Raw genomic sequence first — 111,556 nt, 5'->3', positions numbered from 1 at the left:
GTACCCTTCCATTCATGGCAACAACCATGGTGACATGTTGATTTACATATGTAAGGCTTTTTGATGTTAATCTCGGCAACATCAACTTCCAGTTCATTATCAACTTTAGCCAAGAACACTTCATAATTAGGGTTTTTGTAGTAAGTACCCTTGGAGGAATTCTTTCTTTCCTTCTCCTCTTTGGGTATCTCCTCCCATATTTGAGCCATTAATGTTTTCATCCTCTGCTTAAATTCTGGCCAACTTTCTTGCTGATTAACCATCGGCTGCCTCCCGAGTACCGAAGATTGTGATATGGGGGTGACATACTGATTTACCACTTACCGATAATCGGTTACTGGCGTCTGCCAATAATCGGCTGCTGAAACTTGCCGATATTCTAATGTTGAAACTTGCCGATAATCAGCGACTGTTGGCTCATCCCGTATTTAAGCCATTAGTGTTTTCATCCTCTACTTAAATTCTGGCCAATTTTCTTGCTGATTGGCCATCGGCTGCCCCCCGAGTACCGAAGATTGTGATACAGGGGTAACATGCAGATTTACCACTTGCCGATAATTGGTTGCTGGCGTCTGCCGATAATCACCTACTGTTGGCTCCTCCCGTATTTGAGCCATTAGTGTTTTCATCCTTTGCTTACATTCTGGCCAACTTTATTGCCGATAATCGGCTGCTGAAACTTGCCGATAATCTGATGCTGAAACTTGCCGATAATCAGTGACTGTTGGCTTTTGCCGATAATCGAATGTTGGCGTATGCCGATAATCGACTATCGATACTTGCCGATAATCGACTGTTGGAATATGCCGATAATCGGTTGCTGAAACTTGCTGATAATCTAATGCTGAAACTTGCTGATAATTAGCGACTATTGGCGTCTGTCGATAATCGATTACTGGAACATATCGATAATCAGCTGTTGGAATATGCTGATAATTAGCGGCTGTTGGCTTCTGTCGATAATCAGCAACTGGAACATGTCGATAATCGGTTGCTGGAACATGCCGATAATCGTCTGGCCAACCATATGGCTGATTAGAATATTGGTACATCGGCTGATTTGACTGATCAGAATATTTGTATGTCGGTTGAGAAACCGACTGCATATTTTTTACTATAAATCACTCACCTAGTGGGGTCCCACCGGGCGTGTAAAAAATGTTGATGCTAAAATCAGTTCCTAAGATCCGATTCGGAATTGATATGATACGGGCGTGCCAGAACCAATTATATGGTTCAAATGTGAGTTGTCAACGTTAGTCTCTTTGGGAAGGTTGACTTTTAGACGATGCGAGAATGAAGAGAACAATAAAACTCCTCTTTGAGTTCAAGAATTGCCTTAATTAAAATGACTTTATCAATGAGTAATTATAGTAACGTTTGAGATAATAGAAAGGGAAGAAAAATAGATATAAAATGAAATTAGATAGAGAGAGATTTAGAGGGAGAGAGCTAGAACGTGAAAAAGAGATAGGGATAGAGAAAAATAGTAAGGATGCTATTTTGGGAAAGAGCTCGAGAAAACAAACAAATAAATTAAAGATTCCGAGAGTGCTGGATCTCTATCTTAGCATGCCTCTTTGATTATTTATAGAATAATTCATAAATTATTAATATGAAATAAAATTTAATTCTATAGATAACCCAACTAATTATAAATTTAAAATAAACTAATCTTAAAGATAAATATAAATATTTAACTTACATCAACTAAAAGATAAATGCTAAAATTATAATCCCTATCCATTAAATAATTCAAAGGATTCAATCTCCTTTGTCTCTTAATGTAGTTTCTGTAACTTTTTTTACGTATCAATTTATACTCAAATTGGTTGCCATGTTATTAATACAAAATTTATCAAAAAGGTGTCAAAACACTTAGTTAGGTTAGACATAAAATGGATGCCACTGAATGGTCTGAATTGTGAGAAAAACTTTATTGCGCTATGCAACGGATACATTTAACATTCATTAGAAGTGTGTGTGTAATACAACGCATGAACATGTATATTAGAATGCACAATGTAACAACTGTTTTCAGTTTTCAAACCCTCAACCCGACCTATGTTTAATTTATGCACAAAAATCACCGTTAACTTTTAATCCATAGGGGTCCATGTTAGTTCAATTGACCAAAACACCCTTGTCTGCATGCACCGGCACGGTTTATTACCGAGTGGTTTCGTTGTAGTCGTTTTTAATGCAAATTTGTTTTCGTCCCTGTGGGAACGGTTTGTTAATTGATTTATGGGTCAATTGACTGGCACGAAGTTTCATCGGCAGTACCTTATTAGTCAAATCCAAGGACTTTGCCCTTCTAGAATATGGTAGAATCTAGGGTTGGTACAACAACTCTGTTTGCTCTCTTTCTAAGACACCTGTCTCAAGGAAAGGGTATTTTGGGAATATGATTTTGACAATGTGAAATGGCAAAAAAATACCCTCAAAATCGGTGTTTAAAAGTATTCGATATCTGTGGGACTTTATTATAATAATAATTCGAGCCCAGCATGTGTGCGTGAATATGAGGAATTTCCAAAAAAAAAAAAAAAAAAAAAAAGAATAATAAAATTAACAAAAATGTAATGTAATTATGTGACTTGCAGACGTAATTTGATTGTGCAAAAAATAATTTTTTTCCTGTGAGAGCATTTGACGGATGATAAGGACTCTTAACTATCACGACCCTTTTTTTATTGATCATGTGCAGTTGTACATTTTTCATCAATCAGTAATCTTCCAAGAATTGATAAAAAGAAAAATGAAGGGGTTTTTTTTTTTTTTTTTTTTTTAACAAAAAAAAAAAAAAAAAACTCTTAATTTTAAGAAATTTTAGCTTCTTGACCGCCCAACTGCTCTTAGCTATGACAAAGAAAAGAATAAATAAAGCTATATTTTAGACGACTATAAATGTTGGTTCAACCAGCCAAGATGGTCATTTTGATTCTTATTATTAATGCTGGTGGTAACAAGAGTGATTATTGGTTGCCACCGAAAACGGAGATGGCAATAAAAGGAATTTTTTTTTTTTTTTTTAAGTTAATAGAAAATAAACTTAAATAAGAAAAATATTACATGAAGTGATCACATAATATGTGTAAGAGATACATATATACACACACATAATGAATACAAAGTAATGAATACAACAACATGAGATTACTTTGAGTTATTTTCACGTAGTGATTATCCTTAAGCTTTGTTTGGTTAGGTGGAAGCAACTAAAAAAAAAAAGGAAAAAGAAAATTTAAAAAAAAAAATTTAAAGTTTGGATGGATAGAAAAAGAAAACTAATGAAAAATTTAGTTTCCCTTATTGAATATTTTCCCTCAAAAATTTTCCTGCAAGCAACACGTGAAATTTTCGTGTTTATTTATTTGCAGTTCCTATTATATAATAAAAATAAATATAAACAATTATATATTTAAATTTAATAATATATCATTTTACTTATGAGTTTTGATATGCATAATGACTTTTTTTTTATTTTTATATTATCCAAATTAATAATTTAATATTTTTTATAATTTTTTTGAATAAATTTTTATACTAACCAAATACATGTCAGAAATTTTTTTTTTTTTTTCTTCATTTTCTATTTCTTTTCTTTTTTAACTTATTTCTATCTAATCAAACAGAATCTTATTTATTTGCCAAAAGTTATTACTAATGGTAGCAAGCCAAAAGTTATTACTAATGGTAGCAAGCCGGAGAACAGTCATATTGGCAGCTTCAATAACGGAGTAGGTAGTGGAAAGGGTTTTGTAAAAAATGAACAAACAAAATAATAATATATATATATGTATTTTAACTATAAAAAAATAATAATAATAATAATAATATACGTATTAGTAATTAATTTTGAAAAAACACGTAGCAAGGGGTAAAAGAGAAAATAATGAACAATATTGCCAGGTGTAATACATGTTCTACTTCTACCAACATGAAGGTCCCAGTCAAACCAATCGTCACCATTCACCACGTCAGCTTGAATTACAGATTTCATCCAGCAGGCAAAAGTATCTTGAGAGACAACTCTGGAGCCAAACACTGAAATCTCTTCCCTCGTTAGTGGCCTAGTCGTGTTAGTAGCAACGGAGCCAACGAAGTTAGGAGGGGCACATGATTTCATCCACCAGACAAAAATATCTTAAGAGACATTTGGAACCAAATACCGAAATATCTTTCCTTGGCAGTGGTCTAACAGCGTTGCCGTGTTAGACTATTATTTTTCAAAGAAAAGTCAAGAATTCAAATTTTTATGAAGATATATGTGTGAGTATTAATTATGAAAAATATATATATATCTTCAAAAACACCCCTCATATCCCAACCAAAATTAAATAAATAAATAAAAATTGGAGAGTCACTTCTTGAACCCAAACCATGACACACATATTCACCAAAACCACGATAAGAAACTCTAAAGTCCAAAACCCTACACTCTCTTAAATCCATCAAAAACGTTGCATGGAATCGAAGTCAAAACCTTGACACGATACTCTCCGAACCATCTACCATGAAAAAGGACAAGACCACCTTTGAAAATGTACGGTGTGCAAGGGCAAAAGGTATAGGCAAAACCAAAACCAACTAAGCCCACAGAGTTGTACCTTGGGATATATTTAGAAGGATGTTGAAATTGAGGATGAGAAGTGAATTTTTGCCAAGACAACTAAAGTTATAAATGCATCAAAATTACTTGTAAAAAGCATGTGTGATGCCATGCACATGAGTTGAACTCTTTGTGTGATCGTAATTTAGAAAATTATGAAGAACCAAAAATTTATATATATATATATATATATATATATATATATATATATATATATATATATATTTTCCTGAGTTCCTTTTATGAATTCAGTTCTCTGCTAAAATATGATTGGACTTGGAGGTTCTTTTGCCAACATTTATTAATATATATACAATATTTATATTATAAATACACACCTAATAAAAATGAATGTGTAATACGTCTCATTGAAGAAAGGTTAAAGAAAAACCTATAGAGAAATTTTCAAATTCTCTAAAGAAGACGTGAATTCAATTTTTATGAGAAAGAGAAGACGTAGAGTTCTTACCAAATAAATATAACATTCATAGATGTGTATATATAAATTTGATTTTTGTTTGAATACAACGGATCGAATAAAAATGACTTACACTTTTAATAGAAGTATAGAAAAGGGTTGAACACAAGTAATCGGAAAATATAATAACTTCTAAGCACATTTACTCTTTTTTATGGTGCTCAAGTACTATTCCGACTTTGACCATCAATTCTCTTTGCTTTGTCTACTTATTTTTGGAGCTCATCATTCTGGATCCCACATATTGCATGCGATATCTCACATTTATTATATTTATTACCCTACTATGAAAGAACCATAGAACAACTATACGAAACGGTTGGTAGTTGTGTTGGCACGCATATATTAACATTGAAAAGCGGTGTTGCTATGTTGATTTTCTATCAACAATTATAACAGATGCCCCTGCGTGCCTAGTTCAGTTATATTGTTGAACGAATCTTCGGTGTCTAGGCGAATCGAATATAGCGTACTGATCGAATATAGCGTACTGAGTGTGAGTTCAAATTCCCTCTGTTGTACAAGTCTGTGGCTTAAATTTAGTTCAGTTATATGATAGGATGAATCTTTGGTACCTAGACGAATCGAATTTAATGTACTGAGTGTGAGTTCGAATCCCTTCCGCTGCACAAGTTTGCGACTTAAATCTCACCCGAGTCATAAGGATGAAGGATCCTAAAATTAGAAAACCTTTAAAAAAATAATTATAGTAGATGGTAAGTGAATAAACAAAATAAAAGGATTGAAAGACCAAAAAAAAGAAAATAGTACTAATCATTTCATTTACAAGTCTTCTTGTTATTAATTAGACCGGTTTATGGATTGAAATTTAATCGGTTAACTCATATATGAATTGCATATTCAATTCAATAATTCATTAATTATTAGAATCTAATAATCCAATCTGAATATAATAATGATATGTTAACATTTATAATTTACCTTTCACCTAGGATACAATAAGTTAATTATTTTAGTTTTTCACTTTTTTTCTTCCTTCCAATCTTTTTTGATTCTTTCACTATTAGAATCAAATATTTTCTTTTCTCTTGTTTTGTTTTTACATTCTCTCTTTCTCTCACTTTTTTCTAATTTATATCTAGACATCTTAACAATTAATTAAACTACAAAACCGGCTAGGGATTGAATAACACACAATCCATCAGATTATATGATCAAATATGATTGCGGATATTTCTTATAGATCCAGTCTCCGTTACTAACGACCAAGGAAAATACTAGTTTAGGTATTTTGCAAGAGTTGATTCAACAAATAATTATGACTTTAGCTAGTAAAAATATATTGTCGATAATGTTAAGGGTTGTCATGTTGTTGATGTTAACAAGGGAGATGGCAGCAAAAGGGTATAAAAATAAATACAAAAAATAAAATAAAAATAAATGTTACATATATTAAGCACGTGATATGCACATGTCATTTTGTTTTATTGTATCAAAAAATATTAATACCACGATACAATTAACTTAATTAAGTATGCTAAAAATTATGATATTTATGAGAGAGATAGTTTTTGATGGTCTAAGGCTAAGCCAAAAGAGTTGAAATGTTGAGAGTAAGGGGGGTGAGTTTGAAGACCCAAAACTTAGTTTATATATGAGATTTTTAGGAGGGAAGAATATAATATTCTTAATTTTTAGAGTTTTTATTTTATTTTATTTTATTATTTTAATTGATTTATTTGACCAGTTGAGTGTACTTAGTTGTTCACTGTGGCTGTTAGCTAATTGTTTGTTAGTTATTTGTATTAAGTTTATTTGTTTGTAATTAGTTTTAATTGTTTATTTACGTGTTTGTGCATTTAATTATGGATTAATTTCACTGACACCCACTTAGGTTTGGTCAAATATCACTCTGAAACAATTTTCGAAAATTATTATTACTCAGGTCTAATTTTACTTTTTCGTCACTAACACCGTTAAAAACGTGTGAAAAGACAAATCTACCTTTATTTTTAAAATTCATTTTAAACTAAAATATCAATAAATTTAAAAAGAAAAAATTACCCCCAACAGTTTCTCTCTCTAAAATATATATGTGTGTGTGTGTATATATATATACACACAAATATATATACAAATAGGCTCGGTGGCCTTGCACCAGCAACAACAACGACGGTGATGGCGACGATGACGGCGATGGTGACGGAACTACTTCAAAGATGATGAAGACCAGCAACGATTCTAACTAGGTTTTATCTGAAACATTCATTCCCACAAACAAAAACCTAAATCGACATCGACACTGTCAAAATCACAGTCGACGGGGCCACTACCACCCCCTATACTGGCTCTGCTACCACTACTGTGATACCCTTCAGATCCGAGACACGGGTTGATCAGGCCCAGGCCCAAACTCGAGGAAATATCAAACAATTAATATTTTAAAAACGAACACCGATGACAAAATGAAATAAGAATAAATATTAAAAGCTGAAAGAAACTAAAATAAAATCCTTTAAAGATAAATACTTAAATCCCAATAATCCAAAACCTCTAATAAATTAAACAACTCGGGAATCTATCTCTAGTGGACTCCTAATAAAAATCCAAACTGAATTAAAACAACTGAAAAAACATCTTGATATAAGCTATGGAGAGAAGTCCTACGTCGTCGGTAGAGTGAGTAGAAACCTCTGCTCAGCACGAACACGTCTAAGTCTGGAACTGTCGTGTACCTGAAAAATAGAAGTGGGTTAGGCCCACGTGCAAGTTCTATATTACTACAATCCAAACAGAGGCCCGATACGCATGTACATCCTAAACAATTCAACAATAGCTAATAGTCCGTAAGTATATATATAATCACACTAAAGGACTCTCACTGAACTACAGGCCGGTCTCAACCTGAATAGAGGTGACATGCTAAAGCACACACGAAGTGGGCATGTGTACCTAAGCCTAAACAGGGTACACCTCCAACCATCGTAACCAGCTATGCATCCCAATGCATATACGCTCCCTAACCGTCGATCCTAAGACTTAAGCTCGTATCGAGGTATCATAACGATATATTTAAAATCCATCCTGTATCCTATTAGTGCTGCTCAACTAGTCGTTGCCATGACACTACAATCAATAGGACTTAACTTTTAGTTAATCCAATTCTTAATCCCGAGTAGGTAGGTTTTGGTATTTTGAAACCAAACCGTCCCTAATATACCACCGTCCCATACCGGTGTATACTATCCAACCATCCAGCAATTGATAACACAGACAATTAAGGTAAATATCAACTAAATCCATACATCCATCACTGATACTAACAGTCATAACGTAAGCATCAATAAGCATAGTCAAACTATATGCATGAACATGCTCAGTTTAAGTTGTTTCACAATATCTGACATAGTGATAAGTTTAATTCAAATTATCATTCAACACCCACCAATTGATATCACAGACATTTAGAGTAAATATCAACAAAGTCCATACCTCCAACAGTTGATACTAACAGTAATATTGTAAGCATAAAAAATAGAATCAAAGTATATACATAAACATGCTTAATTTACAGTGTTTCCTAAATTTTCGGTATAGTGCTAAGGTTGTTAAATCTTACTATCACTCAACACCAACTCATCCAAAACAAATATCATTCAAATACATGATCATGATATATGGTGAACATGTTTCAATTATATTATTCGCCTCAGAAAAATTGCTAACATTACCGATTAAGCAATTTAAATCTTTAAGCTCTAAGCAGTGTATTAATTTGTTTAAAATACCTACTGTCCAAGCTACCCAGGCAATTAGTTTATTAACACACCTCCTGGAACCTTAACAGACATGAGCCTCATTTAACCTTCCACATTCAGTCCTAAACTCATTTGAAAATTCCAGAAATCAATCCACTGCATGAAAAACTTACAGAAAACGAAATAAAAAGATCAATTGGAGCAGGAGCCTGCTCCAACAAGTGTGGAGCCGGCTTCTTTGCCCTTGGAGCCGGCTCCCACACCTTGGGAGCCACCTCCCAACAAAAGGGAGCCTGCTCTCCCCAAGGGAGAGCCGGCTCTCTCCCTCTCTGCCTCGTCTCTACTTCTCTAACGTCTTCTGCATCCTTTAACCCTCCCTGCTATGGATTCCAGACACTGTAACCACACCCCAGTGTGTTCCCAGTCCATGTTTAAGTTCAATTTACATTACATACATAGCTTTAAACAGAGATTCGTGCAAACAAACATCATGTTTTAACAGTTTTACAAAGCATAAAAACATACTGCTATCTTTCAAGTTTAGCACAACAGAAAACGTCTTTTAATTGATTCAATCAATCCTAGAACTGTTTAAGAATGCAAAGAACACGAAGCCTAAGGGAGAGAGTAAGGATATAACTTGCCTTACATTGACGTCCGTCTCAAGTCTCCGGCGAATCCTTTATTTGTTCTCTGTTTTCTTCCCAGCCGTCTCAAAAACTTCTCTCAACCTCATTATGTCGTAATTTTATTCTACAACCCTAAGCAGACAACTTAGGTGAATATATATAAGCCACACTAATCCTAGGCTCTCTTAAACCCTAATTGGATTTACTCGGCCCATAAAGAAATCTAGGTTATTATCAATGTCGGTTGTAAACCTAATGTACAACTATATAACAGTCAGGTTGAAAACATAATTACATTTAATTAAATCAAGTCCATTTAAACAATTCAATTAAACAGTTAAACCATTAAATTTAAGTACATTAATTCAATTAAAACAATCAAATAATTAACTATAATTAAATCAATTAAATTAGAACAATTAAATCAATAAAATTAACACATATGCATATCAACAATTAAAAATGAAATTGAAATAATAAAATAAATATCAGGACTATCCTTTTTAAAATTAGGGATATTACATGCTTCCCCCCTAACAAAAGGAATTCCGTCCTCGGAATTCTTCCAAAATTTCAGGAAATTGCGTCCTCCCGTTCCCAAGTATACTCAGCCTCATTGTGATGACTCCACTAGACACAAACTAAAAGGATAACCTTGCTATGAAGGATTTGATCTCAACGGTCGACAATCCGACACGGCGGCTCCAAATAAGTTGCATCCGGCTGTAACTCAATCTCTCCAACATTGATATGCTGATACCGATCCTCATCTCGCAGAAATTTCTGCAATATGGAAACATGGAATACGTTATGTACGCGATCTAAATTATCCGGAAGTGCCAACCGATAAGCAACAGCTCCAACTCGATCCGTAATCATGAATGGACCGACAAATCGCGGTGACAACTTCCCTTTCTTCCCAAAGCGCATGATTCCTTTCATATGAGACACTTTGAGTAGAACCTGATCCCCAACCTGAAACTCCAAAACACAAGTGCGACGATTAACATAGCTCTTCTGCCTACTCTGAGCAGTACACATGCGATCCCTAATAAGAACTATCTTCTCAGAAGTATCCTTGATGAACTCAGGACCCAAGAATCTACTCTCGCCAACCTCCATTCAACAAACAGGCGATCGACACGGTCGGTCGTATAACGCCTCAAATGGTGCCATCCCAATAGTCTTTTGAAAACTATTGTTATAAGCAAACTCCACAAGCGGTAAGTAATCCTCCCAGTGGCCCTTAAAATCAAGAACACACGACCGAAGCATATCCTCTATGATCTGATTCACCCTCTCCGTCTGTCTATCAGTCTGAGGATGATAACCAGTGCTAAGATGCAACTCGGTACCCAAAGCCTGCTGAAAACTCTTCCAAAATCCTGAAAAAAAGCTCGAATCTCTGTCCAATATAATAGACAATGGAATGCCATGCAACTTCACAATCTCGGTAATGTAAAGTCTCGCCAACTGCACCGAAGTAAAATCAGTGCAAATACGCAAGAAATGAGCTGATTTCGTCAATCTGTCCAAGATAACCCAAATAGAGTTATGATCCTTGAAAGAGTTTGGCAATCCCTTCACAAAATCCATAGAAATGCTCTCCCATTTCCACCCCGGTATCGGCAGTGCTTGTAGAGCTCCTAGCGGTCTCTGATGATCAATCTTGACCATCTGACAAGTACTACACCGAGAAACAAAAAGAGCAATGTCCCTCTTCATACCTGCCCACCAAAACTGGCGCTTCATATCCTGATACATCTTGTCGCCTCCTGGATGAACAGAGAACTCAGAGTGGTGAGTTTCAGTCATCACATCATTCCTCAAATCATCAGCAGAAGGTACCACTAACCGTTGCTTGTACCTCAAACCTCCATCAGCCCCAACGTAGTAGAATGGAACCTCTCCAGAAGCTATCTCTGCAATTTTGTCAATGCACTGCTGATCTGTGAGTTATGCCTTCAAAACCTTGTGAATAATGGAAGGTGTAACTACCATACAAGCTATGAAAGCATCTGACAACTCATCCACCATCTTCAAAGCATTCCACTCAGTAACGAATAGAGCAGAAAGACTACCGACAGGTCTGCGACTGAGTGCATCCGCCACCACATTCGCTTTCCCTGGATGATACTGTATAAAAAAGTGATAGTCTTTTACAAACTCCAACCATCTGCGCTATCTCATATTCAGCTCCCGCTGAGTGAACAAGTACTGCAGACTCTTGTGATCGCTAAACAATCTGAATGACTCACCCAATAGATAATGCCTCCAAATACGTAAAGCAAAGACCACAGTTGCCAACTCCAAATCATGTGTTGGATAATTAAGCTCGTGAGGTTTAAGCTTCCGATATCCATACGAAATCGGTCACTCTTCCTGCATCAGAACACATCCAAGACCCTGCAACTAAGCATCCGTGTAGACTAGATACTTTATCCCGCTCTGTGGGGTAGACAAAACTGGTGCAGAAGTCAACTTAGTCTTCAGCTCATCAAAAGCTCTCTGACAATGTTCATCCCACACGAACTGTACACCCTTCTTAGTCAAATGACTGAGCGGCCCCGCTATCTTGGAGAACCCCTGGATGAGCCTCCTGTAATACCTTGCCAAACCGAGGAAACTCCGAATCTCAGTAGGTGAAGTAAGCTGTCCCCACTCAACCACTGTTGAAACCTTGGCTGGATCCACCGCTATTCCCCTTTCTGACACCACGTGACCTAGAAATTTCACCTCCCGTTGCCAAAATTCACATTTCTCGAACTTAGCATACAACTGGTGCTCACGAAGCGTCTACAAGACTATCTGAAGATGTCTAGCATGATCGTCCTCTGACCTCGAGTAAATTAAAATGTTATCTATGAAGACAATGACAAATTGATCCAAGTAAGCCCTAAAGACTCTGTTCATTAAATCCATAAAAATCGCTGGTGCATTAGTCAACCCGAACGGCATCACCCGAAACTCATAAGATCCATATCTAGTAAGAAACGCTGTCCTCGAAACATCCTGCTCCCGAACCCGAAGTTGATGATATCCAGACCGCAGATCAATCTTAGAGAAGTATGTAGCTCCCTTCAACTGATCAAAAAGATCATCAATCCTAGGTAACATATACTTGTTACGAATAGTAATCTTGTTCAACTCCCTGTAATCTATACAAAGGCGGAGCGAACCATCTTTCTTCTTCATAAACAAAACTGGTGCTCCCTAGGGTAAAGTACTCCTGCGAATAAAACCCTGGCTGAGTAACTGCTGAATCTGATCCCTCAGCTCTCGCATCTCTACTGGTGCCATCCTATACGGTGCCCTAGCAATAGGCGTAGTGCCTGGAGCTAAATCAATCACAAAGTCAATCTCGCGACTAGGCGGCAACCCTGGGATTTCCTGAAATACATCCGGGAAATCCTGTACAATCGGTATGTTATCCAATGATACAGTAGTCCCCTCCTCCATTCCCTCTTCCACATGGAACAAATAGGTGCTAACGACCCCGCTTGAACGTGGCATAGCGACGACATACATGTCCTGACCAGGTATGGTAAACATAATAGACCTATCAAAATAATTAACTTGGGTATAGTAGTGAGATAACCAATCCATCCCAAGTATCACATCATAAGTGTGCATGTCCAGGACCAATAGATTGGCTAGAAATCTGAGTCTGCCAATATCTAGTGTCACAGACCCATCACTCTCATGAAGAATGGTTGTATCGCCTAACGGTGTAGAAATATCATGTGGTCTACTACATACCCGAGTCATCATCTTAGACAAAGCAACAAATGATCTAGCTACAAACGAGTGTGTAGCACTCGTATCAAATAACACACATCCAAGTAGACCATGAATAGGAAACTTACCATCAACAGCCTGAGGTGCCTGCATATCCTGTGGCATGGGATTATACACCCTGCCATAATGTAACTGCTGCGGTGCCTGTCCTTGAGGCTGCGGCGGTGCCGGTAAAGCCGGATATGTCTGTCCTTGAATCCGTGGAACCCGTGGAGCTGGTAAAGGCACTGACGCCCTCTGCCCCTGCTGCACATGTTGTCCCTGTCCCTGTCTTGCTCTAGGACACTGCCTGGAAATATAACCATACTCTCCACAAGTGTAGCAACTACCCTGAAAAGTACCAAATGGCTTCTTCTATCGGTTAGCCTGTGGCTGACCCTGTCCTGCCTGTGGTCCCCCATTCTGCTGTCGCTGAACAGGTGCCACATCCCTGGGAGCATCCGATCCACCCTTGTGCTTCTTCCAAGGCTGCTGTCCCTGGATCTTACCCTTGTCATTCTGTCGGTGACCGTTCCCATTCCCTTTCTCAGCTGACGGATTAGCAAAGTCTCTGTCATTCCGCTTCTCACCCTTGGCCTGTCCGAAATCCACGGCCAACTGCTACTGCTGTAGAGCGGCGTCTACCACCTGAGCATAGGTAGTATAAGCTGGACTACCTGTGATAGCTCTCCTGATAGACCACATTAGTCCCTTAACGAAACTATTGCGCTTCTTCTCCTCTGTATCCACTTCATCTGGTGCAAAAAGAGATAAGCGTGTAAACTGCTGCTCATACTCCGCCACTATCATTTTCCCCTGCTGCAGATTAAGAAACTCAGTCTTCATGGCTGCCCTGACTGCATAACGGAAATACTTCTCATCAAAGCGTGCACTGAACTCATCATAAGTCAATGCCATCCTCTCCTCTATGGTGGTAACTGACTCCCACCACTGTAGGGCATCCTCAACTAGCTTAAAGGTAGCAAGCATCTACTTCTGAACCCCCGTGCACTGAACCAAGCGAAGATGTCGCTCGATGCCCTGTTTCGATTGGTGAGCTGCTTTTGCATCGGTAGAGCCTGTGAACTCAAGTGGGTTCCATTTTGTGAAAGAACTCCTGGCCTTCTCCCAAGTATCAGTCTGAACAACCGGTGCTGGTAACGCTGCCGGTTGTACCTGAGGCTGATTCCGAAGTGCAGTTGTTACCCCAGCTTCTATAATCCGAGCAATAAGATCATTGATGTGAGGAGGATACTCTGGATCTCCTCCATAATCCCGAGTCTGTTGAACTGCCTCCTGAAACTGACCATCATCATCCTGAAACCCAAGCCTTTGTTGTTCTTCTTCCATTTACTGACGCCATAGGAGATATTGTTGCCTACGTGCCGCTCTCCTTTCCTTTCTAGATCCTCGCATGTTCTATCCGTTTCTATCGTTAACCATCTGTTAACACGGAAAGACAGACATCAGTACCATTTCTAAACGAACCGTAATGAGTACAATGAATCCTAGACTTAAGCTCTAATCAAAAGAAAACGCTACGCGAAAGACTTAATACGAAACATCCTAGAGACACTTGAACCTGGAGTGCTCTGATATCAACTGTGATACCCCTCGAATCCGAGACACGGGTTGATCAGGCCCAGGCCTAAACCCGAGGGAATATCAAATAATTAATATTTTAAAAACGAACACAGATGACAAAATGAAATAAGAATAAATATTAAAAGCTGAAAGAAACTAAAATAAAATTCTTTAAAGATAAATACTTAAATCCCAATAATCCAAAACCTCCAATAAATTAAATAACTCGGGAATCCATCTCTAGCGGACCCCTAATAAAAATCCAAACAGAATTAAAACAACTGAAAGAACATCCTGATATAAGCTATGGAGAGAAGTCCTACGTCGTCGGTAGAGTGAGTAGAAACCTCTGCTCAGCACGAACACGTCTAAGTCTGAAACTGTCGTGTACCTGAAAAATAGAAGTGGGTCAGGCCCACGCGCAAGTTCTATACTACTACAATCCAAACAGAGGCCCGATACGCATGTACATCCTAAACAATTCAACAATAACTAATAGTCCGTAAGTATATATATAATCACACTAAAGGACTCTTACTGAACTACAGGCCGGCCTCAACCTGAATAGAGTTAACATGCTAAAGCGCACACGAAGTAAGCATGTGTACCTAAGCCTAAACAGGGTACACCTCAAACCATCGTAGCCAGCTATGCATCCCAATGCATATACGCTCCCTAACCGTCCATCCTAAAACTCAAGCTCATATCGAGGTACCATAACGATATATTAAAAATACATCATGTATCCTAGTAGTGTTGCTCAACTAGTAATTGCCATGAAACTACAATCAATAGGACTTAACTTTTAGTTAATCCAATTCTTAATCCCGAGTAGGTAGGTTTTGGTATTTTGAAACCAAACCGTCCCTAATATACCACCGTCCCATACCGGTGTATATTATCCACCCATCCAGCAATTGATAACACAGACAATTAAGGTAAATATCAACTAAATCCATACATCCGTCACTGATACTAACAGTCATAACGTAAGCATCAATAAGCATAGTCAAACTATATGCATGAACATGCTCAGTTTAGGTTGTTTCACAAGATCTGATATAGTGATAAGTTTAATTCAAATTATCATTCAACACCCAGCAGTTGATATTACAGACATTTAAAGTAAATATCAACAAAGTCCAAACCTCCAACAGTTGATACTAACAGTAATAATGTAAGCATCAAAAACAGAATCACAGTATATACATAAACATGCTTAATTTACAGTGTTTTCCAAAAATCCGGTATAATGCTAAGGTTGTTAAATCTTACTATCACTCAACACCAACTCATCTAAAACAAATATCATTCAAATACATGATCATGATATATGGTGAACACGTTTCAATTATATTATTCGTCTCAGAAAAATTGCTAACATAACCAATTAAGCAATTTAAATCTTCTAGCTCTAAGCAGTGTATTAATTTGTTTAAAATACCTACTGTCCAAGCTACCCAAGTAATTAGTTTATTAACACACCTCCTAGAACCTTAACACAGACATGAGCCTCGTTTAAACTTTCCACATTCAGTCCTAAACTCATTTGAAAATTCCAGAAATCAATCCACTGCATGAAAAACTTACAGAAAACAAAATAAAAAGATCAATTGGAGCAGGAGCCTGCTCCAACAAGTGTGGAGCCGGCTCCTTTGCCCTTGGAGCCGGCTCCCACACCTCGGGAGCCACCTCCCAACAAAAAGGTGCCGGCTCTCTCCAAGGGAGAGCCGGGTCTATCCCTCTCTGCCTCGTCTCTACTTCTCCAACGTCTTCTGCATCCTTTAACCCTCCCTGCTATGGATTCCAGACACTGTAACCACACCCCAGTGTGTTCCCAGTCCATGTTTAAGTTTAGTTTACATTACATACATAGCTTTAAACAGAGATTCATGCAAGCAAATATCATGTTTTAACAGTTTTACAAAGCATAAAAACATACAGCTATCTTTCAAGTTTAGGACAACAGAAAACGTCTTTTAATTGATTCAATCAATCCTAGAACTGTTTAAGAATTTAAAGAACACGAAGCCTAAGGGAGAGGGTAAGGATAGAACTTGTTTTACACCGACGTGCGTCTCAAGTCTCCGGCGAATCCTTTGTTTGTTCTCTGTTTTCTTCCCAGCCGTCTCCAAAACTTCTCTCAACCTTATTATGTCGTAATTTTATTCTACAACCCTAAGCAGACAACTTAGGTAAATATTTATAGGCCACACTAATCCTAGGCTCTCTTAAACCCTAATTGGATTTACTCGGCCCATAGAGAAATCTAGATTAATATCAATGTCGGCTGTAAACCTAATGTACAACTATATAACAGTCACGTTGAAAACATAATTACATTTAATTAAATCAAGTCCATTTAAACAATTCAATTAAACAGTTAAACTATTAAATTTAAGTAAATTAATTCAATTAAAACAACTAAATAATTAACTATAATTAAATCAATTAAATTAGAACAATTAAATCAATAAAATTAACACATATACATGTCAACAATTAAAAATGCAATTGAAACAATAAAATAAATATCAGGACTATCCTTTTTAAAATTAGGGGTATTACAACTACCATCCCAACCCCGACAGGCAGCCAAAATTTCCCTCTCTCAACCACAAACAACCACCGGCCACTACCAAACGTAGGGGTTGTGATCGAACGACATCTCTTCTCCACCACCATAGCCACCTTAGACCTCTGATATAAGATCCCCGACGGTGACGCCTTCACCTTCTTCTCTCTTCGCAACGTCGTTCCTTGCTGTCTGATCTCCGATCCACAACCTCTCATTTATCTATATGTACATACACATAGTCATATATATATATATATATATATATATATATATATGGATTCACACGAAGAAGGAGAGGAGGTCAGGCCCAGATTTGGGACACCGCTGGCCAAACGAATCTCTTGTCACGTTACGCTCGCACACCAAGGCTATGATCGGAGTGGAATTTCAGACGGCCCAGATTTGGGACAACGTCGGCCAAGTGATAGGCTCTGTTTTGCAATGGTTTAAAATTTGTTAATTATTGGTCTCAATTTTTTATGATTGATTAGTTTGTGTACCAGAGATTAATTACTCATTTGGTTTTTTTTTTTTTAATTCACAATTGGGTTTTCTGATCTCCAAAACCTTTATTGCCGCATGGGTGAGAGGGTTTGCAGACAATGTGAAGGGAAAAGAGAAATGTGCATGAGAGATAAGGTGGCAGATTTTAGTGGGGGTAGTTTTGTACAATAGCTTTTCCATATATATATATAATATAATTGTAAATTAAAAAATATTTAGGGATAATTTAGTCTTTTAATCTAGTTTTGTAGGTCAAAGAACCATTCTGACAAAGTCAAAGGGTATTTTAGTTAATTTACATGGTGTCAGAATTCTTCATGTGACGGTTGGAGTGTGAGTGAAAAACGAAACAAACATTTGCAGTATGGGTGATAGTAATTTTCGAAAGTTGTTTTAGAGTAATATTTAGCCAAACTTCAGAGGGTGTCAATGAAATTAATCCTTTAATTATTTATTTGTTTATGTGAGTGTCTAGTTGTTTATTTAATTGTTTGTTTGCGTAATTAGTTATTTATCAATTGCTATAATTAGTTAATTTTAATGTTCTGGGTTAAGAAGTTGGGCTACGGTATGGACTTGGATTGATGGAGGTGAAGGCCTTGATACATTAGACCTAGTTATGATTATTATTTAAGGCTTATTGGATATATGTATGTATGTATATATATGTATATAAGTATATACATATATTACTTGTTTGTTTGTTTATTATTATGTTTATTATTTATATTTATGTCGTCAGACTAGGATTAGGGTAGATTTATTGTATATGGGTGTATATATATATATATATATATATATATATATATATATATGTAGTATTCTTAGAAGGAGGGTTTTAGACGTGTGATACAGAGAGGGGCGGCAGAGAAAGTTCGTGAGAGAAGAGAGGCCATGATAGAGAGATTTTGAGAGAGAATGAGAGGCCGAACCCAAGAAGGAGGAGGCTAACCGAACTAAGTAGAGGGATCACCTGCAACTTGAAGGTTTTCGAAGTTAGAGAAGACGACCGGGGATTAGTTTTTGATCTAAAAACCGTAAGACAAGTTCTTTGTTCTACTTTTCCCTTTAGTACCTATAACCCTTGCACCTTTGCTTGACTTTAAGGACTTTAAATAGAGAATATAAACATGTTTTCATGCTATAATTCAGACCATAATTGATATATAAATGTGTATATAAATATAAGTATATATAATATTTAATCTTGCAAACCTATGTGCTAAATCCTTGTTTTAAATTGCTAAGCTGTGTAAACTTGATGTTGACTTTTCACATCTTTTATGGGCTGTTTGGATTCAATTTCTAACAGGGGTGTCATTGTTAAAAAAATGTCCCAATATATATATAGTTATCAATAGGGCAAACCTCAGATCGATGGTGTGTAATTTACCCTAAATATATTCAGTAATGGATATAAATAACTCATGCTATTGTAAAAGAATAATTATTTGATAACTTCACTCGATCTTTTATAATAAAAAAATGATAAAGTGCAAAAAACCTCTAACTATATACAGAATGTGCAAATACCCAGAAGAGTGAAATAACTAAAATGCCCTTAAAGAAAAATTTAAAAAATTAGTTAATACTTTTTTCTAATTTTAATTTACATTTTTAAAAATAGTATTTTGGGGGTTGTATGAAAAAATGGTCAAAATTAATGATTAGGAGGAAATTTGCTACAATTTTTTAAATGTTAAGGATTTATATGCACATACTAAATAGCAGTGGTGTTTTTTTTTGTATAATAGTGACGTTTTTACACTTTTACCCTAGAAAAAAAATTAGATATTAGTGACCAAGCCTAAACAAAATTATTCTAATGTGATTATAAAGTAAAGATAAATGACCAAATTTAAAGCTTAAATGCGTATAAGTACTCATATGAGTTTTTTTTTCCTGTCGTAAAATTCCCTTATAATGAATTAGGACAAATCTACCTTTTCTCTAAAACAACATTTCCTCTCTCTAATTCATTAATGAAATACTGCAACCTCTCTTTACCGTAGCCTTATACCATATTATGTCTAAAAAATCACATCTTTAAGTTTCTTAATTACACAATATATTTAAAAAAATATATTTAAGCCAAATTACATTTCCCTTGCATCTCAGCACAAAGGTATCTAATCAATTTCACTAGCCATGGAGCTAACCAACAGAACACTATCCACGTGCTTTATTGGTGGTCTCACATCCGTCTTACAAAAATGAACTCGTAACTCCACCTTTGAAAAATCCGCTGTATTTATTTCTATTCTCTTGATCTAAAGTAAAAGGGTAATTTACATAAATCTTTCCTATGATTTGTCATACTTACAGAGACTACTTTTATTATTTTAGAAATTATGTAAACCTCCCTTACTTTTGAAAATATCCTACACAAACCTCCCGTATGTGTGACAGGCCGTTAAATACACTAACAAACTGTCAAAATTACTGAAATACCCTCTTTTGGCATAAAAAATTACTAAACTACCCGGTAAATTATTGAGTAGGCATGACATCATCAGTTATACACAGTGTCAGTTATTGCCTCTCTCTCTCTCTTTATCTTCACTTTCTCTATTTAGGCAGCCATGGACTCAGAATCTAGCAAATTGGAGATGTTCTTCTTCCCATTTGTAAGTGGAGGTCACTTGAAAATGGTATCCAGGAGTACTCCCATCCAAACAAACTGAAACCAGTGGAGAATACATGTAACTATATAATATACACATATATATAAGTGCGTGGTTATGCGTGTATATATGCTTGTATGTGTATTGCATATGATTTCGAAAGAGTGGATTACAGGCGTCTCTGTTCTTGGCATTACGCAACAAGGTTAAGGGGACCCAATCAGAATCAGTGGTGGTTCTTGGCATTATGCAACAAGGTTAAGGGACCCAATCAGAATCAGTGGTGGAGAGATTTTTGGTCCATGAATTGGAGAGGAGGGAGAAAGCCAAGATCAGTGTGGTGGATCCGACGACTGCGATGGTCCACTCTCTTCTGGTCCATTTTTCCCACCAAATCAGACCTAGAAGCCTTTGATTCATCATTCTAAGCTCTGTGTTAGTCAGAGCATCATCACTTCGAATCCAGGAGCATTGCAGAGTATTGTACTCAAACGAAGGAGCAGAGACTCACAACGTCGTTTGACTATCTTTAAGTATCACTCTTTTTTTTCTTAATTCAGGATATTATGCAAGTAAAAGAAATTTTAGAAATCAAGAAAATCACATCAACTGTTTCAGAAATTGTTTCAATCAAGTGTCGATTGAAAACATACCGATGAACGGAATGATGATGGGCACGATGTAGAGAGCCAATTCGGCACTGGTGGAGACGAAGAAAGTGGCGATCAGACGGTAGGTAACGATGATGGATGCGACGGTGATGGTGAGAAGTAACTGAAGGGAAACGATAGAGTAAATCTTGCGAATGAAGGCCCACTGGAGATTCGGTGCCTCCAGCATCATCAGGTAGAGTGGTCGGCTTCCCGATTCCACGTCAGTTTATCGGAAGAGGGCAAAATTCCGCCATTGATGAACTAGTTATATATATTTGTATTATATATATATATATATATATATATATATATATATACACAGAATTATTCTCTTACTCCCTAGTGTGCAAGAAAATGCATGCACACCTAAAGTGGCACACCTAAAGTGGTAACCGTCTGACTCTATTTGGTAGTTAAAAATGTATTTTATATTTTTATATCCAACGGTGATGATTTAATCCGTGTATAAATTTATATATATATATATATATATATATATATAAAATTATATAGACAATGGTATTTTAAGAATTTTGGAAAAAATAGTAGACGACGTCATTAATTTTTGTCGTTGACTGGCGTTGATCGTAACGGGAGGGAGGTCAGTGTAGATTATTTTCATTCTTAGGGGAAGTCCGCGTAATTGCTGAAACAATAGGGGTGGTCCTTGTAATTAAGGCAAACCATAGAGGAGGTTTGTGTAAATTACCCAAAGTAAAATAGATTCTTACCGGTGTTGATCAAGTCTATTCTAACTTTGGATGCATTTAGTAACGTTTTCGTTTTTTGTTTTTGTAGCCTTAATAAATCAGAAACCTAATTTTGCTTTCTTGAGTGAAAATAGAAAGCAGAAATGATATTTATTAACACTTGTTGCCACAAATTTGATAACATAAAACATTAACAGTGTTTAGTAATGCATATTTGTTACAAAATGTACATAATATTCTTTAATTTTTTATTTTTATTTATTTTTGTTTTTTTTTTCATTGTAAGAATTTTTGGAATTAGTGATTAGAGGGGGATGGTAGATGGCTTGAACATGGACTCTCGGACACAGGAAACAAACCCAACCACTCAGGCATGACACTTGTTTCCATTAGTATTAGAGAGGCATAAATCTACAAATTTCAATTTAAAATTACAAATCTTAATAACACCCCATACATCATAAGTACAAAATTAAATATAGTAAGACAAAAATACTTCCACCAATTATGTATATAAATACATGCATATGCATGATGTATACATTTATTATGTGATATATAATATATTTAGCATATGATAATTTATTATGAATGAAAAAATATTAAATAATATATATGTTATAATATTGTAAATTAATTATAATTTAATATTTACATATAATATAATATAGATATGGTATATAATAATATGAAATATCTACTGCATAATAATTTAATAACATTATATTCTATATCAAAAATTATTTTGTCACAAAAAATAATTTACATTATTATTTAATATATTATATATTAAAATATATTTTTATCAAATAAATAATAATGTACAATATTTAATATATTCTATATTAAAAATATATATATTTTATTAATTTTTAATATGTAACTTAGTATATAACACAAATAATATGAATTTTATTTGAAATGAATAGTATCTGTATAGTAACAATAGTGAAAACGTTTCCGCGCTACAGTGTCAAAAATATAAGAAACATCTTTTTTATGTTTTCTCTTTCATTCACAAAAATGAAAAACGTTTTCTGTTATAGAAAAATAAAAACATATTATTGAACCTGATTTTTGTTTTCGTTTTACCTTTTTGGGGGTTGATAACAAAAAATAAGAAACGTTTCTCATTACTGAACGCAGCATTCCTTATCATACCTTCACCCATCTTATACCATCAAAGCCCCTACTGAATTGGGCATTGAGATCAAGCAGCACAACACTGTTAACAAAATCCTATATAAAACTCACTCTCGAAAAGTGCTCTATGCTTCACGGCTTATGAGTTAAAAAAAAAAAAAGTGAAAAAACACTACCATCGCAACACAATTTCTTTGAAGACCAACCTATAAATATACAAATAGACCTTATTGACGTTGACTATACTTACCACCAATATGACACCATCCCACCAATGGACTTATGGTGTACCCCTAACAATCAAGTGCAAACACCGTGCGCAGAGATAGTGGTGAAGGTGCCAGAGGGGCTTGGATTGAACGGAGTGTAAGATGATGGTTGTGGTATTGTTTGCATTGTTAAAACCCTAACCCTAGAATGGTGAGACGGTGGTGGTGGAAAGAGAGGGGTCTATAGAGAACGGACGAAAGGTGAAAAGGGCATTTATAAATATAAAAAAAATACGAAATTGTCACTTATTAACAATTAAGTTTTAAATTTGATAACTAATTCGTATTTTCTTTATTTTATAGTCACTCTAGAATAATTTTATTTAGGCTTGGTCACTTAAATAAACTTTATAAACTTGCTAAGACCAAAATTTACTGTTTTACGTAATTCTAAGGATATTTTGGTCAATGTGAGTAGCTGTTTGAGTAAACTATTAAGAAGGATATTGCAGATAATTTTGAGAATTACAATTAATGCAAGGAAACTCAAAAAGGCAATTTACTAAATTTCAGGACCCTAAAACCCTCTTCCTCTGTCTATAAATATATCCCCTTCGTTACCGTCCTCTCTCCTCCTCCTTTCTCTCCCAACTCTCTCTCTCTCAATATCTTTATCTCACAACTCTTTATCTCTCTCTGTCTCTAAATATATCTCGATCTCTAGCTATCGATCCCAACTCATTTTCTTCACCTCAAACTTCTGTGGCTGCCAATTTCAAGGAGGTTCCGATTCTCAGAGTAGCAGAAGATCAGTAAGTTATTCTCTCATTTTACTCTCTCTACATGCTCCTCTTCTCTTTTCACGCCTTGCATTCAATCCTATCAACCCTCATTTTACTCGCAATTTCACACTTTTGTCAATTAATTAATTTTATAATTTAAGAATCCCCTACTTTATTTGTTTTTTCACATATATGAACACATTTCTTTGATTTTCTGGAGATTTTCATCTCCGACAGCTCGCCTGAAACTGCCTGAGCCGGTAGAATTTTATTGCTCACCGAGTCCTATTCTTTACCCGCAAAACCGATGGCATGGTCTTTCCGTTTAACCGTTACATAGTGTGTTTAATATTTGTTGTGTTTTCGGAGCATTTTATAAAAAACGCGCCGGTTTTCTGTGTGCAGTAGCAAACGAAAAAGCGGTTGGTTGGTGGTGGTCGTTTTTTTCCTCTTCTCCGGTGGAGAATATCAGACCGCAGTCAATCCCACGCGACGTTCACGCGCGTGGGTTGTTTAGGTCTTCCGTACAATCCGGAAATTGTTTACGTTATCACACACGCGCCACTGTATTTATTGTTGTTAATGCCTCCGGTGCTTTTTAGCGGTTACTAATCTTTTCCTGTGGTATTTGGACCGCACGCGTGGTTAGTTATGGGCCCCGATCTGGGACTGGGCCCATGAGGCCCGCGATCGAGTAGGCCCACAAAAGTGGCAGGACTGCTTTATATTTTACCACTATGTTGACGTAGACCAGTGTGTTCGATCTTTTCTAGAAAAAAATTAAAAATTTAAAGAAAAAGAGAAAGGTAAGTTTGATCAGGGGAACGAGTGGACGGTTGTGATTACTGTGACGGTGAGAAGTTTGGATGAGACAGGAGGTAGGGTCCACTTATCGGTGTTTCAATTTGTGTCTTGGCACTGTTAATAGTCGGCGGAAGGTGGGTGGTAGGTGGGTGAATTAGGGCCCTCGGATGTCACTTTTGATGGAACGACCTGAAAATCAGTTACTATATCTGACGGCGGAGAACGTAACCGTCTCATTTTTTTTATGTTGAGAGATAATCTATCACCTTTTTTTATTTTTCTTGATCTTTTATTTCGAAAAGTAAAAAATTATCACTTAACTCGAAAAAGGAGGAATGGTTTTATTTAGTTGTATAAATAGTAGAAATGATAGAGAAAAGTGGGTTTTTATTTAGTAGTTTGGGAAGGTGAGTTTTTATATATTTTTTTTATTAATATACTTAAGTGAATTTTTATTAATATATCCTATATTATATTATAAAACAAACAAGTATTTTTTTGGTAAAGGTTAAAATTGATACGTTATATACTTGGGTATTCGGACAGACAAAAAAAGGCTTAAAGTAAAAACACTTTGCTTTCTCTTCTTCACCTTGTTTTCTCCTTTTATTTTCCTTCGAACCAAATTTAAGAAGACTTGTCAGTTCTTCTCTCCCCTCTTCCATCTTTTCTCAATTCATCCCTCCAATCAAACATAACATTAAAATCTTAATTTTAAAGTCCTCCAAACTATTTTAAAACGAAGTTAAAATTCTTATCTTGTGTCCAGTGTTTTTGTTTTTAATTAATTGGAAGCCTAGAAATCCTAATTTTGCATTTAAGTAACTCCTAACTAGTTTGATGACAAAATCAGTTGCATTATTTCTTATACTCTCTCCGTCTTGAATTAAGTCTCGTCCTGAAAAAGAAAGGGTAGTATTTTTATGTTTTTATCGGAAAACCAAACAAAGGGCTAACTTGTCATATAAGTCACATGTTCGTGGAAGGTGCATGTCACTACATGCATGGCATACACACCAGTGAGTGGTGCCCACGCTCAATGAAAAAGCTTCAACCTTTCTAAAGTAGAAAAGGTAGTGCGACGTTTTGAATATATGGAGTGGTTGAATGGTCAAAAAGAATAAAAAAAAAACAACTACCCAAAAAAAAAAAATTGTGTCAAACTTCAAACAAAATTTCCAACTGCAGTAATTAAAATTTATGAATCCCACTTTAATGCATCGATCAATTACAAAATATTGATCTACAGTAATTGATGGATTTCACTTTAAATGCATTGAATGTTCATTGTATCAAAATTTATGATTTTCACTGTTATAAAATGTTCATATATTACCGTAATTTATAGTTCTCATTTTAATGCATTCAAAGACTGTATATTCATATTCATTGCTTTTCTATTACTTTAAAAAAAAAAAAAATTTGTTTCTAAGTTTTCTCACTTCCAAACCAATTGTGTTCCTCTTGGTCACATTTTCCACATCTTAACTCAACAATGAAGTGCCAAAATTGCCCTTCTAACCTTTCTCCTTCTTTACTAGAGTAATTGCCTCGTTGATGGGGAATCTGGTGTTGAGCTCTACACTATGGTCTTTTCTTCGTCACAAGAGAGATGTGGTTCTATTTTTATGCCATGAAATGAATACACTATATATGCGGAATAGCCATTTTCCTTAATTTGTTCATTTTTGGTCTAGTCATGCATGAATTTTAGTTGGTACTTATTGATTGTAATATTTTTTATAAATTTCTTTCTTTATGCGGAGAGCAATATATATGTATACAAGTCGGGGAAATTGCCCTACTGATTTTTATCCTTATAATTTGTTCATTTTCAATAATATATCCATAAACTATTATTTTTACTTCCTTAAAATTCTTAAAAAATAAATTATTATCTCCCAAAATTTATTTTCACTCTGTTTTACTTTACCTTATATCCTCGCTCCGTTCCTGCGTACATGGCATAAGAATAAGATAGGCAGAGAAAGGGTCTCTCTCGGAAGGAAAAGGAGCCCAAAAGCTCAGACGCGGACAGAAATGAAGTCGGTAAAGGGGCAATTCTGTCAAAGACATTGTTATTTACTTTAATTACTGTAGAAAAAAAAATTGTATATTTTTCAATTCCAAGTAGTTTCTTTGACTAAGACGTGTTGTGTCTATGTGTGTCTATTTGTAGAGACACTTTCTAATAAGTCTCTGTCTGCGTCTAAAGCGCGTGTAGATTTGTCTTTCATCCGAATTTTCAAAGGTCCCCTGCTCCTGACACGTAATCTTTGTCCTCTTGCTCTGTTTTTTGGAAAACAATTGTTTCTCTGACCGACGTCCAATATGTTCACATTTCTGTTTAATTCAATCTCAACAATTTTTTATTATTATAATTTTTTTAACTACAAACAATTTTTTTTTGAAAAGCAGAAAGCTGGATCAATTAAATTCGTTTAGTTGTATATGTTCACATTGTTTAGGGTTTTCGGGTCACGTGAATACAAAAGAAATAACCACTGGCTTTATTTCTGTGGGTGGCAACGACCATTGGCTTCCAAAGCTGATTTATTACAAATAAATATCTTTTGTAAGTTGGATCAATAGTTTTTCTAGTACAAATTAAGCTGTACTACGTTCTAAGAAAACTATACTTCTATTATATATTTATATATTTGAGAGTCTCAACCTGTATATTTTAGTAAACTTTTTGTAAGACAAGTCTCTTTATTACTGCCTCTTTTGACTTGTAAAAATGTCCTAACTTTTACAAAAATTTCTATGATTTATTTTTTTTATTTTTCATCCCTAAACTTCAATATTTATATTTTAATTACTTATTTTTTGTTTTTTAAGAAGACATGTACATTTTTAATTATCTAGTGACCTTTTTAAAAAAGCTGATATTATTTGTAACTGATGGCAGGTATTTGTTTCATAGGAAACATTTTACAATCATGCCATATCCTGCGTTAAACTTGAGGAAATATTTCTTAAACTGGCTGCAAAAGTTGTTTATTTTCATCCATTTCTCTTTGATTTGACAAGAAACAAGTGTACCATTTGTTATTATATGTAGAAAATTCTGTTTTGAAGTTGCTGATGCTAGAAAATTCCCTATATTTTCAGGAAATTTTCTTCTTTTTACCTAAGACCCACAATTAGGTAAGAGCCATGTTCTTATTGTATTTGTTCATTACAGAAACTGATATATATATATATATATATATATTTCATTTTCCTAGAAAAACCCATTTGCATAAATTTTGCTTTTATTAAATTAGCTTGAAAGCTCACTCAGAGATATTTGAACTTAAAAAAAAAAAAAAAAAAATCTCATTTTTTCTTAGTACCCGTCTTGTCTTCCTTCAAACATGTAGTAGTGTCTTCTTTTAAGATTTGCTCCTAGAATGCTTTTCAATTTTTTTTTTTTTACCAACTCATTAAAAATGCTCTTAAATACTAAAAGTATACTCCGTGTATATATATATAAAATTTTATTTTTGTAAATCCCTCCCATCTTGCTATTTTGTTCACGAGAGAGATTGATTTTATTTATTAGGTTCTACATCGGTAGGCATGTTGTTTTATTTATTAGGCTCTACATCAATAGGCATATGTTGTTGGACCGAGGTTAGAGAGTCCTTGAAGTACTATAAAGTTAATTTATTGATCGTTTAGTCCTATCATGTCTGTTTTAGGTGCATTAATTGATTGACCCCTACTGAGAAAACTTTTCAACTTAAGCCAGGTAATGTTGAGTCATCGAATCTGACTAATTTGATATTAATACTGCTCTTCCATTGTTTTCTTTTTGTTTTTTATGTAATCACTTTCAATTTGATAGTGCTCCGAAAGTGACTATCTCTTAAACTTTTTGTGTCCAGCGGCCTATTGAATGATTTACACACACTTGTAAGATGATTGCATGGGAAGATATGCATACTCGATGTTAATCACTATTTTATTGAGTGAGGGAATAAAAAACAAAAAAAAAAAAATTCAATTATTTTTTATTTGTTGAACTAACTCTTATTATTATTATTATTATTATTATTTAAGTAAAATTTGGTTGAAATAAATATTCAAAAGATTGTTACTGAGCTATAAACGATCTTTCGGAATAGGACTTGTTAACTTATTTATTATTTTTATAATTTATGTAGAAATAGATGTGTATCTTCATATATCATAGTAACTACATGTTGGCTTGGGTTATATGATTAGGCGTGAGACAGTCAACTCAATTTGACTTGAGTGGTTCTAATATTCTTGTCTAACGGATTTTGTATGGTCTAAATATATAGTTAGTAGCAAAAATTTGAACTATGTACTATTTTTTTTCTCTATTATTTCATATATATTTATATCAACAATTTTTTTTTTTTTTTTTTTTTTGCTATTCATTCAAAATTTTAAATAAGAAATAAGTACGAAATGTTGTAGAGAGAGATTTTAAAATATTAAAAGTTCATAGAAGTTGATAGATTGAAGAAGATGGTAGAAGAATAGAGAATTTACATATATGTTTAGGTGGAAAGTTCTCAAAACTAAATCTTAACCAAATATTAACCAGGAATTTTAATAATACAATCATAACCTTTGGATCATGAAAGGAGGAGTAGCCTTCTGTATATATACTAGTAATGGTCACAATTATAACTAACTGCTACAAATTTCAAAATACCACTTATTAACTTATTTATTATTGCTAGTTATGAATATATAATTTATGTAAAAGTATGTAATTTGAATTATATATGTTGCATATAGTATTGTGAAGAATGTAATTTGTATTATATATTGTACTGTAAATTGTATGACCGTATTTTGTAGTAAAAAAGATTCGTCGCACAAGCGAGTAAATTACAAATTATTTAACATTAATATTGAATTTAAATATAAAAATATCATCAAGAACCAAATTACAGTAACACATTTGAAATTAAAAGCATTGTTAGTGGATTGCATCACAGGCTTTCTATACAAATTTTGTTTATATTTTAAGGAGAATTGTATTGAATAATAATCTTAAAGTTTTTAATTTTATTTTTAGCACAAACAATAATTTGAAGAGATTATTCCCTTTCAATATAAAGAAAGAATAAATAGGGGAAACTAAACTATGATTTATTCATTTTTAGGAGGTTAAAATGGTATAATAATAGTAGATTAAAATTCACCTTCTAAATATATAATAATGTAATAACACATTTAACTTCACATTCTAGCCACAATTCACCATGGATGGATCATTCCATCACACTTCAGGTGGGTCAAGAAATACTTCCACAGTTGTGATGAGTCCTTATTAGCCCATACAGAAATACAATGACTTACACCCATTATTGCATGCGCTCTGCACTAGTGGGCTTCATAGAATAACTTACACCCATCATTGCATGCGCTGTGCAGTAGTGGGCTTCATAGAATAACTTACACCCATCATTGCATGCGCTGTGCACTAGTGGGCTTCATAATAAATTTTGTATATGCTAGTCATCTTCTTTGTTTTTTCTTTTTGTTTCTTAATTTTCTACCAGTTTAATGATATTGATTATTGATAAAGTGAAAAATATTTCGCTCACTTATTAGGAAAACTTCTATTACTACGGAATAAAAATGTAGTGTGATTTACTATAATCATGGGTTACACATTACATCCTCACATAATTTCACATATCTCATCATCTCTAAATTATCACATATTTATAAGTAACTTATCTATTATCTATAACTTTTCTTACAATTTTACATAACTCTATATTCTTCTAGAATCTGTTATAAACTTTACAAATATCTCTCAGTTCTCCAATATTCTAAAATCTTTCAATTATTTTAGCACACTTTATACTTCTCTACACACTAGGAAGACTACGTGACAATTGACTAGTCACTACATTCATTTTCTCCTGACCAATATAAGGGAAAAAAAAAAAAAACACATATTATCATTATCTAATTAAATTGCATCATTTAAAACGATACTCGACTATTTAAATTATAACATGTAACGATGCACATTTTTACTTATGACATGATGTAATTTATGAGTAACACTACTGACATCCCAATTCTGTTTTATTTTTAACTCCAAATAAAGATTCTGAGCATGCTCTGACTACTTTAAAATCTTGCCATGCCACATTGGCAAAAGCAGAGAATTAAATTAGGAATTCATGACCCAATATCTTCCTCTATTTTCAGCATAAATGTTTGTATAGCTTAGGGCTTATTTAAAGGAAGAAGAAACTTATTTGCTCTCTCTTTTTTTTCTTTTTCTTTTTTTCTTTTTTTCTTTTTGTTTGTTAAGTAGATGGTGAGAGTTTTCACAAAGCTTTACCAGGCATTGGGATTTCAAAGGTTCCTTGCCGAAACCAGTGATTTCGAATCCGAATCCATCTCAAAAGCAAGACATGATTATAACGGTGGTGAACTCACTTTGCCAAACCTTGCTGATCGTAGCATTAATAAAGCACATGTTGCAGACGAAAATTATAGTTCTTGGTTGGTAAGTTTTCTATTTATTTTTAAATACTAAATTAATTTTAGAATGTAATACTTCAATGCATGTTTGGTGAATTATATACATCGCATGCATAAACTTAAAGTCTTGCCTTTATATAAGGACCAAAAACGGTTGTTGAAGATTTCACAAAATGACTCTCCATGACTATTCAAGCTACATAGTATAGTGTGCACTAGTCATTTGTCAATTAAGTAATTAAATTTCATATCACTGGTAAAAATAGTTCACTAGCAATATTTAACCTTCATTTTCATTTTTATTTATAAACAGAATGAACACCCTTCTGCATTGAGCTCGTTTAAAGATATGATGAGTGCCACGAAAGGGAAGAGGATCGCCGTGTTTTTAGATTATGATGGTACCCTCTCACCCATTGTAAATGACCCTGATCGTGCCTTCATGTCTGATCGGGTAAATAATACGAGTTAATAGTTATGTCTCTGCCATATGTTGCAAAACAAAATTTTGCAGACGTCTGCATACACACACTGCCATACACACAGTATCTGTATAATAGTTGAGGTTGAAAATATATAAATTTGATAGAGCTTTGAAATTATATGCAGATGCGTTCTGCACTATGCGAAGTTGCTAGGCACTTTCCAACGGCTATAATTAGCGGGAGGAGCCGAGACAAGGTAAACATATGAGTCCTCGATCTCTTCAGACTCTTCTCTAACTCTTTCTGTAGTCGATGACCACCATTACATTAGACTAAGCAAGCTTGATAATATGTGTTTGTGTAATGTGTATGTATATGTATATGTTTTGAAGGTATATGAATTTGTAAAGTTGGATGAGGTGTACTATGCTGGGAGTCATGGGATGGATATAATGGGACCACCCAGACAATTGAACTCTTATGATGGCAAGTACCAAACTAGAGCCCTTGATAATAAGGTTGGTGCCCGAAATTTGTTCAAAAGCTTGAATTCTTTGTAATTGGGGATTGATGAATCTAACAAATTGGTAATTTTGCTTCATATGCACTAACACAAAAGCTGGAAATTTTCAGCATTCCCCAATATTTTCTACAAGTTCTAAATTGGATTGAAAACATATTCATTAATGTTAATTTTCACAATAGTGACATGAAATTTAAATTTTATAGGGAAACGAATTTCTTATCTTTCAACCAGCACAAGAGTTCTTGCCAGCAATTAAAGAGGTGACTAGTCCTTCTGAGTGACCCTTCTATTTATTTTTTATTCTTTTTCAAATTTTGGAAGAAAAAAATTTTACAGTTGAGGTTGATGATTAATATTTTATCTAGTGGGAAATTATTAGATCCTTGAAGTTGCTTCTGCATTCAAATTTCTCATTTTTTAAGGCATACATAGGCATATTCTTATGGATTAGTTGTCAATTTTTCTTTCTTTTACCATTTTTTTTTTTTTTTTCAATTCTTTTAATTGTTTCATGTATAATTTCATTTGTTGTTGGTAACAGATGTTAATTGAATTGGAGGAGAAAACCAGTAGAATACAAGGTGTCATGATAGAGGATAATAGATTCTGCATCTCTGTACATTACCGACAAGTCCAAGAAGAGGTAACTGCACAGTTCAATATCATCACCGTTGTTTGCAATGTTTTCACTTGAAGAAAGTAGAATATATATATATATATATATATATATATATATATATATATATATATAACGATCTAATAATAATCATCCATTGATTTTTTTGAAATCAAAGTCCATAGAAATCGTTCTTGCATTTACTTTTATATATTGCCTAGCTACAAAAAGAAATGAGAAAAACTAAAAGTATTGCACATGCATTAATATTCAGGATTACAGCATATTAGAAGAAATAGTGCACTCTGTGCTTGTGAAGTATTCATGCTTTCACTTCACAATGGGCAAAAAGGTTATGGAAATCAGGCCCTCAATAAAATGGAACAAGGGTCATGCCCTGGAATATTTACTTGACACCCTAGGGTTTGCCAACTCCGATGACGTCTCTCCGGTGTATATTGGCGATGATCGGACTGATGAGGATGCCTTTAAGGTACTAAACTTGATTTTAGAACTTGATATTCAATGAAAAATCAATCACCAATAATAATAATAATAATAATAATAATAATAATAAACCATAATTGCTAATTGATTGTACTCTTGTAGGTTCTACAAAGTAGAGGACAAGGGTATCCAATTATTGTATCTTCTATCCCAAGGGACACTGTAGCTTCATACTCTCTCTGTGACCCATCCGAAGTGCTCTATTTCTTGATACGTTTAGCAAGATGGAGAGAGAGCTCTTCTGATCAGTAACTCGATTACTCTTCTTTTTTAAAATCTGGGTATTTTTTTACAACCAGATGTATGTTGATCTTGTGTACATAGTTTATATTTACATGAGTATGGACGGAGAGTCTAAATCCAGACTCCCAAACATTTTCTGATTTATATAGGGAAAACGTCAAGATAGTTAAAGGAACCATTAGTTATAAGGATAGCTTGAGTTCTACAAATTATCAATACCTATTTGGTGCCTTTTTGAATCACCATGTACGATGTGATCCTCAAATGTCCAGTTGGGGAAACTATATATGTGTTCAAGTGTTTTAGTTCTTCAATGTAATATTTCTTTCCTCCTTTTGTCAACAGTGCCATTAATTGTATCAACCTTTTAACCTTTTTATTGGTAAATTTAGGCTTTTGCTAATAATACATATATAGGCTTTTGCCAATAATACATATATAGGCTTTTAACTTCTAACGGAGTACTTTTTTTTGGTGATTGTTACAGTATTCTCTTCGTATCTCAAAACAAAATTAAATTCAAGAATTCACATTTTTCAAATCAAGATGAATGGGATAGATAGTCAAATTTAAATAAATAAATAGAAAGAAAATAAATTAATAAATAAACATAGTTACTCAAAGAAGAAGAAATTAGTGGTCCTTTTCTCCAAACAGGGCCTTAGGCCACTCTTGGCTTGCCAAACTCTAAGCATGCTCAAAAATTAAAGGATGGTCATCATGTCATGACTGATGTCATCATCCTACATCCATCCAAGTCACAAATGCAAAGTTTGACTTTGTAACGACTGAATACAACAGGAATTAACGCCACCATTAATTTAGGTAATGACTCAAGCTGTGCTTCTGAAATTGAAGTTTTAAAATTAAAAATTATAAAATTAAAAAATAAATTTAATTTAAATTTATAAATTAAATTTTTTTTTTTAATTTCATTAATTTTAATTTTAATTCTAATTCCAATTTCAATACTGGGGAATATAGTATTTGAAAGAAATTTTAAAATATACTATGAGAAACAATGTTAATCATGAGTTGTAAATAAAAAATAAAATAATAAATAGGTCCATTATTTATATGTATGAACTCTATACTATTTTTAACAAATAATATAGTGAATATATAAAATAATAAATAGGTCCATAATTTATATGCATGAACTTTATACTATTTTTAACAAATAATATATCGTAGTAACATGTCACAAGGAATACAAATTAAGCTTCAAGGAATTTTGAGACTATATATATATATATATATATATATTGTTGTACACTAAGTCACATAATTCGTTGCGCTCCATTGCTCAGTGCGCGAATCGGCGGTTTAAGAGCGAATTCGTAAAAAATTCACGGTCTCATGTTTTTAAATTCGCGGATTTAATTTAAGAATTCCCCGATTTTTAATATTTAATTCGACGAATTGTGTAAGGAAAAATCGCATATTTTGTTCAAGAATTCAACGACTTTGGAAAATAAATTCAAGGATTTAATGTGAATCTTGAGAAGTTTCAGTTTTACCCCCAACTTAAACCAACCAAATAAGGTTAATTATGTCAAAGTAACCAATTTAATTTAATTTAGTAAGCTATGTCCTTTATAGGTCAAATAATACAATAATAGAGTTCATATTTAATAATACTTACCTTCTTTTGTTCAAGAATTCGACTACTCTGGAAAATAAATTCACGGATTTAATGTGAATCTTGAGAAATTTCAATTTTACCTCCAATTTAAACCAACCAATTTAGTTTAATTTAGTAAAGTATGTCATTTATAGGTCAAATAATATAATAATAGAGTTCATATTTAATAATACTTACCTTCTAGGAAGCACGAACACTTCTATAAAGGAGTCGTACCCGTGTCGTGCCCGTGTCGGACACTCCTTGAATACGTGTCCGACACTTCATATACGTGTTCAAAAATAAAAAATTAATTTTATTATTTCGGATACTTCACTGACACTTCTCGGACATTTCACCAACACTTCCTGAACACTTCGTCGACACTTCTCGGACATTTTTAACACAAGTTTACCTAGTAAATTTGAAAATAATATGAATACCAGAATGACAAAGAAGTGAAATAATGATATAAAAATGATTACAATAATGACATAATTTCATTTTCTAATTCACTTCAGAACAACTCTTAGTATAAAAATTATAAATGAATTAAAATTTTATAATACTACTACTGAATAGATGTATAATAATAAAAAATTATATTATTATGTAGCCGTGTTCATGCCGCACCCGTGTCCTACTTTTTTAAAATTTGACGTGTCGACGTATCCGTATTGTATCATATCCGTATCCCGTATCCGTGCTACATAGCTTACCTTCAATATTTATTAGTAAAGAAATAAAGGAAGGAATAACTTTTCATATTCTAAATCTCTGATTTTTTTCTGCTATTGTAAGGTTCTTTGAATGGAAAGAATGAAGTCTTGAGTCTTGATTTCTTGTATCCCTGATTCACTCTTATTCTCATTCCAAAAATTAAAACATTTCATTTTTTCACTGCTATCAAGTTTAGGGCTCTTTAAACTAAAGGAAGGATTCGAACAAAGTCTTTGATTTCTTGTATTACTCTTACAAGAAGAGCAATAACAGGTAAAAGCTTCTCCAATGGCCTCTCAAACTCAAAATATAGCAAGTGGGTGAAAATAAGGTACTCAAATGACCTCTCAAAAGACATCTCATATTTTGAGATTGTCAAAAGTATTGTCAAATATAGCAACTCTCAAATGGTCTCTCAAACTCAAAATATAACAAGTGGATAAAAATAAGGTACTCCAATAGGCTCTAAAAAAATCTCTCATATTTTGAGATTGTCAAAAGTTAGTAAAATGAAAATAAAGTACTCCAATGGGCTCTCAAAATATAGAATGGTTATTATATCAAAAAATAGCATTTTGGATGAAATGTACCATTGGAACAAAATTGTCAAAATATAGCATTTTGACAGCTCCTCTCAAAAGATAGATTTGGTATGAAAATATAGCATTTTGCATTAGAGATGCTCTAAGGAGCAAGGAATAAGGATGGCCGACTAACTCATTATCTTTCCTTCTCTATGTATAATTTTTTTTTTTTTTTTTGTTATTATTTGTATGAAATTTATTTAAAACATATATATACTATTAATATTTTATAAGTTTATAAGGCGGCTCTCTCACGATGCTCCTGCTTAAAATTTTTTTAAAATATGTCTCTCTCCCGCTCCCGCATCCACCATGTATAACTTAAGTTGTACGTGGATGCACGTAACTACATTCAAAGAACCATTCTCTGAAATGCTCATTAATAACAATGCATCAACTCTCAACACGTGGTGCAAGACATTGGCTCTATGGTGGAAGACAATGTACTTCAGTTCACTCGATCACATGCGTCCTATATAGTACAAAAATATTCCCTGCGAAACGTAGACTTTGTGTCCAGATCTAAAAAGTTGACAACATTATCATTCCAATTTGTCTGGTGTAGCGTATAGTTGAAGAAAGCTCAAATTTCCACCATTGTCTCTTTCTGTACGTAAATGCATCACCTAGCTTCTACTTTTCACACCTATTGTGTTCAGCTACATAATGTATAGATATATAGATCATATATACGTACATGTCACTATGTATAATTGTCTTTCAATGGTAGAAGGAGATGCAAAATTGCAAAGAGGCAAAATATATAAATTAAGGACATGCATTACCTAGTGTTAACGTTAAAAATTTCTTCTTTATTTTTTTAAAAAAATTAACTTGGAATGCCTGTTTCTAAATTTATCCATTATAGATGCTTTCTTTATGAACTTTGAAGTATATACTCACTCTAGTAGCAGATATACATTGACTTTAACTGGTCAAAATAGTTGCTAGCTTGCTGGATTCATATTGGTATGATTCTCCAGTGATTCTTCAGTATTTACAAATATATATATAGATATATATGGATAAAGATAAGTGTTGTATGACCTGCAGTTATCCTACGTGGAAACCATAATCTGTTCATTAAGAAGGGCTTATGCCACATCAGAAAATTGCCCATGTGTGATCCAACACTTTTATTACCAAAAGTAAATTTTCAAGTTCCACTTCCAGCCCAATCATATAACCTATATTTTGAAAGAGGATGGATGGTGTTAGAAGGGTTATTTGTTTCGTATTAAAATCGAAAAGTAAAAGGAGTAAATGGGTTGGTACGCAGAATTATTCAATCCGGAAGATTTTTGGGTGAGTCACTCAGACAGACAGAAAATTTGACCGCAATGAGGGTGTTGCGAGTTCGGATGAGAGAAAATGTTATAAGGGAATATTTGTCCCATATCGAATTTAGATGAAAAGTAAAAAATGTATAAATAGGTGGGTATGTAGCAATATCCAACAGTTTAGCCGTTTAGATAATTGGGTAAGCGTCCACCCGTTATACAAGAGAGCTCAATCCTAAATATGAATAAAAAGTATAAGATTTTCGTTGAACAAAAATTAAATAAAAAAATAGCAAGTTCGCTATTTCTTTTTTCTATAAATGAATTGTGGTATACAATTTTAAAAACTTTATCAAAGTAGCTAAGCAGTGGAGTATAAGATAGAGAATTTGATAGGGAATTGGTTGTCACATCCAACTAATTCATTCTTAAACTTGTTAAAAAAATCTATTAATGAATCATTTTCCATCTTTGATTGCTCAAAATTTGCAATATATAGAGTGAGTGTCCTTGATTTAACTATAGTTAAACCTACCTGTGGAGTCCATGTTAAAAAAAGAATGTGAAAAAGCAAATGTAGGTCGACACTGTACCAAAAAGCAATTCATGTTTTCATTAATTCAGCACGAAGTAATAGGTGTGTGAGTCATATGTGCACATACTCCAATACTATTCAAAGAATATAACCCTACACCCAGAATCGATTAACAAGTCATGTCTATTTTTGGTAACAGTCCCGTTCTTAAATACTTCTACTTTAGTCTGGATAAGTTAATTGGTCCAAACGCTTGACAAATTTGATTGTGTTTTATGTTCTCTTGTCCCATATATATATATATATATGTACATATATATATGTATATATGTACATATGTATACATATTTATTCTGGATAAGTTAATTGGTCCAAACGCTTGACAAATTTGATTGTGTTTTATGTTCTCTTGTCCCGTATATATATATATACATATGTACATATATATATATATACATATATATCTACATATATATGTGTCATGATGACATGCAAGATATATACATATGCATCATATATAAGCTTCCAATTAGGCTGTGAAGAATACAATAGAATAAGGCCATATGAGTACAAGCTTCGTTTTGGTGTATTTGATTAAGTTTAAACTCACTTCTGGCCGGTTTGAATGCATGAACATCAACCTATTCTCCAACATTTGCCAACCCTTTGGCCATTAGTGCAATGCATCGATCCACTACAAGAAAAGTTGCTTAGACCAACTTTATCAACTTACTTTTCAAGGGTAGCTCTATAGATTCACGTTTTTATTCAATTAAAGTAAGTAATGGAGATGTCACTTAAAAAATAATAAATAATAAAAAATAGAACTTTTTAAGTGATGGGATATTTATTTTTTATATTTATAATATGATGGTGGCGTAACACTTTTTAAATTACTCCATAACTCATCACCCGATACATGCAATTTTTGCATTCTACCTGCACCAAAAATTTTTTGAGAGGGTGATCCCAAAAGTGATGGAGCGCATCATGTGTAAAATAATATCAAAAAAATCTATTCCATAAATAGCGCTTAAAATTTTCATTACATTTTAATTTTATCAAACAACACCTTTAAATATCCTTAATATTGAATAAGATTAGAATAAAATTATTTTTTCTCTCTTTTTTTTTTTATTATATATATATATATATATATATATATATATATATATCCTGACAAACTAAGAAAAAATGAACTTGAAAGATCAAATGAGAAAGAGTGATTTGTCTTTTAAGTATATTAGAGAGTTAATTATTTAGCATTAAACTATAAGGAATGTGTTGCAAAAGTTTCTTTTTCAACAAGAACTGAGTCTTTCGTACATGAAGAGGCGAAATGTTATCTACTTGAATTGGGGCAACTATTGAAAATGAAACACTGAATTTGTTATCTCATGTAAAGGAACTCTAAATTGAATTCTTACTTAGAATTAAGCAAGTATTAGCCGTCTTTTTTCTCTCCTTTTGGGGAAATTCAAAGAGTTATATCAGCATAACACAATAAGGGATTGATGCTTTATTACACTGCCTTTTACAAGATAAATTCATAGACCTTATATATTGGAATCATAAGCTTTCTAAACATCCTCAGATCATTGTTGATTAAGATTTAAGAATTTATGATTCGCTTACAAGTTATAGATAGTCATGAACACGGATGCACAAAATTTTGGTGAAATCGAAAATTAAAATCGGACGGGATCAAATAGATTGGTTCGATTTACTAACGGTTTGTTTGGTTGCGGTTTTAAATTGGTTTTCTGACTATTAGCTTTATGAAGATTTTCACTAATTCATTTCAGTTTCAAAAAGTGGCAGAGAAGAATTGAATGAATATATTAGCAATTTTGAATGTATTAACTTATAATCTAAAAGTGAATATATTAATAGTTGTGAATGTGTTTGTTAACTTAGTTTATTGTTGTGAATTGAACTTTGAAATATGAATATTTTTGTAACAAAAGGAATCGTGGAACCAAACCGAACTGAATCGGTGTTTCACGATTTGGTTTGGTTCAGTTTATTTAAATACACGTTTTGGTTTGGTTTAATTTATTTAGATAAATAGTTAAGTTTGATCCTAAATTTTTTGATACAATTAGAAATAATTTAATTCTGAAAAATTCTCAACCCGATCAAAACCAAATCGCGTGCACCCTAAGACGAAATAAGTTTGACAAATGGGACATCCTTATGTGGAAGATAATTAAATTACACTGTAATATGTAAATGTGACATCCCTGGAGAGAGACAAAATTAATGATGGCAAACAAAAAAGTGACATACTCGGAGAAAGACAAAAATAATGATGACAAATAAAAACTTACTCCCTAATATACTATTATCATTAAAATTTGAATTGAATCTAATTCGCATTATAAACTAGTTTCATTAGTTTACAACAATTTAATTTCAGCATTGTTACTTAATTTCTTACTTATAAAAGTTGAGTTTATTATCAAGTAATTAAATTAGTTATGAACTTTCATGCATTTGTTGAAGCTTTAATGGTTATTTTTAATAAGATTAAGTCTCTTGAATTCCTCGAGGAAATGTTATAGCTCATGTTTTAAGTAAGAAAATTCTTTTAGCCGAATGTGGCAATTTTGAGTGGAGCATTTGACCCCAGTGACTGTTAGATGCTCTCTTTCTCGAATGTTCTTATTTTTCTTTTAATGGTTAATCTGTTCGTTAGTGTCAAAAATAATAATAATAATAATAATAATAATAATAATAAATTAGCTTTTTACATTAAATAGCGAGTTTCTTATCAAGTAAATTAGCTTTTTATAATAAATTGTCCATACTTTTATTATTATATTATCTTTCCGGATGTATGACCTAAGTACCTAACTGGAAATCATATTTTATAACATAGTGATCTTAACATGGTCCTGATCTTATTCTTATCTCCCTCTAACCTCATAATTTTGGAGTTGTTAATTTTATTATATATCAAAGTGGATAATAAAGTTAAAAGTTATATAATTTGTTAAATTTTTTTATTATGATTATTTTTAACTTCGGTAATTTTTTTTTTTCTTTGTGAGGCAATAAACTCACACACTGAAATTTACTTTTTTGAAAACTCGAAATCAAATCATTCATTTTGAGAGGTAAATGAAATATTTCTAAAGCACAAGATATTTGATAACTTTGATATATATTTCACACACTCATTTATATCAACACATAAACTTGAACCCTCTACTCTAAACTGCAATTTTCTTATTTATTTATTAATTTATTTATTTTAAGGCATATGTTAATTACATGAAGTGCAAAAAAAAAAAAAAAAACTTTGTAAATTATGGCTTGTGTTTATATTAGTACAACGAGTACATTTTATTGTTGGAGAGGAGAAGATGTCAAAATAACTGAAAATGTACAACTAAGATAATTAATGTTAGAAAATACTATCAAATTGGATGTGATAAAGAACGTACATAATATGTGTCCCCATCTAATTAAAGTAAGTAAAAAACTAGCTTATCATTTTCCGGGAAAAAGACAAATTAAATAATGCTTAACCAATGCAACTCAAGGACAATTTCGACATTAAAAAATTTCAGAAACAGAAACGGACAAAATATTGGCAAAACCGTAGTTTCATCACCTTCCCAGGGCATATACAAAACCCGCTCAATGACAATGCGGTGATGCACGACTACATTGGAGTATACAATTATACATATACACATATATAAATATTAGTGTGTGTATATATTCGGCAATATTATATTTCAGGCGATGAGATGATAGGGAGGTGAGGTTGTGTTTTTTTATGAAGCTATTAGTAGCTATGCTGGTGGATTTGGAAGGGTTCTGAGTCAACTCACGAATAGAAGATAGGAAGCTGCGTTGGTGTTGTTGAATCGGTGATCGGAGGGGATTTTCCGGTTAGTTGTTCCGGCGAAGGAATGGTTTTTGTTTGAGATTTAGAGCGAGAAAGTTGTCTTGTTGATGCTGTAGGGAGAGAAAGTAGAAGTTGGAACGAGATTGGTTGGTACAGCCACCATGTATGGTAATGGATTTAGCGGTATGGAGTCGGAGTACATTCGGAGACATCACAGGCACGAGCCGGCAAAGAATCAATGTAGTTCTGCTCTCGTCAAGCACATCAAGGCTCCTGTTCACCTTGTATTACCTCTCTCTCTCTCTCTCTCTCTCTCTCTCAATATGTATATATTTGTATGCCTGTGTGCGAGTATACAGATTTATGTTTCGTTTTATGCACTCTGGATTAATTGAATGAAATGCGGATTTTGTTGAAATTTGATTGTGTTTGGTGATGTTTCTGAAAGGCTTTTGGATAGGTTTGTGGAATTGGTTGGTTTGATTGTGGATTCTAGATGTATGACCTATATTTCTTTGCTTCAATTCGAAGCCTTTTTTTCTTTTTTATGTGATGATTTGTAACTGAACCTGATGCTATTTTTTGACGTATTGTTTCATCATTCAAATTTCATTTCCATTTTCCGAACAATCTTTGTTTGGTTGGCGAGAGAAGGAAAAAGAAAAGAAAAAACATAATCTAATGTTTTATGTTTATGGTTTGCAAGAGATGAAAAAGCCCAAAACTTGTATATTAGACTTAGTTATAGAGGATGTTATTAATGAATTGGGTCTCTAAAGATTCGAAATTTTACTTTATTTTCTTTTCTTACAATCGAAACAATTAAACAGAGCAAATTTTAAAAATGTATTCAGTAGTAATTAGTGTCTCGAATTGCTTACTGCATTTCTAGAGCTGTTTAAGAGGTTTCAGGGATGTTTTCGGAAAGGTACTGTTATGGACTCCAACATCTGATCACAGACGATTGATGACTAACAATTCATTCATGTTATGTCCTTGTCTTTCTTCTGAGATTGTGCATAGATACGCATGGGTTCATATAGAGTAATCTTATTTATGAAAATTATAGAAGTTGTCATGTTGGAATTGTCAAATCTGCTAAGTATTGTGTTATTTCCAATTCCTCAGGTTTGGTCTTTGGTGAGAAGATTTGATCAACCACAAAAGTATAAGCCGTTTATCAGCAGGTGCAATGTCCAGGGAAACTTTGGGATTGGGAGTCTTAGAGAAGTTGATGTTAAGTCAGGGCTTCCTGCAACTACCAGCACTGAGAGATTGGAACATCTTGATGATAATGAGCATATCCTTAGTGTCAAAATTATCGGTGGGGATCACAGACTTAGGGTATGGAAACTATTTATTCTCTCTCTAATTCTGTTTTTTCATCCCTGTTCACAATGTATGTATTTTAGCAATTGTCATTTCTTTTCCCTTTTCCAGGCAAGTCATTTGTCATAGTGTTTCATTTCACATCTGAATTTTTTTTTTTTTTTTTTGGCCAAGTGAAAGCAAAATCACTATATCAAGGAAATATGATGGACATGTTTCTGAAGTTACAATGCACTGATCCTGTTGTAATGGAGTGCAAATTGTGGTTGCCTGGAAAGATGATCTTTGACGTATCTTTTTGTGAATGCAACGACAATATAGTTTGATATCTTATCTCATAAATAAAATCGTCACTGTTAGCAAACCATGATTACCTGAGCTGCTGGATTAATATAAGACATAGGAATGTTGACCACACTACCTATTTCAATCTTAGAAATTTGGGAATTTTCTATGCTAACGCTTTTCCCATTTATTCTTAATTTTAGTATCCTGATTTAGTGGAACTTCTTACGTATAGGTTATTCTACTCCACTGATAATTAAAAGATGGAGAAAGTTTTCTCTATTGGCTTGAGTATCATGCTTATTTATTTCTTCCCACTTTATCAAACATGTAGGTTTAATTAAGTTTCTTGCATCAGTTGATGAGTCCTATATATTCACACACAATGAGTGGTTGCTTCTGCAAAAATTATGTCTGCATCTAGGTTGTCCCTCTCAACACCCTGCATAGCATAGGTGAGATCAATACCGGATAATGGCCTTTTTCATACAATGGGTGGTTGCGTCTCTTGGTGACTTAGGAGAAGGTAAAAGCAAATAAGTGGACAAAAAATCTACAATTGTGGAAGTTAGGGTGATATTATATGTTGATTCTAGTTCCAGGATCACCTTAATAGCCAAAATGTGTAGTAATTCAGACTGGGATTTGAAAGGGAGTGGTGAAGTTAGGGGCTTGGTTCTTACATGGCCAAGAAAAAAGTCCACATTTATAGGGTCCATGTCTTATGGTTCTAACTTTAGAGGGCTGCACATTTGGACAGGGAGTTTCAAATTAGGCTTGAATGTGGATTGTCCATGGCCCTTGGACCCAATGTTCATCCCTGCATGCCATGTGCACTGTGCATACAGGAAAAGCGATTTCCTATGATGACTTTAGTGGTCTTGAACAGTTGAATGATGGTAAACATATGAATATGGTTATTTATTTTTTGATGGATTTGTTGGAACTGAACCCTAACCATCAATTGTTCTCTGATACAATTTAAAGTTATTAATAAGCTTGAAATCTTATATTTTATTATTTCAAAAGTTACGTTGACTGAACTAGGCAAAGTTTGCTTTCTGATTACTTATCTACTTACTAGTACTGCTGCAGACTGCGGCGCAGCTATCATACAGTTGGTCTAAATCAGCTTGACGGTATCTTTTTTGTTTTGTATTTTTGTAAGTTCCTGTATTATTATTATAATTATATATATATATATTTTTTTTCAGAACTACTCTTCGACCATTTCCCTCCACCCAGAGATCATTGAAGGAAGACCAGGGACTTTGGTGATTGAGTCCTTTGTGGTGGATGTGCCTGACGGGAACACCAAGGATGAGACCTGCTACTTTGTTGAAGCCTTGATCAAGTGCAATCTCAAGTCTCTTGCTGAGGTTTCCGAGAGGCTGGCTGTGCAGGGCCGTACAGAGCCCATTGATTTGATCTAAGAGTTGGGCTGGGTGGATGCAAAGATGACCTTGGAAGAATATTCGTCTGAGGCTTTCAAATCTCAGAGGCTTCAGAGATGGACCGGTAGTAGCTCTCTTTCCATCTTGGGCATACATTTCCTCTCATTTTCTTTCAGTTTTCTGTTTGTTTTTAAATTATGCTGACCTTCCTGTCTTGGTAGTTAAAGAACCACAGCTTTTAACTAAGTTCCTAAATCACACGATGAAAAGTAAAAATCAAAGGACTAGGTGTGTCTTTCTATGTGATTTGCAGGGTTTTGGCTGTAATGGTATGTCATGCTCTATAGTTGTAAATATGTGCATGAAAGGTTTGGTGCTTGTAGATCTGTTTCTTATGTTGTAGTTGTAGCTTCATCACAATTTCATTTAGCGTGGAATAGGAAACCTGAAGGCCAGCTGTGTATCATTGTAGAGAGGTTGTAATAACTATTTATCAGTGTCATGACCATATTATTATTACTATTTCGTCATGTACTGAAAAGTAGTATAATTTAAATCTTAAACACCTAAATGGTAAAAAATAATTGGAAAAATACTTGTGGTGTGGAAGAGCTCTCTTGGAATTTGTTTGAAGTCACCTCCTCTAGTAATTCTAGTTGCATTTGCAATTCCTTCACATTTTGTACCGACAACTGGTGTTTTCTTTATGATTTTGCTGTTCAGCAGTAAACATTTGTTCTTGTGTTTTTCGTCTAATTTATGTTCTTTATGTTGGTTTTGGTTAAGCAATCTTTGAACTTAGGGCGTATCTTAATCTATACTAGCAACCCATCCTTTTGCCACTTGAGCCAAGGCACAATGGTTGAATTATATTTTTTTCCTTTTCATGTTGAGATCTGATAAAGCATCATGTGGCGCTTTTTCTTTTTCTTTTTCTTTTGGTTAGGTAAGAACTCACATGTCAAACACCCCACATTAGGGAGGAGAGGGTATGCTTATACCACCTTGGCCAATGGCCTGGTGGATTTTGGCTGTGTCTTTGTTCCCAAACCATAACAATTGAAAATGATTATATTCACTTTTCCTCCTACAATTGTTGCATTTCAGTTTCAGATGTTTTCTTAGTAAGCACTTTTGTGCAAGTTGTCAAAAAGCCCTGGGGACATCATTGAGTTCGATTTGTTTATGGATTGTGGATTATATTATGGTTCCCCATTTCCCACCATCTGCACTATTTTTCCCTCCTCTTCCATATATGCGGGCTGAATTGTCATTGTATCTGAAAACGAAAATGAAAGTAGAAATAAAAGGTTCTGTGGTGGAGCTATAGCGAAAAAGGATGGATTATCTCCAGATTATTTTACTTCAAAAGACTGCCCACATGGATGAATAAACTGATTTTAAAATGTTATCAGAAGCAGAATAGATTCTGTTTCCGGCATAGTGGAATATCCGGTGGAAGGAATGTTCCTATGTTGCTTTAGTGTTTCATGTTTTCCATGTTCATATTCTTTTGAGGTGGTATTTTGTTTACACTGCTAGCCCAATATGGAGTAAGCAGCGCCAGAGAATTCCCTTCTCTTCAGAGATCTCCTTTCTTTTCTTTTTTCCACTTGGCACCTTCAGATCACTAAGGCCGACTTTCGACCCCGCTGGACGGCTGGGTCTTGCAGTCAAGCTCCCTTTTGCCTTTGCACTCGAGGGCCAATCTCCGTCCAACCCGAGGAAACCTTTGCACGCCTCTGTTACCTTTTGGGAGGCCTACTCCCTATAAAAACTGTTACCTGAGATTGTACCTTGCTCCAAACCCCACCCCCAAATCTACAATCAACAATTTTAACCATGTAGTCCATGACTGCCGGTGCCAAGATGAGCTTTCCTCCTATTGGACCATTGGCCAACCATGTAAGCAAGGCAATTGCAGCAACAGATAATACATTGAGGGGACCAAATTGGTAGATTTTGAACATAAATATCACATATTTCATAGATAGAATCCATATATAGCCACCAAGAATAAAATATAAAAAAAAAAAAAAAAAAAAGAAATAACATAAAGGAGTCCAATAATACAAATATCAAAGATTGACATGATATGAATCATAGTACTGAGTATCAAACTCGTTTAAACTAATAGTGGTTTGATGGAAATATCTTGAATTTTGACTAAATATCATAATAACAAAATAAATAAATATATTGGTTTTTGATGCTTTGATATTTGGGAGGTGAGGTTGGAGAACACAGAGAAGGAACTATGAATCTCTGAATAGAAGGAAGGGTATTTAGGAGATTAAAATTAAAGGGTCACTCATTAGTAAATATTTTTCCAAGTTTGATCACTATTTACCTTTTATTGAGTTCAAAGTAACTGTAAAGCACAAAAAAAATAAAATAAAATAAAATAAAATAAAATAAAATTTTGGTCACTAACATCTAAACTACCCTTTTTCTAATCCATAATTAGAGAGGAGAAGTTGGAGTAAAAAAGGGTAGATGTAAATACCCTTTTCTTCAGAGATCTCCTTTCTTTTCTTCTCCTCCAAACCCCACCCCCTTCTTCGCTAGGGACAGACACTTTGATATATATATAATGCAATTGTCATGCATAAATACATGTATAACACCAAATATAACACCAAATAAGACTATTTTTATGTTGAAAGTACAAAATCACAGCAAAAATACTCTAAAGTTAGCATTATTCTTCCGAACAATCAAACGGGCTATCCATCAGACTTGTACTACAAAAAACACCATTGTACTACAAAAAACACCATTATATATATATATATATATATATATATATATATATAGCACCATATATTTAAAAAAGCACCATCTAAGTCAAAATTTTCACCTAATTGAGCATGTCTAAGCATATTTTTTCAGTCGCAGGATCACTATAACCAACTCCATTGAATTCGCCACCCTAAAACTCAACAATTATACCCAACTTATTCGACACTAGACTTTGATTCTCGTAAAAAGAAAGAACAAAGAAAGAAAATGTCATATAGTTCGGAATCTGGGAAACACTATCAGATAATAAAGGAAAAGACACCAACGTTTTAATAATTTACAAATAGAATGGAAGTATGGAACATCATATAGAACTGTTCATTCCCAACAGAGTGAACAATGTATTGCCTTCAAAATTTAATCTACAATCGGGTAAGAGTGCAAGATATTTAAGATTATTGTATTCTCTCAGTTTTATTAGGAGTGAATAAACAAATTGCTAATAGGTACAAGGTACAACAGATTCTATTGTGTCCAAAAATAGAGAATATGCGAGGAGAAAATTATGAATTTTATATTAAATAATTCCGTGGAGCTTCGTATACACTGTACAGAGCTCCACTACAGTTAATAAAGTTACACATCCTAACTGACCTAAGCCAATACAAGCTCCCCTTCCTCTTCTTGTTGTTGCTCGGGCAACCGTCCTTCCTCACGGGGAAGAAGAATACGTTTTATTTCTTCCGCACCAAGCGTTTCATACTCTAGAAGTGCATTGGCCAGCGCATGTAATGCCTTCTCATGCTGAAAAGCAAAAAAATACCAAATGTTGTCAGTTAAAGCGCATAATTTGAGCGGGGAAAAGAATGAAACTTTAATATGATACAACTATCCATATTGCGACAATCAAGCACCTCCATCTTCAACCTTGTCCCACTCTTTCTTTTTGGTCGTTTCAATAATTCATAAGACTAACCCCATTTGAAGTTCAGGATTTAGGACCTGAAACAGCCCTCAAGAACTCTAAAACACAGTTCTCTAAAAACAGACCCCCCCTTTTTTTTTTCTTTTATATATATACTGAATTTAATAAAATAAAAATAAAAATAAAAAAAACATTTTCATACATTGTCAACTCAACAATTTTTTGTTTTGCTGATTTTTAGTTTCCAGAAAAAAGAACCAAACAAGCCCTAAATTGCTACTAATCATGGACCCATTGCTACTAATTTTTTTCAGGGAAAATTATATGTAAAGTGATATTAGGATTGCATCTATGGTTTGGATGCCTAGAATATCTCAGTAACCTCCTTCAAGACTTGAAACATCCCTTAAAAAAAAAAATTACCATCCTTTAAATCTATTCAAGGATGTTCTACATTTCTCCTTCCATCAAAACAACTATCATAAGAGATCATAGACGAACCTTTTTTAACAGGGTTCTTACACGATCATATGCTTCTCTTAGGAGTTTAACCACCTGCACAACCCATATAACAAATCAATAACCATAACGGACATGCATAATAAGAACAATGCTAGTCCAAAAACATACTTCAGCATCAATGCGTGATTGCATCTCGGAACCAGGCCGCTCTTTGATATGAACTGGTCCAATTGTGTCACTCATTCCACAAGTCGATACCTGGGGTAGAAAAGGACAAAATGACATCACAAGATTGCAATTAAGGAAGCTACTCCTCAAATGAACATAAAGGTTGAACATGGATTAAACTTTAGGACTTTGGGCAATGGAAATTTCCATGAGGTTTTGAAAATTTCTTAAATTTCATATTACCCACTGGCAATTCTAATGCTAGATTAATATTTAATGCATAATGAGGTCAAGTTTAGATAAATATTATATTCGCAGCAACTGGAAACTCGAATTTTACCCCCACCCCAGGTTGTGTTTGTGTTAGAGGAAAAAAAAAAACGGAGGGGTGATAAGTACTCCTTTTTCCAAAAGAACAAAAAGTATTGGCATGCATTTTGTAAACTTGAGGAATACCATATATTGGGCAAGTTCTGTAGCTGTGTGAAGATCACTACTTGCTCCAGTAGTGACATGGTCCTCACCAAAGATGAGCTCTTCTGCAACTCTTCCTCCCATACAAACATCAAGACGTGCTAACAACTGCTTCTTGCTAATTGATGTCTCATCACTTGAAGGGAGCTGCGTAACCATTCCCAAAGCAGATCCACGTGGCAGAATTGTTGCCTTGTGAATTGGGTGAGCACCATCAGTGTTGAAGGCAACAATTGCATGGCCACTCTCATGATATGCAGTGAGCTGAAAAGATGCAGCTATGTCAGTTACAGTAACAACTCTGTGCAGGAATCTCAATGCAGGAAAGCTGTCAATGCAGTGCCCTAGTTTGCATGCAGCAGATGAACAGGGAAAAATTAAATTCACCATGTCAAAAATCAAAACGTCACATGAAAATCCAACAATCCTATCTAAGAAAATTAATGTACTGGCACCATCACTTGGCCTAACCATCCACCCAGGTTCTTATTATCATCTGGACAGTATAATTTTCACCTACTAAATCCTGAGAACCATGTCGTTCAAGTGGAAGGTATAATCTTTTCACCACTGGTAGGCCAACTTTTGCTCTACCAATTGGTATATGCAAGAGCGAAGAGGAACCTCTAGATATACATGCTCGGAACCAGTCTGGTGATTAAGTTCTAAATATCCCATAGATGAACCACCAATATAAGATTTATGCCACATGATGGTCCAGTTCTTCCACCCATTCCACTCTCTCGACACACAGCCAAACAAAACTTATAATAGATAAAAGGAAAGTGCAAACTAGGATTAATATGAGATTATATCATCAACCAGAGCTGGTCATATACTCCTCTCTTACTCTAGATTTCCACAGAAATGATAAATCGTAAGCGCGCACCTTCTTTGACTCTTCTGATACGAACATTGTTTTCCGCTCAGTACCCATGATTATCCTGTCTTTTGCAAACTCCAGTTGTGTCGCAGTTAACTTCTCAGCACCTTCAACAGCAGCCTTAATGGCGGCAATGTTTACCAAGTTCGCCAAATCTGTAGGATAATGTAGTTGTGAAGGAAAGAAGAAGATGAACTGGTTCCTACCTCATATAACTCCATTAGAGAAATGAATTCATTTACAAGGCAATAAAATTAGTTTGAAGAGAAGGGAAGAATTCTTATATGCTCATTAAAAGGAAGAGGAAAGGTGGGGATGCTTTTAATATTATTTTTTTAAAAAAAAAAAATTGAAGGAGAAGCAAAAATATACCAGCCCCATTGAATCCTGGTGTACCACGAGCAATTGCTTTCACATCTATATCATCCGCCAATGGTTTATCCTGTAAATAGAGCTCCAATATCTCCTGACGACCCCGCACATCTGGATTAGGAACAACAATCTAGAAACAGATTTTTGTCAACGTTACTTCCAGAGAAAGACAAATTGTAGTTTAAACATTAGATTTATGACAAATATATCCCCAGAAAACTCCAAGCAAAGCCTTCACTGTGATGAGGAATTGAAATCACATATAAAAAAGGGCATTGACTCTCCAATGAAACTCGACTTAGTTCATAGGTTAAGAGTACAAAACTAGAAGATCAAAAGGCACAATCAAGGAATCGCAACCAGAGAAATCACTCAAGTCAGATTATAAAGGCTTCTTATAGCTAAAAGACTGCTCTCCCAAAAAGTGGAGCAGCCAGAATAGAAAATGCTCAAGACAAATCACAATCAAGAGAATCACCACAATGGATGAGCCTTGAAAGATGTTGAACCAAAATAAGCATTTAATGGTCCAGATAGGAAGTCAACTAACTATAATGAAGACCTGAAAGGCTATAAACTTCAAAATTTTGTTATTATGACAAATTCCATCCAGATCATTATATGATTTAGGGGCTATGATGACCGTGAGACATTCAGCCAGAAGGGTACTTGAAAATTATGAATTGATTACAGAGGAAAAGGAAAAGAAAAAGAAATAAATCTTCAGAGGTATCAAATTCAGTTTGCACAAAAACTTCTCAAAATAAAAACATAAGCTCTAAAGAAATGTCAAAACACCACAAGGTGGTCTATATAGATCATCTAAGAACTTACATGTCTGTCAAATCTACCAGGCCTTGTTAAAGCTGGATCAAGTATATCAGGTAAGTTTGTTGCAGCCATTAAAATTATGCCCTATAAGAAAATCACCTTAACATTAAAAAAAAAAAAAAAAAAAAAAAAAAATGTAAAAAAGAAATTAATTAACTAAGAGTGCAAGATCGCATGCATGTACCTCATTCTGTTCAAACCCATCCATTTCAACAAGTAATTGATGCAACGTTTTCTTTGTATGCCCTTCCCATTGCTTCCTCGTGGATCCAACGGCATCAATTTCATCGATGAAAATTATGCAAGGAGCCTATAAAAGGCAGTAAAAAGGAAGCAGATATATCAGAAAATAATACCAAGTATACATAAGGAAGACTTTTAAGACATACAAATATGATAAAACTCGAAAGATTTGGTAGATGTACTAAGACGCATATTGGTGTACAAAAGCCAGATTGACTAGCAGAAGTATATGCATTGTTATGTTAACTGTTTAAGTGGTCATTTAAATTCCTTACCTGTAAATAAGTTTATTAAATGTTAGGTCATTAAAGGAAAAGAAGGAATCACTCTGTTTCAGTGCGGCCAAAGGTATCTTCTGAATTGGTCATTATAGAAAGGGGAACCTTCAACCGCATAATTATCTATCAGCATTTGATAGTTAAAAACAATTGGCAGATCTCACTTTGACTTTTACTAAGTATTTTAAAGTATATGAAAGCTCTAAAAGCCTAAATCCAAAGTCTTATATGGATTGGTTGAGATCCTGTGAAGCCCGTGTGGAAGGTTTCTAAACACATAAATATGTTCATTTCTCCCAAGTGCAAGAACTAGGAAATTCTAAGTGCATTCTCTTTTTCTGTCCTATTTTTTTCAGCAATTTAATACCAAGTTTGCATTCTAAGTTCAAACATTTTTATTCCATCCCCTAAAGACACACTACAGAATTAAAGCCTCTGAGGGCAAGGCAGATGCTTGCTAAGGATAAAACCCAACACTATTATATAGGAAAGCAACAATTTTGTGCAACCATCTCCAGTTTCATTCAGCTTGTTTTTCCGTAATACTCCAGCTTCAAAGAATGAACTTGTTGAAACTTGAAAGCACAAATGAAAACCTGGAAAAACTTTGACACACAACAATTCACAAAAAACGATGGAGCAGAAACTTTAATCATATAAATGAGATCACCTAAATACAGACTTTACATGGACCAATATTCACTTCCAATTTTTATGGCAATCAAATATAGTCACGTAATAGGTTGAGTGAAGAACCCAGTCCAAAAGGCATCAAACAATAATAGTGCAAGACCCACCCAAAAGGCATCAAATAATATTAGTGCGAGACCTTTTGCACTCAACTCTCTCTCCCTCCCATGTATGCATGTCTGTGCTTGGATCTAATTTTTCAAAGTCTTCTTGTTTTAGAGATGTTTTTATTTTTCTTTCTTATTTATTTATTAGTTTTCAATTTCAACTCTCTTTCAAGAAGAAACTCTGACAATGCAAAATCCGGATGTACATAAAGAGCTAAGACAATCACATGATATAGTTAATTATTTTCTCCAAGCAAGTGACATTTTACGTGTTACATATATGCTATACGCAATTATCACAAAAAGTTACTACAAGTCATACAAAAATTTGTATGTCAGCACAAATGCCAGAGAAATAAATTTCATATTTTGATAGAATCCATCCAACAAAATCTGCAAGACAACAAACCTTCTTTTTAGCTGCTTGAAATAAGGATCTTACACGTCGAGCACCAACCCCAACAAACCTAGTACATGAAATGCAACATGATAAGTATTCTCTATAAGGGTAGCCAGCATTAGAAATCCAAAAGCAATGTTTTACTATTTTTGTTTTGAGACCCCAACTGTTTAGTCTGATCCGAAGAATGTCCCAACCCTACACCAATACCAGATTGCCTAAGCAAATGCACATGAATGCAGATGTATTTGTACGAAGGTTAATGCCTACTTAAGGTGAAGACAACGCTTAGTGGCCCCCAACCTTCCCAACCAATACTTTGTGAAAGAAGGTGGGCCTTTTTTTAATAAATAACTAACAAACCAAAAGACTAAAAGCCATTAAATATTATAGGTTTTAAAAATACAAAATTCATGAAAATTTAAGATAATACTGGTAGAGGAATGTTGGCAGTAATATCCAAGGAACAAAATCTCATTGATATAGACTAAAAACCAAGCGATATCTTCGGTATCATTAGAACACAAGATACATATTCCAAACACATCATCTTAGAGATTTCTTGTATTACCAACAATACCTTAAGGATATAATATATCTTGTTAATGTTTCATGTCATTTTCATATTTTTTCCCGTTCTACACCACTAAGCTACAAAATAAAAAGTAGTATCTCCCGCATAAAATATGCTTTATTAAGTATGAAGTGTGTGTGTGTATATATATATATATATAATACATACAAATTATAAGGTAATTTAATGCACCTTGAGTTATATCTGGATTACATTATGTCTCATAATTCTCATTATTTGTAAAACGCAAAATTTTTAATTTCTGTCAAGTTTAATTGTGTAACAAAAATAAAACAGATAAGAGTCACAACTAAGAAATTTGGAATGGACAAAAAATTAGAAATTTAATTTGTAAATTATAATCCATTTGAATGGTTGAACAAGATTATTATTACACTGATTAGCTTGCAAAAATAATACATGACACACTTATTACATCCCATAGATTCATAATCAATAACAATTATCTTTTCACACTGGTTTAATACAAACTTACTTATTTCTAACACTTTAATGTTTCAAAACGTTCCATTGAAGATTTTCATGATTAGTTACTAATTTCCATCATTTTTGTACAAAAATTTCAATCTTCCATATCTTTTACTCATTTCCTCTATATATATGGATTTTGGAACTTCAATATGACGATTGATGGTCAGTATTTTACTCTCACATACCAAATGCATCCGTTCAAATCTGTCAAAAAGCTTGAACACCATCTCCATTCCATTTCCAGATACTCAAATTTCATATTATTGGATGCAAGAATCACCCTTTTCAAACAATACACCATTTTCAAATTAACAGAAGGTAACAATTTTATAGTGCCCAAATTTTTTTAATTTTTTTTTAAAAGTTAAAGTACCCAAAACTTATAATGTGTCTTCCAAACTAATTGATTTTCAACAAGCAGTCTGATTAATTAAGTAGGATGAGTTCATTAAACTTCTCCATCACAAATGATGCAAAATATATTTCCTTGAAATTTCGATATCAATCCAGTTTGGGTGGCTTATTATCAACAGCACACAACAGATCAAGGGGTTCTGATCTTTCAAATATTCTCTGAGCACCTTTATTCCAACAGCCAGGTGAACATTAACACGGATTTTGTACAAGTATAATCGAATTGACTGAAGATGATGAGTATAATGCCAAAAGATGGAATATTTTAAATTAAAAAAATAAAAATAAAAAATCACTTCGAACATAATCCAGTCAAGAATTGACAATTGCTAGCTATTTAAGTGAGTAACTATCATCTTCTTTCACTAATGCTCCCCAAGGGGATAATAAAAAATACGGTACTTCATGGATTCTCATTATATATTAGCAAGGGAGGATTGCATTGGTTTACATTTTTATCCCACATGCCATCAAGCACTAATCACAAGTTTGTCAATTTGTTAACTAGCAATATAGATGACTTACATTTCCTCAAATTCAGAACCAGCCCTATAGAAGAAAGGTACCCCAGCTTCGCCAGCAATCGCCTTCATAGTTCCAGATGCATTGACCATAATCAGCACAAATATAAACGTAGCTGAACTTAAACTAAAAGGCACAGAAATTTGGAAAGAGACTGTTTTCTTAACATCAGAATAACCACTGTAAAAACTGAAAATTTCAGATGAGTATATACACAAGAAAATTTACTATTGATGATTGATAGGATTCTTGGGCTTACAGTTACTAACCTAGAAAGACCAATAGCTAGCTCAAGTGACATATGAATGGGATGAGCCTATCTATGAAAAGAAAAAGGAAGAAGAAGAAGAACACCTTCATGCATGATTATCTCAGTATATATACACATATATAATATACAATCCTTCTTGCCCAGTAACTACTAGTATGATTCTGTGTCTCTGTGTTGAGAAAATTTTCAACAAAAATATGACTCAGAAAATTATGGCCAAATCAATGAAGGACCACTTTTTATATTAAGTAATACCATGCTCGCTATCCTAGGGCTGTAAACATTTAGGGTGGGTTTAAATGAACTTTATGTTAATTGTGAAATCACAAGGAATGAAAACCCCTTTTTAATTTTATATTTGGACGAATAGTTTGAGTATTAATAGATGGTGGGAGTGGATGACAATGGTGGCATATCCGATGATGATGTTTATAATTCTGCCCCATGAGTGGATGTACCTGAATTCAGTCAGTTTCACAATTACTTAATTTAATGATTTAAAATAACACCTACTTTGAAAGAATTTTATTGGTGTCTTTGTGCCCTCAAAATCCTTCTTCCACTCCTCAAGAGGATATAAGAATTCCCATCTCATAAATTCATATACCAACGGCTACAGATATTAGTCCATGACACATGTCAAGAATCATTGTAAGAATGTGCAACATTCTACCTTAGCAAGCAGAGTTTTTCCGGTTCCAGGTGCTCCAGTCAAAAGAATTCCCTGCAAATTCATGTATTAAAAACCAAAAAATTAAAAACACAATGAACAACCTAAGAACAATTATTTTAGTAAATAAAGTAGAAAGACTGTCTTCAGTGTTCCACCAGTGATATACCAAAACAGAGCCAGGACAAATATAATCATTAAAGAAAGGGAAACCAAATACTACCCATATATTAAAATCTGAGAAGGCAATTAAATTATGCATGCATCTTAATTATAGCATACATGATGTACAACATGAAAAATATAATGCCAGAGCCTGACCATTGAATTGTGAACTGCTAGAAGTGTACACTTGATATTAATTAGTTCATATGCGCAGAGAACCTATATATTACACTATGTATACATGGAGAACTGCCTAGCACGCCAACTAGAAAAACTGACCAAACACCAAGAGAACCAAAGGAAATAGACAGTATTTTGAACAGAGTAAATGCATAAAAGGAGAGCATTTGGTGCATATAAATGTGTTTAACAAAACAAATAAACAAACCTTGGGCAACTTTCCCCCAAGTCGAGTAAACTTTGTTGGATTTTTGAGATACTCCACCACCTCCTCTAGCTCTTGTTTAGCATCATCACAACCTTTGACATCCTTAAATGTTTTCACATTCTGCAGCAAAACCAATTAGTCAGGATCAACGGCACAAATTATTATTTACTAGTCCAGTACATTTCAAAGCAAAACCAAATAACATCTTTCCTGGGTATAAATAGAACAAATGGATGTACCAACAGTCAAAAAGAAACTTCAATATTTGCACCATCAACTAAAAAAAACTCCCAAAGTTGTATTTACCGCCAAAATCAAACAATATAAGAGTGAACAAAGTATAGCCTTCATAATCAAACTTATCTTTATACCACACCTTTTTCTAAGGCAACAATAAGTGTAAGTATGGTAAAGAACAAGTGCATGGCATTAACTCGAGAAAAAAGTAAAAGGTTGAAAAAAAAAAGTGTTCCCAAAGCAGTGTCTGAAATGTCTACATAATCACTAGTTCAAAGATAAGAATGTACACATATAAACACACACTAGAGAACTGCTAAATTCAAACAGGTATCAACCAACACTACAGATTTAAAATCCCTGTGAAATTTCATACTATTAAATCCAATAACAGGGTGCACCAAGAATACCATCAAGTTGAATATCAAAGCTTTGGGTTTTGTTTCTGGAACAATCTGACTTAGACGAAATCCAAAAGATTATTGAAACTTCCAAGGAAATTAATCACTAAATCAATTCTTGTCACCATCAATCAAAAACTTAAATCAATCTTTATACATCAATATTCAATAGCATGTCATTAAATTTCATTATAAAAATCTGGATTCTAGTAATCGCAATCAGAAAGTGCATCTACTTAAAAATGCATATACAGCTGAAAATATTATATATATTATCTTGCATGTCTAATAGCCCTACAGATGTCATGTTCATTATGATATGAAGACAGAAACAACCACTGCATTTTAATAGGAACATGGCATGTTGGACAGCATCTTCCTAATGCATAGACTTTGTGACATTTTGAGTGCAGTGAAGAGAATAATAGCTATTATACACATTCCCTACTAAGAAGAATTCATCAGCACAATTTTGAAGTAAATGAAGGTTGAATTTCTCAAGTATCTGAGCAAGCATCCAAAACTTGTGAAGAGAAGCTCGAGAATAAGCATTGGTCACAACTCACAAGTGAATAGGGGTGTTAAGTCCACTGTCCTCCTGAGGCTCCATCATGCCAGTTGTAGATAAGAACTATCCTACATATCATTTAATGTTTATCAACTCAAAACTCACTACGGAAATATCTCCACTTTGAAACATCTTGCAAAATGAAGCAATGATTCAGGGTTTTAAAATTTACAAATGGAATCCTAATAGTCAAGGTGAATCCTTCTAAGATTTATAATCTGGATCAAAGTCTATCATACTCAAATCAGAGTGAAGCATATTTTTGTTCACTAACTTAGGGTGACAGCACAGTTAACAGGGCTTCAATTTCTGGTGTTGCTGATTTATAATTTTTAGTTCATAAGACTAATTCTTGCACGTTCCAGCCATCTTGTTAAATGCATTTTAAAACCAATTCCATCAAGGACAAATTATGCTTGAACAATTTCAAGCAAATTTATTTCCAAGTATTAACATGCAACAACTCTATGAAATTTAACCAATTCCTGCTTAATCAGATTATCCAACATATAATTCTTGATGATTAAGGAGATGCAGATAAAATTCTTACAGTTAAGAAAATGATGGCCAAAAGAAATTTTATGACGCATGACCACAGGAAGGACCCTTGGAGGTGCCTTTGGCTCAAAAGGCCCCTTTAAAGTGGCATTATTTGTTCAATCAACAGTTTGAGTTGGTTTTGGTTATTATGATTGTAAATTTTAGGCATAGAAAATGCTGGTTGTTGATATTACACGTGCAAACAGGATGAAGGGGCGGTTAACCATGTCCAATATGGTATCTCTGGGGAGCTGTGAAGCTCTTGTTTGCACTCTTTGGATTTAAATGGATTTTACCTGGAGCAGTGGTAGACTTTTAGGAAATAGAGGGGTAACTTTATTTGAAGAAGGGTTCTAAATGTATGGGATACGAAGGCCCTCTATATCACATCATTTGGGGGGAGAGGAAAGGAAGAATCTTTGAAGGAGCCAAGCTTCCAATTCATGGGCTGAAGAATAGTTTTTGGAGAACTTCATTGTTTTGGATTTGTGAATGATTATTTTGTAGAGTTTATGGGTGATATGATCTTCTGTATTTGACTCTTGTATAGCTTTCATAGATCCCGCATGTACATGATTTGTGCAACCATTTCTTGGCACATATAATGGATTTTATTTGTAAAATAAACAATCAATCAGTTTCGCTTTCTAGTCAAAATTTCAGCACCAACTATATTTCTTATTAATTTCAAAGGAAAACCAAACTTGAACTTAAATTAGCTGATCATCTTCGACATGAAATACAAAAGTTAGCTATTTCACATAAAATATAATGAGGAAACAATATAATAAGGACAATTCAAAACTCATTGCAGCAGTCTTTAAAGATTGCTAGTATTGCAGACACAGGAAATCATAAATTTACCTTCTCGGGCATCACTTCCTTGTTCAACTCCTTTGGAGTATAGGAAGAACTTGAGCCAACACCTGGAGTCCCAATCCCACCTAAGCTACCAATATACTTTTGAAGTGCAGCGGCACCCATTACCCTGAAAACAATATTAATATTTAAATAAACACTCAATAATAATAGCTCAAATGGTGTTCTTGAGTCAGCATGGGAGAGGGAGAGAGTTTATTACCCCCCATATTTTTCCGTATTGGAGGTTATTCCATAATGCATGGTCCTTTTTGTGTTTTGGTCTTTTAAATAATATCATTCATCAATTAAACCACACTAGTTAAAAGAAAAGCTCATACCACACCAAACCAACAGCAACAGTGAACAAGATAGTTGACAAAAGCTCTTGTGCAAAACGCGATGATCTGTTTGACACCTTAGGGTCAACCTAAAAGAGAGAACAGCATATTCTAAATTCAAAACCACATACAGGAACAAAAGATCATATGTCAATGAACCAGTCAGCCAGAAAACAGTAAAAAATGTTCAATCTTCGAAGATCACATATAAATATATTAGCATTGAATGTACATAATTCTACCAGAAAAAGCACGAGGACTATACTTCTTACCATCACCACATGCAATGGCTGCTTCTCAGATATGCCAGGGCTCAAATAGGGCTCATCCATGTTTCCCGATGCACGCTGCTTCAATTCTTGCAACTGTCCATAGATTCCAATAATTAGTTAGAAAACTACCACATCAAAACAAAATTCTTAACGCCTTAATTACAATGCAATAATTAGAATTTCAGTACAAAGATAAAGCTCCTAACACAGATGAGAAAATGCTGCAACTGATGAGTGAGACCAACAGGTCAAGGAAAAATTGTAGCAATATGCAATGATATGGAGGAAGCTACTGCGATAGTTGGCTATGTCAAAAGAAGACAAATACAGAGGTGGCCATAAGTAGTGCAACATTAATACATTTAAAAAGAGATGGGAACAGTAGCACAAAAGCATCAACACAAATTTGAGAAAAATTAAAGGTTAAATGATTTTATGTGGGGATATGACTTTTTCCCATGAAACTTCAGTAACAGATTTGTCTTTCCCTGCTCAAATATGGAATAAAATAGTGAACGGTGATGTTTTTTCCTCAATGTTATTCTTTTTTTATAATTAACGTAAAGTTTAATATAATCAAGCAAAATACTAATGAAGCAAAGGACATGGATTTCAAGTATTGAGAATGTCAAATATGGTTTATGTTAAAATAATAAAGTAGATGAGCCAATATTAGTATAGTTAGTAGTATGCCTACAGTTGGCAATCCAGAAATACGTTTATTTTCTAAACCACCATATTTGGTGATCAAACAATTTCCTTTGTTTTCCTCCACAAAATATTTCCTTTTGTGCGAGCTATAAATAAATAAATATATATATATATATATATATATATATCATTGAGTAAAACAATCTTTTGAAGAGAAAAAGGCCAAGGTTCATAGAACATGCAGATTTTAAAAACTACAACAAAAAATTATTAATAAATAAAGACAAAAACACTCTAGAAACTCAAACAAAGCACAAATCAATTGTGGAACCTCACAAAAACAAGATTCTATATGGTTATCCTTCAAGTTAAAAATGAATAGTCCTTGTTAATTCAAACAAGCAAAATATAGGTAGTAGTATGCCTACAGTTTAATATAATCAAGCAAAGTATTAATGAAGCAAAGGACATGGATTTCAAGTATTGAGAATGTCAAATATGGTTTATGTTAAAATAATAAAGTAGATGAGCTAATATTAATATAGGTAGTAGTATGCCTACAGTTTGCAATCCAGAAATACATTTATTTTCTAAACCACCATATTTGGTGATCAAACAATTTCCTTTGTTTTCCTCCACAAAATATTTCCTTTTGTGCTAGCTATAAATAAATAAATATATATATATATATATGTATATAAATATATATCATTGAGAAAAACAATCTTTTGAAGAGAAAAAAGCCAAGGTTCATAGAACATGCAGATTTTAAAAACTACAATAAAAAATAATTAATAAATAAAGACAAAAAAACTCTAGAAACTCAAACAAAGCACAAATCAATTGTGGAACCTCACAATAAACAAGCTATATGGTTATACTTCAAGTTAAAAATGGAGAGTCCTTGTTAATTCAAACTCGCATACCTTGCTCCATCCACATATATCCAGAATTGCCAAGCAGAACTGTTTACCACAGGGCATTCCTGAGGTGATAGCTAATCCTCACCCCCTGACTAAAAGGTGATGCACAACCAACTTCTGTATAAGTTATATAACCCAATACGCTCCAGTCAATGTTACATTACGTTTCGGTTAAGTGGTCTTCTATTTTTTCATAGGACAATATACTTGCAGAAGTGCCCAACATTATGTTTTGGACACATCCCCAACTTATGCATATTTCATGCCAAATCTGATAGAGGTCCTCCACTCAAATTGAAGTGTCCAAGTAACATAACCACCACCACGTCTCTCTAGCCACAAACCTCTTACATATACATTATCAATTGAGCATAGTGCAAAGTGGTCTTTTCTGCTTACTGAATATCACACGTGGCAATGTAGAGAACTTCAGAAATGGTAGAAGAGCCTATTGTAAGTGCTATTGCATCTCAGCTCACGTAATGACTGAATTATCTAAACGTAAATAACAACAACCATAGCACACAAGACCATACAAAACCACTTTCATCCAAAACCACCACATGGGATAAATGGTCCATCTAAATTAGCAGAGTCACATCATGTAGAATTATAAAAATGAACTATTTATCTCACAATACAACAACACATTACGGCACATACCACCTAATTTCTAGCATACAGGCATACAGCGTAACAGGTTGGTACATTTGTTAAAATGACACCCTAGTATGTCTTTAAATAGATCTCCCCTACAACAAAACCCCCCAAACCTTTCATACTTCAGTAATGCTTGAAATACTCAAATTTGAATTTCATAAATCCGCGGAGAGGTCGAGCAGTCCTAATGCTCACCCGTAGCCTAAAATATCAGCCCCCATTAGCACCTCTATCCCGGATATCCACTCACTTCGATCCCCCCAAAGCGGTTGAATTTATGTAATGAAGATTGATGCCTTGCTTTGTAGATACGCATCCGAACTCCTTTCAAGTCCCCCAACAATGGAATAATTGAACACAAAACTTGTATGTCAAAGGCAAAGTCTATGCAATATCCAATTTAGCAGTTTCATACCGCAAGGGGAAGCCCAAAAAAATATATATATTCTTATTCCACCTTATGGGGCAGTTAGTGGAAGAAATAGTATACACATAATAATCAACGGGCAAACTTTAATTAAAGTTCAAATTTTTAAGCATCATTTAAGGTTTCACAAGGAAATCACCCATTAGGAATGATGTATAAAATACATGAAAAACTAGAAGACAAGGAAAGACACAATTATTACCAATGCAGGAAGACTAGAAGGCTTTCCAGATTGCTCATCCGGAAGATATTCGGCAATGACATTAGTAGCCACAAGAGCTCGAATATATTCTGTGACTCCTCCACTGTCGACTACATGATCCCTTTGCTCAAAACGCCTGATGACAGATTCAGGACTGGGGAAAAAACAAATGGATTTAAAAGAAAATAAAAGATAGAGTTCAACATGTTACAGAATATAGGTACAATAATTCAATAACATGCTACTATCTTTTGCCCATCACTGCTGGCAACACCGTTCTACTACCACAACGTATGATAAAAATCTTAATCAACCCACTATAATGAATCTCAGTATCCCTTACCCTCAAAAAGAAAATGGAAAAGGAATTGTGCTGTCATATATATTAAATGTGTGTCTCCACTTTTTTTTCCTCTTAAATGTGTTTTAAAAGGTGTGAATGCGGCACAAATGACACAAGTAACCTGATGCACCATATATTGAACTTCCTTCAACGAATAACCCAAAGTTGAGCAAGCAACTGTTCAGATGTGATCCCAAACATCCACTAACTATAACAAAAAGATAAATCACACTATCACAACAAAAGCCAACACAAGATACGAAAAGCCCTAACCTTCAATTTACCTTGGCAACATCTTTGGTTTTTATTTATTTATTTATTTATTTTTGCCTTTCTTATTTATTGACTAGCCTATATCGTGCAATACTATATTTAAGCCCCCAAGTGAATTTACCACTTCATTCATGTCTCCGCGTCAATAAAAGCTAGATTTCTCATGATGCCTCCATATCAGTATAACAAGCTAGCAAAAGCAAAAACAAGCTACTGTTTAATTAGCAACTCAGAAGTACTTTCCATAATTTTTTAGCAAGATGTCAAGCGTACCACGCTATTTTTTCGAAGCAAATAAATGTACTTCTTAAATCCAAACCAAATAAAAATTAAAGGAAGAAGATTAGAATGAAGTGCCTAACCTATGCTTATTAAGTTCCGCCAACAATGCACTCTGCTTGGCCGCATCGTTGGGATTTGCATCGGCCTCTGCAATCAGTCGCTCCAAACGCTTCTCTTGCCGCCAAAACGGCCACCAACTAAACCAATCCGACAGCAAAAACTTCTCAAATCCTTTCCTCGCCATCGCCCACACTCCCATTAAGAAAACAACCACCGGTAGCCTACTCTTAAAATCTCCTTTCTCATCCTCCAATTTCGTTTCGCTTTCAACTTCAGAACCAACACTCCCTAATCCCTCAACCGTTGATACTGATACCTCCGCATCAATTTCGGAGCTCTGACCGGGAAATTCATCTCGAAATTCATTAACTTTAGGTTCTTCAAAGTCTGAAACCGAATTATTACTGGAAATTTTTGCCTCCGAACTCAAATTCACGTTATCCTGATGCAATGTACAATAAAGACCAAGACTGTGGCGGCAAAATCGAGACTTTCGATCCGTTGAATTGAATGTAGTGAGAGAAAAGGGAGAATAAAGACACCTAGAGCTCGGGCTGATAGAGAGAGAAAGTTGGAGGCGCTTCGAGGAAGTGATGTGAGAGAAACAGGGATTACAAATAAGAGAAGCTTGAAGAGCAGCCATGGCGTAACTAGGGCTTGTGAAAGACACTGTTACGTGAACTCTCTCTCTCTACTACACTTTCTCTCCCTAGAGATATGTCTGTGTATGAACCATATAATGGGGTCAGAGAGAGAGAGCAGGGAAGGAAAGGATTGGGAGAGAAGAAACCTTATCTCGATTGAAATTGGCGCTCTGGTGTGGGCTGCGTGGCCTTTATCAAAAAAAAATATTTCGTCGATAACTCGACTTATTTAATCCTGAATTATACATCGGTAGTGTCAGTGTCACGGGGACCAACGACTCACTGAGTCATTAGACCCTTGCGGGCCTTGCCTTGTTATTGGGTCCCTTTACTTCAGCCCACGGGCTTACAATCCCATCCCAACCCATTCTCCCTCAACTGATCCAACCCATTTTCCCTCAACTCACCCAACCCATAAATTCATTTTTCTTTGGGCCGGATTCAATAGAAATGATCTACAAATCGGTGTTCCGTAAAGCTCACTCACGATCACACATTCACACTTCTAATCTAAGGCACACAATTACAATTATTCTAAAAAGGTTTCACTCTAACGCTGATGCTCCTATTCCCACTGTAATTTAAATTTTGTCATTTTTGGAGGGGTTTGCAAAAAAACCGTCAATCCAAAAAATTAAATCGGATCGGACCGAATAGGACGATCTAGGCGGTTCGGTCTGGTCACGGTTTTAAAATAATGGAACCGTTAATTTTTTATTTGGTCCCGGATTAAGGTCCTACAGGACTGGACCGGACCGGCCCAGACTGAACCGTTATAATATGTATACAAATATATGTTATATTATATATATATATATATATAGCTATACCTATATATTACTCTTAACTTTAGAAGGAATTTCGGCACAACGATCAAACGGGAGCCAACATTCATCATTATCTGATTTTTTTTATTTGCTTTTGCTTCTCGTAATGTTTTGATTTTTGGGTACGTGCCAACATTCTTCCACTATCTCGTTTTTTTTCCTTTGCTCACGTCGCCTCATTTACTTCTTAGTTCTCATCGTCGCGGGATCCAATTGTTGATCAATCTCTCTCAAGCAACCTTTGAAGTTCAATCATCGCCGTCGATCTTTTACCGCTGTCATCGGTGACATCCTCTTTCTTACACTCTCACCCCTTCTCTCTTACTTCCAGTTCACATATCTCTAAGTCTCACGACGTGTTTGCGCCTCAAGCACAACCAACAACTACAACGAATCAAGTTTCTTAGTTTTCAACTACGGATTTATCATTCTTTTCAGTTTCAGTAAGATTCAACCTTATTTTAATTTCTATGATTTACTTTTTGGGTCTATTTCACCCACTTTCCCCTTTTTTTTTTCTCTTTCTATTTTAGTCTTGGATTCGGGAATGTGAATGTTTTTATTGATAATTTTGTTGTATATACAATTCAAGGAAAAACAAAAGAAGGGAAATAAAATTCAACTAGAACCGTGGAACAGAACCAAACCAAACTATTTTTTCACGGTTCAGGCTGCTATGGTTCCATGGCTCAAATGGTCTGTTTCGGTTTCAGATTTTCTGGAACCGTGGGGAGCAGTTTGGTTTCAAAAATCCTCAAAATCGGACCAAACCGAACCGTGTTCACCCCTACATTTTTGCACCCCTACTCCAAAGAACACATAAAACATAATACAGGAAAGCACGGACAAATATACACAAAAAAACATAAAAACACAACCAACAACTTAAATTTTGGTGTTTAATACGACTATTTAATAAACTAATGTAGTGGATCACAAACAACTGGAAGCATTTTTACCTGCGCTCAATTCATGTCAGCGTCCATGTCACTACAAAATCCTCTGTCCTCAAGATATGAGTTCCCCAGGCAACCCATAATGTAATAGTGAAAAGTGCCCAGACATTTGGGTATCACTTTCAATAGTCGAGTTTTTGCCACTGTTTGAATATGAATACATTATCATATAAAAGATAATGTGTGTGTGTGTGTGTGTGTGTATATATATGTAAAAGATGAAAATCGAACCTTCTTGCAAGTTAAGGGTGAAGCGAGAAAGTAAACGCAATCGGTGTTCCTTTTCAAGGCTGCCGAATCAGTTCTGAACGAAGTGATGCGATGGTATTTCCTGCCGAACCAGTAAGAAATGCTGACAAGATTTCCAAATCAAATTTGGAATGTTTTAGAAAGGTTGCTCATGGACAAGTCCAAATTTCCCCTACACCCCTTCAATAATAAAAGTAGTTTATGTAGTCAAGCAAAAACTTTGACGCTGTTTTGGGAAAGGACATTCAGTGATCATGGGGTTAGCGGTGTAAGGCTCTGCTCGGGTCTAAATTGGCAAGACAACAAAGGGATTATAGACCTTGATCAGGGGTTATAGACCTTGATCGAGGGTCAGTGTCAGGAAAGGCAAGTTACTAATTGGTGTTCCTTTTCAAGGCGGATTCTTCGGCCGATGTTGTTATCGGGGAGAGCTTGTTGTGCACCCCCGACCATAGCCATTTTGGTGTGCTAACTATTATGAAAAAAGGATCGAATAGGAATTTTGAGAACAAAAGAAAAAATTAATGACAAGAAATTAAAATGGCACACATATAAATGAAATAAGGATTTATACGTGGTTCGGCTATGCCTACGTCCACGGGGAGAAGATAAAATAATATTTCACTATAAAAATAAAGAGATACAAGGCAAAATGGCTCACACCCAAAACCCAATTACACCCAAACTCTCTCACCCACTAACTGATACTGATAACTCACTCAATTGATGATTTTTGGATGCCATAAACCAGGTGGAGAAAAGGCTATTTATAGCCAAAAATGGGTCACCTAAATACTTGGTCATCAAGTATATACAAAGCTTCCTTTAGAAGCGTAACCATCTGACAAATGAGCTTGTTGTGCACGCATAAGTAGCTTGTTAATTACACTCCTTGGCAGCCAAGCATTTCTGATGTAAGAGATGATGCGATACTTTGCTGAGTTAGCATTTTATTTGAGCCACATGTTCAACAAATTTCCACCTTGGCGAAAATTCTGAATGAGCCACTGTATCTCTGCCAAACGACCTGTCTTATCCACTAAACAAATTCATTAAGTATTTTAGTTAAGTTTAAGTCATCCTCAAACTTAACCCTCGGGCTCTCATTCTTCAACCCATGCATGTCTTGCGCAGCCACAAGCATATCTCCAGTATTTCTGTGACTCTAAATGCTTACCAAAGACACCTTCAGAAATTCCAAGTTTGACATCTCCTTCAGCAACCTTCTCCAACCGCCCACAAACCACCGGCTGGTAATGAAAAGTCATCTTCTCACCTTTGTGAAAAATAGGACGTCCTTGACTTTTCCTCGCATCTCTGTTGTGACCAACTACTTGCCTCCCATGCATCTTAATGGCACTCGAATGGACTATCTCATTGCCACCAAGATTATTGCAAGTCAATATCACACCTGTCCTCATGGGTCTGCCTCCTGTAAGGACTGCTGCAATTTCAGTTGCCATCTGAAAACGGATTTCATTCTCCCACCACGTTGTGTAGTCCCCTCACAACCCTTTTGAGAACTAGGATCGTAACTCCTCTTTCTAAATCTTCTTTTGCTAAGACCCGAACGCAGATTTCTGTTAACGGTAGAAGACACTGTAGAAGCACCACCTGTTACTATATTCCCTTGGAGAAGATACAAATTTTTCACCTTGGTGCCTTGTAGCACCACAAGAGAATCCATCACGACCATCATTGCTCCACCCTCTATTACAACCTTGTAACCTTTGGAGTCAAGCACACCTACTAAAATAAGATTCATCTTCAAATCCAGTACATGTCGAACATCTGACAATGTTCTCACCAACCCATTGTGCGTCTTGATCTTGACTATTCCAATTCCCAAAATTTTGAAAGCTTTCCTGTCCGCCGTCAAAATCGAACCACCTTTCACCTCTTTATAGGAAGAGAAAGAATCCCTACTGGGACACACATGAACGGAACAACCAAAATAAAGGATCCACCTGTCATTAAATGACATACCTGAACACAAGGTTGTCATGAGAACATAATCGTCACTTTCCGAATCACTCGTTGTAGCAGTTGACACATAAGCTGCTTCTTGAACTTTCTCTTTTCCCTTCCCATTCTTTGCCTTTAGTTTGGGATAATGCTTAATGATGTGCCCTATCTCGTGACAGTAGTAACAATCCACATTTTTGTGAGATCTAGATTTGCCCCTACTACTAGAACCCTTTGTCTCACCTTTGCTTCTTATAAATAAACCTTCGGCCTGTTCATCTCCAATATTCCCAGACACCTTTTCCCTCAACTCTTGAGAGTTCAATGAGGATTTAATATCCTTCATACTAATAGTGTCTTTTCCATAGAGCAATGTGGTAACAAAATGCTCATAGGAAGGAAGCAAAGAACACAACAAAATAAGGGCTTGATTCTCGTCATTAATTTTAATATCAATATTTTTCAAATCCATAATAACATAATTGAAATTATCAATATGCTCCTTAAGAGGCATACCTTCCTTCATTCGAAGGGTGTAGAGTCTTTATTTCAGGTAAAGTCTGTTGGTGAGAGATTTCGTCATATATAGACTCTCCAATTTCAGCCACAACTTTGTCGCCATGTCTTCATCAATAACTTCACGCAGCACCTCATCAGCTAAATTCAACATAATTGCACTACGCACCTTTTCATCGAGCTCATCCTTGTCTTCATTAGACATAGTCGTTGGCAACTTGTCCTTCCCGAACAACACCTTCTTTAGACCTTGTTGAGTCAGTAGGGCCTGCATCTTAATGCGCTAAAGACTAAAGCTAATCTTGCCATCAAATTTCTCAATCTCGTATCTGGTCGACATCTCAAAAAACGCCAAAAAAAAAAATCTCGGTGAATAGTACTGTATTTGTGAACAGTAACCGAATAGTATCTGCGAACAGTACCGTACGTATGAACAATATCTGTACACAATACACGAACCCGAACTCTGATACCAGTTTGTTATGGAAAAAAGATCGAATAGGAGTTTTGAGAACAAAAGAGAAAATTAATGACAAAAAATTAAAATGGCACACATATAAATGAGACAAGGATTTATACGTGGTTCGGCTATGCCTACGTCCACGGAGAAAAAATAGAACAATATTTTACTATAGAAATAAAGAGATACAAGGTAAAGTGGCTCATACCCCAAACCCAATTACACCCAAACTCTCTCACCCACTAACTGATACTCAATTGATGATTTTTGGATGCCATAAACCAGGTGGAGCAAAGGCTATTTATAGCAAAAAATGGATCACCTAAATACTTGGTCATCAAGTATATATAAAACTTCCTTTGGAAGTGTAACCATCTGACAAATGAGCTTGTTATGCACGCATAAGTAGCTTGTTAATTACACTCCTTGGCTACCAAGCATTTCTGATGTAAGAGATGATGCAATACTTTGCTGAGTTGGCATTTTATTTGATCCACATGTTCAACACTAACCCTAAGAGAGAGAGAGAGAGAGAGAGTTCGATCTCTTGAGATTGAATTCGTTAAAGGATCTTTTGAAAGGCTCCAAGTCTTAAGACCAAAAACTAGTTGTAAAGAAAGACTTTAAAAAATATAAGCCTATATGAACTTTTGAGTTTTACCATTAGCCTAGTCGATATGATCTCTCTCAAGCCTTGCAAGGACATGTGCAGTTGATGTAGCTCAAGCATGCTGGTTATGAAGGCTACTTGAGAGCCATTCCTTCCAAACAAAAAACATAAGAAAGTGAAAGATCCAAAAAATAAAATAACCCCTGAACAGTGTATTCAAGAAAATGCTTTTGACTGATAGTATATATCAAACCACTTAAAACAATATCCAATGAACAATGACTACACTTTAATCAGCTTCTGCCTTGATCCACATTTAATTTGAAAGTTCATCATGCTTTCACAATTTTTTTTTTTTTTTTTCGGAAGGTAAGTTAGCATGCTTTCGCACTGCCAAAACTTGTTACCCATTAGAATTATATTTTAATTTAAAAGATGTTTTAGTTTTTGAACTGCAGGGGAAAAATATTTCCCTATGGGATAAAAAGGGGGAAGGGCCAAAACGACACTTCGATCAACCATCACCCCAAGCAGCGTTGTATTTAGCCCAGAAAATAAAATGGCGCCAGGATATTATACAGTACCACAAAGGGGAACAGTTCATCAAGTCTAACAAGCCTATCAAGAGTTCCAAAGTCCAGCTCACAGAGTATCACTTTCAAAATATTAGAAAAGAAAAATCAAAATGATCAACAATTTAAACTTTGAAATGTGAGATCCTCAGTGTAGGCAAATGTGGCTGAAGGACCTCCTTCCAGATTGTACACTTTTGTTTAAGCCTGCTAGAGAACTGAAATTCGACCAATGACGGAAACAGAAGATTTTTATGGGAGGATAATGCTATTGGGGCTTATACGGGGGCATTGTTGCTGTATGTTGTAGGCCATTCTGGCTATGTTCAGGAGGGATAGCTGCAGAAGGCATGTAAGGGTGACCATGCATCTGCATGGGCATGGATTGAGGTGCTGCTGCCGCAACTGGGCCCCAACCTGCTGAAGACTGAGGCCCTACAAGCCCTTGGGGAGCTTGAGCAAACTGCGCCCCATTGTATTGATGAGCACCAAGTCCCACCATCTGATGTGGTTGCTGCCCTAAAAACGAGGGTTGGGAGTTCAACATGGGAGTATTTGGGATTGTATAATCTCTACTCCGGTCATTGTTGACCTGAAATGAGTATATCAAGCACTGAACATTATTATATTCTGTTCCAAGGAAAAACAAAACCAGAGAAATGGAGTTTATTGATTCTGTCAATAAAGTAACTGCTATTTCAGTAACATCGTTAACATAAGTAATGCATGATCAAGGTGATTCGCGTGTAGGCAATATCAAAAAACACTTTAATGTTAAAATAAATCTATAAATGACTCAATAGAAAACTGAAAGAGATGTCCCTTCAATTGGACAATTATATCAGACCAAAATGGGTCAAAAGGAATAAAGTTTCAAAAAGACCGGGCCCAAGTTATGTATGTGTTTGATAATACATGCACAAGCTGTGACACACAGCCACTAGCAGCACAAAATAGAAGGAACAAAATTTTAACTAAAGCCTCATCAATAATGAACCCTAGGGGTGGCAACTCACACCTTCAAAAAGACCGGGCCCAAGTTATGTATGTGTTTGATAATACATGCACAAGCTGTGACACACAGCCACTAGCAGCACAAAATAGAAGGAACAAAATTTTAACTAAAGCCTCATCAATAATGAACCCTAGGGGTGGCAACTCACACCAATACCTAGATTATAAAGATCGCTTCAATGATAATAACCACCAGAAAAATGCATGCTATGCAAATGAGGGACCATCACAAGGTCGTTGTAGGGAAAGAGAGAGAGAGAGATAATCATGCAGCCTAATCATGAAGTCAGTCCCCTATAATTCTAAAGACTAATTACAAAAATACAAATTCAATGCGGCCTGATGTAGAGTTCTTGGAAATTTATGCTTAGTATTTTGATAAAGGAAAGTAGTTACAAGAGCAAACCTGTGAGACGGCGAAATGAGAACAGACCAAATAAATGCAATTTCAGATGTGTAGTCATTTTGATGCAAAAAGTTTCCAAGAATGACGAAAGAATTATAAAAATTAAAACTTTTACCTGAGGGAACCACTACATTACCTTTATACTGAGATCAGTGTGGCGTGAATATGATATGTGAAGCTTACAAAACCCTCCATCATATATGCAGTGTCCTTCCAAGGATTCCTTGGCAACAACTGCTGTCTGAACATCTGCAAGCCCATTGCATCATCAATACCTCATTTTGACAACCTAACAACCAACTCAAGGCATTGTGTAATCCAAAGCAATCCAATGGATTTCATATTCATAGGGTAGCAGAGTTCAGCAATTGTCCTCAGGTAACTAGTCAGCATTTAGAAATATGACAAGAAGCAACATAGATTCTAATGGCGAGGCCACCAATTCTTATTGTGACCAATTTGTAAAGAATCTGTCATATATTATATTTCAAGATATATAAAGAAAATCCAGGCATCAACACACAAATCAATACAATCAATCCAGATCGACTTTATATAAACTTAGATCACACCAATGTGTGAACTATAAAGTCCCAACCAACTGCTTAGTTTTCTGTTTTCCCTCCCAATTTGACATGCCAAAAAGAAAAATAGAACGGAATATGCAGACGTTGAAAGAGATAGCTTCATTGACCAATGGCTGTAGCTTAGTGGTACTTCTTTGCCTTAAAAGGTCAATGGTTCAAGTCCCCATAGGGATAACGTGGGTGCGAGAATTTCTTGCCAGGATTAAAAAATAATAATAATAACAATAGAAATAAAAATAAATAATGTGAAAAAAAAAGAAAGAAAGAAAGAAAGAGATAGCTTAATGACAAAGGTAATTGGACACTCATATCCTTGCATGTGGTCCTGTCACTTCTCTCTAAAATAACGCACGGGATTGCTTTAGCCTTTAGGACATTTTGCTTCAAATGCAAGCCCGCAATGATTTAGAGGAACAATATTGAGCACTACATACAAATATTTATGACCTCAAGAAAACTTTGTAAACATGTATGTGTAAAACATTTAGAATCTTTAAAATCTTTAGACAAAAGATAGATGTTACATTCTCAAACTAAATCTTACACTAGGCATCTCATGGATTTCCCCTAGAATGAAAGGGCTCATCAACAAAACAAACAATAGGATTATAGAATTGTAGACAGTTAAGAGTCCTATTATTTTAAAAAACAAAGAAATTAAGAAGGTTAAGCGCCAAAAAAGCATGACAATGAAACCAACAAACATCTTTAGAAAAGAAGAAAATATTGGTTTTGGTGAGTAGTAAGAGTCATAGATTTAGAGACATCAATGCAATTCATGTCAGCATGACAATGAAACCAACAAACATCTTTAGAAAAGAAGAAAATATTGGTTTTGGTGAGTAGTAAGAGTCATAGATTTAGAGACATCAATGCAATGCATGTCATGCGTGGAGTAATTTTGGGGACTGCATGACCTCCTAAAGTCATATTTAAGCTACCAGAGCTACTGCCTTGGATTGCACTTTCTACAAGGACTTTTCAAATAATAATAACACAAGAGTAAAGAGTCAGGTTAAACCATACCAGGATACTGAATCAAAGCCTGAACTCCTCCGTTCTTATCAAACATGGCAATCTTTAGAACCGGCCCAAAAGCAGAGAATACCTGAACACAAAACCAGAAAAGAAAGAAAAAAGAAAAATAATCAATATGAAGAAGGCATAGTTAACTGAGAATGCTAGAAAATTACATTATAATAATGGCAGATACCGTGTGCAAAACATCCAAGGTGACCGCATATTGCATGTTCTCAATGGAAGCAAGAAGGACATTACTCTCGGGCTCTATTTTTTTCCCATCCAAACCCAAACTGACCTGCAGTGATGCCAATGACTGCCTTTAGATAAAAGTACCAAAATTTTGAACCATCAGTAAATTCCAATAAAATGATGCAGAAATCTCATGCATTGCTGGTATAAGAATAATGATCCCATTAGTTGCATTTTGTTGTGTCTAATGTAAAGGTATCAAAACGACATCTTATACATAACCAGGCTACTGTGTGCATAAAGGAAAGATAGTTAATGCATCAATCTAATTATCATTCAAAACTGTTTTGGAGAGCATCGGATATGCCTTCAGTATTCCTAGAGAAAGCATGCATACTAAGATGGTCATACTAGACATCAGAGGCCACATGAAGGAGCAGAAAGATGATAAACTCTGTGGATCCAACATGTCCACAAAATGTGATTACAGGCGACGTGTAATTGACTGACCACAGTAGATCATACTTAAAATCATTATGGCAACCTCAGATCTCTGTTCAATATGACCAGCATAACTGTCAATGCCAACTGTTTACCTGACCACTTGCATCTATGGCTGAGGGAGCAACAGGAAGTAGAGGATTAGTGTAGTCCCTGAATCAATGCAAAGCATGATTAAAAAAAATTATAACTCCATGCAGCAAAAAAGGTGGATCATGCACACAAAAATAAACAATCATTAACTTAAGAAAACCATATGTTCCAAAACTCTTCACAGACTAGTCATGGACACCCGAATAGAATAAGTATCAGAAACCAAATACCTGCTACGGTGGCTCTGGAATTTCACACTTAAATCCGTGTGTGCAGAATATGTGATCCTAAGGGTGCAGGGTCCCAGATCTGGAATCAAATAGCTGATGCATACCAATGACAGAAAGTCAGTTGATCATTATACAGGCAAACTATATGTAGGAGAATTGGTGAATATTATGCAAAGTAATGTACAAACTACATGCTTCTTATAAGGGAAGGAGAGCAACAATGAGGCAAGGCATATGCATGTACACCTCTATTAGATCCCTAATGTATAATGATCACCTGGGAATGCTTCTACCATCAAGAGCATCTTTAGCAGAAGAGGCAGTTCCTGAATCGGAAAATTGCACCAAAGCCTGAAATGAAAATTGTATATGAAATGAATCGGTGTTGTTAAGGCCGGAAAGAGAACCAGTTAAAGAAGTCAAATAGAACTTGCCTACACAAATGCACAATGCACACACCTGGAATCCGGCTGTCTTCTCAAAGGTAGTAATCTTGTGCACAAATCCAAAGGCCGAAAAAACCTGCAAAACAGGGATAACTTTCAACATATAAATATATAAATATACATATATTAACAAATTTACATCCTACAAATTTGGAATGCAATTTCTGTCCTTTATGTCTTTGGAGTATTATTGCAGTGACTGAGACCACAACATTTCAAATGTACGAATTTTTGTGCAAACAAACAGAAGTGACAAAGTCTATCATTCATATGACAATTTCATATAATAATCAACAACACTTCACATTTGAAAAATAAAATCCAAAAGTAAATCGTAACACGTGCATGTGATAATTTTTTTTTTTTTAAAAAATCAATCAATTGAAGCATATCAAGGGAACCTTAAATAACCTAATAAATGCTAACTTTATCCTTCAACTTGGAAATCTTGTCCACATAAAGTCGTGTGAATTGAATAACTTCCCTAACTTCCAAAACGTTTTTAGCTGTTGGTGCCAAAATTCTTACTCTAGGGTTAACATCTGCACGCCTGTAACCAGCTGCAAAGTACCAAGACAAGAAGCAAATAAAGATATATCTGGTGATGAAACTTTCAAAGAAGGATTAAAAGAACCAACTTATTGATCTCCCACTCAATAACACCACTAACTCATTAAGCTTGCTCGAATGAAATATCCTAGAATTGTTCAAAAATTCAAGATTCATTACCATACAATGACGATGACGACAACAACAATAAAAACCAAAAAAAAAAAAAAAACGTTTTTTTAACTATTAGGGTCGGCAACATGAATCCTATTAGGTCATATGGCTCTACCTAACGTCAAAGGCACAATCAGACCACATGTTATCATGTCTTTCCTCACTAACTCAACCATGTTCTTTTTGTCTTCCCCTTCCCCTCTAGTGTTTACCCTCAAAATATAATTGGTAAATTTATATCATTCCTTGATCTCTAGAAAGACCTCTTTCATCTTTCACTATCAACTAATAAAATTTCCAATTTCCAACTTGGAAATTTCTCCTCTCTATTTAAAAGATTAAACAGTTTCTTTGACAAAACTACCAAGGCTGCAGGTTCTCTTCAGGCTCAGCATCTTAGGCTAGCTGATCATATATGTCAGCAATGTCATCATCCGTTGGTTAATGTAAAACTCAATCACGTCTCATCAGTAATTCATATTCTAATTTAGTAGCATTTAACAAGAAGTACTTCAGTTACCACAGTAAGTACTTGCCTGACACATTGGCACTCCCGAATTGCATGGTTTCCATAAATAAGGAAGTTCCCTGTCTAAAATGGTAGGATTAGCCATCAGAAATTCCTTCTCTCCAAGCATCATTTTTATCCTACCAAAAGATATATGCATACTCCCACAACTGCATTACTATTCACATATAATCATTTTTAATTTCTCCAAAACAGCAGCTTTTCATCATCTGAAGTAACTCTCGAACTCAAACATCATCTATAACACATTAACAGATCATCCTCTTCTATTCTCTCTCAACCAAACAGCACACAACATAAAGGCCTGCTCTAATCTACAATTTAAAAAAATTAAAAATATATATATATATATGATTCCTCAGTAGCCCATATTGAGAACACTAAATTCCAACTTCAGAAAAAGCAAACAAAAATAAGCCTGCTGCAAACTCACCAGATTCCTTGCATATCTCTTTCCCTTTATCTGATATAATCCCACAACAGTAACACTAGCGAGATATACAATCTAAAAGCAAACATTTTCCTAAGGCTTAATCGGTAGAAGTTCAATCTTAGAAGAGCAACCGTCTGAAACCATAGTGGTGAGATAAACAATGCATCATTAGATCTCTTTTCTTTGCCAGACCCCATAAGATTCAAAATCAACATTGAAAAATATCATTTTCAAAAAGATTTTTCAAAAAAAGAAATAAAATTTGACGAGCTGTTACATGTGTTATCATGTGTTGAACACAATAACACAAGTAACCTTTTATTTAAATAATAAGATTTGGTTAGAGCCCAGTTATAATAATAAAAATATAAATTTTGATTTATTAAATTGAACAAAAGAGCATGTAACTCCAAGTTTCATTGTCCAAAGTTGAGGTGCAGCAAAATTCCTTCGACAATAGCATTAAGAAAATTTCTAAAAGCAGCTATTAGTTATAAGTGAGGAATGTGATGCTGCTTGCTCTGGTGTCTGGATGAAAATTCTAAAGACAATTATAGCAACAGTATCATGCTGGCATTCAAAGGTGAATCGGTGGTGGAATGACAGGCAACAAGATTCATAATTATATTATTTTAGAATATAAGAAAACTTCAAGAAATAAATAAGGTTATAAGTTCCGTACTGCCTATAACATAATGAATCAATTTTGAAAGTCCAATAAGTTTACTTCAGGCACCCTAAAGCTCCCCTAATACAACTTTTGCCCGATCAGCTTTTGCGTTGCTACTGCCAACCATGCACAACTCCTCTCATGTGACCTAAATCTACAACAATATTTGATGCGTGCAAAGATGGTCTTATCATCCCAAATAAATATACAATGCAAAAGGCTTAAGAAGTCAAACCAATCACTTTAACTCACCAGAATCAATGGGTATGCAATGGGAAAGCAGAGAAATTATGGATTAAGTTACAACAAGAAATCCTCAAAATAGAGAGAAAATCAATATTTTGTCAAATAAATCATGCTTCATCATTTTTCTTGCTATCTACTGCAAAAGAAAAGCAACTTAAGATTTTAATGCCAATTCAGATGCAATACTCAGAATTTTAAAATGGATTTGAACCACCACACAGCTTCATGTTTGCCAAACATTGTGAAATTAAAACCCCCAAGAAAATTAGTGGAATGGGTTTATCTAATTACCAAGCAACCCAAGGCCTTCTTCAGTTTCAGTATGAGCACAGTTCTGATACACAAAACTGACCCTAATAATTAACTAGAACCAAAAAAAAACCCTAAACTATGACATAATTATAGGGATCGTATTAGTTAAGGCAAAGAACCAAATTTATCCAAAAACTGAATCATGAATAATTAAGCTACAAAAGACATTCCATCATAGAGAAAGTACAAAATAAAGGGACACCAATTTAAGAATGAAGGGAAAGGAGGTTAAGGAGGAAGAAGGGAAGAAAGAGCGAGTGTTAAGCAAAGGAGAAAGGAGACAAACACATATGCGCTCTTTCTCCCGATGCATTAAGCTGCCATCGAAGATATTTCCTTGATATGGGCCTGCTGATTCATTCACATTCATGTCAAACAAAAGCTTTACAAAGCATTTTTTTTATCAAGCTACTACAATCTAATCATAGTAACTGCAGTAACATCCTTTGACTGACCAGTTTTACCTCTTGTAACCATGAGGAAGGCATGTAATTACTCACCAAGTGTAAGACATCAATGCTGACAAGACGAGCATCAGTACCCTCAATCGTTACCAACAGTACATTTCCAGCAACATCTGCAGTAGTTTTGTTGTTCACTATCTCTTGTCTGTTGGAATATTGTAGGTAGACGGTTTTCCCTCGTACCTGAGCCGGTTCGGAGGATGAAGCATAATACGATATCATTGCAATAGCTTGATTTAATTCTGCCTGAAAAAATATTAAGAGATACAAAATATGAATATCAATCAGCTGATAAAATCAAAACTCGGGAAGAAAAAAAAAAAAAAAAGGAAATACACTTACAAATTCAATAAAGGCTTGATTTCTGTTTGCTCCGACATTACACTTTGTATTAACAACTTTTCCAAATGGTTTCCCAAGTTCAATTAGTTCCTCCTCTGTGCACTCCCATGGCAAGTTTCTCAAATGGAGTACCTTGGAAGGTGGTTGTGTGTAACGGAACTGGGGCTGACTAGACACAGATGCCATTCCGCACAATAAACCCAACCTACGAGAGAACCCAATAAGATACGAAGCCATTTCACTCATATAGAACAATCTAATTCCACAGTAAAGTACACCATCCAAAAAACACAATCTTATGACCATAATGCTTAACTTTAAAATTTGGTCTCATATCATTGTAAGAGTAATTAAGTATCTTACTGTGTGTCCTGCTTACCAAGGGATTAGATGCAAATGTATCATGCTTTGCCATTCTGCTCTATCTAGGACCATCATTTCATACCATACATCTCATAAACTATTTTTAACACATTAGAATTTCAATGCTGCGTCGCCTTCTTCACTTGAATAGCATGACTATTTTTTTCTAAAAATTTAACGCAGGTATGATATGAAGATGAAGACAAATGACGGAATTAAATCCAAATTATTTGACCAAAAGCCATTAAATTATTTATTTTCAGATAGTAAACGAGCAACACAAATCTATGGAAATGACTCACTTTTCAGAAAATAAATCAACTTCGATATGAATCGGCAGTCAACACATTTATCTACACACAAACACACACATACATATATATATTAAAAGAATAACGAGTAATCGATGCATGATTTCAATTGCCAGAAACAAGGCACTAATCAATTTCATCAACAACGATTCATGTTTAGAGAGAGGGAGGGAAGATTCGACAGACTAAACAAGACATTCGGATTGTACTCGGATCACGAAAGCAATAATTAGGGCAAATGAGGAGAACAAAGCAGTGGAATCAGAGGATTGAATACAATACCTGGGTTATGGAACAAAACTTACAAGCGTTGGAGTTATCAAATTTAGGGTTCAAAAGAGGACAGAACAGAAAGAAAGCTGACAAATAGAATTCTCTTATCGGGGCTGTGAGGATGATTAGACGAAAATTGTCGACGGATAGAGCGTGCATAAGCGCACCCAGCGGATGTTAGCAGAAAGGGGTAGGTCTAACATGGTAGCGTATTTTAGCACAGGGTAAAAATGTCCGAAAACATAAATTAGTACATCAGAAAGAAAAAATAAATAAATAAATAAATAAATAAAAAATTAACAATCGCACCTTTCCAAAATTTTATTTTAAAAACATAAAATAACACCAAGTACCAACACAGATCAAAGTGTTTTTTCCACTCTTATTTTTTTTGTTGGTAAGAGTCAAAATTAAAATATGCGAAAATTAAAGAAAATTGAGCTTGTTGGTAACAGTTACGTAGTGTTTGTTTTTTTTTTTTTAATATTTGTTTTTTAACTTTCAAATAACTATTTTTTATGGAGTATATTTCAATACAGGACGCCCTAGCAACTTGAGTCACCTGGTAAAATGCCCAAATGACTCATATAACCTTGCACTAAACTTCAGCCAATTCACATAATAAAAGCACATCTATGTGCGATTTGGTCAATCGTCTCCCACAGTCCTCACAACTGGGGCCGTTTTACTGTAAACTGCTTGCATTACATTACTGTTCATATCTATGACGAACGCAAACCATTTATATATTTACATTGCTCATACTCCAGACTTTGAACCACCCAGTGGTCCCAAACAATGCTAAGAGCGGTAACTAAAATCCATTAACAGAACTGGTTCTAAATCAAACAAATTCCCATATATATCAAATGATCGTGAAATTGTCATTTTGGGAAACCTGGAAGCGTCACCGATGGAAGAAGAATTTCAACTTTTATTCAACCCTACGCCACAATCAATTCTATCATCGTTACACCAACGTAGTTTCCATGAACATTGCTATAACCCGGCATGCCAAATGCGGCCAACTTGTCATTGCTCGAAACTTGTTCGACGAATTGCGTGAAAGAACCGTTGTCTCATGGAACACTATGATTTCTGGATACTCCAAATGGGGAAGATTCAATGAAGCCCTCTCTCTAGTTTCTGCTATGCACCGTACCGACATGAAGCTCAACGAGACATCTTTTTCTTCGGTGTTGAGTGTTTGTGCTCGTTTGGGTTCGTTACGTGATGGTAAACAAGTTCATGGTCTTGTTTTGAAGTCTGGATCGGAGTTTTTCAAGCTCGTAGGGAGTGCTTTGTTGTATTTTTATGCGAGTTGCTTTGAAATTGGAGAAGCAAGGCGGGTGTTTGGTGTCCTGCACGAAAGCAATGAGTTGTTGTGGAATTTAATGCTTGTGGGTTATGTTCAATGCAACTTAACAAATGATGCGTTGGATTTGTTTTATAAAATGCCAACACGAGATGTTGTTGGATGGACTACAATGATTTCAGGTTATTCAAAGAGCGAGAATGATTACAAGAAGGCTTTGGACTTGTTTTGGTCGATGAGAGAGATGGGTGAGGTAGCACCAAATGAGTTCACGTTGGATTGTGTTCTCAGAGCTTGTGGTGGACTGGGTGATTTGCAAAAAGGGTGCGTTGTCCATGGGCTTTTGATAAGATATGGGCTTGAATTTGAACACTCAATTGGCGGTGCACTAATTGATTTTTATTGTAATTGCGAAGCCATGGATGATGCCAAGAGAATTTATGATGGACTCGTTAAACCAAGCTTAAATGCATCAAATTCGCTAATTAAAGGGTTTTTATTGATGAGTAAGGTTGATGATGCAGAGGGAATTTTTGATGCACTCGTAGAGAAAAACCAGGTCTCATACAATTTGATGATCAAAGGGTATGCAGTAAATGGCCGAGTCAGTGATTCAGAAAGGTTGTTTCTAGAAATGCCACAAAGGACAATAGCATCCTCAAATACTATGATTTCAGTGTATTCCAGGAATGGTGAGATTGATAAAGCTTTGGAACTTTTTGAAGAAACGAAGGGGGAAAGAAATCCTGTGACATGGAATTCAATGATCTCAGGTCATATTCAAGTTGCTCAACATGAACAGGCATTGAGATTATATGTGACCATGCGAAGGTTATCAATAAGTCAAACTAGATCAACTTTCTCTGCTCTATTTCACGCATGTTCATGCCTTGGATCTCTTCAACAGGGACAATTACTGCATGCTCATTTAATTAAAACGCCATTTGAATCTAATGTTTTTGTCGGAACAGCCCTTGTAGATATGTACTCCAAATGTGGGAACTTCAGCGATGCTCAAAAATCATTCATTAACATCTCTTCTCCAAATGTGGCAGCTTGGACAGCTCTGATTAATGGGTGTGCACATCATGGGCTTTACTCCGAGACAGTCTTACTCTTCAACCATATGTTAGAGCAAGGAGTAGATCCAAATGCAGCAACTTTTGTTGGAGTCTTGTCTGCTTGCGTTCGTGCTGGTTTGGTCACTGAGGGGATGAGATATTTCCGCTTGATGGAAAAATGTTATAATGTAACCCCAACCTTAGAACACTATACATCTGTGGTGGACCTTCTTGGTCGATCAGGCCACCTACAAGAAGCCGAGGATCTTATTAAAGAGATGCCAATTGAAGCAGATATGGTGGTATGGGGGGCATTGCTCAATGCTTGTTGGTTGTGGATGGACATGGAAATGAGTGAGCGAGTGGCTGAGAAGATGTTCAATTTGGAACCCCAGCCTGTTACTGCTTATGTTATCATGTCTAACATATATGCAAGATTGGGAAGGTGGGAAGATAAGATGAAGGTTAGGAAGAGATTGAGGGGCTTGGAAGTGAAGAAGGATCCAGGTTGCAGTTGGATTGAGCTAAATAACAGAGTTCATGTGTTCTCTATAGGGGATAGAACCCATCCACATAGCAATGTAATTTTTACAACTTTGGAGCATCTAACAACAAATGTAAACTCTAGTATTCAGTTTGATTGTGTTTCTATAGAGAGGTGGTTATATTCAGAGGGCAACATTCTCTTATAGATGAATCTTGTAGATGAAATTTTTTTAACTATAAGATCTAGATCCCAATTTTGGAGAACTAACAAAAGATCATTGTGTGACTTAGAAATCACTTAATATACGAAGGGCATCAAAGGTTCATCTCCTTCTCTGTATTTCTTCATCTCATATGCCTCTTTGGTTTCTATGTTGTAGTTTCATTGGGTCAGTTTGATGTCTCCATGATCCAAGCACTTCAATGCTGTTCTTTTTTCTTTTCTTTTTCTTTTTCTTTTTATGCCAAACTTCTTTTTGACCTTTAATTTATTTCTTTTTTCTACTGTTCTTGGAAAATCTCATTGTTCTGTACGGAGCACATTTGTCTACTGAATGTATGGGTGTAGAAAGTGTGCCAACAAACTTAGAAGAAGTGCAATGATGCACTTATAAAATTACTTTTGATGTTAAAATGGAAGTACTAGAATGTCCCTTTTCATGGAGAATTTTTTTCTGTTCTTTTGAAGTTTTGCACAGGTTTGTATTTCTTTCCCCGTGGACTGTTGATATGAATTTTGAGTTTAGTTTTTTTTATTTATTTTTTAAATGTTGTGAAGTGATGCCTGTGTTTTAATATTATTATTATTATTTTTATCTTGGATTAGTGGAATACAATGGAATGATGCAGCAACTTGACTAATATTCCCTTTTAGTTGTCCTTTTTACTTTTTGTTCCAAATTGATTCAAATGCTTGGACAATCTATGTGGAGTGACTTGATTCAGTTTTTAGAAATTTAGAGAACTCTGACACAGCTAAATGTTCAATAACAAAGCCGTTAGAAGGTAATATGAAGAAAATAGAAATGATTTTACATATTGAAATATCTCGTTTAAATGCTTGGAAGATGTAATATCTTTTCAATTTTAAATATAAAAAACAAAACGACAATGCTTTCTTCCAAACCCAAATCCAAGCTGTCGATTGTGTGCTAAGTTGCAGTGATGATTCAGAAATGGTGGGAATATGGTGTGGGTTCTGATGGTCCACTCTCAGTTTGACAGAAGAGTCTTAGAAACGTAGGACGTACTTTGGTTCTACAAATTGCATGGTGGTGAATCAGCAATCACATACATTGGATAGTGACAGCTGATTAGCATTTGTAAATGTTGGATTGGTTCTCTTAAGCACATATTCTTTTCGTCATCCCTTATGCTTTATGCTTAACAAATTAAAAGTGCAATTATTCATAATTTATTCTTCTTATGCCTAATGATGATCATAATGATGGATGATGATGCTAATGTTGTTGTGTTTTTGCTTTATTGGCAGCCACAAATCGGGTCATTGTCTTATGAGGTAAGAGCACCTGATCATCTTCTCTTTGGGGGTTTAAGGTTTTGTTTTAATTGTTGCCTCTGTTTTGGGGTTTTGTCTTATGAAGTAACCATGGGCAAGTGCATGTGTAAGATGGTGGTGGATTAAAGGGTGCTCTGCCAGTTTTGACACTACCATTGTCAGAAAAAATAAAAAATAAAAAGTTGTGGCCGGAAATTTTTTTTTTTCAGTCTTGTTTTGACCCATTTCGTGGATTCGAGTTGTAAACTTTCTTGTAACATAATATAGAGCGTGTTAGGTTGCGTGGTGTAATTAACCGTTTGAGTGTTGGGGGGCTTGATATTTTTGCATAGTAAAATCTTTTTGCCATAGAGATCAGCCTTATCCCGAACTACATAAATTTTTGTATTCTCTGTAGTGCATGCTTATTTATTTATTTATTTATTTTATTATTATTATTTTTTTTTTGGGTCAATTTCTTGATTGTATCACTGGTTTGCGGGGTTTGTTGTAACAAATATTAAAAGGTGGTTGTGATGTATGTAAATAGAAATGATAAAAAGCCACTGGTGGATAAGCATAAATATAATTATGCTCGTTTATAAGAATACAAATGCAAACACCAAACCTAGCACGCTTTTTTTTCCATCTTTTTCTAGTGGGTTGTTTTCTAATGGAAGTGATCTGATGAGTAAGATAGCAGATTGATGTCCACACCTTAGGCATGGACATCTGTTCATCAAGTAATGTTACGACTATATATATATATATATATATTAAATTTGTTTTATGGGTTTCTCAATTTTGTAATGTTAGTTTCATTCAATTTCCATAGAATTACTTGGAATCCAACTTCGGCCATTGTTTTCTCTTCAACATATCAGATGAGTCTATTAGTTTTTCGAAGTTATTAAGCATCTGAAGTTTTGAAATACTTGCAGACTAGTTGCTTGTGATATTGATTCAATAATTAAAATTTACAAATCATTGCTTGCTTGTTGCTACAGTATTAAAAGTTCAGGTCACAAACATGATGAAAACGTGAGTTTGAAAGTCACATTACTCAAAATAAAGTGAAAAAATATGTTGTCAAGAAGAAAAGTTTCATTGATAATTGTTCTACATTTATCAGAAGAATAACTTTAGTAGCTAATACTATTTCCTCCTTATGAGTCACTGAAAATTACCACCCACTCAGATAAAGTTTCCCTGCCACAAGCAAGTAAATTGTAGCTGCATGCATGCGTGCATTAGTTATTAGCAGCAGCTCAAATTGTTCGTGTTGCTATAGAAGGTTAAAGAGAATCCAAGTAGACCTTGTTCGTGTAAAAAATTCTTCTAAGTCTTTCCATTAGTATTGTCAGTAACATTGAGCTGCAACTCTTGTTTGAGTTTATCCTCATTATTGTTTTCGATATCCCATTTGTGTGGTTCCTCCATAATTCCCCTTTTCCTGTACTTACAATAGAGCACAAGCTGGAGGATACCTAAAGGGCTACCCACCAGATTAGGACACTGCCAAAAAACAAAAAAAAAAATCAAGTTAAATTAAAATCCTTATATATATATATATTGAACCACAATTTCAGCTTTCAAGTTTGGACTATCACACTAACCGCAAGAAAAAGGTCATGGCTTAGTAGTCCATAGGCCATCCAAAGTGAACTTGCTAGGAATGAGAAAAAAGAGAGGTAGAACGGCATAAATTCCACGCTTTTGGTTTGTATAACTTTCTTCTGCAATTATGAATCATATATATTAATGTGCTAAGCTTCAGATATATATAATGAACTTGTATGCGAATATATGATCTAAATAATACAACTAGCTTCTCCATGTGTTATAACTAAGCATGAACAATATTTTTTTTCCCTTGCTTCCAAATTAGGCCACTTTAATTTACAAGAAATGCAAATTAGTTGTGGGGAAAGATGACTTACCACAACCACTAGAGGAGCGCCATACATTGCTACAGAGGCTATGAGTCCTATACTCCCAACAAATACCTTTCGCCTGTGGTGATCATGGAATATGAAAGTTGATATTATCCCGGTGATGCAGGACACAGCGGTAACAGGTATCACCGTCATAGCAACCTTCTTCTGCAGCATTACGATATCTAAATATTACTATGAGTTTTCAGATAAATTTATGCATGCATGCATGCTACATCAATTAGTGTTCTTTCATATTTCTTCAGCAACAAGTGACATAAATATACATGTGCAAAGAAACGCGTAGTGGAGAAACAGCTAGCTTGCCTTTCCTCCGGCTGGAGCAAACCAAAAATATATGAGAATGAAGGAAATCTCAAGAAGAATTCCTAAGCCATTAATGGTGACCAGAGGGAAATTTTCCCACCCGCAGCTTACTACAGGCAAGCCATACCAAGTGTAGAGGAAACAGTTGAATAGTGCAAGGATGTACGGAACGCTTGAAAACTCCTCAGTGCTTTTCTTCCTTATGACCCTTGAAAAAGTTAGTCTGACAAGAGTAAAAGAAATTATAAGCTTAGGGTTAAAAAAAATATAGTTGAATGAGTTTGAATTCATAAGCAAAACAAATGAAGAACTTGACGTTACATGGGAGCAGCATAAAGTAACATCGAAGCCGCATTCCCTGCAAGAAGCAACATGCAAGTTTGATAGTTTTTAGGGCATTTGAAAGTAAAAATTTGGTTATGAATAGTGATACGAGCTAAACAAGATAAGCAATATAGTAAGTACCCATTACTCCAACAGCCAAACGCAGCCTATCCCCCATGATTTTGCACTAAAATGAAAAAAAAAATTAACGGGTCTGAGCAGAGGGCAGGAATGGTCCTTAGAGCAGACCTTGAAAGAACTAATTAAGAACGCCTGAACTGTTTGGCATCCTTCAGGGGATATAAATAGTGCAGAGAAGGATAAAAAGAGAATAAATTTAAAAATAAAAATAAAAAATTGAAAGAGAGAAAGGAAGTGCTGTCTATGTCTTCAACAAGTAGTGGAGGAAAATTAACTTGGCTCTAATCTTGGGCATTTGCTTCAATTTGTTTAATGCATGCAAATGCTCCATAACTCATTTTATCCGATAATACGACAGAAGAGACGGGAACAACACGGAGAGAATTATTTGCTGTCATAGTTCTCTTGTGATCTGTGAGTGGAAGATATCACAAGACTTCCACTACCCACTTGATGCAAATCTTTTAGATCATTGGCTTTCCCTATTGATAATAGTTAATATTAGATGTAATTTCCTTTTCTTGCCAAACTATTGTCAAAACACATTCTCAATGAACCCAAAGATATCTATTTTCCCTTTTATTACATATATACACACACACACAACATTTTGTGAAACATGATCAGTTCTGTTCTATTCTTCTTTAAGATTTATCCACTGTTTATTACAGAATATCCAAATATATATTGTGTTTACCAACACCATAAATTAAAAACAAAAAATAAAAAATACTATCTTTACATGTATGGAGTGAGTTGGGTAAATTTTGAACAAAGAACTTGTTTCTACTGCGAAAGATTAAAAAGTGAAGTGCATCAAACACACTTTTAGAGAATAAACAAAGCTTTCACTCGTCCCAATTGTTCTAAGGACAAGGGAAGAAGAATTCATGCAACATATGGAATCAAAATTATTCTGGCTGAAACATTTTAGCGTTTGGCTTGTAAGAGATACCAGAAATATATTCTGTCCCGGTAACCATGTATGTTATAGCTAGCTAACGGTCTTGAATTCGTTTTGAAGGCCAATTGAGTGAATTGTTTGGCAGTCAAAACATATATGAAAGTGGAATTTTTTAAGAATGTCTTTTTCAATGAAGAAAGCAGTACCAGACCTTTGATGGAACAATGCCATTTGCTATGATGGTGACGTCAGCATCTCTTTCAATTGTCCCCCCATTCATCGTTTCTTGCTTCAAACATATGTTAAAATTCTATATCCTCAAAAAAACACTACCCATTCTGATGCTTTATTCTAATGGTTCTGGTTCTTGAATGTTCCTCCATTATGGATATTATTTGTAAATGTTAGATGAAATTATCAACACTAAAGTCTCTGATTGAAAATTTCTTTTGGTACGTGGTACATTTTAGGAGCCTCATTAGGCATCATCATTCCTTTTCAAGGAGCTTGTTGTATTTTTAATTGACGTGGCGCTCTCATAGCCACTTACTTGACACCGGATGGAACCGGATCACCGTGAGACAGGAAGGGATTTTGCACCCTTGGGCCTTCAGAAAAAGTCTGTGAAATTAAGTCTGTTGTCTATATACATTTACTGTATTGTTATGCATGACAAATGTCAAGTCAATTGGATACAAAGTGTATAATCAGCAAATTCTTCTTTCTCTTAAAAAGAAGCAGACTAAAACTCTAATTTGAAGTTTGATATTGATTAGACAGTTCCATATCTCCGACTAGGGATGGCAACGGGGCGGGTTTGGAGCGGGTTTTCCTAAATCCCGCCCCGCCCCTTTTAATTTTTGTCAAGTCCATGCCCGCCCCGAGACCCGCGACGGGTTGGATTTTTATATCCAACCCCGCCCCGTTAGGAAATACTGTGCCCCCGTGCCTGCCCCACTAACAAATTTTTTTTCCCACTTTTTGGAACTTAAACTCCTGTTATTTAAATGTGCAAAGCCTAGGAATGACACAACATAAATAAAATTATGTATCCTGATAAAAATAAAAAAAATAACATGCACATAACATAATTCAGAGAACATAATAAACAAAAATAAAAGTTTAATACAACCAAATCACAAGAAGTTCTAAGCTCCAACTTCCACCATAACCAAAACAAAAGCAAATTTAATACCAAGTTTACATCCCAAATTAGGATTGTAAGAGATGGATAATTGGGTAAGCCGCTAAAATAACTTATTAATATATATATATATATATATATATATTAAATATAGTTATATGCGGGGCGGGGTGGGGCGGGGCCCCTAAGATATGTATATTGAACCTTTACCCGCCCCGTGACCCTCGACGGGTACAAAATTTATATCCATGTCCGCCCCAACGGTATAACAAGTGTTCCCATATTCGTTATTAACGGGGTGGGACGAGGCGGGGCCCCGGCGGAGCGGTAAAAATTGACATTCCTATCTCCGACAAGCCTAAATAATATTTTCTGTTAGTTTCCACATAGTTTTTTTTTTTGGTCGAACGCCCACAATGCTCTTGGGAGAACTCTCTTGAAAGGAGCGGAGAAACCACCAAGCCCTGGTTGTAATATGTTCGTGATAACTTTTGAGGAATTATCTGTCTACTGTTGTGTACAGAGAAATTGTCAAGTGATGAATCCTGAGGCAATAACAAGAGAAGAACAAAGGATATGATATTCAAGCTCATGGAAAAAACAAATAAAAACTAAAAAAGGATCACTTATAGTATCTGAAACTTGAGGGAAAAAAGGAAGATGAAGAAGTAAACAAGAAGCTAACCTATTCAAATCACCTATACAAGTTCAAATTTTTTGGTTGGAAAATATGCCCTTAAGATGTAATCCATTGTCTCTGATAGATGTTAGCCTTACTTTGGAGAATATATGAATAAAATGTGACATGATGATGAGGTGGGTGCAAATAAGATAAGATTTGCCAACACGGATAAAATTTCCAAACTCTGATAGGTGCATGGCAAAAAGGAGTGATGCAATGAACATCTAAAATGATTTTGAGAAGAATCATTTTTTGTAGAGGTAACACTAAAGGTTAGATTTTATATTTAAGTCCATCCACCTAACTCTCTCAGGATTAGTGCTAGAAGTTATTGTCACGCATTGGATGAGCTAAGGACAGGTATATAGCATCGTCTAATAACTTAAATTTTTGTGGTAGATGACAAACGCGTAACCCGCGTAACCTTAGAAAACAACCATGTCAGAATTGTTCCCTTTTTAGTCTTGTTTGGTAGTCACTAGTCAGAGTAACAAGAAGTCTTGAGTATTTTCCCTTAACTAACAAGCACTCAATGTGCAACATTATCAATGATTGGCTTTAGCAGGGAGACTAATGCACTGTAGTTTATTTGATTCTATAGTCAATGGAACATGTCCAAGAACCTTATCCAACAAACAAGCACTTCAAAAAAGTATACAAAATGGGATTTGTTCTATTACACCCAATTTGTCCACACAATTACACAATTTTTTAGTTGTCAAATTTACAAATGTAATCACTCACGACAGTCCAAACTTTTAACAACTTATACCAAACCATAGCCTCTGTTCTCTGTGAGTTGTGATTTATTTTCAAATGCTTTAAAGATAATATTTTTGCATTAAGATTCAAATTTCAAGTTCTAATGTGAGTCACACAATGTGACCCATTAAGCTTGCATTTTGGGGAAGTGACCGAGGTCTCTTGTAATAGTTAGATTAGAATAACCCAACCACTCGGACAACACCGCACTTGCAATCCCTTTCTCTTCTTATCTAATCCACTTGCCATCAGGCTTTTTAAAAATAAGATGGTATCTCTTGCTCCTCTAGGAAAGTGGATATAGGGTGAGGATGGTTTATGGGTAGGAAGTAGACCCCTCTCCTATTGTATATAGTCCATTCTAATTAACCAAAAATAAATAAATAAATGAGTGAATATAATCTTTCCACCCATGATTTTCATGACATCCTCTGTTGTTCTCTCATTAGTTGGTTAAAATTTCCACCCATGATTTTCATACTTAGAGAGCAGTTATAATACCCTGAATCATTCTACCCATAGACATATCAGAATGTTGGAGTAACTTACTCATCATAAAACATGAGTAACACTGTTAGATTGTAAATTTTAGATTATTTTCTTCATTGGACACCATCAAAATTTTATAACAAGCATCAGTGCCATTGTAAACAGAGCATCCTCCTTCTTCCTCCATTGAAAATGACAAATGCACTATCATGAAAATTTAGAAAAAATAAAATTAAAAAAAAAATTGAAAAGAAAAGAAAATTGTTATTGGAGTCCTGAAAAAACTTTCCCTGGTGACCAATTTAAGATTTTGGGTGCAAAAGAGACACGATCAAGTGTTAAGGCAACTTTAGGCTATCCTCTATGAGCATTTCACTTTATTTATTTTTCTGAATCAATTCACTTACTTCCAGAATCACAATTCTACAGAAATCTAGATAGGCATATATTCCAGCCGTGAACCAATTCTTGTTAACTTCATCTGTGCTACTTGCTAATGCTTGAGAACCTTTCACAGGTTTCACGGTGCTTCTCTTCATCTGTACTGTCCTTTTCGGGTTTTCTTTTCTGGCTTCTGCGTGTCATCGTGGAAATTTACAAAATGGTAATAAGAATAATCTCAATCCAGGAAGAATGAAATTAGTGTGAAAGTCAAGAAGCCAATAATAAAAAACCAATGCTTTGTAATGATTTTGCAAACATGACAGGCCATTCGTGAAGATATTGCAGCGATAATAGCAAGCACCAGTATGCATGTCTGCATACTGGGAAAAAGAAGGGCCACAGGTTGGTATGAAAAGCATCAACCTTACAAAGTGATTAGTATTGTGACTATATTAAAAGATCTTCATCTTTATAAGAAAAGTTAAAAAGGGGGGATTACAAAGTTGTATGTATTTGGCGATTAGCAGCGTTGAATCCTCAAATGTAGATCACATGGTATGCCGTTTCTATGCTCGTGTAGTTACAGAACTATATATACAGATCAATAGTATACAACAATGACATGGAGACAACTGGTGATTGAAGAGTGATGATGGGAGGGATAAATATCAACAAGAAACCCAAATGCTTTAAAAAATATATCGGCGAAGATAATCCACTCGAGCTGGATGCTTGAGCTTCATGAGGGCCTTCACTTCATGTTTCCTTACCATTTCTCTTGATATATTCAAGTTTCCTGCAATCTCACCCAGTGTTCTATCGCCCTTACCATCAAGCCCGTATCTTTGTCTAATGACCAAGCTCTCCTTAGGCTTCAGAGAGTCAAGCTGAGAAAAGATGTGTAGAGGCAGTTTAGAAGTTCTATTATCAACTAATTTGTCAAATAGGATAGCATTTTAGCTTCTAATTTTTCAGAAAAGATGTGCCGAAATAATTAATAGTAGACCTAGGTTCCCGCCTGTTCTGTATTCCTCTAAATGAGCAAGAAGCTGCTCTTTTTAAAACTAAGAAATTACCACCCAATTTAATAAACTTTCAATGAACTAGAAGAATGATATTAAGATACTTAACAGCCAATTAATAAAAGGAGAAGAACAGCTGCAAGGTTGAGGAGGGAAATATTTACCACATCATCAAGAGCGAGCCTGAGAAGAGCAGGTTGCCTACGCTTATTGCCTCCAACACCGTCAACATCAGTGATTCCACTGATGAATTCTTCCTGTGTAATTGCATGCCTTGTATGGAGAGAGAAGACGGGTTTTGAAGCCCTCATCACTTCATGGTACCTTGTGGGAGAGATTCCAACTCTCTCTATTATCTCTTCCTCTGTTGGTAACCTTTGAAGCTCAAACAGCAACTCAAGCTTGGCTCGTTGGATTTCTCCTCTAACCTGCGGAATTGAAAGCATTAAAGTTCCTACATGTTTATACTAACCGAAGGCATCCATAAACTTCATCACTTCTTATGGCATGTCACTACAACAATGCATCACATGAAAATCACTAAGAAAATAATTTTCTGTACAATGTCACCAGAATCACATGCATCTTTTCCTTTACAAGCATGCAAACACCACTCCGGAAAATATCGAAATAAACAAAAAAGAGGGACAAAATTTTTTAGTTATGGCATTACTTCCCATATTTCAGGCCAAATCTTAAAATACAATTATCCAATCAATTCCAAAGAGTCTTACTTGCGACATCAATTTCCAAATAATGAGACTGTCCTATAACTCCAACTGCTCGGATAAAAAAAATGAAGAACAAAGGAATCTATATTCATCAATGTGTTATTGTAGAACAATAATAAAGAATAAAAGTGAAGCAGATAAAATGATTTAACATACCGACTCAAGGCCAAAGGAAACGCGTGTAAAACTTGAGGTCGTCATGGATCGTATGATGGCATGCCTGATCCAAAACAGACCATAGGTGGAGAGCCGGAACCTCCTTTTTGGTTCAAAACGATCAATGGCAGTGATAAGACCCTTCACTCCTGCTTGACAGAGGTCTTGGAATTTTGGGCCATTCGCAAACTCTTGAAAATATTTATTGATCACAAACAAAACGAGGCGGAGATTGTGCTGCAACAAAATTTCAGTATGATCTGTTAAAAATATTTTTATTATTGTTTATGCCATAAAAACTTGAGGAACACAGTATTCAGTTCTAGACTAATATCTGACTTTGCTAACGAACATAAAACTTCACTGATGATGGGATCTGATAACTTCACTGATGATGGGATCTGATGATCACACCATAATAGTGACATATTAATTGAGTAGGAATAAAATGTGCGGAAGGATACCACATAGAACAGATCTTAATTTATATAAGTTAATTATAGGTCCAAAGCCAACCAATGTTCGATCAATCCATAAATTACATTATTTTATAAATAAATTCATTGGAAAGAACATTATATTTGAACAAAGACTTGATGGATGATAATTGGCCATTAGAAGAGTAACAAGCTAAGGATGAAAAATTGATTGAGTGCAAAGAAAGTGAGCGGAAGGAAAGATAAAAGGGAAAAAAGAGGTACACCTAGGGAAATGAACGAATCTATCCCTCATATTAATCGATTGAGTAGGAATAAAATGTGCACAAGAAGGGCTAATAGTCTTTTTATTGCAATATCCTTCGAGAATTTATGTTCCTATATATATATATATATATATATGAATAATACATATGCATTATGCACATAAATATATATAAAACAGAAAAAACTGTTTAAGTGTATATATCGGGAAAAAGTCGAAATCATTCCCCTTTTGAGCAGAAGAGAATCTCGTATGGTGGAAGGAGAGCTCCTCCCTCCGTTTCTTTCCCTCTCCCTCTCCCTCTCCCTCACATAACTGGGGGCTCCTTCCTCTCTGCTTTCCCTTTCCCAGTTCTTTCCCTCCATTCTTCCCCTAAACCAAACACGCTATTACGCTTGAAATCAAATAGCATAAATAGTACCATATTGATTACACACAAAACATGATAATGCACATTTGAAAAACGGTCTGAATGCTACCTTAATGTCTTTTATTTTCTCTTTATTTCTCTCCTTTGATGGGTAAGGTTAAAAACTCTCTTAATGGTAAAAAAAAAAATTTAAGCTCTAATGACATCAAGGTATGGCAGGTGATCATTGCTACCTTAATCAGCTTGTTTCTGGCAGCTCGACCAACCTCCATATGCTTTCGTACTTGAACTACATTCATTTTTGTTGCATCTGCTACTTCACCATCTGTCGGTTCACGCCCCAAACCATGTTGCAAGTTCTCCCTGACTTCAAGGAGTGGCTGATCCAGAACTTAAATGAGTTAGCAGCAGAATAATAACCAAGTGTAATTGAGCAAATAAAACAACCAAATCCCCAAAAATACAAAAAACAAAAAAAACAAAAAAAAAAGTTTATAATATAGTGGTTTATTGTTTAGTTGAAAGTGCTCACCTTCATAGGCTGCATCAACTTGAAAAGCCATGCATGTTCCGAAGAAGGGAGAACTGGTGGTATCTTCATCTTCTTCCAGTCCAAGCTGACCAAGTCGGTTGAGGCTGAATACTCCCTGACAAGCCTATTAATTCTTTCATCTTCATCCTCAGTATGCTCTCTTTTGTGAACTGAAGCAACCACTTCACCTTCCTCGCTCTTTCTCAATGCAACCCTCTCATCAAGTCTCAATCGTCTAACTTTCTTCCTTCTATTCCTCACCACACTCTTACCTCTATTCTCTGCTTTCTCATCACCTTCCCCAATCTTCTTTCTCCGCTGCCGCCCTCTCCTCACCAATCGATTTATCTCTTCTGTATCAGAAACAAAACTTGTGGGGCTAAGCTTGTATATATTTTCAAGTTTGGCAGCGGCTTCATTGTAATCCAATTCCAAAGTGGATGGAGAAGTTTCATCTATAGAGACAGCATTTACTCTTTCTAAAGGCTTTGTAGCTCTTCTTAGTCTCTTCTGGTTCTCTTTAGGTCTCTTAATGGGTAAAGATATCGTTTCATGGGGTGCAACCAATGATGTGTTCTTAGTTTTATCTCTTTTGAATGCTAAAATTAATGGTCTTTTTAATGGAGCTTCGTAAGACAAAAATCTAGTGCTCAATCCCAACGGAGTCCTTGAAGCCGAGCTAGAAACAGTCACAACTCCCATGCCAAGTTCCCAATCAGAAAGTTATGCTATGAATCAGAGTTCACTCACAACACAGGTCCTGGAACAGGAGGAGGCGGTAGATAAATTTTTTGTCATACTCATACACAAAATTCAATCAGCATTCATTTCAACTGTTTATAAAATATTAGGAAAATGTAACTAAAACACCTTAAAAAAAAAAACCATAATCCCATCTACTTAAGAAATTTTGGCAAAAAATATAGTAGATGGGTAAATTTTTACATTATTGCCCAGTTAATTTTCTATGAACTTCGAGTATTTGCTTAATGAAGTTGAGAAGTGGTTTTTAGTCAAAACATTTCAAAATCTTTGGCAACTTAGGTTGACAATCAAATGCTTTCTAGTTGATCACATGAGCATTGAGATCAAAATTCAACATATATGAGATACAAATTCAAATTCATCATACTATATCCAAGACTGATTTTAAAGAAATGCGACAAGGGAAAGTAGTAATATATCCAATACTAGCAAAGGATATAAATTCAAGTTCAATCGGCTAAAACATTTAACTAAATATAGAATTTCATAATGAATCACAACACAATCTATATTTCAATCAATTGGTGATCAAGTGTAGTAAAACATAGAGAAAGCGAAAAAGTGACTCTGTGTTCACACTCATCAACATAAGGTACATCACTATGTACAAGTAATGAGAAGTTCTGTTGAATTACTAGCTTCAAGATTTTCTTGGAAATCAAACAAATCATAATATAAAATTTAACAATTAAGCAAGACAAATGCAGAGCACTATACCTCTACAGATGGCAATATATCCGACGGGAGATGCCGGCTAGCCGGCGGTTTTCCGGTGAAAAACTCGCGATTCCGGTGGCAGAGGGTGAATCTGAATGGAAGAGAGAGAGAGAGAGAGAGAGAGAGAGAAGAGTTCAAAATATAAAAATTTATAAATACTGGAAGTATGGCGTCCACAAGCTTTTTCTGAGGGAGAATCAACGGTGATGAGTGCTTGTCTAAGGAAATCGATGGTTTTGGAAAGTGAACACGTAGAGAGCGGGGGAGTGATCGAGAGTGGTTGGGGGTGACGTGGTCAGTGGAAGAGCAGAGAAGAGTGTGGAAATCCCGCGTGGCGAATTAGGAGTGGGGAAATGAGATTTTTTGCAGGGGTTTATGGATGACGTTAGTGACATGTGGGTGGCTGGCTCTTATTGGTAGTCTAACATCATGCCTACTTGGTTTTAGCATTGTAACAAATTTTTCCCAAAGGTTTCACCTCAGAGCATCTCCAATGATATCTTTAAAATTTGAGCTCCAAATTTGTCTAGTTTTAAGAGTCACGTCAATTTTTTATATTCTTTATATTTTAGCCATCGCAATTTACATGTGCTTCAATAGTATTTTTTTGTTATTCAAAAATTAAATTTTTTTAATAAATTGTTATTTATTTATTTATTTTTACTTTTTCCTTATATCATACAAAAACTATTAAATAATACAATATTTATTATGGATTAGAAAAATTAATACAACACAATGCTATATGAATTTTAAAAAAATATATAAAATAAACAATACAATACCATTATTAAAATCAATTAGGAAAAAATAACAATCGTATGACACTTTTTTCCTTTTTTTTTTAAAGAACAATCATATGGCACAATCATATGCAATATTTTTTTCTAATTAAAAAGCACTTCTCTTTTTTTTTTTTTACTTTTTTTGTCCAAAAAAGTCTTTAAGGCACTTTTTGTGCCGGTCAAACAGTGCCTTAACGGCTCTTTTGTTCAATTACGTTGAGGAAAAAAATAAAAATAAAAATAAAAAACAGCCCAAAAAACTCAAAAAATAGGTTTCTGGAATTTTTTTTCCAACCAAACATGTCCTTAACCCAATTCTAGGCTAAGTGCTACAGTGATTTGGGCTTAAAACTCATTTAGGAAAAGAAAAAATATATATTTGGGCTTAAAGCAATTATAAAAAAGCAGGTGGGCCCACACAAAGCAAGCTCACGATCGCCAACTGGGTCGCCCTTTTTGGCGACCCTTTTCGCTACCCAAATTTTTGGGCCCACCAATTAGAAACTCCATTGGACTTCTTACATCGCTAAATTGGGTCCAAAATCTCTAAAACCTGCACCATTGGATTTGCTCTTAGTGCTCTGTTTGGTTGTAAGGAAGGAAGAGGGGTGAAGGGAAGACAAACTTCATTAGTTTGGTAGAAATGAGGTAAGGATAAAAGAAAAAAAATGATAGATAGGAGCATCTCCTATGGTGTGCTATATTGGCTGCCATTTCAAAATATAGCAAGTGGGAGTAAAATGGGTTCTCCAATGGTGTGCTATATGGGCTACCAATTTTTAACTTTGCTAAATCTGGTGCCAAATGTGGCACAACAAATAGCTACTGTTATTTTAGAAAGAGAACGACAGAGAGGGATGGGGGGGGGGGGGGGGGGGGGTTTCAGATATATAAAAAAGATTATAAAAAATTTCACCAAATAGGATTTAGTTTGCAAAACAAGAATTACAGACCTTGGTTAGTTGATTTAGAAAAGAAAAAAAAAATAAACAAAACCCATTCGTACAAGTTAGCAGTTGCAGAGAAAGAGGGGGGCAAGCTTGAGAGTTGAGAGATAGCGGCTGAAGCTTGCGAACGGCGAACCCGAACTGGAACAGAGGGCGATGAAAACTGAAAGATATGAGTTTTGATTTTTTGAACAATCTGAAATAATATGCCGATATGGGTTTGAACTTTTGATTCTTGTAGATTTTGTAGTTTGCAGTTGCACAAAGAAAGAGAGAGAGAGAGAGAGAGAGAGAGAGAGAAGGCAAGTTCAAAGAGAGAGAGAGAAGGGGGGTTCAGATATATATATATATATATATATTTTAAAAAGATCATAAAAAAATTGTAATTTGATGGAATTAATGTTCTTCTAGCATTTTTATATTAATGTAATTTTTGGATTTTTTGTTTAGATTATGTTGTTATTATTAGTATTAATCTTTATTTTGTGGGGTGGGGGGGGGGGGGAGTCTCTGTTGATAGACTTTATTTTTCATTATAGACGGTATGTTGTTGCTTCACTTAGTTGAATTTCATGTACTCCATATTGGAATTTTCTAGAATTCCTTTAATAGATTTTGAATTTTTTATCACATTAATTTTATTTTCTTTTATATCATTTTGTTTTATCTCTCTTTTTTTCTTTTCTTTTCTTTTGTTTTTTTGGTCCTTTTTTGACAAGATATTTTTGATTTTTGATTTTTGATTTTTTTTTTTTTTTTTAACTATGTTTAATTTTAATTTCCTTCTAATGTCTATAACTTGACTTGAAATGTATCTAATATTAATATTACTGATGCAAATATAAATGATGGAAATGACAGTTGAAAAAGAATGGTGGTTGTGTCAAAAAATAGCATTTTGCATGAAATGCACCATTGGAGCAGAATTGTTAAAATGTAGCATTTTGACACCAACTGTTAAAATATAGATTTGGCATGCAAAAATAGCATTTTGCATTGGAGCTGATCTAAGACATTCTTTCTCTTTCACAAATTTTCTTCCCTCCAAATATGGCGACAGACACGAATAAAGAAAGACATGTTATTATAAATATTTTTAAATTACAAAACTTTTCTTATAATTAGTACTTTCTCATTCCTTCTCTCCTAACAAATAAAATAAAATATTATTTCAGTCTCTTCTCTTCCATCTAACCAAACAAAAAGAGGGAAGTACATAATATCTTCCCTATTGAAGTCTCATTCATCTATTCTTCTCTCTCTCTCTCTCTCCCATCCAATTTTCTTTCATCATACCAAACGGAGCATAGAAGTCGTGGTGGTATCAGACACTCTTTTAGCATATACGGATATACAGGTGATTCTGTAATTATCTTTAAAAAAAATGAAATTCAATATTATTTCATCCAAAATTAAACGGCATTCTTTTTATTTCTGGCTGTCTCAAAATAAATGGAATTTGTGGCATCAATCTATAGTCTCATTTTAAAAGTCAAAGTGCTAATTTTTTGTTTATAACATTTCTAATTTAACTTTCTTACATTGAACTTATAAAGAGTAAACCATCATATCAACAAAGGATTTTGTGGCTCAGTGGTATCTCCTCTATCTCTCAAAATGAATGGTGAGGGTTCGAATCTCCAAAAGAGCATAGTGGGTGTGTGAATTTCTTGCTAATATATATATATAATTCATTCCCACGGATAGAGCACTATTATGGATTAATTAGAAATAATATAAAATTTAAGAAAACAAAAACAACAAACATCTAGCTCTAAATTTCAAATTAGTAATTTATTTATGATTATATGTATAAAATGGTAAAAAAAAATATTATATTAATTTTTTTGATGCATCCATATGTACCTGTATCTTTTTTTTTTTTTAAATTTATCGTATCGTCGTGTCTGCATCCGTGCTTCATAGGTTTCAACCCTATTAGTAGAAATGACAAAAATTCCCATCCCTTATAATAGATATAGAGTGGTTACAATATTTTAGAACAAGTATACATGTTAGAATTGAAAACTTGCACGGTTGCAAATCAAAGGATGAAAAAAAGTTTAAAATTTTGCTATTATAATTTATTTTATATTAAAAAATATTAATATGTATTGAGCAAACCTTAAGTTATTATATTCCATTTTTGTAGGAACGTTTTAATAACAATTACTAGATATGATTTTGTAATATTCTTATTTGAAAAACCTTTTATATATTATTATGATTTTACCTTGGGATGGAAATTTTTCACCACTCACAAGACGCCACATGTCAATAAATTGTCAGCCAAAATGTATTGGGCCAAAAGCCCAAAACCAGACCAAGCAACCAAAGGCGCAGAAGGAAAACACAGAACACCAAATCAGCCCGAACAGAAGAACAAAGCCCATCAAGCCCAATCTAAGACCTTGGTCAACACAAATGGAAGTAACGCTCGCCATAAATATCACAAAGAATCAGGAAGGAATAATGTTCATATAATAACTGTTCCATGAACATTTACTTGTAAAAATATAAATAAGGGGGCAAGACCCAAATGAAAGACAGAGTTATATTTGTCCTTGTTCTTCTGTGATCTCGTTTTTCTTGTTAAGCTGTTCTTCGGCTATTTTTTTCTTCTTTTCCTTCAACTATTTTTTCTATTGAAGTGTTCTGGCGTTCAAATTCTCATATTGAACCTTAGTGTTGGGTCCGAAATTTTTTTGCACCTACACACAATAATATTAAATCTTAATTTCTAATTGAGAATTTGATCTTATTCTTATCTACATTATAATTACAAAAGTATTTTCCCAACTCTACGCCCATTCCACCTTGTATGTACCACAACCTCGGTCCGTCTAATAAATAAATTTAGATGAAGTCATGAAGACCGATAGAGTTATGCCAGTTATGCTAGACAACAGGGATGGAGATGGGCTTGGTCCCCTGCCCATTATCCCTACCTAGAGGTAAGATTGGGAGTGTATGTTCAAGTTTACTTGGACTTGAAAAAATATATATATATAATATACACACACAAATTTCATGATAAAAATAAAAAATAAAAAAACACTGCACAGATGGTAAATTTGCAATGAAACACGAACATTGAGAAGTCAAAGCCCAGAGGTTTTAAGTTGCACAAGAACACTCTCGCCATACAGCTAAAATCCAGTTGGATCTAGTTTTAGGCCCCAAAAGTATTTATTTAGTAATGAAGGGTTGCTCTTATATTCTACAAATTTTATTTTTAACTCTTTATATTAAAAATTTTTTATTATTAACTTCGTATTGGCAATTCTAGGAGTATTTTTTTACCAACTAGGATTAATTAGGAATGGCCCAGAATATCTTGCCAGGGCCCTTGATCTGTAGTATTTTGAGCCTGCTAAAGGCAGGCCCAATTAGTTGCCTCACCAAACAATTTTAATTTCTAACATGGTCGAATTGAATTATTTTTTCAAAATAGTTCAGGTTTTGCTCATAAAAAGGCCTTACACTTTAGCGCACCGCAAACACGTATGTATATAGAGAAATCAACGGTCAACTTTTTTTCCGCGGCTTGAGCTGAGGTTAGAGTTCGAAGTTGAGTTGATCTTAGATTAGTTACGAATTAAATTACTCTTAAAAATTGTATTTAAAAAACATTACAAACAAATTTTTAGAAATAGATTAAGACTTAAATCATAGAAGTTGAAAAGAAAGGATTTATTACAATTTGAAATATACAAATAAATAAAAATTAGAATTCGGTTTTGAGTTGAGCTTAGACTGTTGAAACCACAAACTAAACCTAATTAAGTTTGAATTGAGGGTTTTTCAACCTAAACCTAAATTATAAAAAAGGGTTGCCTAACACCGTAAAAAATTGGGCCAGCTCAGATTGGTTTACTTTAGCAGTAGTTCTTGAGTTGATTGAATGAAATTATATTGGTAAGTTCTGATCATGTTAAAACAATACTTAAAAAGAAAAATGTTATACAAATTATATCATTTCCTTTTTTTTTTTCTTTTTTTTTCTCAAACATGTACCAAACTCTCCAGGGTCAAATATAGGGATAATTCTATAAAAATGGAGTTTTGGAAATCAAAGGACAAAAGAATGGAGTCAAAATTAAATTTTCCAAATTAATAAAATTTTATAAAAGTCTGATGTGAACATAAAAATTTATTATACATCGTATTTTTTTTCCCAAAACACCCTTATCTCATATCTAGAGAGAGACACCCATCTATGGCAACCCTTTTTCCCAAACGAACAACCAACCATCCTATTTTCCATCTCTTTCTTTCACCCACCTTACCAGCAAACCCATTAAAAATAAAATAAAATAAAAAACTACAAATCTTTGTTCTTCCTCTCACGTTTCCTCCAAAACATCTTTTCCTCCGAACCCGATTTAAACCCAAAATCCATATCATACGAAAAAAAAAAAAAAAAAAAAAATCAAGATCCAAGCTGAGATTAAAATACCCAACACGAAACATCATGAAAAAACCAACATAATCCTCTGTAATGGTTGATCCACGGCTCGGCAATACAAAAGGTTGATACAAATGTTTGTGGATCCACAAGAAATCTTCAAGTGGGTCTGTGAAATCCAAGTCACGCCATAAAAATTGAAATATTCACAAATGAGAACTAAGCCTTTCTCCATTTTCCTAAAAAGTTTACAGTATCAAAGTAGCAAATATTTAACTTTTAAAAAAAAAAAATAAATAATAGTGACAAATATCTCTTAATTTCTAGGGTTTGGTTCGGTGATTTTGACAGTATGTTTCGAGAGTTTAATTAAAGAAGGAGGAGTTGCCCGGGAAGGAAAGTCTGAGAGGATTGGCATAGATGAGTTTCTCTCTCTATATATGAGAGGGTAGTAGCATAATTTCATAACAACTATAGAAGGGTATTTTGGGAAGAAAAAGATAATGTATAGTAATATTCGACTTTCATAAAATTTCATTAATTTGAAAATTTTGATTTTGACAATTCTTTTATCCTTTGACCCTCAAACTCCATTTTTATTAAATTATCCCTTAAATATATACATGCGTTTTAATTTTCACAGTTATACATGTGTTTTTTCAAATTGATCATCTACTATTTTTAGTTTATATACTTCGGTTTTTGGTATGCCATTTTATTTTAATTCATTAAGTGACCTTCAATTGTTATCCATTTACTTAAGATGGAAAAAATAGTACTAATGTCTAAAACCTATAGTAGATATTGGTCCAGGAACATTGCATGTGGACACCCTATAAATGAATGATATATATATATATATATATATATCATGAGGAGAATATCCATATTATGATCCATAATAATGGAGAAAAATCGTCTCCATTCGCTTCTCACTAGAACCGGTCCAGTGGTGGGCTCCACGGCTAATATGGCAAAGCAGGTAAAATACTAAAGAACTGTTGTTTTGCTTATACCTGTTTTTACCATTTCTCTACCCTTTCTGTATGCCCTTCCCTTTCTGTATTTCATTTTCAACTTAAAATTTCCCCCAAAACCAAAATTAAGGTTGGAGCCAAAACTGATCTGATATATATATGTACAGATATATGCCTCTGCTTTGATCTGATATATAAACCAAAAACACAGAATCGAAGCCTCTGCTCTGTAAACCAACACATAAAATCGAAGCCTCTGCTGTGTAAACCAATACATAAAGATGAAGATTTATGAAGAGAAGATCAAGGATTTAGGCACATAAAGATTTTTGAAGAGAATGACCCTGTTCAGAAGCTCGGTACGGAAAAATCACCATACATTTCGGCGAGAAGCTGAACTTCCGATCATCCCTTCCGACGAGAAGCTGAAGCTGCAATCATCCATTCCGGCGGGTGAAAGATTCCGGCAAGGCGTGCTTGTTCTGCTCCTTCTCTGTCTCGGACAAGTAAAAGATCTCAGCCAAGCAGAATCAGTTGCCACGGGAACACTGAACGGAATCTGACCCACAACCCCTGAATCCTTCCCGGATTTACCAAAGCTCCACCTCTTCTTTTCCTTGCGGTCGCCGGAACTTGAATTATCCACTCTTTCCTTCTCTTTCTTCAAACCCAACAAGCCTCTAAACCACCTGGTAGCTTTCCCCATCTTCTCTCTAAAAAAAAAACCTCTGTACTGAAAAGTCTAGAGAGAGAAATACAATATATTCTACAAACAGAAGAGAGAAGAATCAAGATTACCACACTAGTGGTGAAACAAATGTCCAAGAGGTATTTTTGCTCTCTACACACGTTGCAAGCAGAGATGTGATGAGAACAGAACAGAACACAACACGGTGTGGTGGAAAAGATTAACAAAGAGCATCAAATCTTAAAATAATAGAGAGAGAAAGAGAAAGATTGAATTTTTTTTTTTTTTTTTTTAAATTTTTGAAACAAAAATTCTGACACCACCTCGTGAAGAATTGCATTACAAGACAAAAAAGGTGTCATTGAAAGAAACAGATTTGAAAATAATTAAATCTAAAAAAAGAGATTTAAACCTCTCTCAAGTCCCAACCAATGGAACAAACAAGAATTTAGAGACAAAATATCAGTAAAAGTGATATGGGTTTTAGAAAGAGAGTAATCATCACAGTGAAAACTCATAAAGAACACCTACAAAAAGCACAATCATTTTCCTCTCTCTTGCCAAGGCAAGTCTTCAATAGATAAACTCGGTTTCATCTTCTGTTCTCTTTTTCTTCAGGCCCAAAATTTTCAATCAAAGTTCGCCACAGGAATTACAATCCACAGGACTTGTTCATTATATTATTATAATTATTATTAAGCTAAAATCAGCAGTGAAATCTTCAACATAAATCAAAGTTCGCTATTGAAATGGAGGAAATCATCGGACCTAATCTTCAACATAAATCAAAGTTCGCCACAATAATGGAGGAAATCAATTTCCAATCCACAGGACTTGTTCATTATATTATAATAATTATAATAAACCCTAATTCGACGGTCCTTTAGGTCATATTAAGTCCAAACACAAGACAAGTCTCAAAAAGATTGAAAAAATCAAGGTTTTGTGATACGGTTCTAGGGATCTAGCCAAACACCGCACAACCATTTCTTCTTCTTCTTCAACAAAAGCTGCAACTACCGGCCAGAAACAAAAGACGGTAGCCACTGACCAACGAACTGAGTCGCGCGAAGCTAGAAACACCTACACCGATGTATGAACCAAAAGACGACCGGTGATGAAGCTAGGGACACAATACAGGGCGACGACAGTAAGGAAACTCCGGCGATAGCAAAGAATGAGGTCGCGGCACGAAGAAATTTTAACCCCAAAGGTAAAGTTGAAGTTAATTTATAACAAATATATATATATATATATATATTAAATGTAATTATAAATTATGTATTTTGATTTCGTATAATGTATAAGTGTATGAAATATTCGTACATATGGTAAATGAAAAAAATATATCAGTAACTTTTTTTGTGTAAATGTTGACTGAATGCTGACTGGGTAATGATGTGACAAATGAGCTAAGGTGGTTTCACCTCAGCCTTTGAATCTGCACCGGATCTGCTTTAGTGAGAGGTGCACCGGAGCATATTCCGATCCCATAATAATAGGCCTCTACTTTGCTGACATTAGACTAGGGATATCACCTAAATCATTTAATATTGGGGCTATGATGATATTTGTACGACAATCTCTCTTTGGACTCTACTTGCATAGTTCTAAAACCCATTCACTAGTGCTCTCACTTTTGAGGGATATTGTCATGTATTTCAATTAGTAAAAAACTGAAGTCCAGTACTAGATTGTGAACCAAATTTGGAGAGTAATTACAAACAAGTAGGAAAGGGTTTGAAGAAAACAAGATAGTAGAAGTAGTACTGGACTTCCCTCTCATCGTACTTTCCAAGTTATTATACATCAGAAATCTGTTCATAATTTCAAAATTTTCGCTACCCAAATTTGGTAATTCCATGAACAATCCTCCAATGTTTTGCATGACTCACCTAACTCAGTTGAATCACCAAGGCTTTCTGGTATTTTATTTCCCTTTCAAAGTAGAAGATGAGGGTTCGAATCCCCAAATAGACAAAAAAAAAAAATCAACATTATCATTTGTGATCGTACTCAGTTTTTTCCTCAATGAACTCGCATTCATGGGCAGCATCAAACATAAGAGTGCCCTTGTGATAAACTTAAAAATTTCTAGGATATACAAAAATGCAGAGCTTGAGAAAAAGGGAATTACTGGTGCCCACAAGACTATATAACCCTTACTGGTTAATTTATTGTTATTCATCCGCATCACATATCATAAAGCTACTAGGATTTGTGGAATAACATATGGTTTTACTTTCAAAACACATCTATACAACCTCACCTCCATTAAGGCAAATATGGGATGTCATAGACATGCATAACATATTCATTCAAAAAACCAAAAAAATTGAGGGGGAAAAAAAAAAAAAAAAAGGGAACAAGGAACGTTATGTAACCACAATCATAGGCAGTATTTAAAGTAAATATGAGCTCATGAAGGCAAATAAAATTTAAATCCATACTAAACTAATGTTCATAAATAAATTAGAAGGGTTACATTAGTGAGCTAGTACATGGTCATGACTGATGTAAATTAAAATTACAATATCTAAGTTAATAAAAACGGTGGTAAATGCCTCACCACATTCTCTTTTATTACTACAGCTTCAGAAGGAAGAGATGGAGATCGAAAGAGAGTGTTAGGGTTTGGACTGAAACAAATAAGCTTTAGTAAACTTAGAAGAACGTTTGCTGAATTCGGTGAGCTAGTTCTTCAGCACTAAGTTGGCATTCAATTCCAATCTACACCAAACAAAGGCACATACATACCCAATCATATTAGTCACATTATATTTAAGTTAATCAATACAATATTGAATCAGTGCCATAAATAAATAAATCCTAGATAAAATAATACTACGACTAAACGAGAAGTTATGGCAGTTCAGTAAAATTTATACAAAATTTCAATGGAAAGTGTCTTTCTAGATAAATGGATGTAGACTTGTAGTAAATTAACTTAAGGATCAGTACAAGTCTAGTCCGGTACCACAATGTGTCATTAACAATAATGGGTGTGAAATAAATGGCAACCTAGCTTCTTGCTTTCTTCTATGTTCTTATTTAGTACCCAAAAATTTTAAAAAGGCTTGCAGTGTCTTGTTCCATACAGTTCTACACATTGTTTCAACATAATTGAGTAAAAATATGTGTGTGTGTGTGTGTGAGCGAGAGAGAGGTGGGAAACAAAAATCTATCAACCCCACCGCCAAAGTCCAAATGAAACATATAACAGAGGAATTTATTGGAGATTGTTCATGTACAAGCCGATTTTGGACATTAATACTGTTGCATTTAATTACGAAGAGGTTTTTAAAATGAACAACATGGATGAAGGACCATAGCATTGGAAGAGACAAAAAAAGAAAAATGGAACAAACTAAAAGAAATAAAGGATGTGAAGATCTTCATTTAAGTTTCATAAACCGGGTCTAGCTAGCCTAATTGGGTATATATCTACTAAATATTTTGCAAATTATATTGGAGATAGAAGTAGGTACCAAAAATCATAAAATTTATTTGCTAAGATGTTCTACTATTAAAAATATATATATATAGTAACCTGAGGATGAATATCAGCTTAATTGTGTTTCTTACCTTGATGGTGAATGAATTGAGCATAGTTTCGTCAATGGTGCTAATGCTCACATGGAGGATTTCAAGTGAGAGGTCTTCGAGTGCGGAAATTATCTTCGTGGCTTGCCCAGGAATCCGAGGAGATATAGTTTTTAGGAGGACATTAGGGCCAGTGAACTTCACCTCCACATCAGCAATTGTTGATTTTGAATTAGCCACGAGTTCATTAATATTATGATCAATGGAGGAAGTGGAGGAAGAAGAAGACTGTTCGAGTGAAGTAACTAATTTGGTGGGAGAGAGGTAACCTTGCTGATGCAGCCTAGGCTTGTAAGGGCTACTTGGTTGTGGGGTTCTTGGGCTCACTGGCGGTAAGCTCACTCTTGGGCTTACAGGTGGTTTTCTAGGGCTGAGTACTGGTGGTGAGGGTCTTGGACTTGAAACAACCCTAGGACTTAGAACTTCACTGTAAACTTTGCGTTGCTTCTTCGCTTCCAATGACTGTAGAACCTGCTGCAATTCTTTGATATAATCCACAACCCCTCCTATTATCGAAGCTTGATCTCCCTACATGAAAGCACAAGATATATATATACATTAGTACATAAATTAATTACCAAGTCTATGATACTTATATAATGACATCTAATGGAGGTTCCTAGTTAAAGAGTTAGTGATATAGACTTCCAAATTCTAGGGCATGTTAAGAGGAAACAAATTAGGTTTTGAACATTAATAAAAGTTTGTTCCATTCGTAAGCTTCTTAATTTGTTAAAAGTATTTAGTTATATTCTCGCTTTCAGTAATAGGGTAGCTGGACAGCCAGCATAAAACTTTGTCATAACCGATATGAATATGAATATGAATATGAACCATGCATGCTTTCGGTGAGAAAGATTTTGGATGAGTAACTTGGTAGGTATCATTTTTAATCAAATTAATAGAGTTTTGGCTGAGCCAAAGGAAGTTGAATCATGAAAACTATATATATATATATATAATGATACATATGTAAAATTAATTAACCACTTACTCTTTTGACATAGAAGCAAGGCATTAGGGATCTCAAGACTGACAAATGCTCATTCATCTGCTTCCTCCGATTCCTCTCCACCGTTATGTGAGAAATTTTGTGTCGCTGGTCCAAGGTGGCTCCGGTGAGCTTCTGTCTCTTGGAATGTGGTGAAGCTTCAGGCTCTGTCTCAGACTCCTGAAAAGCACTTGAAGACGTAGATTTCTGTGAAACTAACCGTGTCCTCGTCTCTTGATCACCTTCTTTGGAGCCCAAAACAGTTTCATCTAATGGAGGAAACGCCAAAACACCTTCTAAAGTCTCGAAAATACTAAAGAGGTCATCGGAGCAGGCAAGGTCCTGAGTTTCGCCAAATTCACACTCCTCAAAAAAACCAGATAAACAAGTGTCACTATCCATCATCACCTTTGCTAAAGAAAATCAGAAAACAGAATTGGAGGGAAGTGAGAGAGTAATTTGAAATGAAAGTGGAAGATGTTATTGGTGTGAATTAATATGAAGATTTAGCAAATACCCAAAAGGAGTAAATAGAAAAGGAGAAGTGAAAATGACTAGTATATATTAAACTATCACCATCAAATTTATGTTGATGGGCATCTATATGATTTGTGTCCGTTTGATGATGTTGCGGGGGATTCCACGGAAATTGAGGAGGGATCGAATGGAAATACAGATTTCTATTACTAGAACGGAAATGGACTAGCCAGAGCAAACTAAAGGTTACCGTTAGAGGTTTGCCAGAATAAGAGAGAGAGAGAGAGAGAGAGAGAGGGGTATGTAAAATAGATATATATATATATATATATATGTGTGTGTGTGTGTGTGTGTGTGTATGTATATCCATGAAGAATCATGGAAATATATATGGACAAGGAGGGCTGGCAGACTCTTTCCCCCACATGCATTTGAGCGCGTAGAGAGCACGGGCAACAATTTTTAAGACTCCAATAAAAGATATTACTAATTTTGAATTGATATTACACTTTGTTGGTTTGAATTGATATTACTAATTTTGTACTTTATATCAATTAGGAACTGAATGGCTGTTTGAAGCGGGTAAGAATTTGGCCTTAGACCTTAGTGCTTCGAGTGCAAATAATTTATTAACAAAGAGTGTGAATATCAACTAAAAACAAATTAAGAATCATTATTATCCTCTCCAATGTCTTATATTTTTAACCAACAAATACTAACATTTGACAATCAATTACACGTTAAAACTTGGAAAGCTAATCTGAATTGAGACCAAATCAACAAAGTACATCCAAACTTATAATAATATGGTAGTATACATTAATCATCAGCTATTTTAAAAAACTTAATATCAAAAAATGAGTCGATCGACAATATCATATTCTAAGTCTGTCCATCTTACATTTGGCTAGCGAATCATGTGCGACTTCCAGACTATATCAAAAAACAAATGCATATATAAAGTTTTGAGTCAAAAATATTGTATTTGTTTGGTTTGTAATTTAAAAAATAGTTTTTATTTTTTAAAAAAAAATTGTACAAATAAATTTTTTGAAAATTGTTTTATAAAATCTTAGTTAATCTATTTTAAGAGAACCGTTTCTAAAAACATATTTGTGTTTTCTAAGTTATTGAGAATTATTCTTTTAGTGACAAATCAGGTAGGCCATATCTTTTTTATACTATAATGAAGAAATGTTGTTTTCAGTGAGAGTAGTGTTTAGGATAGGTGATCTCATCGAAAGTCATAATGCTGCAACCTTATAAATTGTCGGATTATTTAGGAAAAAAGAAAAGAAGAATGTCATGGATAATGAAGGCAATGCAAGATCAAATCCATTGCACTGAGGTTGCTTCAGATGGATCCCACCATAAAACTTATTTCATCCAGCGGATGTACTCACAATTGTTCATAAAATGGCTACTAGAAAAATCAAATAATCAAACTGATATGTTACAAAATGTATACAATTTTATTGCTATTCATAAATATCTCACTGTAAGTGAATTTAAAGGAATGAAGTATGTCAAAGAGTACAAATTATCATTTTCTGCAAACTTGAGATAGAAATGTCATGGATATATATATCCCTGCAGTATGAAGAATTTGGTTATAAACATCCCCTCCTCAGAAATGTATTCTTTTTCAAGGCTCGGTTTTGATAGAAACCATGCTGCCAGACCTACGTGGAAAGACCAATATACCCTTGTGCTGTCGTTAGGTTTAAATGGAATATTATTGGTGAGGTTATAATTATCATTTTGATTGTTCTGTTGCAGGGGTCCGGACTATGGCTTGTGGGTACGGGTAGGAAATGAAACTGTATCGGCAGACATTGATTAATTATGAGCTGCATCTTATGAGATCAGTGGGATCCACATCTGCATTAGCAGTGAAGTTGACAACAACCGTTTGATTATTGGTGATTTTGAGAGTGTCTCAGTCTCTTCTAGATGGATCAATC

The 111,556-nt window shown here is 34.7% G+C and overlaps 8 protein-coding genes across 10 annotated transcripts; 3 read left to right on the top strand and 5 right to left on the bottom strand.

Annotated features, from left to right (window-relative positions):
* The first annotated feature begins 31,110 nt into the window (after nucleotides 1-31,110).
* Nucleotides 31,111-34,000, top strand: LOC132314543 (probable trehalose-phosphate phosphatase 2). The gene is made up of 8 exons (XM_059813394.1): nucleotides 31,111-31,305; nucleotides 31,594-31,734; nucleotides 31,890-31,961; nucleotides 32,098-32,223; nucleotides 32,435-32,491; nucleotides 32,773-32,874; nucleotides 33,122-33,340; nucleotides 33,457-34,000. Exons 1-8 carry the CDS (start codon nucleotides 31,111-31,113, stop codon nucleotides 33,604-33,606), a joined length of 1,062 nt encoding a protein of 353 aa, XP_059669377.1. The 3' UTR covers nucleotides 33,607-34,000.
* An 8,065-nt stretch (nucleotides 34,001-42,065) lies between these two features.
* Nucleotides 42,066-45,729, top strand: LOC132312730 (abscisic acid receptor PYL8-like). The gene is made up of 3 exons (XM_059811215.1): nucleotides 42,066-42,483; nucleotides 43,328-43,543; nucleotides 45,028-45,729. Exons 1-3 carry the CDS (start codon nucleotides 42,361-42,363, stop codon nucleotides 45,244-45,246), a joined length of 558 nt encoding a protein of 185 aa, XP_059667198.1. The 5' UTR covers nucleotides 42,066-42,360; the 3' UTR covers nucleotides 45,247-45,729.
* Nucleotides 45,730-48,397: 2,668 nt separating this feature from the next.
* Nucleotides 48,398-65,142, bottom strand: LOC132312729 (ATP-dependent zinc metalloprotease FTSH 11, chloroplastic/mitochondrial). Its single transcript, XM_059811214.1, has 17 exons — nucleotides 64,337-65,142; nucleotides 63,359-63,512; nucleotides 60,496-60,588; nucleotides 60,224-60,312; nucleotides 59,889-60,012; nucleotides 57,279-57,398; nucleotides 56,729-56,779; nucleotides 55,788-55,849; nucleotides 53,792-53,849; nucleotides 52,249-52,374; nucleotides 52,068-52,148; nucleotides 51,234-51,363; nucleotides 50,868-51,016; nucleotides 49,961-50,242; nucleotides 49,505-49,594; nucleotides 49,376-49,429; nucleotides 48,398-48,753 (listed from the first exon to the last, which is right to left on the bottom strand). The coding sequence occupies exons 1-17, from the start codon at nucleotides 64,957-64,959 to the stop codon at nucleotides 48,604-48,606; spliced, it is 2,436 nt and encodes an 811-aa protein (XP_059667197.1). The 5' UTR covers nucleotides 64,960-65,142; the 3' UTR covers nucleotides 48,398-48,603.
* Nucleotides 65,143-71,093: 5,951 nt separating this feature from the next.
* LOC132312728 (polypyrimidine tract-binding protein homolog 2) lies at nucleotides 71,094-80,431 on the bottom strand. Of its 3 annotated transcripts, XM_059811211.1 has the most exons (11): nucleotides 80,280-80,431; nucleotides 79,324-79,528; nucleotides 79,018-79,227; nucleotides 75,618-75,680; nucleotides 75,436-75,509; nucleotides 75,159-75,251; nucleotides 74,931-74,988; nucleotides 74,336-74,440; nucleotides 74,149-74,230; nucleotides 72,672-72,784; nucleotides 71,094-71,707 (listed from the first exon to the last, which is right to left on the bottom strand). In XM_059811211.1, exons 2-11 carry the CDS (start codon nucleotides 79,507-79,509, stop codon nucleotides 71,384-71,386), a joined length of 1,308 nt encoding a protein of 435 aa, XP_059667194.1. In that variant the 5' UTR covers nucleotides 79,510-79,528; nucleotides 80,280-80,431; the 3' UTR covers nucleotides 71,094-71,383. The 3 variants fall into 3 exon arrangements, with proteins under 3 accessions (XP_059667194.1, XP_059667196.1, XP_059667195.1); XM_059811213.1 differs by lacking the exons at nucleotides 79,324-79,528; nucleotides 80,280-80,431 and adding an exon at nucleotides 78,804-78,868 and having other exon boundaries at nucleotides 79,018-79,152; XM_059811212.1 differs by lacking the exons at nucleotides 79,324-79,528; nucleotides 80,280-80,431 and adding an exon at nucleotides 78,804-78,865 and having other exon boundaries at nucleotides 79,018-79,148.
* A 269-nt stretch (nucleotides 80,432-80,700) lies between these two features.
* On the top strand, nucleotides 80,701-84,142 carry LOC132312727 (putative pentatricopeptide repeat-containing protein At5g37570). The gene has a single exon (XM_059811209.1). It carries the CDS (start codon nucleotides 81,140-81,142, stop codon nucleotides 83,336-83,338), a length of 2,199 nt encoding a protein of 732 aa, XP_059667192.1. The 5' UTR covers nucleotides 80,701-81,139; the 3' UTR covers nucleotides 83,339-84,142.
* A 1,572-nt stretch (nucleotides 84,143-85,714) lies between these two features.
* Nucleotides 85,715-87,629, bottom strand: LOC132312726 (bidirectional sugar transporter SWEET3). Its single transcript, XM_059811208.1, has 6 exons — nucleotides 87,357-87,629; nucleotides 87,213-87,249; nucleotides 86,892-87,114; nucleotides 86,571-86,732; nucleotides 86,247-86,366; nucleotides 85,715-86,145 (listed from the first exon to the last, which is right to left on the bottom strand). The coding sequence occupies exons 1-6, from the start codon at nucleotides 87,391-87,393 to the stop codon at nucleotides 85,969-85,971; spliced, it is 756 nt and encodes a 251-aa protein (XP_059667191.1). The 5' UTR covers nucleotides 87,394-87,629; the 3' UTR covers nucleotides 85,715-85,968.
* A 4,540-nt stretch (nucleotides 87,630-92,169) lies between these two features.
* LOC132312725 (RNA polymerase sigma factor sigE, chloroplastic/mitochondrial-like) lies at nucleotides 92,170-96,875 on the bottom strand. The gene is made up of 6 exons (XM_059811207.1): nucleotides 96,717-96,875; nucleotides 95,235-95,994; nucleotides 94,936-95,082; nucleotides 93,631-93,867; nucleotides 92,908-93,171; nucleotides 92,170-92,608 (listed from the first exon to the last, which is right to left on the bottom strand). The coding sequence occupies exons 2-6, from the start codon at nucleotides 95,934-95,936 to the stop codon at nucleotides 92,411-92,413; spliced, it is 1,548 nt and encodes a 515-aa protein (XP_059667190.1). The 5' UTR covers nucleotides 95,937-95,994; nucleotides 96,717-96,875; the 3' UTR covers nucleotides 92,170-92,410.
* A 10,200-nt stretch (nucleotides 96,876-107,075) lies between these two features.
* LOC132315014 (transcription factor SPEECHLESS) lies at nucleotides 107,076-109,520 on the bottom strand. The gene is made up of 3 exons (XM_059813770.1): nucleotides 109,119-109,520; nucleotides 108,107-108,652; nucleotides 107,076-107,251 (listed from the first exon to the last, which is right to left on the bottom strand). Exons 1-3 carry the CDS (start codon nucleotides 109,518-109,520, stop codon nucleotides 107,186-107,188), a joined length of 1,014 nt encoding a protein of 337 aa, XP_059669753.1. The 3' UTR covers nucleotides 107,076-107,185.
* Between the last annotated feature and the right edge of the window lie 2,036 nt (nucleotides 109,521-111,556).

Source organism: Cornus florida, unplaced genomic scaffold (genome assembly GCF_030987335.1).
Source record: "Cornus florida cultivar Cherokee Brave unplaced genomic scaffold, ASM3098733v1 CherokeeBrave_3.0.0_Hap2_Chr06, whole genome shotgun sequence".
In the NCBI taxonomy this organism is placed as follows: domain Eukaryota; kingdom Viridiplantae; phylum Streptophyta; class Magnoliopsida; order Cornales; family Cornaceae; genus Cornus; species Cornus florida.
The sequence above is the reverse complement of the archived record's forward strand: the minus strand, read 5'-3'. Positions and strand labels throughout refer to the sequence as shown.

Bases quoted from the DNA above. Each gene is read 5' to 3' on its own strand.
- LOC132314543 (XM_059813394.1), top strand. From the start codon at position 31,111: ATGGTGAGAGTTTTCACAAAGCTTTACCAGGCATTGGGATTTCAAAGG. The intron at 32,492-32,772 runs GTGACTAGTCCT...TGTTGGTAACAG, and splicing joins TCTTGCCAGCAATTAAAGAG to ATGTTAATTGAATTGGAGGA. The intron at 32,875-33,121 runs GTAACTGCACAG...ATTAATATTCAG, and splicing joins ACCGACAAGTCCAAGAAGAG to GATTACAGCATATTAGAAGA.
- LOC132312730 (XM_059811215.1), top strand. From the start codon at position 42,361: ATGTATGGTAATGGATTTAGCGGTATGGAGTCGGAGTACATTCGGAGA. The intron at 42,484-43,327 runs GTATTACCTCTC...CCAATTCCTCAG, and splicing joins TCAAGGCTCCTGTTCACCTT to GTTTGGTCTTTGGTGAGAAG. The intron at 43,544-45,027 runs GTATGGAAACTA...ATTTTTTTTCAG, and splicing joins GTGGGGATCACAGACTTAGG to AACTACTCTTCGACCATTTC.
- LOC132312729 (XM_059811214.1), bottom strand. From the start codon at position 64,959: ATGGCTGCTCTTCAAGCTTCTCTTATTTGTAATCCCTGTTTCTCTCAC. The intron at 57,399-59,888 runs GTAAATTTATGA...GTTTTGCTGCAG, and splicing joins AGGAAGTGATGCCCGAGAAG to AATGTGAAAACATTTAAGGA. The intron at 48,754-49,375 runs GTTCGTCTATGA...TTTGCTTTTCAG, and splicing joins TAAGAACCCTGTTAAAAAAG to CATGAGAAGGCATTACATGC.
- LOC132312728 (XM_059811211.1), bottom strand. From the start codon at position 79,509: ATGGCATCTGTGTCTAGTCAGCCCCAGTTCCGTTACACACAACCACCT. The intron at 72,785-74,148 runs GTATGGTTTAAC...ATGGGCTTGCAG, and splicing joins GGCTTTGATTCAGTATCCTG to ATGTTCAGACAGCAGTTGTT. The intron at 71,708-72,671 runs GTAATGTAGTGG...TACTCATTTCAG, and splicing joins ACACTGATCTCAGTATAAAG to GTCAACAATGACCGGAGTAG.
- LOC132312727 (XM_059811209.1), top strand. From the start codon at position 81,140: ATGATCGTGAAATTGTCATTTTGGGAAACCTGGAAGCGTCACCGATGG.
- LOC132312726 (XM_059811208.1), bottom strand. From the start codon at position 87,393: ATGGGGGATAGGCTGCGTTTGGCTGTTGGAGTAATGG. The intron at 87,250-87,356 runs GTACTTACTATA...TGCTTCTTGCAG, and splicing joins TTTGGCTGTTGGAGTAATGG to GGAATGCGGCTTCGATGTTA. The intron at 87,115-87,212 runs GTAACGTCAAGT...TACTCTTGTCAG, and splicing joins TTACTTTATGCTGCTCCCAT to ACTAACTTTTTCAAGGGTCA.
- LOC132312725 (XM_059811207.1), bottom strand. From the start codon at position 95,936: ATGGGAGTTGTGACTGTTTCTAGCTCGGCTTCAAGGACTCCGTTGGGA. The intron at 93,868-94,935 runs GTAGCAATGATC...ATTTTGTTGCAG, and splicing joins CCAGAAACAAGCTGATTAAG to CACAATCTCCGCCTCGTTTT. The intron at 93,172-93,630 runs GTATGTTAAATC...TCAATTCCGCAG, and splicing joins TTTCCTTTGGCCTTGAGTCG to GTTAGAGGAGAAATCCAACG.
- LOC132315014 (XM_059813770.1), bottom strand. From the start codon at position 109,520: ATGATGGATAGTGACACTTGTTTATCTGGTTTTTTTGAGGAGTGTGAA. The intron at 108,653-109,118 runs GTAAGTGGTTAA...GCTTTCATGTAG, and splicing joins CTTGCTTCTATGTCAAAAGA to GGAGATCAAGCTTCGATAAT. The intron at 107,252-108,106 runs GTAAGAAACACA...TGTTTGGTGTAG, and splicing joins TCAATTCATTCACCATCAAG to ATTGGAATTGAATGCCAACT.